The 144,179-nt window shown below is 41.8% G+C and overlaps 1 protein-coding gene, 1 non-coding gene and 1 pseudogene across 2 annotated transcripts; 1 reads left to right on the top strand and 2 right to left on the bottom strand.

The window, feature by feature from the left end:
• The first annotated feature begins 35,147 nt into the window (after positions 1–35,147).
• On the top strand, positions 35,148–112,930 carry Sec63 (SEC63 homolog, protein translocation regulator). Its single transcript, XM_036168868.1, has 21 exons — positions 35,148–35,394; positions 62,132–62,231; positions 68,069–68,183; positions 69,716–69,828; positions 72,715–72,776; positions 74,450–74,508; positions 76,209–76,259; positions 77,752–77,860; positions 80,622–80,716; positions 80,812–80,944; positions 83,559–83,651; positions 84,750–84,904; positions 86,047–86,194; positions 91,574–91,656; positions 94,207–94,266; positions 94,393–94,566; positions 98,478–98,636; positions 100,365–100,466; positions 104,265–104,363; positions 107,927–108,031; positions 109,132–112,930. The coding sequence occupies exons 1-21, from the start codon at positions 35,271–35,273 to the stop codon at positions 109,273–109,275; spliced, it is 2,283 nt and encodes a 760-aa protein (XP_036024761.1). The 5' UTR covers positions 35,148–35,270; the 3' UTR covers positions 109,276–112,930.
• LOC118570634 lies at positions 42,199–51,226 on the bottom strand (annotated as a pseudogene).
• On the bottom strand, positions 91,040–91,141 carry LOC118570750. The gene has a single exon (XR_004943242.1). It is a non-coding gene; the product is annotated as a U6 spliceosomal RNA (small nuclear RNA).
• Positions 112,931–144,179: the final 31,249 nt, after the last annotated feature.

Raw genomic sequence — 144,179 nt, 5'->3', positions numbered from 1 at the left:
CAGAAGAACCAGGCCTGGGGAAGAGGCACATGCAGAAAGAGAATGGGGAGCAGGAGAGACAGGAAGAGTCTGTGTCCAGCTTTTAAGGATTCCCCTGCACATGCGCAGGTGGGCTTACAGAGCTATGCCATGCATGCACAGATTGTGTGACCACACCGTGCACATTATGTAATCACACGGTGCATGGATGACATAAGACATAAGACCCCTTACTTAGCTATTGAACTGCGCATGTGCGGTCATACAGCTGGAGGAGTGGCAGAATCCTAACAGTGTGTGTTCACAGAACTCACAACTTCCAGCTCCTTCAGTCTGCCCACAGTTAGTCTCGTCCCTTCTCTGCAGGAATGAGAAGACTTCTTAGTCAGAAGAGAAGCGTTCAAAGGTGAGCTGACAGAAATATAAGAGTCGCAAGAGCCGTGAGAATACAAAGAAGTTGTAGGAAAGAGACAATGTCAGATCAGAGAGATGACGCCCAATGGGCTCAGGGACTGGTTCCTCATCTGTGAATAGAGAGCCCTTCTGGGTGACACCACATATCCCCTAGGTCTTCCCAGGCTCCTCTCATTTCTTGCCTTAGCATAGGTATTTTAGGTCCCTAATGGGTCATTACAAAGTCATTGATGGGAAATGGCTGTGTTTTCCAAACAGAGTGACTTTGTAAATACTCTGGCTTCCTCCTGAGGACAGCCTCTCCCTCCACCTCAGGGAAGCAGCTTGGCCTCTCTCTCCAGGTCCCCGTGGACATAGGCTTCTCCATTTTCTCCTAGATATTACTGCAGCTCTTAGAAAATGTAGTTTTACTCTTACTCATTAATTTTATGAACATGATTTTACTTGTCCCGTTCCCCAATGGATTTCCTCTTCATAAACTCATGTCTGTTTGGGGCAGTTAAAGAAATGAGACAGAGAGGCTTGGGCATCACCTCCCTGCCCGAATGGGGCATCTATTATTGGCAGGTGTTGCTGGGAAAACTGACCTCGAAAGAGGGCAAGAGGGGAAGACTCCAAAGAGCGGTGAGGAAATCAAGCTGACTTCCCTGTTCAGTCCTACAGCTCCCCTTCTCTGCTTTGAGGTGACGACCACCGACTCCAACATAAAGGTTTTTAGGGGGATGGGCATCTCCTGTCTTCCTAAATGTGTTTTATAAGAAGTCTGTCCCCAGGGTGTGTGTGTGTGTGTGTGTGTGTGTGTGTGTGTGTGTGTGTGTGAGAGAGAGAGAGAGAGAGAGAGAGAGAGAGAGAGAGAGAGAGGATTCAAGGGAGGACAGAAAGGTCAAGGAGAGAGGGCTTCATTTCTTTTCTATTTCAGTAGTACAGTGATGGGACCACAAAGATTCCAGACTGGTTTGTTTGTTTGTTTGTTTGTTTGTTTGTTTGTTGTCTGGTGGAACAGGGTCTCGCTATGTAGCCCGGACTACAGCAGTCTTGCTGTTTCTGCCTCCCAGAAACTGGGATTACAGGGTGGGGCCACCACTCCCACCTCACGAGGTTGTGGCCTGAGTGAGGCCTGAGCCTCTCTCTGAGGACAGCTCAGCAGCAAGAGAGACAGAAGTCAGACGGAAAAGCTCTGCCTGACGTGAGCTGCCGGATGCCAACAGCAGCTGACCTGCCAGTGCGGCTCCTGTTTCAGTTTCTACTGCCCAGCAAGAGCTCAGCTAGGGGCTTGGAAACAGATTGACTAACATAATGGAACGATTTTGTAATCTGTCATAATACCATAAGCCACAGACCCACAGACTTTGACCCTCCACAGGTATAATAAGCTCCTTTATTCAGCTGCACATGCTCTGCCAGTGGGGAAAAAGGAAGCCGTCTTCTAATTATATAACCTAAGCATATGTTTTGCCAAAGCACAAAGCATCATATTCATTAGCAACAACCTTTTAAACTGGGTTCTTTTTACTAGCCTGTTAACTAACTGACAGGTAAGATTTTGTATTAATAACATAATGCAGCCAAGCATGGCTTAGTATGACAGTTTTCTTAAAAATGTAGGCAAGCTCTGCAAGCTGACATGACTGTCAGCCCTTAGGTTGGAATCCTGCTTATCAAGGCTCTTAATGTGCCTGTGAAACAATATTGCTCCCCCAGAGTGAAGTCTGGGAGTCAGTGCAGCTTAGCCTGGAGGACCTCAGTTGTCCCCTGATGACACACCTGAATGAGGAACTGATTTTTGCTTGTTTTTTCTTGGTGTTGGTTTTTTTGTTTGTTTGTTTTTGTTTTTTTGTTTTTTGTTTTGAGCTGAGGATGGAACCCAGGGCCTTGCGCTTTCTAGGCAAACGCTCTACCACTGAGCTAAATCTCCAACCCTTGTTTTTTCTTAAAATCTTGTTGGTGTGGTTCATTTATTCTGGACCAAAGCATTCAGTTTGTGGATGGGTGATATTGCTCTTTCTCTCTGCCTCATTTTTAATTTTTATTTTATCTCAAGGAGCATAAAAAGAATTATCACTGCCTGGTGTGGTGGTACATACCTGTAAACCCAGCACTTGGGAAGTGGAGGTAGGAGGATCAGGAATTCAAGGCTAGTCTCCGGTTATACAGCAAGTTCAAGGCCAGCCTGGTGAACAAAACGTTCTGTCTCAAAAATAAATAAACCCAAGCCTAATTTTAAATCATCAGCAGTTCCATCAACAGTTATATAAAGAGATGGCTCAACACTCACTGCTTTTGCAAAGGACCAGGGTTTGCTTCCCAGAACCTGTATCAGAAGGTTCACAACTGCCTGTAACTCTAGTTCCAGAGGACCTGACCTCCTCCTCTTGACTCTACAGTCACCGGCATGCATGTAATGTACATACATCCACTCAGGTCCACACAATATGCACAAATAAAATAATGAAATAAAAAGTTTTAAAGTGTGAGGTGGTTTGGAGAGATGGCTCAGTGGGTAAGAACCCTCACTGCCCTTACTAGGGACCTGTGTTTGGTTCCCAGCGTCTATACTGGTAGATTCATGATTGCCTGTACATCCAGCTTGAGGACATCTTCAATGCCACTGGCCCCCAAGGACACCTGTGTCCTTGTGCACCCCAACACAGATGTACACACAATTAAAACTAATATGAATCTGCTGTTTTTTAAACTCATGTGAAGTGACTGGAGAGGAAGCAAATCTCTATCCTGCCAGGAGTGGTGGTGCACGCCTCTGTTACCAGCACTCAGGAGGTGCACACCTCTGTTACCAGCACTCAGGAGGTACACATCTTTGTTACCAGCACTCAGGAGGTGCATGCCTCTGTTACCAGCACTCAGGAGGTACACGCCTCTGTTACCAGCACTCAGGAGGTGCACGCCTCTGTTACCAGCACTCAGGAGGTACACATCTTTGTATCCAGCACTCAGGAGGTACATGCCTTTGTTGCCAGCACTCAGGAGGCAGAGGCAGGCTGATCTTTGTGAGTTCAGAGCAAGCCAGGGCTACACTGTCTCAAAAACCAAACCCAAATAAAAAACACCCCCAATTAAAAACAATCAAACAAGTAATTAAACAAAAAACCTATCTTGTCACACACTACTCTCTGCCTTTGAAATTGTACCCATTTTTCAAAACCCACTTTAAGCACCCTCTTCTCTATGATGCCTTCTCTAATTTCACACACTGACAGAATCAAGTGTTTTCCTCCTCTGCTCTCCTGGACACCACACTTTCCTTTCAGCCTCTACTCAGCTCACCGTAACCATCGTGGGGTACTATCTGGTCCATGCTTTCATCCTTTGTCCCATGATGCCTTGACTACTGGAAATACGAACCAAATACTTACTAGGTTAATTTGAATTTACTCTCTATTTTGAACTCTAATCCCAGTCAGTCAGTTAATACTCTTGATCTGTCCTGACCCTAAGTATTTCTGGAATCTAGTTCTTTTTCAGATCACCTGGGATCTGACTGCTCGTTTCAATCTCAGATTTCTTGGCAGAGACCTTACCAAAACGTAAATATGATTATGAACGTCCCACGACTGAAATCTAGCTGTAATTACTCATTCATCTCTCCGTTGATCCTTCCCTCCCCCAGTGTTTTGTGTACTGTGTTGGGTGGGAGTTGGGACTTGAACAGACACCTCCTCATGCTGGTCCAGCTGGCAGCCTGGCGGGGAGACAAGCAATACAAAAATAAGTCAGTAGTACACGGGGGGGGGGGGGGGGGGGGGGGGGGAGCGGTATTGCCCCTTCCAACCTTGTGTCCGTGGTTTTGCGACCTTGGGTTCAAAAAGTGTGGAGTGAAATTTGTAAAAGAAAACTCCACAAACTTCGGAGGTGTAGTGAGGCACACCTGTAATTCCAGCACTCTGAAGGCTCAAACATAGGAAGCCATGCATTTGAAGGTAGCCTGAGCTGTACAACAGGTTTGTGGCCAGCCTTGGTTACAAAGTGAAATGCTCTTGTAAAACAAACAAACACAAACAAAATCCACAAAATAACCTCACATGCCAAAGTTAGAAAAGTGTTTTCCAGAAAGTTCTAAAAAGCAATACACGGAGCACTGTTCTGCATTCAGGAGAACCGAGTAGCCTGGAGACACATCCTGTGGCACCGACCGCCGTTTCCAGACCCTCAGTCTCTCTCAGCATGTGTGGTTTGAGATTAGTTTTCTGAAGTTTTAGAAGATTGTCATTACTGTATAACCACTATTTACATAGTGCTTACATTGAATCGTAAGTAACCAGAAAGATATGAAGAGATGTGTTAGTTATGGTTGAGAGCACTTACTATTGCAGAGGATCCTGGTTCAATCCCCAACACCCACATGGTAGTTCACAACCATCCAGAATTCTAGTTGCAGAAATGCACATGATACACAGATACACGTGAGTGAACACTCATACACATAGAGTAGAATAAACCTAAAAAAACAAACAAACAAACAAAACAACTAAAAGCAAGTAAATAAAGAAAAACAGAGAAATAAATAACTAGAGGTGATTTACAGTATACAGGGTATTATGGAGGGTGATATGAAAAATGCCATCTCATATAAGGAACATGTGATCCTTGGAGACAGAGGATGAGCCTAGGAGTCTATTGAAGGACTACTTGATGTATAAGGCCCGAGGGCAGGAAGCGACAGCTGGTGAAATGGAGTTATTGATGAGAAGATAGAAATTTCCTGAAAGAGGTTGGTGAGTTCAGGATTCATTGAGCAAGCACATTCGCAGGTGACAGTGGAAGCCGAGGAGAGAATCCAGAGGCCTCATTTGGCTTTGCCCTTAGTGTATGTGCATGTGTGAGTGCGTGTGATGAGTGTATGTGTTCATTTGGGCCTGCACACATATGAATGTGTGTGGGGGGTGTGCACATGTGTGCATGTTGGAGGCTGTAAGTTGACGCCGGATGTCAGGTGTCTTCCTCCATGCCTCCCCACCGTATTTTTTGGAGACAGGGTCTCTCAGTGAATCTAAAGCTGATCTATGGATTAGGCTGAGTGGTTCCTGAGCCCCAGGGATTGGCCTGACTGTGCTTTCAGTCCTGGGGTTACAGACGCACCCAGGCTGTGGTGCCTGGCTCACACAGCACACTTTACTGAGCCCCATTTTCTCTCCCCTTTAATCTCCTCCTCAAATCTCCCTGGATATATCTTTGGTGAGGACAGTGAGTTAAGGTGGCAGCCGCCACTGTCCTTCTGTGGGGTCAAGACTCAGAAAGCAGCTAAGTACCTAGTTGGGTCGGCCTGCCAGAGGGAGCTCTGGGGTTGGGGAATGAGCAGCTCTGGCTGGGAGGCCTTTTCTCCAGTCACAGCAGGTGACTCAGGCTCTGACTGGCTCCAGAGAGATTCTCTGGCTGCCTTCTAGCTCTTCTAAGATGATCTGGCCTTGTTTTCTGGTAGAACACCTGTTCTTCAGGACAGTTTAGTTTACATCTTTTCCCATGTCTTATCTCTCTGCCTCTCTCTTTCTCTGTCTCTCTCTCCTCTCTTCCCTCCTTCCCTCTTTTTTTTTTTTTTTGTTTGTTTGTTGTTATTGTTTGATTGTTTGGTTTTTTCAGACAGGGTTTCTTTGTGTATCCCAGGCTACCCTGGAACTCATTTTATAGACCAGGCTGGCCTCTAATTCAGAGATCTGCCTGTCGCTGCCTCATGAGTGTTGGGATTAGAGGCATGGGCCACCCCACCACCACACACACTCTTTTTCTGCTTACACAGTTTAAAGCAAAAATCTGTGGTTCGTGAAATAATACTCACGTATGATAAAGTCTAATTAAAATAAAAAAAAATTAATCATATACTGCCATATTAACTTTTCCTTCTTATTCCAGCTAACTTTTTCCATTTTTGAATGTTTTTCCTCTGGCTATATCTATAAAGACATGGCTATACATGATCAACTACTTCAAAATACCTACCACTTTCCTACAGCTAACTACTGTTTCTACTAACAAGACCTAAGCTGGGATTGTGTTAGTTCAAATAACTACCACTTTCCTACAGCTAACTGCTGTCTCTACTAATAAGACCTAAGCTGGGGTTGTGATTTGTTGTTGTTTTGTTTGTCTGTTTGTTTGTTTGGGACAGCGTCTCAGTGTGTAGCCCTGGCTGGCCTGAAACACACAGAGATCTGCCTGCCTGAGTGTTGTGTTTCCAGGCGTGTGCCATCACACCCAGCTGGCACTGCTATTTTCTGAAGGTTACCTTGTCCCACACAGGCTGCCCAATGGGGGACTTCTTTTTTATCAGGGTTGTTTTCTTTTCAATATTACACTCAACTTCTTGGCTGTTTTGCAAATAATAGGATATGCCAGACAGATGAAGAGTTCTTTGATAAACAGTCGGCTCCTTAAGACACCCTGATTCTGTGTAGCGGAAAATCATTTTTGAGAACAAAATCTGGGTGCTGAGAGTACACAAAAGTGTGGTTGGGAAGACAAGAGAAGTGCCTCAGTGGAGTCAGTTTCCACAATGGTGTGGGGAAGACGTTCCTTTTTGTATTATGATTCATATTACTGTTGTTCAGTTAGCGACGTACCCACTCTGGATTGATTTCAGTTGATGGAATTTCTCCTCATACAGAGTCCTATGATTTTTATTTCTTGCTCACATCAAATGAAGCCTATTTATTTCACAGCAGCTGGCATGGGGGTGAGGAGGCAGGGAGAAAAGGAGAGAAGGACCATGGCCCCAATATCTCTTCTGAGGGAAAACCTCTTGCCTACCCCCTGCCCCCCAGAAGTGACTTAGCTTTCTTCAAGTAAATGTTTACTTGTAAAAAGTCCCAACAGTAGCAACGGCTGGTGACCAAGTCTTTAAAAAAATCAACTTTGGGGTGATGTTCCAGATCAAATTGCACCTATAAAGGGAGACATGAAATTGTAAAATGTAAAATCTTTTTGTGTACGACACATACGTGTGTATATGTGTTTGTGGCGTGTGTGAACATGGATGTGTACATACCTGCAGTGCCAGGGTAGCTGTCAGGGGACAGCTTTGGAAGTTGGTACGTGCTTTCACTTGGTTTGAGACAGGAACTGTCTGTTGCTTGCTGCTGCAGTAGTAGACTAGCTGGCCCGTTAGCTTTTGGGGATTCTCCTGTCTCTGTCTTGAATCTCACCATAGAAGGACTGGGATTGCACTTGTGCACCACAGCACTGGGTTAATACAGGTTCTGGAGATTTGAACTCGGATCCTCACACTTGCATGGCAAGTGCTTTACCCACTGAGCCATCTGTGCAGCACAAGATACACACACACACACACACACACACACACACACACATTGCTAGAGATTTGACTGTAGTCGGAAGATTTCCTGTTGGGACAAATCTCTCCCACTCTCGTCCCCCAAGTAAACACACAGAGGCTTATATTAATTATAACTGCATGGCCATGGCTCAAGCCTTTTGCTAGCTAGCTCTATATCTCAAATTAGCCCATCACTATTAATCTATGTATCGCCACATGTTCCGTGACTTTACCTGAGTCCCGTTATATGTTGCTCCTTGGGCAGAAGGAAGATGTCTTTCCCAGTCTCTCTCTTTGAATTTCCTACCTGACTCTAAGCTGCTTTGCCATAGGCCAAACAGCTTTATTTATCAACCAATCAGAGCAACACATATTCGCAGCATACAGAAAGACATTCCCCCATCACTTGACTGTTCCACTGATGCTTCTGCGGGTTTGGCTGAGTTATACTGGGCAATGACTCTCTCTTCCTTGGGCTGATGATAGAGTTTTTCATCATCTGTCTTATCTCCTCTTCTCAGTCTCCCCATCCCATAAGTTCTATGGTCCAAATATCTCTTGATCCATCTGCATGTTTCCACCTCTCTTTTTGAAAAATTATACTATACTGGGTTACCTAAGGCAACTTTTATGCAAGTGTATAATGTGCTCTGAATGTTTCCTCCATACCTCTCCACTCTGCCCTTTCTCATCCTTCCCCTCCATGAGTTCTCCTTGTTCCCCTCACTCTACACTCCACACTCATTTTGCTTGTTTGTCTTTGAGATGGGGTCTTGCAGCACACTCCTGGCTGCTGGAGTCTAAGCAGAGCAAGCTGGTCTTAAACTCATGGCGATGCCCTGCTGCCTCCTCGGGGCCAGGATGACAGGTGTATGCCATCTTGCCCGGCTTCCATCTTCACTCTGCAATCATTTTCTCTCTTGGACTACAGCAGTGTCGCTCAGACTCCCAACCTAAACATACCACCACCTTTAATCCACTTCTCTCTAACTTAGCTGGAGGATTTTTTTAAAAAAAGAAATCATCCCTCATTTTCCTTTTATGTATTTTTTTAATGATTGATCCCTTGAGGACTTCTTCCTTTTTAAACATTTTTAAATGATTTATTTATTCTTATTTTATGCACATTGGTGTTTTGCTTGCATGTGTGTCTGTGTAAGGGGATCACAGCCCCTGGAATTGGAGTTACAGGCAGTTGGGAGTTGCCATGTGGATGCTGAGAATTAAACCTTAGTCCTCTGGAACAGCAGCTGGTACTCTTAACTGCTGAGCCACCTCTCCAGCCCTGAGAATTTCATACATTGTATGTTGATCATATTCACTCCCCTTCTCAAACCCACCTCCTCACTTTTATATCAACCGAACTTTGTGTCTCATTTTCTATTGAGAGCTGCTGGAAGCAAGAGGCCATGGGAGTATACAGCAGGGGACAAGTAGTGTTCAGCAGGTCAACCCACCAGACTCTTTGATGGGGAGCTCCACCTAGCAAAGCCATGGAGTTACTGTCTGTTAACGACCAGTTGCTCCTGACTGTAATTTCTCTCCTATGCCATTTCATTTCTTCCCTAAGAACAGCTATGGGTGTTTTCCCACACTGGTGTTTATCTCATGTATATATTCTAGCTATTGGGCACACATATCCATGGATGATCAGAAAGATGACTTCTCATTTAGCTATATAAAATTGAGATATAGAAAATATACCAGGATATGCTTCATAACTAGATCTATTGTCTCACAAGGACTGTAGACCCTTAAAAGCTTGCTTTATTCCTTTACGCAGACTAACTGCACACATTTAGCTCATTTTACCTCAGGGCAAGTTCAAACTAGAATAAAGGCCTTTGTAAATAGATCATAAGTTTAAAACTTTGCAATTATGCACAAGGTCAGAGTTGCAGGTGTCCAACCAAGAACCCTAAGAAAAGCATGCCCGTTCTTCACTTGCCAAGTCTGCTGATGAAGAGCTATGTCTCAGAGCCTGTCACACTGGGCACTGCACCCCCTTCTTCTGGTCCTGAGGCCTTGGAACCTTGTTTTGCCATGGTAAATGGCTCAGCTCCTTATCATTTACCTGAGGAATGTGCTTTATGATATAGATATAATAGGATGAAAGGGTAGATTAATGAACTTACTTTTAAAGAGCAACAACTTGTTTAAAATGTTTTACATTGGTATAGATTTTAGTCTATTGATACAAACTTATAAAGTTAATTTTGTTATACTGTGTGTATATTTCTACTCTTGTTTAAGATATTATGTTTGTACAGCTCATTTAAAATTATAATGGATAATTAAAAAATAGATTAATAATTAGTCATCTATGATAATCATACTTGTAGCTATGTTAGTTAAGTCTTCTAGGTATACATAGATATATTTCAGATAGATAGGTAATCTTCAAATACTTCAAAGATCTACAGAATATGGCATTTAAAATATTTTAAAAATGTAGACTTTCTGGACAGTGAGACCTGTCTGCTCCTGGCAGCATGTATTTACTTCAGAGAGGAGGATGGGCAATGAAGACACTTCATATGGAGTTTATCTTCTGCTTGGCAAAAATAGCCATTTGGGAAAGAAACTCTTCTTGCCTGGACTGCTTGATCAACTGGACATGCAGGACCTATAGAAAGGTGACCACTGAACTTTGCTTGGCAAAATGGTCCTTCAGGTTCCTGCTTCAAAGAGGAAACTGCAAGACATTCTACAGGACACTGAAAAAAGTGACCAAGAGACTCTAGTTCTGTGGGCTGAAGACAAATGCCCCAACTTTACCAAAAAACATTAGGTGACTGTCCATACTACCAGCTGTCTCTGTCTACCCTGCAAGACTCCCGAAAGTTGCTTGCATCCTTCTCCCGGTTGTCAGGTAATAATATATCCTTCTGAGGTCTTTGATGTAGATGAAGACTAGATAGGCATAATATTCCTTCGTTATGAGAAAGATAAGTTAAATATAAAACCTTAGACTCATAAATATAGGATAGATAAAATATTTTGTTTAATTTTGCCCAAACAAATAGACTAGATATTGTAACTGTAATTCTTGCTTGATAATTGTTTTGTTATATGTAATTTTACTATGTAAAAGTTAAAACCTTCATTTTTTAAAAAAAGAAAAGGGGAAGTGCTGTGGATATCGCTCTGTATAAATAAAATGCTGATTGGCCAATAGCCAGGCAGGAAGTATAGGCAGGACAAGAAAAAAGAAAATTCTGGGAGGTGAAAGGCTGGGTCGGAGAGACACTGCCAGCTGCCGCCATGACAAGGGAGATGTGAGGTACTGGTAAGTCACAAGCCATGTAACAAAATATAGATTATTAAAAATGGGCTAAATATGAGAGTAAGAACTAGACAATGGTAGGCCTGAGCTAATGGCCAAGCAGTTTAAATAATATAAATGACTGTGTGTTTATTTTATAAGTGGGTTGTTGGACTAACAGGGCTTGGCAGGGGCTGGAAAAAAAGGTCTCCAGCTACAGAGAGATAACTCTTGTAACTTTTTCTATTGCTTCAAGTCTCCTAAAAAAATAAGAATTTCTAGGTGAGAGGAGAAGAAGCTAGGAAGGATTTAGAATTAGGACAAGAAAATTAGACGAATAGGCAGAACAATAAAGAGACATGCAAAAAAGAGAAAGTATGTGAGTTGATTCATTTGCCCTCAGATTCTTCAGTTTCCCTTGCTTGCTATAGTGTCTTTTCTGGACCCTGAAGGGGACCCTGAGGCTGGACCTCAAAGGACCCTGTTAGTTTTCTTTTCAAATCCATGGAGTTCCATTTGTGTTACACATATACTCTTGGGTATATGGTCATCTGCTGGAGCATGGTTGACCTATCAAGGGACCAATCACACCCTTTAAAATGTTCTCTTTTCCAGTAGCTCTTAGTTATTCATGGCTCCTCAGCTAGGGGTGGGACTTCATGCCCACCTTCCCCTCTGTGCTGGCATTTTTGTCTGGCTTGAAGTTACACATGCTGGCACAACTGTTTGAATCGCCCATTTCTTGCAGTCTTCCACATTCTAATGAAGCCCATTCTCCACATTGGAGAGTAGAGGCCCTTCTTGATCTGTTCCACCCGGCCGGAGCCTTTCCTGGAACCTTCCTGTCCTTCCATTTTTGAAGCTTCCTTGTGGAACGTTTCTCTCAATGGCTCTTCACTCTTTTCCCCCCTCATGTGTATTGGACTTTTGTATATCTGTGTATCACGTGCATGCCTGAGGGCTGTGGAGGCCATCTGGGTGCCATATCCCCCGGAACTAGAGTTACAGATGGTCATGAGCCCTCGCGTGGGTGCTGAGAATTGAACTCAAGTATTCTGCAAGAGTAGCCAGTGCAGCTGAGCTGTCTCTCCAGTCACATTCTTTACTCTTAATGTCTGTCCCTTCCTTAATTTTCCAGCCTGAAAACCAGCTCAACTGCACACACCTGGGGTCCCAGCGCTGAAGAAACAGAGGTTTTTACTGTAATTACTGTAAACTTGAGTCCAGCCAGGTCTACACAGGAACTTAGCAAGACCTTGCCTCAAAAATAAACAACTGAATAGATAAATGAAACTCAAACACTGTGTCTGTTAGGATTCTGCTGCTTCCCATGCACAGTGACACAGACGGGGCCCTGCTCACTGCCTTGTCCCCAATTCCAGAAGAATGAGGTCTCACCCCACAAGTTTTTCTCTTCCCAGTTCCCTCTTCTAATTAACTTCTCAGCTAATGGTTACAGGATCACCATATAGCTGGAGTCCAAGGACCATCAGATATATATAGTGATATTTTATTTGTATTGAAATGTGATTTTATTTGTATGTCAATAAAGTTGCCTTGAGGTCAGAGCAAGCCAGAGCAGAAGCCAGCAGTAGTGGGGCACGCCTTTAATCCCAGCACTTGGGAGGCAGAGCTAGGCGGATCTCTGTGTGTTCAAGGACATAGCCAGCATGGCAGACACACGCCTTTAATCTCAATACCAACCATAGACGACCTGGAGGTCTGTACAGACAGGCAGTGATGAGGAGGTCATGTGGCTGGGTTACAACCAATGAGAAAACAGAAGTCTATAAATAGACAGGACGCACAGAAGTAGGTCTCTTGCAGAGAGGAGGAACCGCAGAAGCAGTGAAGGGTAAGGTTTTCCACTTTTGCTCTGACCTCGTGGTTTTCAACTCTGCAATCGGTTCTGTGTTTCTTATTTAACAAGCTGGTTACATCTACAGATATACCCAGGTGGTAAGGAATTATAACAGTTAAAAGGTATTTACACCCCAAAAAGGGTCTGGGATCTGCAAAAAAGCAGACTTTAATATAACCATCTATTACAGTTAAATGATCTCAGCAATTGATCACTTGTGTCTCCTGAATGCTAAACTAATAAAGGAAGCAGGTGCCTTAAAATAATCTGTTTCTGATAATGCTTATCTTAGGCAAAATTTAAAAATATGTTCCTCTCTCTGTCTCTGTGTCTCTGTCTCTTTCATTAACACTAACCAATATACGCAGAATATCTAACACTACAATGGTCACCAGCCCAAGACTCTAATTTTCTAATGGCTGCTTCTTAATATGTTTAAAAAATTTTCCCCAAGCTCCAGAAACCAGCTTAAACCCATCTGACAGGTCATATCTACTTCAAGATAAGTGTCAAACTCAAACTTTCCTGGTCTCAGGACCCCCTCTATCACCCTGGGAACCCCCCAAAGGGAAAAAATAAAAATAATAATAACAATTCTTTCTTCTAAGCTTTTCTCTGTCTCAACAGTATCCTGTCAGACACAAGTGGCCAGAGTGCCAAGCCAAGAAAGATGAACAGCTCCGAGGCAGCAGACAACAGCCCACCATCCCAGGACACCTGTCTACCTCAGATGCCTCCTTCCCTAACCCCTCAAGAGTCAACCAAAGCCCACCAACTCAGCTGGAAGCAGTTTTTCCGGGAGAAACAATGCCCCCACTCCTGTTCACCTGCTTTTTTATAATAAGCAAAAAGTCTGGAATGTTGGGATTCCTCCCCCACTCCAGCTGTATGACCGCACACTCACAGTTCAGGAGCTAAGCAAAGGATCTTGTGTCTTACATCATCACTGTGTGCTGGTGATTACGTGTGTACGGCATGGTCACGCAATCAGCGCATGCGTGGCATAGCTCTGTAAGCCCACCTGCACCTTAAAAGGTCGGACACAGACTCCTCCTCTCTCTGTTCTGCCCTTTCTTCCCCTCATTAGCTCTATCCTTCTTTCTCTCTACTGTCCAAATGTGCATCTCCCCCACCCCCACTCCAAATAAAGCTCTGATACTGGGTTTTGTCGTGGCTTGTGCCTCATGACCTTTCTACACAGTAACCAGCGCCACTTACCATTTTTCTTCTTCTTTTTGTTTTCTTTTTCTGGAGCTGAGGACTGAACCCAGGGCCTTGTGCTTGCTAGGCAAGCACTCTACCACTGAGCTAAATCCCCAACCCCACCACTTATCATTTTTAACAGTGTCCCTTCCCATGACTCGAGGGCTGCTTCTGATATAGGCTCTCAAATATGTATAATTCAATAGTCAACAGTACCTGTCTCAAACTGTGTAATTACCTAATTCTCTCTGTCTCAGCCTCTGAGCCAGTTACCTATGGCCTCCTAATGTCTAACCCAGTGCCCGAGTCTAAAGAGAATGAATGTATTTTTCCTGTTCTGTGTTCTAACTCTGCTACTTCTTTCCCACACCCAGAACCCTGACCCAGGCCAGCCTCTCTCACATTGGGTTCTGGAAACAGCGTCAGCTCAGCCTTGACCCCCTCCTGAGGGTCTCCATTTTCTTCTTTATAGCTTACAGCTACAAGAACCGCTGCCCTCAAGCACTGCTCCCATCACCCGGGTAGCTCCCCTTCTAGACATCTCCAAGAGCTCCACTTGCCTCTTGAATTAAATTAAAAGTCCTAATCATGGGCTTCAAGGGTCTCTACCAATTAACTGCTTCCCCACCCCCCACACCTAACTGATAGTGCCTTTTCACGGGCCCTCTAGGGCGGCTTCCCTGCTCATCCCTCCTTATCCTGCCTCACCCGACTCGCCTTTGTCTGCCAACCTGACTGCTCTTTCTTCCTCCAAAATTATATTCCTCTCCTCTCCAAAAATATTGATCAATGATCATTTCATCTTCTGAATATTTTCTAAAGCAATTCCACAGGACTTTGTCCTTCCTGTCGGAACCCGTTTTCAAAAATGTGAGGTATTTGTGCTTGTTTGTACATATCATGCTTGGTGTCTTCAGCTGACTTTTTTCATACTGTCTGCCCAGCGTGGGTCCAGTCACTCTAAGGACAAAGAGGATGCCTTTCCCTCACCTGTGACTCCCTGTGACTGGTTCCCAGGCATGCTCTGGACTTCACAGTTCCTTGCTTATTTTCACAACAGACATGGAAGTGGATCCAAAAAATGGGGCAGCCTAAAGAAAATTGGTTTTCTAACCTAGATTCTAGGTCAGTCTGACCATATGAGTCTCACCTGAACAGTAGTTTCTTCTAAACCTCCTCACTCTTCGGGTGCTTGTTAGAAAGAAATACAAAAAACCCAACAAAACACAAAACCTTCCTTGGTTGGAGTAGAACATGTACTTAGCCTGCATGTGGCCCTGGGTTCCATCCATAGTATCAAAATTAAATAAAATAATGTGTTTAGCAGCAGCTTTATGACACACACCCAGGAGCACCACACAGGTGACTCCGCCGGTGCATCAGATGAATTGGGACTTAGCTCTGACTTACAAGTACATTAAGGATCCAGAAGAGTTTATATAACCTGCCTTTGTCACTGAGGCGAGACTCTTCCATTGTGTTTGCTTGTCTGGCTTTTGAGAGACAAGACTTCCTGTAGAGGGTTACTTTTAAAATTTAAGCCAAATGAAATAAGCCCAACTCAGAAAGATGTTCAATTTTTCTCATATGCAGAACCTAGATTTAAAAGTGTGTGTGTGAGAGACGAAATCAGTGAGGGGCTCACAAGGGGATGAAAAAACCTCAAGGCTTGGGATAGACAGAGCAATGGAATACTCTGCCGTGAAGGCAGCAGGGGAGTGTCTGGGAAAGGAAGGAAACCAGTCAGAGGGGGAGGGGGGGAGAGGGGGAAGAAGGAGGGAGGGAGGGAGGGGGGGAGGGAGCGGGGAGGGGCTGAATTAGAACAAAGCATAGGACACATATGTACAAAGATTCCACAGTGAGACCCATTGCTTTGCCTGAGAACGTAAAACTTAATTTTAAAAAGAACTTTAAAATTCAGTTGAAGATTCCTTTAATATTGTCTGGAGTCTCTCCCAGCACAATCCACAAATGTGTTATTTGCACACAGTCTCAGAAGTGTGCAGACACAGGGACCGTCACTTCTGCATAGGCTTTGAATGGTAGCTGGAGAAACATGGCTTACACAGAACAACTCGGTCTCCTTCAGCCTTCCCTGTTTTCTCAGCCTCCAGAACTTCCTACAAGCAATTTTGGGAGGACTCTGCATCAGTTCTGTCTGTGGTCATCTTTCAAACACCGGGCTGAAATGGAGCTAGATGAGGAGACCTAGGAATTGAAGGGGCTCCTGAGACGAGCCATGTAAGGACTGTTCTCTCTGATGTGTTCCCATCGTCCCCACTGTCGGTTTTCCTCACAGCACTGTCATCCCCTGTTGTGGAATATTTAACTATGCAAAGGCGTGTTGCATTTAACTATGCAAAGGCGTGTTGCATTTGTTTAACTATGCAAAGGCGTGTTGTATTTAACTATGCAAAGGCGTGTTGCATTTGTTTAACTATGTAAAGGCGTGTTGCACTTGTTTAACTATGTAAAGGCGTGTTGCACTTGTTTAGTTTATCTAAAGATGTGTTGCTGTTTCACCTTGCCTGCCTAAGGTACCTGATGGGTCTAATAAAAAGCTGAATGACAATATTGAAGGAGGAGGTATAGGCAGGACTTCCAGGCAGGGAGAATAAGTAGTAAGAGGAACTTAGGCTTGGGAAAAGGAGACAACAGGGAGATGTCAGGGGCCAGACAGACAGACATGGAGGAAGCAGGAAAGTAGGACATACAGAATAAAAGAAAGGTAAAAAGCCCTGAGGCAAAACCATAGATGAATAGATTAAATTAAATTAAAAGAGCTAGTGGGACAAGCCTAAGCTAAGGCCAAGCATTCATAATTAACAATAAGTCTCCATGTCTATTTGGGAGCTGGTAGGCGGCCCAAAGAAAATTCCACCTACAGGCCCCAAATTTGCTAACATGGTGACTACAGACAATACCGTTGTTCTGCCCAGGCTGAACTTTCTGAGGCACTGTGCCAGACTGCAGTTTCAAAGGTGAAATGTCCTTTCACACACTACAACTCATTCTTCAGAGAGAGTTTCTGAAGCTGAAGAGTGACCTCTTTAGGTAGAGAGACAGAATATCATTTTAACCGAGATGGAGAAACCTAGGACCAAAGGATGGCTTCAGAGGGTCTGTGAACCTCTAAAGCTGCATGCAAAATTGGGGCTTGCTGGGCTAGTGAGACGGCTCAATGGGTAAAGACACTTGCTGGTGAGCCTGATGGCCCAAGTTTAATCCCCAGGAGCCATACGGTGGAAGGAAAAAAACAATTTCTACACACTTCTGGCACACGCGCGCGCGCGCGCGCGCACACACACACACACACACACACACACACACACACACACATACATAAACATACATATGTGTGTGTGTGATGTAATAAAAATACTTTTTTAAAAAAAGGGTATTTTAAATTTTTTTAACTGCTTTCCTCCCACCCCCAAAATTGTTACATTTTATAAGGTCCTCTTAGTCTACTGAGTTGGGTCTGTATTTCTCAAAGTATTTTCCGCCAAAAATCACCTGCTACAGTCACTGGAAGAGCTTCAAAACCCATTCTTCTGCCCCCCCACATACACACAAAGTCTTTTGAATGAGACTCTCCAGGATTACGGCAGGAGACATTATTTTAAATTTTTATTTAATTACTTATTTCATGTATTTATGTTAATAGGTTCCACTCTGTGGAGTAGGAGAGCCTTGAACTTACGGTGTTGCCCGCATCAAACTTCTTCCTACTTCAGCCTCATAAGTGCTGGAATTGCAGGTATGAGCCCCCACATCCAGAACACGAATTTGTTTGTCCATAGCCTGAGCAAAGAATTTAAGAATTTGTTCTCTTCTCCGCCCCACCCCCACCCCCGTCTCTCTGGTGGAAGAAGCCATGTTTGTTTAGAGCACATGAAATCGTGACTTATAAAGAGTCAGGAATTTGTGGTCTGTGTGCCTTAAAAGTTATCACCTTCACTCACGGCTTGTGGGATGGGGCAGGGTCCAGTTTTGTATTCCTTGATTGCCATCTGCTGGTGGGTCTCCATACTGGCAGACAGAAATTCCCTGGCAGATTGGATCAGCCTGGAAGGTCCTTTTGCTTCCCAAGTGGCTGGTACCTCAGACGAGTGGCACCAAGCCTGGTTTGAGAACAATACTTTGAACACTCATAACGAGCGAGGAGAGTCAAGGGTAGTGTGGTGGTTATGGGAGTGGAGGGTGGCGAAAGCAGCAAAGATGGCTTTGTTCCCTCAAACGATATTCATTGAGCCTCTACTAAAGACTAGATGCTGGGGACAGATAACCAGGGCAAAATGATCCTCATAGAGATTTGATTCCTGGGCGTGAGACATTAAGCACATAAGTGTCTACGCTAAGTGATTCCCAGCAAAATAAATGGGGACAGAAGATGAGGAAGTGATGTGGGGGCAGGGGGGGCACTGTTTAGATAGGAAGCTCTGGGAAGGCCTTTAGGAGGTGACTTGGCATAAGCCCAAACAAGGTGACTTTTGTTGAGTATTTCTCTATGCAGACCCTGAGCCAACAGTTTCCTGTGCAGCACAGGGCATAACCCTCTGTCCACACCTGAGAGCTAGGTCCTGCCGCTACCCCATTTCACTAAAGAATCACCGAAGAAGACAGAAAAGGAGCCAGAACCGAATGACTCCTTAGTACTGTCCTTTCACACCACTTTATAACTTTTCAAAGCTCTTTCATGCAAATGGAATAATATATGCAGAAATGCTTTGTGGGTGATAAAGTACTATGCAAATGCAAGTAATTAAAACTGTAACTATTTTAATGCAGACTGATTTGACCTTCATGGCATTCTTTGAAGTAAATAAGGTGTTTAGTATTATATCTTTCTATAGACCAAAAACACACATGCACTTCCCTCTGATGTACTTTTGAAGTGACTTAGCCAAGGTCACAAAGGCAGTCAAGGGCGTATTCAAAACCAGTTTCTAAGGAATATTATTTTAAAGTTTGGGACTTCTGTTCTTGAGATGATAAATTATACTCAATATATTTCTTGCCAAGCTTATTTATAACTACATTAATCATCAGAGTTAAAAATGGTTTAGTGCTCAACAATAAGCCTTCAAGGGCTTGATTTCAGATGCCGGAGGTCAGGAGGAATTAGCAACAATCCCAATGCAAGACTTATCACAAGCAAACGTCGGGGTTTGCTCTCTTTCCCTTCCCAGGACCAGAGTCCCCTCCGGCCACTGAGGGCTCCTGTCGGAGGTTGAGGGCATGTTCCGTTTTTAGAGAGCCCTGCGGCAGCAGATGCAGGGTGACGGCACTTGGGTGGCAAAGAGGCTGGCTAGTGACTTGAGGAAACTACCCTGGCTCTCTCCTGTCCCTGCCTCCGAGCCACACTCTCCCCATCCGACAACCCCACCGCCAGGGGAGCCTGGTTCGAGAATTCTCCCTACACCTTTCCATAAACTGCTCCTCATAGCCTTCCTTCTTCAAGGATTGGCGATAAGAGCTAACTACAAGCAAAAACCAAAAAACAACAAAAGAACTCGGTGCCTTAGCAGAGGCCACAGCAGCCTCAAGACCGAGCAGAAGGGGCCCAGACATGGAGGGTGACCTTGTATAATGTTCTATCCAGGAGAGAAGCCAGAGCATCCTGTGAGGGACAGCAAGCAGAGAGGCCAAGAGTACATTATAGAAATACAGCAAAACCATCTGCCCTCACAGGCAGGCCATTTGTGATGGTGTGGGCCGATCTATAATCCAGCACTCGGGAGGATGAGCTCAAGCTCTGTCCTACTCTAAGTAGAGAACTCTGACCTCCACACTTATCCATGACCCCCAAGGCAACCACATAAACAAATACAATGTTAAAAATTAAAATACATGACAAATACAATCTTGAATTATAGTATTCCAAAACTTAGGGGTCCTTTATTTCACAATTCTCTGAAAAATTACCAGGCTTTAACATTTTGTGTGCTATGTGAAACCCCTATTTCAAAAAAGGCCAATAAAATAAAATAGAATCTGAAGAAGTTATGGGTCATGGTGGGAACTGATTGTTTCTTTGTGAGAGTCTCATTCTATAGCCCAGGCTATCCTGGAACTCACTATGAAACCAAGGCCATACCCAAACTCATGGAGATCCTCCTGCCTCAAGGTCGTGAGTCCTCTGTGGCAGAAACAGACAAAATGTTTGTATCTGTCCATGATGTAAGAATTTATCAAATAATGATAAATTTACATGATTTAGCTTTCTCGTTTTGGTTTGGTTTTTCAGGACAGGATTTCACTATGTAGCCTTGGTTGTGCTAAAACTCACTCTATAGACCAGGCTGGCCTCAAACTCACAGAGATCTGCTTGCCTCTGCCTCCTAAGTGCTGGGACTAAAGGTGTGTGCTGCCACCACATATATGTTATATATACACGAATGTTTTGTCTGCATGCATGTCTGTGCATCACAGGCGTGCCTGGTATCTGTATAGGTCAGAAGAGGGTGTTGGATCTCCTGGAACTGGAGTTACGGATGTTTATGGGCTGCCATGTGGGTGCTGAGACTCGAACTTGGCTCTTCTGCAAGAGCAACAAGTGCTCTTAATCACTAGCCATCTCTCTAGTCCCGTGGGGTATACTTTGACCCTCTCTCCTTTTCTTATCCTCTCTCCCTATCTGATTCAATTTAGGACACCTTCATGCCACATTTACAAGGGAGGCTGGGAGCAATGGTCACAGGCTCTCATCCTTGCCCCACTCACTTGCAGGGTTAATCCTCAGTGCTGACACTCCAGGACTGCCTGCATTGCTGATGTTGGAACTCACATTCTGCAAGCAACAGGCAGCCTGAGTGACTGGACCTGCCATCAAAGTTTTGTCCTTTTTCCTTCTCTCTATCCCTGCTGACTATATGAGCGATATCACCATACAATTTGCCTATGAAGTCCAGGCAAGTTAGTCTGACCTTCAAAGCCCTTTCCAAACTGGCTCCTCCTTACCATCTTAATCCCATAAAGGGCTAACATGGCCTGGCTGGAGCTGAATCCCAGGACCTTCTGGAGCTGGGCCGGGTGCTCTCTTCACCTTGTAGCTGTTAACTAACATTCATCGCTCTTCAAAGTACCACGAAGTCTTGTGAGTAGGATCCGTGAGCTCTGCCCACACGTGGGCAGGTGCGCATGCACAGATCTGACTAAGAAGGGAGCTAGTGTACTTGTCTGTCACCACATCTTGGCTTTAGTGTGAGGAGTGAGAGGTTGGCAGTGGACAGACTATGGACCTTGCACTTCATTTTCATGCTCTGGGAGAACACTGTCTGTGTACTAGCTGGTGCTCACGAGTCTGTCTTTATTTCAGTTTGTTTTGTTTGATGGTGTGAGGGTTCTAGCCACGGGCTTTGTTCACAGAGGTAGTTGGGCTACATACACTGACCGGAACTCTTTCTTTGAGCTTCTTTACTGGCTTCTCTAGTCCCAACCCAAGTTCGGAAAATTGCCAGCAATTGCTAAATTCCTAGGTTTGTTTGTATGTTTTTGTTTTGTATTTTAAAGCAGAAAACATTCATTTGAGAAGAGCAAGTCGATACATGGGGGAGGAACAAAATGGGTGGTGACTGTAATTAAACACATTATATATGTGTGTGAAAATATCATAATGAAACCGATTGTTTTTTCACAGTTGATATAAACTAATTTTAAAAGGAGGTTTAAAATAAGGAGTCCTTTTCCTTCCCCATTGAGTACCACTCTTTTGAATTTCTACTAGTGAAAAGGTTGACAAGAAAGGTCTGGGCGGGGGCTGGAGAGATGGCTCAGCCGTTAAGAGCACTGGCTGCTCTTCCAGAGGTCCTGGGTTCAATTCCCAGCACATGGCAACTCACAACTCTCTGTCCAGTTCCAGAGGATCTGACACCCTCACACAGATATACATGCAGGCAAAATACCAATACATGTAAAACTAAATAAGTCTTTTAAAAAGATAGCTGGCTTTGATCACATAATCACCAAACTCTCGCTAACAACAGAAACAATCCTCAGGCGTGCTGCGATTTTAAGATTTCACCTTTAGGTTGTGAAATTATCAGCAGTAACATAAGAACAATTCCTCTCTGGGTTCTTTTATGGTCTGATCTTGTCAAATTGACTGAACCAGCCTGTGTTAGTCAATTTCCATCACTGTGGCAAAATACATGAGGAAAATTATGCCAAGTGGGAAAGATTTATTTTGGGCTAATGTCTCGTGAATAGTCTGAGGCTCTGTTACTGCTGAGGGATGGTGTCAGAACCCAAAGGTGGGGAACATGTCGTGAAACAAGCGGCTCCTCTCGTGTTGAAAGGAAGCGGAGAGGGGTGGTCCCAGGACAGGATCTACTTGCCCCTCGTGACCTTGTTCCCTTTTGCGGCCTCTCCTATAGTTCCCACCACCTCCAAAGAATCCATGCAATTCTGAGATTATCAGTGGGTTAATCCATTGATGAGTCAAAGCCCTTGTGATCCAGTCACTTCCCTAAATCCTACCTTAGTTTATTGTCGTGCTGGGGACTAAGCCTTCAACACTTGAACCTCTGGGGAACATTCTGGGCCTAAACTAAAACACAGGCATGGCGGAAAGTGTTGAGAATGCTGTAGACAGACACCCTGGAGACTGTCCCCGATAAACACACACTTTTAAAAAAAGATTTTTAACTGAAAAATATTTATGCAATATTTTGTTCATGTCTCCCCTTCTTCAGTTTTTCCCAGCTCCTTCCCACTCAACCTTGCATTCTTTTTCTCTCTTTCAAAAACAAAAGCAAATCAAGAACAAAAATCAAGAAATAACAAGAAACAGAAAAATCCACAAAAATAAAAACAAACAAGCAAAAGACCATTAGGACAAAAAATAAAAAAGCTAAAACAAAGCAAAATGAAACAATATTATTTTCATTTTGTGTTGGCCAACTACTTCTGGGCATGTGGCTGCTGTGGAATATTCCTATAGTGATATTTTTTTGTTGGTATTGAGATTAAAGGCCTTTAATCTCAATACCAACCATAGAAGACCTGGAGGTCTGTACAGACAGGCAGTGACAAGGAGGTCATGTGGCTGGGTTTACTACAACCAATGAGAAAGCAGAACAGAAAGTCTATAAAAAGACAGGACACACAGAACTAGGTCTCTTGTGGAGAGGAAAGACAGAGCAGCAGTGAAGGGTAAGGTTTTCAGCTCTCAGCTATTGCTCTGACCTCATGGCTTTAACTCTGCAATTGGATCTGTGTTTCTTATTTAACAAGACCGTTACATCTACATATTCCTTTGTACTGTGTGAAGATATGTCACTGTGATTGGTTTAATAAAAAATTTTAAAAAATATATAGTCAATAACTAGGCAGGATTTGTGGGGCAGAGAGAACACTGGGAAGAAGGAGGAGACGGCAGGCATTGCAGAGCAAATGGACAATATAGAAATGAGGTAATAAAGTCCTAATCTGGGCTACATGTATAGAGTAGTGACGATCAGCTGTTGGGACCTATTGTTGCCAGCCCTTGGCCTGACACCTTTCATATGTTAGCGGATTTACCAGGGCACAAAATGTTACACAGTAGGGTGACTAAATGAAGTCACTAGCCCAAGGCCATGCAGGTAGTAAATAGAAGAACCATGAATTTTCCTGCTGTGGAAGCCCATACTCGTTTTGTTCTCCTACACCACTCAGCATATCTTCCAATATTGTTGTGCATACTCCATGGTTGAACTCTGTCTCAAATCTCTGTCATCAATTTGATCCATACTTCTGTCTACTTTAAAAAAAAAAACAAAAACAAAACTTTATGGTGTTCATTAAAATTTAGAGCATCTGACAATGTAATAGTCAGCATCTCCCTTTTACCTTAACATATTTTCATAACAGTATACACTTGCTGCTTTTGTCAACTGATATTAAATTTGGGGGAGACTTTATAGCTTGGACCCTGGACATTCCCCTTAGCAGAATGGAGACCACTTGGAACTAGCTAGGAATAAAATTTTTTAAAAAAATCATAGATCTTGACCTGGCAATGGCCTGGGCCTCTGATTCCAGCTACTTAGGAAGTTGGAACTGAGGCAGGAAGGTTGCAAGCACAGTTTTGTTTGTTTGTTTGTTTGTTTGTTTGTTTTGTTTTTCCAAGACAGGGTTTCTCTGTAGCTTTGGAGCCTGTCCTGGACTAATTCTGTAGACCAGGCTGGCCTCAAACTCACAGAGAATCGCCTGCCTCTGCCTCCCCAGTGCTGGGATTACAGGCGTGCTCCACCACCACCCAACCTCAGTTTTTTAAAGTCTATACTTTAAAAAGTTAACAAGCTCCCCAAGAGATTTGTGTTTACATTAAAATTGGGGAGTTACTAGTTTACGCCTTTGAATATAATCCCTGAAGCCACCATACTTTGTGAAAGTTCCCAACTGTTTGTTTTTCCACAGAACTTTCCAGGACTGCTGCCTGAGTGGATTAGGCCCTAAGGATCATCTGATGGCGTCTCCTTTACCTTCCTATGTACTTAAGCACTTAAGCAGGATATTGGTTGTCATGGTAATAGGAAGCCACTACAAGAGGAAGTCTGAGAACTGTGCTTCAGAAGTTTGCTTGCCAACTGGAAGCACCTGAGAGAGATTCCCATCTCTCTAGAGGGGCAGCCTCATCACCAGGAAGTTTTCAGGTTTCCTCAAGACATCCTTATGTGCAGCCTTCGAGTGCCATTCAAAGGTTTCGAGAACTTTCTAATTTTGCCCAAGACGATTTGGAGGACTGTGTTGTGCTCAGAGACATTTTAAACTGTGTTTCCATGCTCTGCTGCCTGTAGGATGCACCTGGGACCCTTGCTAAAGCACAACTACCAGGCCTTAGCAGAGTCAGAGGGGTGTGAAACTATCTTTTCGCAGATGCTGTGCTAGGTTCCAGCTGCAGGATCTGGCGCTGTTTTCAGAGAGCAATGGTGCTGTAAAACCTCCTGGGGCGGCCTGCTTTATCATCTTCCCTCATGGAAGGGCACCTGACCTTATCTACTGGGAGCTAAACTGTCAAAGGACCTGATAAACAGCCTCAGGCCAGTTCTGAATCATTCAAAGAGAAATCTTCCCTTAGCAAATGCTCAGGATACTGTAGTCTAGAGCCTTGAACAGCTCTTGGCACATGGCTTCAATATTTCAGTAAATGAATGAATGATTAAATAATTGTGATTCATGGAACCTGGAAGCTGGCTGTCTCCCTCAAGTCCTTACTTTTTGCTTTCTTCTTTGTATGTGTGTATGCACATGCGTGGGTGTGCAAGGGCTGTGGCAGGCACGTGGAGTCAGAGGACAGCCTGTGGGAGTTGGTTCCCCCCTTCCACCAGGGGGTTCCAGTATAGAACTCAGATTGTCAGGGTTGGTGTCAAGTGCTTTTACCCACTGAGCATCTCATGGACCCTGAGGTCCTTATTTTTGTCCTAGACTTACAAATACTCAGTTAATATAATATCCTTTGCTTCAGTGAACTTAACATATGACAATCAATACAAATTAGGATATGATTATCCGCTGTATGAAGGGAGACTTTGATTTATGAAAGTGACTGATTAGGGCAGTGTGGGTCCCAGACCAGGAGCAGCACCAGAACCCAGGAATCTGTCCAAATATCCACCTGGTGGAGATGAATCAGAACCTCTGGGGGTGGGGCCCAGAAATACTGTGTGTGTGTGTGTGTGTGTGTGTGTGTGTGTGTGTGTGTTGCTATATAGCCCAGGCTGGCCCCAAACTTTAGATCTGCCTTAGTTTTCAAGAGTTAAGATTACTGGTGTGGGTCAGCATGCCCAGTGGCAATCTATGTTTCAACATGGCTCCAGGTAATTTTCATGCTATTATGGTTGAAAACTGCAAAAGAGTTGTTTATGTATAAGTTACCATCCAATAATAAAGTGAATTTTAAGAATACACCTAGAGGATATCATCTACCTTTTATGGTAGTGTATCACTGTAAATCTTAGAAAGTGTTTTAGATTATACTTAATGGTATATTTTATAAATTAATACGTATAATTAGTTTAAATTTAGCAAATATATAAAGCCAGGTGTTGTAGTGAACACTTGCAATCCCAGCACTCAGGAGGCTAAGATAAGAGGATCATTGTAAGAACAGTTCAAGGCTAGGCTGGGGCTACATAGTGATATCTCATCTCAAAAAAAATCCAAAATTTAAAAATAGATTGACATATAGAAAAATGTCAAATTGTATTACACAATCTAAAATATACTTCTTTTAAAATAAAAAAAAAGAGTATTTGGGAGGCAGAGGCAGGCAGATCTCTGTGAGTTTGAGGCCAGCTTGATCTATATAGTGAGTTCTAAGACAACCAGGCCTATGTAGAGAGACCCTGTCTCAAAACAAACAGACAAATAAAAAATATTAGTATGTGTAGGTGTTTTCTCTACATGTATGTCTGTGCACTACATGCATTTCTGAAACCCTTGGAGGCCAGAAGAGGGTGTCCGTGTCCTGGCACTGGAGTTATAGTTGGTTGTGAACCACACAGATTCTGGGGATCAAAGCTGGGCTGTCTGCATGAACAGTCAGTGCTCATCTTTTCTGAGCCATCTCTCCTGCCCGAGACCTTATTCCTCTTAGTTCACGTGCATGAGTGCTTGCCTGCGTGAATGCTGTATTGAATAGAGAGTGGAGGTGAGGGGGCTGGGAGAAGCCTCAGAACTTAGGAGAACCCCAGAAGAGCAGCTAGGACCGTTAACCACTGAGCCATCTCTTGGGCACAAAATACATTCTTGATGTGAATCACAATCAACAAAACATTTGAAGAGCGCATCTGTCCACGGTACTCGGTTTGGTAGTTGTTTTTCATTCATGTGAACAGGAATGCCCCACAAGTAGATAGGCAGAAGGTTAACGTTAAGGGTCAAATCAATAATAGTTCCCAAGGAAGAGCATTCCTTACAATCCGAAACAGCTTTTTATTTCTGTGGTCCAGTACAGGATAGTGGTTATCTTGTTTGTTCAGACTTTGGTGAGAGAAGATGTGGATACTTGTACCATTAGGCATCTATGCTGGATTATAAATATGTCTGTATATGAGAGAGTTAACATTGAAAGTTATTTAGCAGGGCTGGAGAGGTGGCTCAGAGGTTAAGAGCACTGGCTGTTCTTCCAGAGGTCCTGAGTTCAATTCCCAGCACCCACAAGGTGGCTCACAACCATCCGTAATGAGATCTGATGCCCTCTTCTGCAGGCAGATCACTGCTGTATACATAATGCATAAATAAATCTTTTTTTTAAAAAAAGGAAGTTATTTAGCATCTACCTCCCATCAATAAATGATTACCACCCAGACAATGTTTTCAATTCAGGGCTTACTATGGGAGGAGAGGCACTTGTGTCTGACAAAGGTTCAAGGACAGACTGGAAGGTAAGAGAGTTGAGAGAACAGAGAGGGAAGGCCTTGGCAATCCTCTGAAGGCAGCTTGTTGGCATAGAGAAACCGGGAGGCAGGCAAACCGGAAGTGGGGTGCTCTGTGTTTGCTGTAGGGGTGCGTTTGACTAACGGGTCCTGATTTGGAAGTGGGACAAAAACTATGTGAACCGGAGAGCCATTCAAGTCTGGAAGTCTGAGGCCGATTGTTGCTGAGGTTGAAGCTTGCCGTCCTGGACTGGTTGCTGGGAGGGTTGTCCGTCAAGAGTTCTGTCCTTACGAGTTCTGTCCTTATGCAGTCTGGCTGCAGTCTCACTGCTCAACAAAGCAAAGCAGCAACCTAACCAGCAGGGCAAGTTTGTTCATTTGTGTAAGACTTGTGATCTCTTGCCAGTTTGTCCAGTGAATCAGAAATTCAAGTGAGGGCCAGGCTTTGTCAATCTGTAGGGCATAGTTCTTTCCCACTATTGAATCAGGCTGGCAGGGAACAGCTCACACTAATATGCTTTGACGGACAGGGAAGATCACTGATGTTGCCTGGAGTGTAGGGTGTTAGTGTACCACTAACCTAATGTCAGCCATGACTATTGTAGCTGTAGACACACACTGTAGCAGGAATCTTAGATGGTCTTATTAATAAGATCAAACCTGAGCCAGGTATTGGAGAGAATGCTGGAAGATCAGAGAAGCAGAACAAGCCACAGCTACCTCACCTCGCCAATTCCTCAGCTGATCCTGTTTCCTCAGACTAGATGGCTCTCAGCTGAACTGTGCTGCTCAAAAGCCTGAATGCTTAACCAGCCAAATGCTTCTAGTTTCTGGTCCTCATGCCTTATATATCTTTCTGCCTTCTACCACCCATCACTCCCTGGGATTAAAGGTCCGCTTTCTGGGATTAAAGGCATGAGTCACCATGCTTGGCTATATCCTTGAACAGATGGATTTCTGCCTCTGGAATGCTAGGATTAAAGGCATGTGCTACCACTACCTAACCTCTGTTTAATATTGTGGCTGTTCTGTCTCTGACCCCAGGTAAGTTTATTAGGGTGAACAATATTTCGGGGAACACAATACCACCACAACATACTTTTTTTGAGTTGGGGGAATATTCTTTTCTCGGGGGATGGGGGGAGAGGATTGAGACAGGGTTTCCCTGTATAGTCCTGTCTGTCCTGGAACTCACTCTGTAGATCAGGCTGGCCTCAAACTCAGATAAGTTGGGAGATATTCTTTTTTTTTTTTAATTTTTTTAAGACTTATTTATTTTTATTTCATATGCATTGGTGTTTTGCCTGCATGTATATATATATATGTATGTATGAAGGCATCAGATCCCCTGGAACTAGAGTTATAGACAGTTGTGAGCTGCCTGTGGGTCCTCTGGAAGAGCAGCCAGTGCTCTTAACCTCTCCAGCCCGGGTTGGGAGATACTTTTATCCACTATATAGTTATTCCTACATGTTGTTACCACTTCCAAGAATACTCATTCTACCAAGGAGCAGACTCACATACTGTTGAGTGTCCATCAAACATGAGAGCCTCTCACTGGTTTGTTCCTGTCTGGGTGGTGATCATTTATTGATGGGAGGTAGGTGTTAAATTACTTTCAGGAGTTAACTCTCATATACACACAAATTTATAATCCAGCATAGATGCCCAAATGGTACAAGGATCTACATCTCCTCTCACCAAAGGAACATGAAGGGATGATATGCCTTGATTCACACTGGGAAATATCCCAAGGGATACGTAGCAGAAGAAGAGAAGCATAGTGTTGTTTGAAATGTGTAGAATCAGATTAGAAAATTGTAAGCAAGAACTGTGATACCCTTGGGCTAGCTTTGAAAAAAAGCACTCAATATGTCGTATACACTATCATAAATTTCTGGAATTTTCTTCTTTGTGCTGAAGTGTATTTCATTGATAGAGTCTAGTATGTTCCAGGCTCTAGGCTCAATCTCCCAACTCCAATTTTGGATGACAACCATACAATATAGAATTTACCAGAACTAGGGCTGGGGCTCTAGTTCAGTGGCAGAACACTTGCCTAGTGTGTGTGAGGCCCTAGATTTGATTACTGGCATTGAAAAATTACTAGTGCTCTTCTGTTTATAGAACAGACACTTAGAGCAATTATAATACATAACTGGTTTTATAATTACAATTTTATATTATTTTTCCGGAATAACATGGAAGATTTTTATGAAAATTAAATGATTGGGGGGGGGGCTATCTTTTGAGACAGGGTTTGTCTGTGTAGCCCTGACTGTTCTGGAACTCGCTCTGCAGATCAGACTAGCCTTGAAATCACAGAGATCCACCTACCTCTGCCTCCCCAGTGTGCCACCACTGCCCAGTGAAAATTAAATGGCAATGCACACATCATCTCTGCATCCTTGAAGGGAGACAGGAGATTGAGTCTGCAGGAACCCTGGAAGCTTGTGGGCCAGCTAGCCCAGCACATGCAGTGAAAAAAACCAAGAGCACTTCTCTCACACAAAGTGGAAGGCAATGACTGGCGTTTGAGATAGTTCTCTGACTTCCACAGGTGCTTCATGGCAGGTGTGCACCTGTATTTACACACACAGGTGCAGGCGCACGCACACACACACACACACACACACACACACACATATACACACACGCACACTTAAAAAAAAAAAGAGCAGCAAGTACTCTTAACCACTGAGCCATCTCTCTTAAGCCCCCAGTAACAACTTAACCTTTTGCTTTATTTTGAGACAGGGTCTGGCTGCTGGCCTGGAACTCACAGATATCTGATTGCCTCTGCCTCCCAAGTGTTGAAATTAAAGGCGTGTGCTGGCATGTATGGATCAAAAAGACACTTTCTTTTTAAGATGATTTGAAGATGTGCTTTGTGGTGTAAGCCTGTAACAACACCAGTACTTAGGATAGAGGGACAGGGATCAGAAGTTCAAAGTCACCCTTGGCTACATATCAAGTTTGGAGCCAGGCCATGAGACCCTGGCTCAAAAGAAAAAGGAAATAAAAGGCTATTTCCTAGGCTTTGGAAATAAAGGTCATGGTGCATATAACTCCTCCTTCTCTTGGATTTTGTTTTTCATGGTTTTAATTACCCATCTTCTAGTATGTCCACCATCAAAAATACTAAGTGAAAAATACCAGACATAATTAATTTGCAGTATGAAATTATGTGCTGTGTGCCCTGATGAAATCATTCTTAGTTCTACTGTGTCCTGTCCAGATTCTGAGTCATCCCTTTGTCCAGGCTTTCCATGGCATATACATTATATTCTCTTCAGTCACTTAGCCATCTCAGCTTTAAGATGAGCTGTGGTACGGCAGGGCTGGAGTTCAAATGACATTTATTGTAATTAATAATGGCTCTAAAGTCGGGAGTGATCATTTAGACAAGCCAAAAAAAAAAAAAAAAAGGCTGAAAAGTGCTTCCCTTGAGTTAAACGGCAAAAGGTATTGACTTAGTCCAAAAAAGATTAATATATAAAAAGATCAGTGAGAACAAATCCTCTATCTGGTCTTCTTAAATTTAATTTTGTTATTTTTAAAATTTTGTGTGTGTGTGTGGGAGACCAAAGACGTTGTCAGTTCCCCGAAGCTGGGGTTAAAGCAGTTGTGTGCTGCCCAGGGTGGGTGCCGGGAATCGGACTCAGGTCCCCTGGGAGAAGAGTCCATGCCCTGACCCACTGAGCTATCTCTCCAGCCCTGTCTGCATAGTTTTGAAAAAAGGAAAAAGAAAACTGTCTTAGGTTTACTCTTATATCTCAAACTTCAAAATTCCTAGCCACCATGTATAAGCACAGCATACAGCTGAGATGGAGCTGAGATAGAGAAGCATCGCATTTGTGCATGTGTAGGAAAAACACATAGTATCCACAGGGTTTGTATTATTTGTGGTCACAGGCATCACTGGAAGGCTTGGAACATATAGATGAAGGGGACTACTGTGCTGAGATGTGGGGGAAGAGGACGCAGCTTAGAACGAACTGCATGTTCCTAGTTAATAATTCGGCTCCTTCTGGTCTCCGTAGTTAATTCCTTTACACAGAAAACTGAATAATGTCAATTATATCCACACAAGGATTTTTGATATGCATAAATGAAAGTCAATGCCAGTAACTCAAGGATGATTTGCCAATAAATGAGAGATTCACTCTAAGGAAAGAGCAAATTACTAAAAGGAGCCTTAAAATAAGCTTTCTGTATCTGAGAGGAGATAAACTACCAAGCAATCAAAATGAAATTAAAATATTCTTTTACAGACATATTCAGAAATGATATTAAAATACATCTTAACATGCTGAAATTAAGGACAAGATGTGTTTGTGGCTCAGTTTCTTCCATATTCACTACTGTTATTAAAAATTCCACTAAAATGATCTCTTTAATAGTTTTGTAAGTTAAGCTCATCAGTGGTAGGACTTGGTGTAGTGGCACACGCCTGCAATCCCAGTATTTAGGAGCCTGAGGAAGGAGAAGTAAGGTCAGGCTCTTTTTGTGAGATGGGGTCTTATTATGCAGACCAGGCAATCCTGGAACTTGGTATGTAGACCAGGTTGCCCTGGCACTCCCAGAGATCTGCCTGTCTCTGCCTCTGGAGTGCTGGGTGGGACTAAAGCACCATAACACCTGGCTTCAAAGTTATCTTTGCCTCCGGGTTGAATCTGAAGCAAGCTAGGGTTACAGGAGACCCTGTTACAAAAGACTGGCTATTTATAGGCTTCGGTTTGGCCAATTTCACATTTTTTATTGCTTAGAGATGTGGTAAATTGATACAATTTGTTCAAATTGATATCTCAAGTTTAAATGGTTGAATCCACTGTTATAAAGCTGCTATTGAAAAACAGTTCAAAGAGGAGATTTCTGTTGTTATTATTTGATTTTATTGTGACATGGTTGCTCTATGTAGCCCTGGCTGTCCTAGAAATTGTTATGTAGACCATGCTGTCCTGAAACTCACAGAGATCTGCCTGCGCCTGTTTCCAGAGTGCTGGGATGAAAGGCGTGCATCACCGTGACAGGCTGGAGTTATTTATGATCAATAATTTATTTTGTCGTAAGATTATAAAACTGATGTATTAATCTTTGCATAAATGCTGAGTTAAACATAATTTGAGTCATAAAAAATCCAGTTCAACATTTTGAAAACCTGTAAGCACTTCACAAGAGATTCAGCCTCAGGAAGAAAAATACTATGTACTTCAGCTGAGCTGAGTTTGTGAGTGGTGTAGTTTTTCAGTAAGGCAAATTGTTCATTGGGCTGTCAATGTGTTGCCAGCATGTGGGGATGCAAATAAAGAAGATATAGCTCCCCATTGTCATGCCCCTACCACCCCTAGCAACCTGAGAAGCTCCCCTAGAGTTTTAGGGACCTTGACTCAGGCTGACCCAGGATTCATGGCTTTGGCATTCAAAAGAATTCCAGGACTGAACAGTTTATGAAGAGAGTCAATACTATAGTCATAGAGACTTAACTTGAGGGTCAGGAGAGAGTGCTCGGAGCTGCATCGTGGCTGAGAGTAGGGGCGTGGGCCACTCAAAAACAACCAGACTGTTTTAGACAGTAGTCATACCTGAGGTTTTGCCAGAGTTTGAAGTTAGTATCTTACCACTGCATGGTTCCTGGGGGCACTTGGTGGTGTTATAGTCCATAAGGAACGTTTTTACCCACAGGGAAGTTGGATAGTCTTTCTGTAAGCCATTTTGCTTGAGATTCTCTGGCAAAGTCTGGGGAAAGGAATGAACCTGCCCAAGGTCGTACACACTCGGGCTTTAAGCTTGGGTAGTTGCTACTTTAACATAAAAATGTATGTATGGAAGGATTATTAACGCTAAGTCAGCATCCTATACAGCAAATAGTGTGTTGGAGTTCTTGTTTCTCACCTGGTGGCAGGCTTTTTTTTTTTTTTTTTTTTTTAATTTAATTTAACAGTTTTATTGTGTAGCCCAGGCTGTCCTGGAACTCACTATGCAGCCAGGCTGGCCTCAAACTCACAGAGATCTGCCTGTCTCTGCTGCCTGGAATGAAGGATTCTTTCCCCTCCTGTATCCCGAAAATCTGTCTATCTTACCTCAGGATGGTCACAGTTCTCTTCTGATTCATAGTCCAAACTTCTTTTCCATTCTAAGTTTCTCTCCTATAATAAAGTCCTTGGAAACTTTATATAGGGAAAAAAAACAAGGGAGAAAATGCAGAGAAATTTTCTATCAAAGTGGGATTTGAGAGGAAAGACAGAATACATATTCATAAGGGAAATACATAATCTAAGGGAAAGCATAACTCGTATAACTCATAACTGGTTTTGAGACATTAAATCAAAGAGGTTGTAGAACCAGATTTCTCCTCAGACAATGGAAGGCATATTGAAAAGCCATTTAGTTAATAGAGTGTAGTCTTAAAATACAGCAGAATGTTTGTAACTGGCACATTGCTTTTCTCTTTTGAAAGTAATTACACATCATTATCTTTTAATATTCACAGCAATCCTGTGAAAAATGCCCCATGTCCTCTCGGTCCACAGAGGGCAGCACAGACGCTGGGACCCACCCCGCTCAGGCCACCGCTGGACTTCCAAGGCATCCTTGCAAGATTAGAGCAGCGTCAAGCAGCTCAGCTGATTGCAGCTTCTGGGATCCTGTGGTCAAGAGCAGAGTGACTGTTGCTCAATTTTCTCACAGGCTGCAAGGGAGTGCCAGGCTCTTTGGGTTAGGAAATGCTGCAAGGTGGTCAAAGGCACAACCTGTTAAGACTTCAGAGCAATTTGGGTTGGGCTCCCCAAACCTTCTCTCATTGAGCATAACCTTTGGAAAACATTTTGAGCCTCAGCTTTTTCACAGGAATCGCATATTAGATATCTTGCATATCAGATATTTACATTACGATTCATAACAATAGCAAAATTAGTTATGAGGTAGCAACAGACTTTGCGGTTGGGGGTCACTACAACATGAGGAACTGTATTTAGAGGGCTGCAGCATTAGGAAGGTTGCGAACCACTGACGTATACATTCCTTTATTCCATGGGAGTTTTACTGACAGTTGAACAAATGACCGCTTGTGTCACAGAAAGCGTTCGTGAACTGGCAGCTCCAAATAAATACCTAAGCTTTGGAACACTCAGGAAACTACCTGTGCAGGTTTAGGGAATCTTTACCTGCAAAATGGGTTCAGCGTAGCCCGCAGTTTTCAAGTCGTAACCATTACTTTGCAAACAAAACGGTATACAATCATTCCTCTTTCCCTATTCTTTACGGCACTCGTTTCTACAGGGTTGTCTTGAAGGAGAGGATCAGAAGCAGGGAAAAGCGAGAGGGATGAGAGAGTGAGGCAGGGCAACCTCGCTCTGTTTGTAATAGATCAGGTTCCAGTTGCACCCAGGACGATCGCCCGCGCCCGCGCCCGCGCCCGCGCCCACCGCCCGGCCAGGGAAGCCTTCGTCCGAACCCCGCAGGCAGGCTCTGGGCATCTGGGAAAGGGCGCTGGGAAAGGGTGCCGGGAAGCAGGGGGCGGGGCCCTGGGGCGGGCCTATGGGGAGCTGGGGGCGGGGCCCCGTGGCTCGAGGGGCGGGGCCACGGGCGGGGCCCAACAGAGTTTCTCTGCTGCGCGCGCCACGTCTCCCTCTGCGAGCGTGTGGAGGAACCGGCCGGGGAGGGAATAGTGGGGCGGGGCGGGAACTAGCTCCTCTCGCGAGAGTTGGCGACGGCCGCGGCGGCGGCGGCAGCGGCGGCGGCGTGTCCGTGAGAGCGGCGTGGGGGCGGGGAGGAGAGGCGGCGGCGGCGGCGGCGGCGTCGGAGCTACGCCACACGGGGCCGGGGCGCCGGGAGCCGGAGCGCAGCGCGGGGTCGTGGCGGCGGCGGTGAGGGGAGCACGGCGGAGGAGGCGGAACCATGGCGGGCCAGCAGTTCCAGTACGATGACAGCGGGAACACCTTCTTCTACTTCCTCACCTCCTTCGTGGGGCTCATTGTGATCCCCGCCACCTACTACCTCTGGCCGCGAGACCAGAATGCGGGTGAGTCCCGTCGGCGGCCCGCTCCGCTCCCGGCCGGCCGCGCCGTCCCGCCCGCAGGCGCTGCCCCGCGTCCCGGTGACGCCGCCGGCGCGGCCCGGCCTGAGGCCCGCCGTCCGCGGGGCCCGAGCTCGCTCGGCGGCGATTCCCCGGGCCGATCGCCTGCGTGGTCCGCGGGAGTTTGGCTCGGACCCGCTCCGCATTGTTCTGGAAGTCCCTGGTCCGCTGCCTCTTTGTCTTGCCCGCCTCTGCCGTGTCGGGTGGTGTTTCTGGAGCGAGCGGCATGGCCGGGGAGGCTGGGGCTGGGGCTGGGGCTGGGGGGCGGGAGAAGAGTTGGCCGAGGGGGAGCCGGGGCGTGCGGGCACAACTCCGCGACCTCCGCTCCCGTCCCCCCTTCTTCCCTCTCTCCCATCGCCGTGTCTCTGCTGCAGCTGTTGTTACAGATGTTTGGGGGGCACCCCTGAGCTGGGTGGCATGTTTGGGACTCCCAAGTGAGCTCACCAGCCGCCCACCCTGTCACTTCCTCCCTTTTGCTTTTTCCATTTGTTCTCTCTCATCGTGGGGGCTGGAAGCGCTGCCGTTATTCCTTTTATAAAAGCGAAAATGGGTTTCTCTCCGTTTCCTTTGCTTTCCTCTGTGGAGTTTCCTGTTTACGACGGGCAAGTGCGCGAGGATGGAAGTTCATTGATCGGAGGAGGTGGTTAGTCGTGGGGTCGCTAGCCCATTTGCTTTTCGTTCTTCAGGCTTTTCACATTAAACACGGTGTCAGAGCGCAGCCCAGAGTAGTTTCACGGAATGTTAGGTGTATTGTAGTGCTGGATTCCGTCTTTACTAAGACATATGGCACGAGGTATTCTTAAAGCTGATGGCACTAAGTGCAAGCGCCTGATGGGTTATTTCTGGTGGTGTTAACCATAATTAATAGGTTTGGGGTCTAACAGCAGCGCTGATGGAAGGCTTTCTGTGTCTAAAGCTGCTTTTAGGTTGGGTGTGGTGATGATCAACGTTGTCTAGGTTGTGTACTGAACCTTGGGAAAAATTGTTACCAGTGAAACTCAGAACTTGTTACACTTTGATGAGAGATTTCCAGTGTCCTATAAAATTATTTAGTTATGCAATAGAACTAAAGTAATTTAGGATAAAGAGCAAGTAAGGATTGTATCTTTTTATGTTTGACAATAGTTTGAGTATCCATTACATGTAACAGTTTACCCTGGTTTCTCATTCAGGGCTGGTTTATGAAATTGTGTTTCAACTCTTTTGTTCTGTGTTTCTAAGTGCATTTAGATAGTGTGGGTGTTTGGATAGTGGTGTAATTACCTTTAAAGGTGTCCTAATACAGAAATGTTTTTTCTTGACTTGCACACCTAAGCCATTCTCTCAGGTTTTTAAGTTAAAGGGATCCATGCCCAGTGTGATGGCTCACAAATACTATCCCAGGCTTTTGAGAGTTCAAGGCCACTGGCACCGGCTACATAGTGAGTTCAAAGCCTGGCAACATGCGGCCTTGCCTCAAAAATAAGCCAGCAAAATGGCCTAACAGGTAAAGGCCCTTGCCTCAAAGCCAGGCAGCTTGATTCAGGCCCCTGGAACCAAAGGGTCAAAGGGAAAAACTGACTTGGAGACTAGTCCTCTGACCTCCACAGGAGGGCTGTAGGCCCCTGTAGGCACCACACTGTGTGACTGAAAAAATAAGAAACAAAAACAGCGGTGGTAGGTATACTTTTCAGTATTGTAGTTTATGTGCACTTGTCACCTACTTGTCTGGTTGGTTGTGTAGAAGACAAATGGGCATTGGGACAGTAGATAGATTGGTTGAATTTTATCAGGAGCTGCTTTGATTTCAGAAACTCTGCTTCATGGAAGTTAAGACTGTGTATTTTTGAAAATTGAAAGTGAATTTTTAATGGTAGTTTTGGGCCACAAAATTTGTTTGATAACAAATCATGCAAGATGTATTTGTGCCTTTTCCTTAGGGGAGGGTCTTTGGAGAAGTGCTAGTAGTATAGTGGAAGGAATTAATTTTGACTGGACAAATCTTGACTTCCCAATTGTAGAGGAACTCTGTATGGTGGTAGAAGCCTTTAATCTCAGTACTTGGGAGGCACAGGCAGGCAGAACTCTGAGAGTTAGAGGCCAGTTAGGGTTACACAGTGAAGGACTTTGTCTCTAATGTAACCAGAACAATGGGGTGAGGTAAGAACTATCATCATTGTCCTCAGTTCACTGATGAGAGACCCTGGAGGTTGGGTAAGTTTCCTGTATGGCAGAGACTACATTAGAACACTGTTAGCTTCAAAGCCCTTTGTTTCCATATTGTTAGATTAGAAAGATACAGGAACTCTGTTGTACTTTGTTTCTTCTTTCCACCTGGCTCTCTGCTTCAGGGTTGCCTTAGTACATACACAGCTGTTGATGTATTTGTTTAGTCTTGCCCCAAACTCATTGTGGAAGTGAAGGATGCTTCAGTGCTATTCTAATCATTAAGAGACTCGTGCTCATCATTGCTTTTTCCTGGGTTTACTGTTACTTATGCTATTTCTTTAGAACTGCAGTGATGGTAAAAGGATGCTTTCCTGATTGGGACCCCTCCTTCAGTTCACTTGCAAGGTCTTGACTATCAGAAGTCTTGAGTTACAGGTTCATCCAAAGCCCCTGAAAAAGAAAGGTTTTCAGACATGTTCATAGCAAAATAAGTTGCTCATTTGTTGTTGTGTGGCTGCTTTTATAGCTTTTGCGTGACCATCTCATTTAGAAAATAGTCTTATTTTCCTTTTGGAATATTAATGTCCTTGGCTATTAGTAATGTGCATGTGTTTTTAAATTCATTTTCTTTTATTTGGTGTATATGTTTGTAGGCAGAGGAAAACTGGAGTCAGTTTACTCTGTGGGTTCTGAGGCTTGAACTAAGAGTGTCAGGGATGGCCGCAATCTCCTTTCCCTCCGGAAGCCATCTCATCTTCCCTCCATGTTAATTTTGTTGTTGTTTTGTTTTTTCCTCTGTGTAACCCTGGAACTCCCTCTGTAGACCAGGCTGGCCTCAACTTTCAGAGCCTGCCTCTGCCTCGAGCCCTGGGATTAAAGGCATGTGCCATCATTGCCTGGCTCTATGTTAATTTTTTAAAAATTTAAAATATGCATGTGAGGCTTTCAGTCTGAAAGTTCACAGTTGTTTCTGCTTGGCTTTCTTGGAATTCTTGAGCTCTTGAATACACTGTAGAATGTAGTGCCATTTCACAGACTTTGAAATTTAGGGTTTGGGAAAAAAGAAATAGCTTAGTCTTTGCCATATTTGATATGCTAATTGACTCACTCTCTAAACTTTATTAGTGGAATCTTTTTGCCCTGAGTTTAGTCTTTTTTGTTGGGCTAAGTATACTTACTTAATTTATACCCTTTTTAGTAGTGAAAGTCTTCTTGGCTCTATGAAAATTGGTGAAATAAAATGGATCTGTGTGAAAAAGTAATGACATGGATAGCTTAGATTTCCTTGTAACAGTGGTTCTCAGCAGAGGCTACAAGTAAAATTACTTAGGGAGCTTATACACACAGGTGTCTCTAGAGACTCTCATCTAATCAGTCTAGAGTGAGTGCTACATATTGATATTTTATAACAAAAGGTCTAAATTGTAGGTAAGTCGGAGAGGACTGCTTGGAGAACCTTCTTGGGATGGCTTTTGTTAGAGTTATTTTGGGTGGTAGTTTTGGTATGTGCTTTTTGCTAAAAAACAACCCCTCCCAAACAAACCAAACCAACTAAACAGAACAGAACAGAACAGAAAAACAGAAATAGAACCAGAGAGTTGGCACAGTGGGTAAAAGCAGTTTCCCTATAAACCTGACCACCTGAGTTGGATCCTGGACCCCATTGGGAGAACCAAGACTAGAAACTTGTTCTTTAACCTCAAGCAGACACTGGCATGCATACACACCACCACCACCATTAAAACAAAGTGTCCTAGCCTTTGTGATTTAGAATCTCTTTAAAATATCACTTAATAAAGTTCTGGAAGTTGAAAGTAAAAATTTTTGTCAAGACAACTCAAATTTTGTTTTTTTTAAATGTATGTGTCTGAGTGTTTTTGCCTACATGTCTGTGGGTATACCATGATAGCCTTGTGCCTGAGGAGGTCAGAAGGTGGCATCAGATTCCCTGGAAGTCAAGATCTAGAGTTATGTATGGTTGTGAGCCACTATGGGGGTGCTGGGAACAGAACTCAGGTCCTCAGCGAGAGCAGCAAGTGCTCCCTTAACTTCCGAGCCATCCATCCTTCCATCCCCAAAGACAACTTTAAATGGAGTTTATAACCAGTTTATTGTAGTTATCCATTAATAGATTCCAAAGTAGTTACCATTATGCTGTGATTGGAGTCTTTGTAGTTTATCTGTTCTTAAGATTCTGAAATAATTGTAGTTACCTCAGCCACTTCCTATCTTCGTTTTCCCATAAATACTGCACTGTGACTTGATGTGCACTGCCCTCTTTCTTCTTTCTGGTTTACGTTTTTATAATTAAACACATTTTTTTTTTTTTTTTTTTTTTGGACTCCTGATTGCTGTGATCAAAGGCATGTGCCACCACCCATACCCAGCCTATTTATTTATCCTTTAAAAAGATTTATTTTGTTATTTTTTTAAATTGTGTGTGTGTGTTGTGAGGGGAGGGTAGTATGTATATGTGAGTGTGATTTCCTATGGAGTCCAGAAGAGTTACCAGGTAGTGGTGATGGGAACCAATGAAGTCCTCTGGAAGAGTGCACATACTCCTAACTGCTGTGCCATCTTTCCAACCCCAGTGTTTGTTACAGAGTTTTTGATTCCTTGACCTTTTTCACAACTGGCTGATTTTGAAATCTGGCTTGGCAGATTCTTGTGCTTTTAGTAGTCAGGTGGTGTGTTTCAGCATGGTCATCTGTAAAATAGAGACAGAGAAGTTTCTTTATAGTATTAGAGTGGAGAGTCACCTGAGCTTTCTGTCAAGTGTTTAGAACAGTGGTACTATTAGCACACACTGTTTTGATTTGCTACTTAAGTCCTCAGCTTTCTTTTTTACTGTTTGAAGAGAGTAGTGAAGTGTTTTAAAAATTAATTTTATTTGCTTGTATTCTCTCATAGTATATAAGTCAGTCACCTCTTATTTGAGGGATATGAGTAAGTGTCCACTTTTGTCATTTAGCACTGGAGTAGGAAAGTCCTACTATAAAAAGTCTGTTCCCCCCTCCCCCCCAGACAGGGTTTCCCTGTGTAGCTTTGCGCCTTTCTTGGAACTCACTCTGTAGCCCAGGCTGGCCTCGAACTCACAAAGCTCCTCCTGCCTCTGCCTCCCGAGTGCTGGGATTACAGGCGTGCGCCACCACCGCCTGACTATAAAAAGTTTTTAACGTCTGAACTCTGAACTCCAAGCTTCATTTCCTAGGAGTGGAAATAATAACTTGCCATAAGGAATCAAGAAGTGATATGAGACTGACTTGTGGTGCACACCTGCTTTTGGGAGGCTGAGGCAAGAGGATTGTAAATTGCAGGTTATTTTGGGCTACTTAGTGAGACCTTATCTCAAAAACAGAAAACTCCAAGAACCAGGCCTCCTAAGAATGGTTTTAAGAAGAAAAAAAAAAAAGGTACATGTAAATATACCTATAAAATTAAAATAGAAATTCCTTCATTTGGCAAATAAAGTTTTCATTTTGTCTAGATGATAGATCAGATTTTTTTCTAGTATCCTTTTTTTTCTGAAGCTGCAAATAACCAGTGCAGAAAAGCACAAAGGGGGCCAGAGAGGTGGCTCTTCTGGGACCGGCTGTCAAGCCTGATTGCTTGGATTCCATATTTGGAACCCACGTGGTAGAAAGTTATTCGCTGAACTCCACATATGCACTGTGGTGTACACACACACTCACATACGCAATACAAGTTTTTAAACGGGGCAGTTATTGCAGAGGATCCCAGTTCAGTTCCCAGCACCCATAAACCACACATAACTAGCCCTAGAGGATCCAACACTCCCTGCTGGCCTCAAGGCCAGAAGTATATGTGCATGAATGAAAAAAATGAATGAGGATGTGGCACTCATCAATATGGTGGGGGAGAAGGTCTGTTGTAGATAAGGGGGAGAGCATAGTCAGAGGCATCTGCAAGGATCCACACTGAACCCTGTTGTGGGGAGGAGGGGTTAGAAAGGAAGAGAGGAGGGGGTTAAGAGAGGAACCTTGGACCAAGTAGCTAAGAGACCACCATAGCCAAAATGTCTGGGTTATGTAGGAATCAGAGAAGCTGGGGGAAGGACAGCCCAGCACTGGGGTGGAGAGTTTAGGGTAGGGGGCAGGTATGCCAGCCAGGATGGCTCTTAACAGGTACTGGTGATGCTGAGAGAGGCTGGCAAACATCATCCGGTTTGCTGTTAATAGGCACCTCAGCTAGCCATTTGGTTGAGTTTGAGACCCAGCACTGCATGTGCCCCCCAATAATAAACAGACCTTTAAAAACTAAAAAGCAGGAAGGAATGAATAGAAATTGATTTTTTTCCCTCTTACATGTGAAGATTTTTTTATTTTCATTCATCTTTAAGGTTTGCTGAGTTCTCTGATGTGTTGAGTTCATGTTCACAGTTCTATAAATTTTACTTCTGTTGTAATTTTACTTGTCAATGATTTTTAATGTCATCCCATATAGTCAGAGGAAAGATAATTTGATAATTTGTGGCCTAACTTATGGCCATTCCATAAAATATTCTGTACTGGGAGTCTGGATGTTTCTGCTGTTGGGGTAGTGTTTTGTGTATGACCGGGAGAGCTGGTTGGTAGTTGGTTTTTACATTGGGTCCTCTTTGTATTTAGCAGTAGGCTGTTCCAGAAACACCTGAAGAGTGACTTGCTCCAGGGATTTGGAGTAGTGCCTAAGGCCAAAATTGACAAGTTCATGACAGTTTAATTTGAAGTCATCTTCAGAAGATGTAAGCCTTGAAGACAGTTACGTGAGACAGATTCTGCCAGTGTAGTTGTTGTCTAGGTGTGGAAGACATTCCTGGTGCTTCTCCTTCCTCCCTCTCTGTGAGGATGATCTTAGATCGTCTTACTTGGGACAGTCCTCACTTGCCCCTCCAGGCCGAGTTACAGAACTGCAGCCTTTTTCATCCCCGATGTTTATTAGCTTTAAGGTGATGTATGCTTACTGCTCTTTGAATAGTACTTGGAAGAGATTTAAATATTATCTGTATGAGAAAACAGACCTCAAGCCATAGTCATTAGGTGTCAGATTGGATGTTGGAACCAAATTAGCCAAAGCTTCTCTTTTAGCTGCCACTTTGTACTCCTTTCTGTAATGAAGTAATATTACACATTTTATAATATCAAAAAAGCAACTGGAGTAGTTGTGTTAGGGGCTTGCGCAAGTGTTTCATGCAGAGAAGGTGACTTCAGATGGTTCTTGAAAAGAAGAAAGGCGTTCTGAAAGCAGGGAAAAGCTGCAGAAGCATGTAGTGTCTGTAAGTAAATGGCAGATTCGAAATGGGATTGGCACTTTGGACCAGTTGGCCATTTTGAGAAGTTTACTCTTTGTCCTATTATTAACCTAGAAAACAGTAGAACAATGACATTTGGCTGGTTTGGGTTTTTTAAACGTAGTAGAGGATGGGTTATGAGTTGGGGGAACTAGATGGAACTGCGAGTCTGTCTTAGCTTACTTCATTGAGATTAGAATTTACAAGTGTGACTAGATTAAAAGGATTCTGAGATAGCTTGGACTGTTTATTTCTTATGTATTTATTTCCCTTTTCTTGGATTTCTGGTCCCTTGGAAGTTATTTGATGATCAGCCTAGTTACAGTTTGGGAAGTGAGTGTAGTGAAAAGGATTGGGATGAACATTAAGAAAAAATGTCTGTGGGCATTTTGCTTGTGTGTAATGGTTATGTTTGGTGCTTCTGGAGCCAGAAGAGGTCATTGGATCCCCTGGAGCTAGAACTACAAATTGTTGTAACCAGGTCCTCAGACAGCAGCAAATGCTCTTACCTGCTGAGCCATCTCTCCAGCTTCCCAGTACCCCTTTTTAAAATGGCAAGTTTGGCTATCAGGCTTTGTTTTGTGACTGTTTGATTGTTTTTTTTTTTGTTTTTTTTTTTAAGATTTATTATGTATACAGTGTTCTATTTACATGCCTGAAGAGAGCACCAGATCTCATTACAGATGGTTGTGAGCCACCATGTGGTTGCTGGGAATTGAACTCAGGACCTCTGGAAGAACAGCCAGGGCTCTCAACCTCTGAGCCATCTCTCCAGCCCCCGACTGTTTGATTTTTTAATTAGAAAAAAAACCTGGTTGATAATTAGTTTTGTGTTCAAAGCAATTGTGGTTGCTGGGACTGGAACCCAGGTCCTTGATAAGAGGAACAGGTGTTCCTAACTGCGGGGCCATCTCTCCAGCCCCTCAAAGCAATATATTTTATGAAATGTATATACTTAATTTAGGGCATATAATCTTTTTAAGACTTTAGATCTTGAAGGGATATTAAAGATAGAAGAAACGTGACTGTTTAGGGAAAAAATTCTGTGTATTTTATTTTGACAGAAGGGGTTAGATACCAGGCATGTAGTCTATCTGCACAGAGGAAACCTCCTGGGAACTTGGCAGAATGAATTAGAGTACACCCAGGTTTTATAGATGTGACAGACATTTGTTTAGTAAGATATAAAATTGCTTTTATTTAAAGGTTAGGTTGCATACACACTTGATCTTGGGAGAACCTGAAAAGTTAAAGATTAGGTTAATTTTTTCCAATTAAAATTTGTTAAGATTATGTGTGTATGTGTGGGTTTATGCGTGTATATGAAGGGATCTTAGAAAGCCAGGTGAGGGTGTTTCCTTGGAGCTGCAGTTACAGGTGGTTTTGCACTGCCTAACACAAATGCTCATAACTACTGAGCCCTCCAGGGGCTTTTACCTTTCTCTTTATTTTTGAGGCAGTTTTATTATGTATCCTCGGCTGGCCTGGAACTCAAGAGACCCACCATTCTCTGCCACCTGAGTGCTGGGATTAAAGACATGCACCACCAAGCAAGAGTGTTTTCTCGGATATTTGTTCCCTAAGTAATACCTTTTATTCACTCACAAAGTTGTTACACACACACACAGACACACACCAACGAGAGAGAGAGAGAGAGAGAGAGAGAGAGAGAGAGAGAGAGAGAGAAAATGAGAGAACGAGAACTCTGAGTTCTCATCTCCATGCCCAGCCTTGAGATGTCACCTTAAAATTTTCCTGGGTTTAGCTGGGTGGTGGTGGTGGAGGAGATCTCATTGGTTCAAGACAGAAACACATGGCTTGATGGTGGTGGTGCACGCCTTTAATCCCAGCACTCAGGAGGCAGAAACAGGCGGATCTCTGAGTTTGAGGCCAGCCTTCTGTACTGCGTGAGTTCCTGGACAGTCAGGGCAACACAGAGAAACCCTGTCTTAAACAAATAGAAAACAAACAAAACAACACCACAATTTCCTGGGTCTAGTGAGATGGCTCCCTAAGCTCTATTATCTGAATTTGATTTCTCAACCCATATGCTAGAAGGCAAGAACTGAATTTTGCAGGTTGTCCTTCTACTTCACATGCTTGTTCATGTACCACTCCCTTCCATAAATAAAAATGTAAACAAAACCAAATCCCCCAGAAAACCAAAAACCATTTCCCATCATTACCAGACTCTTTATCAGTAAGAAATGTTGTACCATCCATTCCAAGGCCACATTGTTTATTTGAAAGTTCTTGATCATACTCTTGAAAAAGAAAATTCCTTACTGTTTGGAATTGTGTTTCTGTCATGGATGAAGAAATTTTCTCATACAGATTTCAAATCTTTCCAACTTTTGATTTTTTTCATGTAATTCAATCTAGTAGTTGTTGATTTCTCATTGGATAACATTAGTAGGTACAAAAAACAATTAAATGGTGAGTGCAATATATAGTCTTGTTTGAGTAACTTGCATGGGCTGTGGGAGGATTAGAATTAGATGCTTAAATTCTTATATCCAGAGCACTCTACAGAGTGTAAGAGTGGAAACAAGTGCTGTGAAGGTTAGCTGGGTAAAGTATTTGCATCTAGTTGGTCATAGTGGCAAGCTAAAGGTTAGGAAAGTTTTAAATATTTAAATTTGCTTTTCAGATTTATTGTTGTGAATATGTGTATTGCCTGCATTTATGTATATGCACTGTGTGTGTGCCTGGTACCCAGGGAGGTCAGAAGAGAGCATTAGAGCTCTTGGAACTGGAGTTAGAAGCAGTTGTGAGCTGCTATGTGGGTGTTGGGAATCAAACCTGGGTCTGCTGGACTCCATCTCTCCAGCCCCCAGAGAAGGTTTTGGAAAGTAGGTAGGTTTATTTTGGGCAGGGTTTCACTATGCATACCAGGCTGGTCTTGACCTTGGGTAATTAATCCTGCCTCAGCATTAAGAATGCTGGGATTGGGGCTGGAGAGATGACCATTGGCTGCTCTTCCGAAGGACCCAGGTTTGATTCCCAGCACCCATATGGCAGCTCACAATCATCTGTAACTCTAGTTCCAGGGGATCTGATACTCTCTTCTAGCCTCTGCAGGCATCAGGATGCACATGGTACACAGACATACACACAGGCTTAACAAATAATAAAAGAGTAGTATGAGCAAAAGTATAGAAGTGGGGCAGCATGGGATGTGTTCAAAGGGCATATCAGATCAGCTGGAACCAGGGTTCATAAAGTGAAGAAGTGTGAGAAAATACAAGTGAGGTTATGCAACCCCTTTTTATGTCTAGCTGAAGAGTTTGTAAATCACTTTTGCAGCTGCACTATGTGCCAGTCAGTAGAATCTAAGGATTTAAGAAGCAGACAGGGAATAATGTGGTCTAGACGGTGGCGCCAGTAGGAATGTAAAGGACATGCTGCCTGAAGTACATACAACCTTTCTTCGTTTGAAATTCTTGTGTGGTAAATGCATATGATGCAAGCTTGTGTGTAATTCTGACTATCACTCTACTTGTAACCCTCCCCTTTTTCCCTTCTCCCTGTTCTTGTGTTAGTCTTGTTCCCCCTCCAGGATATCTGTCTCCTATAGTAGGATCACACAATCCTAGGTATTTTTGTGTCTGACTACTTCGTTTAAGCTTTCAAGTTTCCTGTATGTTCTAACATTATCAAAACTCAGTTGTTTTTATGGCAGAATAATATTCGAGCAGAATATTCCACATTTTTCATCTGTTAAAGAGCACATACAACTCTACTCTTAGATCACTGTGAATAGTGTTGCAGTGAGCACTGGTGTGTGCCAGGGTGTTTGGATTCTTATCATCTCTTCTGAGAATATTTTTTAGGTGTAGAATGTTGGGTCACATCCTAATCCTGTGTTTCTTTTGGAGGAACTGCCAGACTATTTTCCACACTGGCTGCATTGTTTTACAAATTCTTCCTAGCAGTTCTTACATAGTCTGACTAATGCTTGCTTTTTCTTTTTTCTTTTTTTGTAGTTGAAGTTATCTTAATGGACTTGAAGTGATATTGGTGTTTCCCTAATTCTCTATTTTGTTTGTTTGTTTGTTTGTTTGTTTGTTTGAGACAGGGTTTCTCTGTGTAGCCCTGGCTGTTCTGGAACTTATTCTGTAGACCAGGCTGGCCCCAAATTCAGAGATCTGCCTGCCTCCACCTGGGATTAAAGGTGTGTCCCACCACTGCCTGGCTCCTTAATTCTTTTTTTTTTTTTTTGAGCTGAAGATCGAACCCAGGGCCTTGTGCTTGCTAGGCAAGCGCTCTACCACTGAGCTAAATCCCCAACCCCTAATTCTTAATACTGAGAATTTTCTTTTTCCCTGGCATGTCATTTGTATGTCTTTGAAGAAATGTCTATTCAGGTCCTGTGCCCATCTTTTTTTTTTTTTTTTTTCTTGTTTCATTTGTAAGAATTATTTATGGGGGGTGGGGATTTAGCTCAGTGGTAGAGCACTTGCCTAGCAAGCAAAAGGCCCTGGGTTCGGTCCTCAGCTCTGGGGGAAAAAAAAAGAATTATTTATGTATTCTGGATACTACTCTTTTGTTAGATAAATAATTTGCAAGTCTTTTGTCCATTATCTCTTTACTTTCTTTCTTGTAATGCCCTTTAATGAACCCAAAATCAAAACGTTTTAATTTTGTTGAAGTCCAATTTCCTTTTGTTTGTTTATATTATTGGGAACATACCTAGGATTCTATTGCCAGTTTCAAGGCTATACAAATTTAATCATTTTTTCCCTAAGAAATTTAATGTTTTTAACTCTTTAAACTTTTGAATGTTTGGAACTGATTTCTGATTCAAAGTCAGATGAAAAATGAATTCCAGGTTTTTCTCTCACCACTCCCCTGCATTGTGTCTCTGGACTTCCCTGTAGCCCTGGGTCTGGACATGACCCTGTGCAGTGTGGTGCAGACTGCCTGAAACACCTCAGTTCATAGCCGCCCCTGTAAAGGTTCTGTTCTTAACTGTACATTGCAAGTTTTGTTCTTTATAGGTGCATGATGATTTCATAATGGAAAACAAAGACAGTATTTCTTACTGTCTTTCCTCAGAATATTAAATACAAAATTAGTATGTCTTTGCGTTGTATTGTTAGAATGTTTTTTAAAGATTTATTTATTTTTATATTGTATACATGAGTGCTTCTCTGCATATGTGTGTATGTATGTATGTTTGGTGCCTGTGGGGGCCAGAAGAGCATCAGATCCTCTGGACCTGGGGATCTGGAGTTCTGGGTGTTTGTGAACTACTATGTGGGTAGTAGTTCTTTGGGAAAGTAGCAAGAGCTCTTTTCTGCTAAGCCATCTCTCCAGCTTAGAATGTTTGATTTAAATTTTATTTTATTTTTATTTATTTATATAAGTGTGTGTGTGCCTCCGCAGAGGCCACAAGAGGGTGTCTGATCCCCTGGAGCTAGAGTTGGATGTAGTTGTGAGCAGCCTGATGTGGGTGCAGGAATTGAACTCAGGTCTGCTGCAAGAGCAGGCAGGACTCTTAACCATGGAGCCATCTTTTCTGTTCCTAGAATGTTTGAATTTTAAAGTCACTGAGTTTAAAAACTCAAGTTGACTTGAGTTTCATTTGAAAAAAATAATCATTAAATTTTGGGTTGGAATTAGAACAGAATTTCCAATAATTTCTAAAATGTCCTTAAATATATATTTTGTAGTATATACTTATGCAGAGTGTGGTTATTGATATTATAACAATTTAGGATTTTGAGTAACATTGAGAATGCCGTATGTCCTGTAGTACTAAATATTCAGCCAAGACTAAAAATGAGCAAATCCATCTCATTAGTATGCAGATTGCTTTCTTTTTAAAGAAATGGTAAAAATGATATGTATACCAAGACTTATTTCCACTTCTATGATTTATCAATAAATGTTTGACTGGAGTACCTGTTTTACACACATACACCCAGTGTTGTGTGAACACTTCTTTGAGAAGGGGTCATGAGTTGATGAGACCTTGCCTCAGGGCCTTGTAAATCCCATTCTTTTCTAGTGGGGACTCTCCTCCCTTCCTTCCAGGGCACTGTTGGCTTTGCCTGCAGTGCGGTCCTCTGGGGGCCACACTACCTCGCCTCTGTCCCCATTCTCTTTGTTCAGAGGTCATCATCTTCACATCAGCTCCCTCCATCATTTTCCTCTGCTCTATTGACTTGCTGGTTGTTGTTATTCTTTCTCTCTTTCTTTCCTTTTTACCTTTCCTTTTCTTTCTTTTTTCTTTTTCTTTTTCTTTTTTTTCTTTTTCTTCTTCTTTTTTTTTTTGGAAACAGGGTTTCTCTGTGTAGTCCTGGCTGTCCCGAACTCACTGTGTTTCCCCGAATGCTGGGATCAAAGGTGTATACCACCACTGCCCAGCTAATGTTACTTCTTTGCTCCACTAGACTATATAGTGGGAGGGTTTGGGTTCTTATGTATCCCAGGAGAACTCTCAACTCTTCTAAGTAGTGGAGGATGTCTTTGAACTTCTTATCCTGCCTCTTCCTTCCACTGATCTATCTTCTTGTATAGTTCTTAGAAATGCTGTTACAGACATGTACCATTGTGCCTGGTTTATACAGTATGGAACTTAGGGCCTCATACATGCTGATCAAGCATTCTACCAACTGAGCTACACATCTGGATAAGAGTGTTTTTGTTGTTGTTTTGGTTGCATCTCCAGTGTCCAGAAAGGTCTTGGTACATAGTAGATGTTCTTTCTAAGCATTATTGTATAAAAGAGTTTATAATTTTCTACAGATATTCATATAATACTTAATATACTCCAGGTAGATGTAAAGAGGAAAGGTATTTATTAATGGGTAAGATAGATTTTTTCAGCCTTCAACAACCTTGAGTGTAGAAGAGTCAAAATTGGCTTTAATACTAACACTGCTTAAGAGTAGTGGTTTCTGCCAGTCTGTGGTGGTACATACCTTTAATCCCAGCACTTGGGAGGCAGAGACAGGTAGATCTCAGTGATACTAGCCTAGCCAAAATACAAGTTCCAGGGCAGCCAGGGCTAAATGGTGAGACCCTATCTCCAAATCAATAAATTAATAAAATAAAATGAAAATAATGGTTGTTCCAGGGCTGCAGAGATGGTTCTGCAGTTAAGTGTGCTTGATGCTTTTGCAAGTTGGATTCCTAACATCTTATCCAGTAGCTCACAACCACTTGTTCCATGGGAGAAGGCTCATGCACTCATGTACGTACATACCTACACACAAATACACTTATTAAAAATAGTCTTTTAAAAAATGGTGGTTCATTCATGCTAGTGGACTTTTAATATGAGGATTCATGATTCTACTAACTATATATGGAAAATATAAAAATTGTGTCTGACCTTAACATGAATGTATTTTCTTTATTGTTTTTTATATAGCATAACGATTTTTTCCCAGTTTTTGTTTGTTTTATGTCAGGGTCTCATTAATTAGCCCAGGCTAAATACTTTGGAGACTGAAAGTCAAACAGCTTCAGACTGACTGATAGAGCCCATGGTAGGTGTCTTGAGTGTGTAATGGGGGATGGATCACATCTTGGAACTAGGGTCTCCCAGTAGGCTCAGCTTCTTCGATTCCATGTCACTTCCCAGGATTGCTGACTTGGAGATCAAGCTTCTGATTCTCCTGCCAAATTGAATTTGTTATCTGGCCTTTCTTCAGTCTTCAGCATAAACATTTTTTGCTGTTTTATTTCTAGTATATTTTTTTTTGGGGGGGGATAAACTTTGTTTCACTTAGCTTTCTTAGAGATTGCATCTAATCAGTTGTTTTAAATTATTTTTTGTTCCTAAATTTTATTTATGAATTCGTACAAAACATTCCAGACCAGTATGTCTTGGTTAATCTGGAAGTAACACAGCTAATAGTTCTCTTTGTTACTGCCAAAAATGAGCAACCAGTCTCAGAGACTGCTCTTCTTCAAAAAACTTTTTTTTTTTTTTTCAAGAAAGGGTTTCTCTGTGTAGCCCTGGTTGTCCTGGAACTGGCTTTGTAGCCCAGGCTGGCCTGGAACTCACAGCTCTGCCTGCCTCTGCCTCCTGAGCGCTAGGATTAAAGGTGTGCGCCACCATGCCTGGCCTTCAAATATATTTGGTGCAAATTTCATACACCTTTTGGAGAAAGGCACCTCAGAAGTGACAGCGAACTTGCTCTTCGTCTGTTGGATGGTCACAAGATTCCCAGCTTTCCTGTTCTCCTTCATGCTCTCCTGGAGGAATTATTTAAAATTGGCAACATTCATGATTCTGTCTTGTACAGGGTGTGTTCAGTCAAGGGTGAGCTTCAAAACCTTTTTTTTTGCCCCCCTCTTCACCACAAACTTTTTCACAGGTGCCATTGTGGCAGAGGAAGTAGAAAGAATGTTTTTATTCTTAAATATTTTGATTTCTTTATATTAATTTTCCACTTTGGAGATGCAGTCAGGGTAGGTATAGGAGAATTCATGAAAAGAGGGATATAGTCCGTTTCAGTTCTTTGAGAATTATCTGAACAGTCTAGGTATTCCTTTATTAGGGGGAGGCAGTATAATAAAAGGGTTAAATTTTCAGACGTGAATCTACACTTTTGCAGAAGTCCCATCTCTATTTCATAACAGTTATTTGGTGTTCTTTAGGAAAGTGCTGTAACTTGGGGCAAGTTCTTTAGTTTCCCTGAGCCTAAGTTTTTTTTTTTTTTTTTTGAGCTGAGGATTGAACCCAGGGCCTTGCGCTTGCTAGGCAAACGCTCTACCACTGAGCTAAATCCCCATCCAGTATTTTTTTTTAAATAATCAATATTATTTATTATTATTATTTTAAATAATAGTTACAGTAGTATATATCTATGTATTTAATGTTGTGTACTTCATTGAAAGATCTAAATGAACTAATTCATGTACTTAACAAATACTAAGTACCTATCACCTACCATGCTGGTAACAGAATATAGGGGTGAGCAATATATAGACAATATATAGATCCTTGTAATGATGGTTACTTCCTGGGAGTTTGGGGAATGAGAAATTGGTATACTACATGTAAACCATCAAAATGCCACATAATAATAAGTGCTGTGTTAGTTCACAGAGGCCTTCCTGAGAACATTCCCAATAGTTTTGAGCTGAATGACAAAAGGAACCTAGTCATTTAATGTTCTATGTTGGCTAGAGAAAGGTCTATTTTAGGCTGAGGGAATAATGTGTATGTAAGCTTTTGGGACAGAAAAGTATTTGACATGTTGTAAGAACAAAGGAGATTAAAGTGACAGGTCTGGCCCGTGAGGAGTCAGAGAGCTGGTCTCCTACGCAGGTGTGTCTCTAAGAAGTTTGGATTTATGTCATCGTAGGTGTAATAGGGAGCTACTGAAGAGTTTCAGGCAGGGAAGTGATAGAAGATCTGGTTTGCTATTTTTATTAAACAAGATTAGAAAATACTTTTATGTGTTGTGTTAGTGTATATCACGTTATGTGTGGGTGCCTTTGGAGGCTAGAAGAGGGCTTTGGCTCCCCAGAGCTGGAGTTCTAGGTAGTTGTGAACTGCTAGACACAAGTGCTGGGAAACTTAGTCATCTTGGGAGAGCAGTGAACACTTTTAACCACTGACCCATCTGTCCAGCCCTGGTTCTCCCTCCCTCCCTCCCCCTCTCTCTCTCCCCTCCCCCTCTCCTCTCCCCTCCTCCTCCTTCTCTCTCCCCCTCCCCCCTCTCTTTCTCTCTCTCTCTCTCTCTCTCTCTTTGTTGAGTTTTTTTGAGACAGGGTTTCTTTGTGTAGCCTCGGCTGGCTGTCCTAGAATTAGCTCTGTAGACCAGGCTGGCCTGGAACTCGGAGATCCTCCTGCTTCTGCCAACCAAGTGTTGGGATTGAAGGTGTGTGACACCACTGCCCAGCTTCTATTTCTTAATAAGATGAAAAAAAGAGTTTTGATCAGCTTGATTGCCCTTTCATATTTTCATATTTTCTTAAAATGTTTACTTTATAAATTTAGTTGTCTATAAAACCACATACTATAATACATTAAAATACAGTTTTATTCCCATACATTTCAAGAAGCAAGGTTTTTTGGTTTTGTTTTCAGATTTATTTCATGTTATGCTTACATGCATGCATATGCATATTATGTATATCTGGTTCTAATGGAGACCAGAAGAGGGTGCTGGATCATCTGGAACTGGAGTTATGGTTGGCTGTGAGCCACTATGTGGGTGCTGGGCATCGAACCTAGGTCTTCTGCAAGAGCAGCAAGTGCACTTAAGCTGCTGAGACATCTCTCTGACTTTTCAAGTGTCCTGTGTATTCAACGTTACTGTCAGCAAAGGTTGTTGTTGTTTGGTTGGTTTTTTATTTTTTTTTAATTTGTGTTATGTGTATGGGTGTTTTGCTGGCATGTATGTCTGCATTACATGCATTTCTGGTACTGGCAGAGACCAGAAGAGACCATTGGATACTTTGGAACTGGTGTTATAGATAGGTTATTTTTTGATCTTTGGGTGTTAGGAATTGAAGTGGGTCTTGTAGAAGAGCAGCCAGTGCTGCCCCCAGTCGAGGAGCCATCTCTCCAGCCCCAGTCTTTTGTTTTGTTTTAAAATCTTTCTATAGTGTCTAGGTTGACCTCCAACTCCTAGGTTTACAGGATCATTGTGTGTCTCAATCTCCTGGTTAATTAGGGGTATAAGCAATTGCCCTGGTGTCTGATTCATCAGAGCTATTTTAAGTCACCTAACAGTTTTTTGTTTGTTTGTTTTAGAATATATAGTCAGGCTTGTTGGCATATTATTGTAATCCTAGCATTTAGAAGGTAAAGACAGGACAATCAGGAGTTTGAGGCCAGTTTGGGGCTACCTGAGACCCTCTCTCATAGAGAAAACTATTTCATTTGTATTAGGGATATAGTACTTTTGGATTTGAATGTGATACTGGAAAATTTCCTTCGAATAGTAAATATTACATTGTAGTACATTAAGTATATGTTTTTGATCCTTATACTATAACTACACATTGTATTTTTAAAAAGATTTATTTGTGTGTTAGGTGCACATGTGTATGGGTGCTTACAGGAAAAAGTATTACATCTCCAGGAGCTGGAATGATAGGTCGTTGTGAGCACTGGGAACTGATCTCAGGTCCTCTGTTAGAGCTCAGCATTCGATGAGTTATCTCTCCAGCCCCAGTCATGGTATTTTAAAAGTGGTTTTTACAGAATTTGCTTACAGTGCCAACCAATACTTAGAGTTGAGGTTATACCCATAGAGATAATTATGTAATGTCTGTTATTGATTTGCCTTTAGGTGACATGCAAAAAGTGGCAGGCAAACTAGGATTATTCTGGGCTTTCTTCAGGCCTTTTGTTGTTACTGTTTGCTTATTGAATGTTTGAAAATGAGATTGTCTTTTTATCTGAAGGATATTTTTAGAGGATTGGAAAGAGATGATTGTTATTTCTTAAACCTTTGTTGGCTTTAAACCCAATTTTTCCTGTCCTCAATTTTCAAGCCATATCATTCATCTTTAATTTGATGAACCCTTTATGAGAAGGAGGGAATGAAATTGGAGGCAATTTTGTCTCCCAGATAGCATTTAACAATGTCTGGAGTTATCATCATAGTCTTCTTTGGCCTTCTCCTCCTCCTCTTCCTCTTTTTTCATCTTTTGTTTGTTTGTTTGAGACAGGGTTTCTCATGTAGTTTTAGTGCCTTTTCTGGAACTCACTCTGTAGACTAGGCTGGCCTCGAACTCACAGAGATCTGCCCCACTGGGATTAAAGGCATTCGCCACCACCGCCTGACTCACCTCCTTTTTATTTTATATGTTTGGGTGCTTTGCCTGTATGCATGTCAATGCACCATTTGCATGCAATACCTGGGGATGCCAAAATGGGGATGCCAAAATGGGATGTCCGGTCTCCTGGAACTGGAGTTACTGATGGTTGTAAGCCATCCTGTGTGCTTGCTGGGAATTGGACACTCTCTGCAAGAGCAGTAAGTGCTCTCAGCCACTAGCTGTCTCTCCAGCCATATTGGGAGTAGTCTCTCCAGCTCCATCGGGAGTGTCTAATTGTTTTCCACCAAACAGTGCTGTATCACCTAGCTGTTAATACTATTATAATGATAAACCATAGTATACAAGCTAGCAATTGAAAACAAAGAATTGACTTCGAGATACCAGTAGTGCTGAGGTTAAAACACACACACACACACAGACACACACACACACACACACACACACACACACACACACACACACAAACACCCCACTCTGTAGTACTTGTTTTAGTAAATAAAAGAAAAATAAAGTTAAAGTAGATAAGTATATTGCATAAATGCATGCTGATGTCCAGTCAGTTACTAGCTTTAGGAAGACAGGCTAGTCTTAGTCTGTTAGAACAGCTTGATTTGTATTGTTATACACTTCTTTTGTCCGAGCTTCTTGGGGATTGGGAACCTTTTTGATTTCCTTATCCATTGTCAGCATTTACATAGGTGGATTAACCCCAATCTGCATTCCTATTTAGATTAAGCTGATTGTGTACTGGGTAGTGGGGATGGTGAGCTAGTATTAGTGACATTTTTGTCTCTTCCACATACAAATGATTCTTAAATGAGCCAGGACAAAAGACAAACCTCCAAGTTAAAAATGTAATAGAAAAAAATCAATTAAAAAAAGATGGAAAAGAACCTTTAGTTTCTGTTACTCTATTCTGTGGTTAGGATGACTAGATCATTTTTTTTTTTTTTTTTTTTTTTTTTTTTTTTTTTTGTGATTTAGAGCTGTGATTCTCAGTTTTCCACTTCTGTATTATTTCATTCTTTTCTCTTTTCAAACATCCTAAAAAACAAACCACTGTTGTAGAAAAACTTGCTTGTCTGTTGTATTGGTTACTTTTCTGTTGCTCTGATAAACACCGCGATCAGGTAGTTGTTTATAGAAGGAAGGTTTTGTTTGACTTTACGGTTCCAGGGCATCAGAATCTGTTTGAGATGGGAGGAACCATGGCAACAAACAGCAGGCTAGAGCAGGAGGCTGAAGGCTCACATCTTGAACCCTAAGTAGGAAACAGAGTGAACTCAAAATGATGTAAATTCTCAAAGCCTGCCTGCAGTGACATATCTCCTCCAAACAAGGCCATGTCTCCCAAGCCTCCCCGAACAGCACCCTCACTTGGGGACCAAGTATCAAAACATCTGAGCCTGTGGGGACATTCTCATTCAAACTGCCAGGCCTATTTTTTTTTAATTGATTTTAAAAACTGTACAAAGTGAATAGGTATTGCCTAAGTGAGGTGATACAGTGTCAGTGAGATGCAGAGAGACCTCAGGTAACTAAATAACTGATATTCTCAAACTTCTTGGAATGCTGAATAGAATCTTTAATTCTTATTACTATTTTCTGGACACCTTATTAAGATTCAGGAAATTCGCCAGGCGGTGGTGGCGCATGCCTTTAACCCCAGCACTTGGGAGGCAGAGCCAGGAGGATCTCTTGAGTTTGAGGCCAGCCTGGGCTACAGAGCGAGATCCAGGACAGGCTCCAAAGCAACACAGAGAAACCCTGTCTCGAAAAAACAACAACAACAAAAAGATTTAGGAAATGCTTCAGAAATTACTTTTAAAAAAAGTAGCCCATCTTTTTTTCTCTTTCTTTCTTTCTTTCTTTTTTTTTTTTTTTTTTTGGTTTTTTTTTTTTTTTTTTGGTTTTTTGAGACAGGGTTTCTCTGTGTAGCTTTGCACCTTTCCTGGATCTCGAGCTGTAGACCAGGCTGGCCTCAAACTCACAGAGATCCACCTGCCTCTGCCTCCCGAGTGCTGGGATTAAAGGCGTGCGCCACCACCACCCGGCTCCTATATATTTTTAATTTTAGGAACTTTATTATTAAAAAACCTCAACAACATCACACACCAGAAATTTATACAACGTAGTGAACTTCTATAGTTGAAAATAGGCATTTGGAATATGGAGCTTTACATTAAATTTTATACCTTCAGTATCAAAATATATTTTATGTACTTTTCTGACACCCAAAACAGAAAGTCAGAACAGAATTAGAACTAGAAAAACAATTAGCTTTTTATCTTCTTTCATAACTTGTATCTATAAGTAGAAAACTTGCTTCCTTTTCTGTAATGGATGCTTTCTTTAAATACCATGTCTTAGGGTCCAGTGGGATTGTTCAAGGTTAAGAGCCCTTAATTCTCTTGCAGAGGGCTTGGTCTCAGTTCTCAGCATCCACATAATGGCTCAGAACCACCTGTAATTCCAGCTCCAGGGGACCCAGTGCCTCCTGGTCCCTGTCAGCTCCCATATGCATGTGATGCACATATAGACAAACAGGAGGCATGCACACACGTCTGAAAACAAAAACAAAATTATGTCATAAGTCAGTGGTATTACCAGCTAGTCTCTGAAACTGGTCATTCTAAATAGAGTTAGTAAATGAACTGATTTCAGAGTGTATCATTAAACTGTACAATGAATGGTTTGGAAAGAGGGCTCAGCAGAGCACTGTTCTTGCAGACAACCCAGGTTTGATTCCCAGCCCTTTCATGACAGCTCATAACCATCCATGACTCCAGTTCCAGGGAATCTGATGCCTTCTTCTGACCTCTACAGGTACCAGGCACACACATAGACACACATAAAAGCAAAGTGCTCATATACATAAAATAAATCTTTAAAAGATGTTAAAAAAAAAAAACTTAAAAAAGGGTAGGTTTTATTGACTTGAGGTCACCATACCAATTTGGAATGTGTTCTATGAATATTTAATTTTGCTGCAAATTTAAACATCATTATGACAACATGCAACTGTCTCTTACAATACTTATTGACTTAAATATTCTTTCAAAAAGGCTAAGATATTATTTTTAGGGTTGGAGAGCATGGCTTGTTGTAAGGTGTAGGTACATATTTTGCAAGGCTGCAGTCCATGTGCATGTTCTATTAGCCAGGGAGAATTTTTTTTCCTTTGATTAGATCAAGCTGCTTGGTTCATAGACTTAAGCATCATTATTACAAAATCTTACAAAGGGTTTCTCAGTTTTATACTTGAAATGGGAGTCTGATGAAGCTTAATTTAATGAAAAGCAGATTAAAATTTTCAGTAGTATTTTTAAAATTCATAATTTAAACACGAAAATCAGGAATTTGACGTTACTGTCTTACTGTCAGACCCCATTCAGGTTTTGTCACTTGTCTTAGTGATGTCCTTTGTAGAAAAAATTCAAGTTCAGAACTGTGCATCACATTTAGTTGACATGTTTCTTTAGTCTTCCTTTTAGTCTAGAATAGTTCTTTATCTTCCCCTGACTTTAGGCTAATTATTTAATAGAATGAACTTCAATTGGAGTTGTCTGGTGCGTTTTCATGATTAGAGTCGTACTTTATATCTGATGACTCTGTTCTTTTCATTGTTTTGTCAGGTGCTGTATATTTTAGTTTGCTCTTTTGCTGGCATTATTCACTGGTCACTTAAAGTGTTGTCTGTCAGGTTTTCTGTATTAATTTTTTGTTGCTGTTGTAACCATCAGATAGTGCCTTAAAACAGCACAGATTTATTGTTGTACAGTTTTGGATGATAGAAGTACAAATGGGTTTAACCAGGAAGTAATGATGTTGCTAGGGCTTGTTCCTGTGGAGACCTTGAAGTAAAATTCACTGACCTTTTCCAGCTTCTAGAGACAGTCTATGTTTGTTGGCTTGTGGCCCCTTTCTCATCTTCAAAAGAGCATCAGTCTGACCTTTGGTTTCACTGTTTTGTCACTTCCTGTCTTAGCTTTCTTATCTCCCTGTGAGAGGCACTACTTGATTATATTGGTCCTACTAGGGTAACCTCCCCATTTCAAGATCCTTAATTCACTTATGTAAAAGTTTGTTTACCTCTTAAGATAGTTCCTTGCATGAGGATGTTGCCATCGTGGGAGGCTTGCTTCTTCTACATTGGAAAGTCATTCCTTTCCTCTGTGGTAATTAATATTTTGTAGAAAGGTACAGTGAATTCTGGTTTCTGGGTACTGAGATTTCTGGCTCCTATTGTTTAGAAGCCAAAATCTGGATACCATGTTCACTGCTACTGGGATTTTGCTGTCCTAGTCTACCTTAGTATACAGAGGTAGGGAATATGTAGGGATTTATAGAGAGTAGTGTCTATATATTTTTCTCTTTCTTTCTTTCTTTCTTTCTTTCTTTCTTTCTTTCTTTCTTTCCTTCCTTCCTTCCTTCCTTCCTTCCTTCCTCTCTCTCTCTCTCTCTCTCTCTCTCTCTCTCTCTCTCTCTCTCTCTGTTTTTTGAGACAGGGTTTTTTTTTTTTTTTTTTTTTTTGTGTAGCCTTGGCTGTCCTAGAACTAGCTCTGTAGACTAGGCTGGCCTCACTTCCAGGCTAACAGTCCAGGTTTAGTCTTCTGTCTCTTTATATTTGTCACTATTTTCTCTGACAGGAAAAAGTAGATTTTAGTATAGATGGATTTCTAAATGATCTTAATAACTAAAAAACATGGAGCCAGAAATTTGGGTTACAGGCCAAGATTAAGATCAGAGGACAAACCACGAGCTAACCTCACCTCACCAACTCCACAGCTTCCAAGGAGAGCTTCTTCCTGTACACTCAGATTTATATGCTTTTTCTGTTATGTTCTCTCATTGGCTGTCTTAGCCAAGCTACATCACTTCCTCTTCCTGGTCAGGTCTGTCACTTTCTGTCTGTCTGTACAGACCTCCAGGTCTCTATGGTTGGTACTGGGATTAAAGGCTTGTGTCACCACGCTTGGCTCTGTTCCCCAGTGTGGTCTTGAACTCACAGAGATCCTGCCTGCCAAGTGATAGGATTAAGGGCATGTGCTGCTGCCGCCTGATTTCTTTGTTTGTTTATAATGGCTGGCCTTTTTCCTCTGGTCGTAGACCAGGCTGGCCTCGAACTCACAGAGATCTACCTGACTCTGCCTCCTGAGTGCTGGGATTAAAGGCATGCACCACTGCCACCAGATTTTAGTTTTTTGATATATTAACTTTTTTGATCAGTCTACCTGCATATATAAAACTTCTTTGTTACCACCTCTTCTCCTACCTGGATTTGTCTTTATTACATTGTTATCCCTGCCAGGTAGCATATGGGTGCCTTTGTCACAGTGTGCAGTTGAACTTCCTACTTGGTGGTTTTGTTTGTTTGTTTTTTAAATTTTAATTTGTTGTGTAAGGATGGTGCGTTTTGTTGTTGTTGTTTTTTGGTTTTTTGAGACAGAGTTTCTTTATATAGGCTGCCCAGGAACTTGCTCTGTAGACCAGGTTGGTGGCCTCGAACTTAGATTTTCGTGTTTTGTCTCTCTCCCCATCCCAAGTGCTGGGATTAAAGGTGTATGTCACCACTCCTGACTTGTAAGGATGTTTGCCTGTACTGTGTCTTGTGAGCCACATGTGATGTGGGCAGTGCCTGCAGAGTGCTGAAGAAGGTGTCAGCTTCCTTGGGACTGGAGTTACAGACAGTTGTGAGCTGTCACAAGGGTGCTGGGAATTGAAACCAGGCCCTCTGGAAGAGCAGCCAGTGCTCTGAATCCCTGAGTCATTCATGATTCATTCCCTGGCATACATACAGAAGTCAGGAGAACCTACAGGAGTTAGTTCTTGTCTTCCACCTATGGGTCCCAGGGATGGAACCCAGGTTGTCAGGCTTGGTGGTCAGTGCCTGTACCCACCGAGGATATCACTGGCCCCGCATGCCAAATTGTTTTACCTACCTACTATCTCATGTACGGATTTCAGTTTTGTATATATTTTTAAAATACGGTAAAGAAAACTCCAAAGGAAAACAACAGCATTAGCCCAGCTGGACTCAGGTTACATGGTCCCAACTTTGTTCGGAACATTGCAGGCTTCACAGCTAGGAGCTGTGGAATTGTTGAGCATGTCTTTTTTTTTTCCCATAAGGACGGTTTGGTATGATGACCTTAACTACACTGCCATCATAGAGCTGCGTCACAGCCCATTTGAACTTGACAGCCATGCTCTTAACTGCTAAGCCAGCTCCAGTCGTTTTTCCAGCCCCTTAAACATGCTTTTTATGTCTAGGGAGGAGTTATTGAAACTAAATGATTGTGCTAAGTTCAGTAAAACAGTACATCACATTTTAGGTTTGGTTATCATTTTTAGTTGAATTGCAGCTTTTCGTAGTGACTAAAATAATTTTGTCACAGCCCTTACACAGACCTGTCTTAAGTTCTTACAGATTTGACCGTCTTTCTCAATTTAACATAAAATAATTAAAGCTTGTGATATTGAATTTTACTGTCCACTCGTTTCAGCTCTCAGTTGATTTTCATGTTAAAACTACAAATTCTGTTAGTTTTACATTTTTAGTAGATAAAATTCTGAACTTTGTTGGTTAGAATATATGTGGTTAGATAATTATTTCCATACTTGAATATTGTTTCTCCTTGGTTACTAAATGAACGATATTTTAATTAGTTTATACTTTTGTTCTATACAAGGAGAGAAATGTGCAGACAATTGATTATATGACCAAGGCTTCATAGGTTCAAGTTAGTTTCTAAAATTTTGGAGAAGTTTCCCACGTAAAATACTTGCTTCTTATTAAACTTTTCCAGATACTGTAGCATGAATCTTAACAGGTCTTACTAATAAAAACAAACCTGAAGCCAGGTATTGGAGTGAATGCTGGAAGATCATAGAAGCAGAACAAGCCACAGCTTCCTCACCTCGCCAATTCCTCAGCTGATCCTGTTTCCTCAGACTGGAAGTCTCTGAATTCCTCATTCAGAATGACTCTCAGCTGAACTGCTGCTAAAAGCCTAAAAGCTTAACCAGCCTAGTTCCTGGTTTTCACGCCTTATATACCTTTCTGCTTCCTGCCATTACTTCCTGGGATTAAAGGCGTGAGTCACCATGCCTGCCTATTTCCAGTGTGGCTTTGAACTCACAGAGATCTTGATGGAACTCTGCCTCCAGAAGGCTAGGATTGAAGGTATGAGTGCCACCATTTTCTGGCCTCTATGTCTGTCCAGTGGCTGTTCCATTCTCTGACGCCATATAAATTTATTAGGGTGCACGATACATTGGGGAACACAATACTACCTACCACAAGATACTAGTCATTGTAAGTGACAGACAACTTTGCATAGTTTATGAAATTTTATAAGGATTATATAAATAGGCAAGACTTGTATATTTCGACAAAATGTTAGGAGAATAATGAAGGTTAGTATATATGATTCAGATTTCACTGTGGAAAATAATTTAACTCATCTTACTTTTCTTTCTTGACAGAGCAAATTCGATTAAAGAATATCAGAAAAGTATATGGAAGATGTATGTGGTACCGTTTACGATTATTAAAACCCCAGCCAAATATTATTCCTACAGTAAAGTAAGTAATGGATTTCAATAACAAAATATACTGAATACTTACTCTTTGCTTAGATATCATGAATTAGGGAATCTGAAGATGGCTTACATGTGTGCCTGTAAAGAAGTTCTAGCCTGTTACAGGGGTGAGGTTTGATTAGTAAGCTTGAGAGCTGTGAACAGATTAAAAGTCAAAACGAGAAGGGTATGTGAGTCAGCTCTTGTTTGAAGACTGTATATGTTACGTGCTAGAATTGAAGTTTGATGTTGAAGTCTATATGGAAATCAAAGATTTCAAAGACTGGCAAGATTAGGCATGAATTTCAAGATAATAACTAAAGTTTAGCACGTGTTGCCATATACTTAATATGTTTATTTGATTCTGTGTTAATGTCAAGTGTTTATGATTTTCCTTAAGCTGAGGCTAAGAAATGAGTTGATTTGGCCAGAATCATGCAGTGAATGTGGTAGAGCAGGACCTTATCATCGTAATTTTGGCAGGTTCATCTGCTTAGACAAGCCACTAGCAAGTGTTTGATTCTGTGAAGCTAAAGGGTGTGCTTTCCGCTGCTTTATGTCAAGTCTTTAGCTCAGTCACTAGATTATCTGTGATGGGAACTGGAGGTTGCTACTGCAGAAGAACCCACCGGTGAATTACCCACATTTACTTGCCCAGTGGAGGGTTAAGAGTTGGACCAGTTGTTTAAAGTCTGGCTTTAAATGATGAGGATGGTTTTCAACATAGTTGGGTTACTTCAGAGGGTTGAAATAAGATGTTTCCAGAGGGAAAGGATTGGTTTCTGCACAGAGAGGGAGGGAATCTTAGCTTTGGTATTATTGCTCAGTGATGTGACGCTAAATGGAAAGTTGGCACTGAGACCAGTGTAGTCTTCTGTTCGGTTTGATTTGCTGTTTATTCTCATTTTAAATTACAATTCTATACACACAACCACACACCCCTCTTTTTTTGAGACAGGTTCTCACTATGTGGCCCTGGCTTGCCTGAAACTAACTATGTAGATCAGGCTGGCCTTGAACTCACAGGCATTCATCTGACTCTGTCTTCTGAGTATCCGAGGATTAACAATTTGTTCTTAATATATCGTGTGTGTGTGTGTGTGTGTGTGTGTGTGTGTGTGTGTGTGTGTGCGCGCGCGCGCGCGAGAGAGAGAGAGAGAGAGAGAGAGAGAGGTGTATATGGGCATACATATGTCACTGCACACTACATCAGTGTAAGGGACAGAGAATGGCTTTGTGGATTGCTTCTTTTTTCCCACACCTTATGGGGGCTCTGGGAATTGAACTTGGGTCATCAGGCTTGTGATAACCCTACCTGTCAACCTTGAGCCTCAGTTTTTAAGGAAAAAAAGTTGGAGGCCTGAATTTTCAGTAATAAATAAATGACTTCTTTAATTTAGAATGAAGGTCAGAGAACTACTGACTAGATTCTGGTGATAGTTTAGATAAAGTTAGAAATTATGAAAACTCTTGCTTCTTTACACTACCTAGTGCTTCTTTCCTGCCAGTGTCTCTGAAACTAAGTTATATCATTTCTGGAAGTTGCTTCCAAATTACATTTAAAATATGGTTAAAAGAAAAAAATGCAGAAGACTTTCTAAGTTAATTTACTGAATCTGCATTTGAGGAAATATTTGTCTTTTTGGAGGAATCAAATATTCTTTAAAAAATTGGACACAGAGCATAATCATGTCATGTCGTTCCCCCCTTCCCACTTTGGCTCTCTAAACCTGGAGTATGGTATTATTGGTTGGAATAGTTTTCATTAGCTCAGGAGATCCTGTCATGAGCCTTCTCTTCTGTTCTTGGCTCTGAGAAGAGATGCCAAATACGAAGCATCTAATAGAATTTAGCATCTGGGAGGTTTTGTTCTTTTTTTGCTTTGCCTTTGTGATTTGTCATTTTTATCTGTTTTATGAGGTTTGTTAGACTTTTAGATTTCATCCAAGTGAAGAATTACTGTGCATGAATACCATTTTTCAAGTGTTATTTAGATTATTAGCGAACTTTAGTTTTATGTTTAGAATTTTCTGCTTTTAATTTTACATGTAATCGTTGTGTGCCTATTATGAGTCAGCTATAGAAAGTGCTAGATACACAGTGATGAACAAAATAGATATGATTCAAAGATGTGAACCTTAGGAGGGACTGCCAAATAAACAATTGTAACAGATTTAGTAAATAATGTTAGTTCATTTCTTTTTTCTTTGTTACTGTAATAAAATACTCGAGTTTGGGTACTTTATAACGAAATAAGGCTTAGTTTATTTTAGTTTTAGAGGCTGAAAGTCCAAGGTCTTTCAGCCCCACCCATTTGTGACCTTTGGAATAACGTTACAACTTGGTAGATGGTATCATGGTGGAAGGATACATATGTAGATACATATACATATATGGATGATACAGATACAGATGATACATACACGAGGGTCCAGAAGAGGTGTCAAATCCCCTGTAACTAGTTCTAGGCAGTTGCACTTCACCTGATGTGGCTGCTGGGAACCAGACTTGGTCCTCTGCAAGAGCAAACTACTGAGCCATAGCTTTAGTGCCCCAGACCTCATCTCTTAAGGAAAGATCCATTACATCTTTCTGTGTATGGCGAGCGTGTGCATGTGTGTTCAGATTGAGTGGGTACATGTCCTTAGGTAAACATGCATGCATGTATGTATGGAAGCCAGAGGTTGACATCTGGTGTCTGAACAATTTTCTACTTTATTTACTGAGGTGTAGGGTGTTCTAGTTTTATTTCGGTTGCTAGTTAACAGTTAAGAGCAGAGATTATATTCTGGGCAGACACCATTTCTGCCTTCTTCCTGCTAGTTAGCTTTACCCTAGATTTCTCCTGTCTTTATGTAGCTCAGGACTTTCTGCCTAGGGAATGATGCTGCCCACAGTGGACTAGGTCTTTCCTGTATCACTTAACAAGCAACATGCCCATAGTCCAGTCTGATCTAGACAATCCCTTGATAGAGGTTCTTTTCTCAGGTGATCTAGACCATGGTAAGTTGATATTTAAAAGTATTGTACAGAGTTCTTAGTAAACCTAGAGTTTGCCCAACAAGTCTGTCTAGCCCATTTGCCCCAGGGATCCCATCTCTTCCTCCCAAGCACTGAGGTGTAATGGGTAATCACACCTGCCTAGCTTTTATGTGGGTGTTAGAGATGTGAATTATGACTCTCAGGCTTGTTCATTGAACTGTCTCCTTAACCCTAGTTCTACCACTTTATTGTACTCTCTCTGTACTGCTAAACCATAGCAGTGAGGACTGGGAGGGGAGTTGCTATGGAAGAGCAGCAGAAGGGGCGCTCACTTGGCCCAAGACAGAGAAGGCTTTTTGAGTGGGCTATGAGTGCGGCTAAGTTGTTTTGTTGTTGTTGTTGTTGTTGTTTTTTGTGGTAGTGGGGTTGAACCTTGCAAATGTTAGTTAAATGTTCTATTGTTGATCTATTGTTGATCTGCAGCCCCTGAGACTTGGGGAAGAGTTACTAGTAGTAGCCCATAACTACCATGAGTTGATTATGTTTACTACATATGAGTTACTTTCAAAGTACTTAAAATTTTAAATCTCATTTAATTGTCAAACCCATCATGGAAGTTGGAATTGAAATGTATAGCTTAAGCAGCTTACCAAACTTTCTTAATTGATATATAATAACAGTGGGAGTTGAGCTAGTGAGTTTTGTTTCATGGCCAGGAAAAAAGAGGGGGATATTCTTCATAGTGTTCTCTCTCCTCTTTGGGCATATATGTAGGCATTTAAGTAGGCTGGAAAACAGCTTGAAGTTATATACTCTTGAAAGGTTTAAAATATGCCTGGGATACAACTTACTTAGTGTAGTGGGTAGCCATTCCAGCTTTGATCTGGAAGTTCCAATCCCCATTGAGGCTTTGGTAACTGTCAGGCCTACAAGGCTGGGCTGGGAGAAGACCCTGAAGACCCAAGATCCGATTGGGCCGGCTCTCTTGGTTCCTGGACCCTGGACACTGGAGGTAGACCGAGCAGAGTTCTCCAGAGAACACTGCTGGACTGTGCTACACCTTTCCCAGACCCTGTTACCTATCCCTTCACTTGTAAGTTACCTCACAAAATAGACCTCCCTTTTAACTATGTGGAGTGGCCTTAATATTTTAACCAATAACTTAGTGCTGGGCAACCATGCTGGAAGCCTTTGGTTTGATTCTTAGCACCCTATAAATCAGGTGTGGTGGTGCATTTCTGCACGATTAGCCCTTATGTGGGCTGTGGAAGCAGGAGGGTCAGAAGTTCAAAGTCATCTTCCTTTATATAGTGAGTTTATGGGCAGCCTAGGCTATATTGAGACCCTACCTCAAAGTGTGTGTGTGTGTGTGTGTGTGTGTGTGTGTGTGTGTGTGTGTGTGTGTGTGTGTGTTTGGTTTAGAATATTGTTTGGCCAAATGAAAAGAAACTTGTATCTTAGTTTAAACTATCCAGTAATTAAACTATCCAGGGGTTAGTAAAAACTGGATAAGATCTTGTTCAGGTGCCAAAGGAATTTGCAGCAAGTCAAAGGAAAAAAGTTATTGTGCTGCTTTGCAGCTGTAACTGTTCTCTTCAAAGGATTGCTTTAGAAAGGTGCATCGTTTTAGTTGAGTTGGAGGATGAATTTAGAGTTTGTGTAGGTAGGCACACACACATGGGGACTGAGATTTTGACAGATACAAGAGAGCAAATGCATGATTGTGGGAAAGCTTATGGAACATTGAAGAACAAAAATCTGTTTTGTTGAAAATTGGGTAAACAGAAAACTAAGAAATCCTCCTAGGTGATTTCAGATGTTGGCTCATTTCCAAATGATCAGTGCATTTAAAGCTAGGTTCTGCTAAAGAGCAGAAGCACAGCTGAGGGTGTGCCTCAGAGTTCTTCCAGCAGAGACAGGAAAGACCCTTCATGTCATCTCAGTGCAGGGATGGAAACAAAGCTAAACAAGGGGCCTTCTCTCTGTTCTTAAAGCCAGTCATCACAGTTCTGTTAGATTATTTTATGTTTTTGTCTGACAAATCCTGTTCATTGTAACAAATTGTCATAGAGGATCTGACTGATAGTTCATTTTTGTACTCTTATTTCTAATCATGTCTCTGCTTATAGAAATTGGATTGTGTTTTGCAAAGCTTGAAAGCTGTTTTTCCCTTTCAAATTTAAGATTAAAATCTTCCATGGCAGACTTTGCCTTCATTTACTAGAAAGTATTGCACTCTGGTTGAGTGATTAAAACAGTATTCACTGATGGACATGTAACGATGCTAGTATTTGGTTTTACTGTGTAGAATATATTCAAGAAAGAAGAAATTAGTTGTTTTAATTGCTCTTTTATATCCTTGTGCACTTTTTTTTTTTTTTTTAACGTGTTAGCTATAAAATGTTCTTTTGTATGGCTACATCATGGTTTGACTACTCTCCTTAAATTAGTTACGGCTGATGGACATCAGAATATTTCCAAACGTTACACTTTAAAGAAGGCTATTTATATTCATCTTTGTATGCCTGGCCAATTTTTAAAAATTCATCTTCTATAATTTCGAGGTTAAGAGTAAACTTTTTTCATTAAGTGGTGTCTCGGCTATTTCTTAACTATTTTAATGAGTCTAGTATTAATTTCTGTATTTAATTCTGCAAATAGTAACACGGGAGGCATTCTCCTAGATGCTAGAGAATTCAGAAGTGAAGACAGCACCATCCTTGCTGTAACAGGAATTTACAGGTGTGAGTCAGTAGTGTAGCATAGTGGTGTGCAGCGGCTCCTTTAGATCATTTATCCCTTGATCCTGTAGAAAGGCACACAGCTGTGTTTATTATGTCGTTTGTCTTTCCTAAACAGGAAAACAGTTCTCCTTGCAGGATGGGCATTGTTCTTGTTCCTTGCATACAAAGTTTCCAAAACAGACCGAGAATACCAGGAGTACAATCCTTATGAAGTCTTAAATTTGGACCCTGTAAGTAGTATTCTTATATAATATCATTAATGTAACAACATCTTAATTACTGGAAGTCTGCGCTCCAAAACAAATTAGACATTTCCAAGAGAAATCGGACTTTGGTCTGTTAACGTTTTGTTTATCTGTGTTGTGTGTGTACTCAGGGTAGAAGAGGCTGTCAGGTCCTTGGAGTTGGCAGGTGGTTTAAAGCTGCCTGAGGTGGGTGCTGGGAACTGAACTCAGGAATTCAGGAAGAGCAGTACAAGCTTTTCTCCGCCAAGCCATCTCTTCAGCCCTGTCAGTTACCGTCTTTAAAAAAAATAAGATCTAATTCATTATCATTTAAATATATTTGTTGTATTGTTGATTGCTAGTAGTAAGTATTAGCTTATAACTAGTAAACTGTTAGATTACTTGGTGAGAAGTGACTATATTTTAAAAACACATTCATGTTGATTGGCACATGCACTACCTTAAATCTGAGATGGGGTACTTGTAAGAAACTTGTCATTATCATTGAAATTAGGTAGTCCTTGAGTATGTTCTTTGGTGAGATTTTGGTTGAACTTGGTTGATAAACTTCTACAGGCCATTAGAACTGGAGTTAGTGAAGAGGCTGAGACTGAGAGAACTGTGTCCTGTAACAGCGGAGTAGGCAGACTGAATCTAGTAGCTGGGGTTTAAACTTCGGTTTTCTTCAGTGGATGGCTGGGTTTTGAAGTTGATATACAAATTAAGGAGAATGTTCATCATCTAGTTTTCTGCTTTGTAGAAGAAAAGTTTGCATATAGTAGGATTTCTATTTAATTGTTTTTTATTTTTTTAAAACATTTTTTTAGATTTTATTTTTAATTGTATACATATGGGTGTATGTGTGAGTGTGGGTTTATGCATGAGAATGCAGAAGCCAGCAGAGGGTGCTAGATCCTCTGAGGCTGCCCAGGGTCTGTTGGTGCTGGGAACTAGACTTGTGCACTCTTTCTAAGAGCAGTGTGAACTTTAACCCCTGAGCTATCTCTCCAGTCCAGTGTCTGTTTGTTTTTTGTTTTTTTTTTTAACTGTAATTATCATGGCCACCAAGAGTATAATAAAAAGATGTAGCGAAATAAAAGTGATCCACAATTATTGGTAAAAAGTGAGGTTGAGAATCAATGCCAGTTCTTTTTAAAAAAAAAATATTTACTTAATATTAAAATAGTTAGAAGCAGACAAAATGAGATACTGATCAGAGTTTAAGAAAACAAATCTTTGACTTAACTGCATTAGTTTACTCTTCAATCATTTTTGGATAGTTAAAGCCACTGCAATTTTATTTAAATGTGGAGTTATATGGTTTCACCACCATTACCATTAGTGACTAGTATATTGCATGTCATATAGTTAAATACTTGAGAAGTATATGTATGAGATGAAATTTGGGAGACAAGATGTATTTGAGAAAATGTTTCTTTTGTCAGAATATTGAGTAGTTCATGGTTTAAGATGAAAATAGGATTGATTATTTCTTATTGCATTATGTTCTTATGTATTAACAAAGCTTTTCCTTTTAGGGAGCAACAGTAGCAGAAATTAAGAAACAATATCGCTTGTTGTCACTTAAATATCATCCAGATAAAGGAGGTGATGAAGTTATGTTCATGAGGATAGCAAAAGCTTATGCAGCGTAAGTATCATAGGACCTGTTACACTTTTTAAAGAAAGGGGTAAAGATACTTTCTGTTTTAAGAAAGTAGTAAGTAAAATGAATGTTACACACTTCTATTAAATATTAACCAAGTATATTTGAACCTGACATTTATGGACCTACTCAGCAGCTCTAAAGTGGTAGTTTCATTAAATCATAAGTTATTCAGGGTTGGCACTTAGAGAAGTGATTTTCCCAAGTTTAATTAAATATGTCTTAGTTACTGATTTTGGTGTGAAGAGACCCTGGACCAAGGCAGATGATAAAAGAAAGAGTGAAATTAGGGCTTTGCTTACAGTTTGAGGGGGTTAGTCCATGATCATTATGGCAGGGAACATGGAGGCAGGCAGGCAGGCAGGCAGGCATGGTACTGGAACTGATATCCCATCTGAAGGGTGGAGAGAGCAAGATGGGGTCTGGCATGGCCTTTTGAAACCTCAAAGCCCACTCCCGGTCTTCTCCAACAAGACCACTTCCTGCTCTTTTCTAAACAGTCCACCAACTGGGAAACAAATACTTAGCTACATGAGCCTATAGGGATTATTCTCATTCCAACCACCACAGTGTAGTAACTGTTACTGAGTTTTATTGAGCAGTTTCTAAGCATCCTGAGTAGCAGAGGTGTGTTTGAGTCTCATTTTCTCTTTTGAGGCGTTTGTTAAACCTGTTCTACTTCTGTTTTGACAGTGTGTGTCTCTCATTGAACTGTTTAAGGGCAAGTGTAATATTTAAGTGCTTTATTTTTGGTATTCTTTCAGAATTTCATTGTAATAGATGGTTTCTAGTTACTTTATTGTTAGATACTGTATCTGTTGAGATGTAGATTTCTTTTATTTACTAAATGTATGCTTGTGTGTCACTGCAAATCTGTGGAGAGGTAGGTTGGGAGCAAGTGCTCTTTCCCTGCTGAGTCATCTCACCAGCCTGAGTTACAGATTTTTAAGGTGTCTTGTCTGCCTGCTCTGCCTGCCAAACCTTCTTAAGAATCTTTCAGAACTTTCAGATTATTTTCTTGTTGACCTAGATGTAGGCATAGGTAAGATACATTGTTACTGTTAAGAAACCTTGTGAGCTGAGGGTAGAGCTCAATACCTGGCAAGTGTACACAAGCCCTAGGGTTTGATTTCTCACAACTCAGGGGGAAAAAAAAGCAACTATATTATTCACATATACATACCCAGACAATTTTACACTTATAACCCCCCACCGTCCCAACATAGGGTCTCACTATGTAGCCCTAACTGCCCTGGAACTCAGTTTATAGATCAGTATGTCCTCAAACTCCAAGATCTCAGGGTTTGGTTTTGTTTTTTTGCAGAGTGAGAGATATGGGTCTGATTTCATTCTTCAGGTGTACATCCTCTCTGGCCATTTGTTGAAAAGACTTTTCCCCCACTGTATGTTTTTGACACCTTCAGCAAAGCTTAGGCATTCACAACTCTGGGTTGATCTCTGATTTTCTGTTCTAGTCCATTGATCTGCATGTCTGTTTCGTACCAGTACAATGCTGTCTTTATTACTGTGGCTCTGTAGTGTAGTTTTAGGTTAGGTAATAGTATGTATGCTTCTGGCTGTGTTCTTTCTGCCTAGAATTGGTTTGGCTATTAGGATTTTTTTTTGTTTCCAAAGCATTGTCAGGTTTGTGAAGGAATTGAGATTTTTGTTTAGTGCTTTTTATGATGTATACTGGGATCTGAAATAAAGCCATTTTAATTCTCTGCTTTGGGCTATTGGCCAGGTCAGGACTTACATTTTATTTAGGTGTTGAAAATCATTCTGTAACTTTTATATTGCCTGACCTGAAAGCTCTTGTGTAGAAGGTGTTTGCCTAGTTCTCCTGGCGCTCAGAAGAGCCTTTCCCACAACAGTGAAGTTTTACAGGTGACGTTGACCTCTTGAGAGCAGAGTGCCACCGTTTGGGAATTAACTACTACATTTTAAATTATTAATGTGCTCATTGGAGAAATTTTAGAAAACAGGCCATTAGGAAATAAATAAAAGTCACTAAAATCTTACATTCTTATAAGACTTAGTAAATAGCCTTTGAATTTCATCTGACTTAATTAGCTAAACTTGAGCTAAGCAGGAATTTGTGTCAAGGTCTAGGAATTAGCGCACACACACACACACACACACACACACACACACACACACACCCCGGTACACACACCTTTTCAGAGAGAATAGTTTTTATTCTTTGAGTTATTAATCCCCTTTGGGGAAGGGTATGTATCTCTGTGTGGTATGTGTGTTCACACTTGTGGGTGTACCTGTATGTAGAGGCAGAGGTTAGTGTTGGTGTTTCCCTAGGTCATGCTCCACCTTATCTACTGAAAAGGCCTCTCACTTAAATCCAATAGTAGATAGCCAGCTTGGCCCAGGTACAGCCTGTCTTTGTCAACTGAGAGCTGGGTTATCGGTGGGCCACCGTACCTTGGTCAGGATTATATGATATGGTACTGGGGGCTTTCATGCTTGCAGAGCACGCACTCTACTGAGTGAGCCTCTCCCCAGCCTGGGTTACTGTCTTTTAAGAAGATGGGGTGTGTGTGGGGGACATTGGAGCAGTTAGGAGTGCTTATCACTCTTCCTTCCAAAGAACCCAAGACTTCAGTTTCCAGCACCCAGTTTGGACAGCTCACAACCTCCTATAATTCCAGTTTCAGGGACTTCCAAAGTCTCTGTGGGCACCTGTGCTCTTGTACACACACTCTCACACACACACACACACACACACACACACACACACACACGTAAATAAATCTAAAAACAAAGGTATTGATTGTCTAATGAAGTTCTTACATTTGAATACTTATTTTTTGGGCTATGGCTTTCTAATTTTGGTACCTGTTTTCTTCATGGTAGTTTAACAGATGAAGAGTCTCGGAAAAATTGGGAAGAATTTGGAAATCCAGATGGGCCTCAAGGTGCGGTGAATATAAAAATGTTGGTAGTATTGTATATTATGAAAATATTAACTAGAATAAGAGGAATATTGATTTTTCTTTGTTTATAGTTATGAAAATTACAACCACAAGAAGTTAGATGAATACATTGAACGTCTTTACATATTTGTTTTGTTTATGTCTATGTTTGTGCACAGTACACATAGCTGGTGCCCACAAAGATTAGAAGGAGTGGGGCATTAGCTCCAGAGCTGGAGTTGGGGGCATTGTGAGCAGTTGTGTGGGCTGGGAACTGAACCTGGATCCTGAAAGAGCAGCAAGCGCTCCTTTTTCTTTTATTTCAGAATTATTTTACGTGTGCTGCTTATGTGTGTGAAGGTTAGAAGAGGACATTGGATCCCCTGAAATTGGAGTTGTGGATGGTTTTGAGCCACTCTGTGGGTCTTAGGAACTGAACCCAGGTTCCCTGCAAGAGCAACAAATGCTCTTAACTGATGAGCTACTTAGGGCAGGAGAGATGGCTCATCTGTTAAAGGATGGGCTCACAACCAAAAAGACAGCAAGTGCTCGTAAGCACCGAGGAGTCTTTCCAGACTCTGTTTACTTTTTACTTACTTTTTTTTTTAAAGACTTTGGTTCCCAACATAAATTGGACTTGGTAATTTCTTCTTTTTTTAGGGGGGCAGGTAACCAGAGTGAGAGGGCTAGAAGACCTAAGAGGACTGGGAAGTGTGTGTGTGTGTGTGTGTGTGTGTGTGTGTGTGTATGAAAGAGAGAGAGAGAGCGAGAGAGAGAGAGATAGATAGATAGATAGATAGATTGGGGTACATTATGTGAAATTCCCAAATAATCAATAAAAATATGTTGGCAGGGAAAAACACACAAAAAACTTCAGTTCCCAGTACCATGTTGAGCAGCTCAAAGCTGCCTATAATTCTAGCTTCAAGGAGATCTAAACTTGGTCTCTGAGTGTGCTTGTATTCATGTGTATATACCTATTAACAGATATAGACAGGCTGGAGAGGTGGCTCAGAGGTTAAGAGCACTGCTTGTTCTTCCAGAGGTCCTGAGTACAATTCTCAGCACCCACATGGTGGCTCACAACCATCTGTAATGAGATCTGGTGTCCAAGTACACACGCAGACAGAATACATAATAAATTAATAAATAAATCTTAAAAATAAAAACAGATACACATGCATACTTATAATTTAAAAATGAGAAAATAATTTTCTCCATGTGCATGGTACCTGTATGTACACATTTATGCATACATATGTGTACACCATGAGCATATGCAAAAAACTTTTTCTTTACTGATTTCTTACATTTTCAAGGGTTTATATGAATTCAAGGCATGGAAGTATTTGAGTTTTCTAGTAAAAAGAAACTTAAGTGTAAAAAGTTTCCCCATTGAAAACTATGAAGTTTCATGTACACACTTCTGTAATATACATACGTTCATTTATTTTGAGACAAGATCTCACTCTCATCCATGCTGACCTTGAACTTCCATTGATCCTCCTGCCTCATTCAAATGTTGTACAAGCCAGGGTGTATTTTTAAGTTTGTGTAATGGAAATATATGTAACATAAGAAGTTTTTTTGGGAAATGGTGAGGAAACTTAATTTTGAGATACAGATAAATGAAATTGAAAGCAGAGTCTTTAGAACAATGATTTATTTTATTTCAGCTACAAGTTTTGGAATTGCCTTGCCAGCTTGGATAGTTGACCAGAAAAATTCGATTCTGGTGAGTGCATTTAAATAAATAAGGCCTGTTCTGATGTTCTTGATATACTTTTGTTCTCTACTGTATTAGGGTGTGATATAATGAAACTTTCACAAAGAAACTCTTGCATGCACTTACTTGTTACTGTGTTTTGAAAGCTACATAGCAAGAGAAAAGAATTGGTTCTCATTACACGCTGGTTTAGAACAATGGATTCTAATTTTGTTTTTGGTTTGTTTGGTTGTTGTTGTTGTTGTTGTTTTTGAAAAAAGGTTTCTCCTGGCTGACCTAGAACTCACTCTGTAGACCAGACTGGCCTCGAACTCACAGAGATCTGCCTGCTTCTGCCTCCTGAGTGCTGGGATCAAATGCATGTGCCACCACCGCCCAGCAGTAATGTATTCTAAGTTTGAAACCGTCAAGTTTTGCTAATTTATTTTGAAAGTATTTTTGGTTAGTGTCCTAATATTTTTTTGAGAACTATTGGATTTTATGGTAGCCATATTTATCTAAGGTAAACTCATAATTTAACTTATTCATTTCACTTTTGCTCAAACTAAGCTACTTTATGTTAATTGAAATATACCTATTCCATACTAGGAAGCAGTGGGACATCAGACAGGCTTCTATCTCTGATAGTTGCTGCAGCCCTAAAACATCAGGAATTGTCTTAATTAATATATTGTTTAAAAATTGATGATTCTCTACTTGAGGTTTCATGAAAGTAATTATCTAGGAGCTATTTTATTTTAACTTAATCTTTCCTTATTTTAAATGTATAACTCTCTCACTCGCTCTCTGTGTCTCTCTCTCTTGCGTGTGTGCGTGTGTGTGTGTGTGTGTGTGTGTGTGTGTGTCTGTGTGTGTCTGTCTGTCTGTCTGTCTATCTGTCTGTCTCTCTCTGTGTTGCAGGGGGGGGGGGGCGGAGGTGGGGAGGGCTGCCCAGGTCACAGCATATGTGTGGAGGTCAGAGGATAACTTGGTGGAGTTGGTTCTCTCCTACCATATGGGTCCTGGAGCTGGAAGTCAGCTAGTTAGTCTTGGAGGCAGATACCTTTACCTACTAAGCCTGGTCTGAGGAGCCTTTTTTAAACTTTAAAAGCAAAATACACACAGTTTATCTGTAGTTTGTTTTGAAAATGCCTATTTTGTGACATTAAAATTGATAATCTTGTATACTTGCTGCTTATACGTGCATCTATTATACTTAGGGCTGCTGTGGGAATAACAGGAAAGGGAAGATGGCTAACAGATTTCAGATGAAGCTGTAGGCGAAAATTCAATAGTACTATCAAATAAAAATGAAATGGCACGTTTGCAGTTAGGCACTAGAGTTAGTTTGTAAGGGCTTATAATTTATTTCACAGCACTACTCACAAGATGTGACTATAGAAAGTGCTTGACTGGAAGGGAGGCATAATTTATAAAACTTTTGCAGTTATCTATATTACATCAGTATATAGAAAATTAAAAGGTGATTTGTATAGCAGACATAAAAGCTCTAGAGTTTGACTATAGTAACACTGTTAACCTGTGTGCCTAGTACAAGCTCTGTGATCTGTTTGTACTTCAGCTATACTATCCACAAGAAAACCCCAAAAGGTACCTTCATTATAAAGGATCAAATAACAGAGTGCTTTTAATAGTGGGACCTCTTTGTAAGTCTGAACAATGTTTTAATTTACCAGACCAAGGCATAACTGCTTTCTCTTTAACTCTAGGTTTTACTTGTATATGGATTGGCATTTATGGTTATCCTTCCTGTTGTTGTGGTAAGTTCTACCATTTTATATTGATTGTATTGAGGTAGTTGCTTCATAAGATTTTGATTTAGAATTTAATCGATGTAGCAGGAATCTTAAAAGTTCTTATTAATGAAATCAAACCTGAAGCCAGTTATTGAGGTGAACGCTGGAAGATCAGAGAAGCCGAACAAGCCACAGCTACCTCACCTCGCCAGTTCCTCAGCTCATCCTGTTTCCTCAGACTGGAAACTTCTGTGTCCTCATCCAAATGGATCTCAGCTGAACTGTGCTGCTCAAAGCCTAAAAGCTTAACCAGCCAAATGCTTCTAGTTTCTGGTCTTCACGCCTTATATATCTTTCTGTTTTGCCATCACTCCCTGGGATTAAAGGCTCTCTTTTTGGGATTAAAGGCATGTGTCACCATGCCTGGCTGTTTCCAACGTGGCCTTGAACTCACAGAGATCCAGAGGGATTTCTGTCTCTGAAATGCTAGGATTAAAGGTGTGAGTGCCACCATTTTCTAGCCTCTGTATCTAGTGGCTGTTCTGTTCTCTGACCCCAGATAAATTTACTAGGGTGCACAATATTTTGGGGGAACATAATACCACAAATCGATTCAACATAATGTTTTTAAACATGTTGTTTTGTTTGAAACAGGGTCTTACTACCTAACTCTAGCTGGCCTGCAACTTGATAGGTGGTCCAGTTTGGCCTCAGACTACCTCTGCTTCCTGATTGCTGGGATTAAAGGCACCACCACGCCCAGCCTATTTTTTACTTTTTATTTTTATGTATGTGTGTGTAGGGTATGTGCACATGAGAGTAGGTGTCCAAGGAGTCCAGTAGAGAATATAGGATCCCCTGGGGCTGGATAGTTATGAGCTAGTTGATATGGGTGATGGTAACAGAACATAGGTTCTCTATAAGAACAGTACATGGTCTTAGCCACTAAGGCATGTCCCCAATCCCTAGCCACTCATTTTAAAAAAATAACTGTGTAGTACTATATAATGAAGAGCTACCAAAAAAGTTTATGTCATCTTTCATTTCTTTGTGTCATGTGTTCTTTTTGATCCTTGAGTTTGTGTGGCTCCATAAGTCCTATTATACATCTGTCTTGACCTCTCTGTAGGATTGATGTGTAAGATCCAATCTCATGAGAACATGAATGAAAATATGTCAGCTATAAAATGGTCCCTAGACTTACCAATTTTGTAGTAGAAACCACTTTATTTGCTTATAGCAATGAGTGTGGTTTTATTCTTGTTTTATCTTTTAAACAGTTTCTGCCTAAAACTTAAAGCATTTTAATCATGCCTGATGATTTGTATTGGTGTTTAGATGTCTGACAGTGTGAGTATTTGTTAAGTAAGTTTTTGAAATATGGAACAAGCTCAAGCACTTCATTGCTCTTAGTAAATTTTTGGAAAATTCACACACAAAAAATATTGTGCTGCCTCAAGCTTAATATTTATAATTTTTCATGCTTTATATCTTGTTCAATTTTATTTGTATTTAGGGCTCTTGGTGGTATCGGTCAATACGCTATAGTGGAGACCAGATTCTAATACGTACAACACAGATTTATACATACTTTGTTTATAAAACTCGAAATATGGATATGAAACGTAAGTAAACCTAAGGAACTGCTGTTTGTTGCATTGTTTTCTGAGTCATTTATATGTTGCTATATATTTCTTAACTCTATAGTAGATTCCAGTTTATAGTTCATCAGATTGAATCAGAAACCAGGAGGACCATTGCTGACTGGCTCCTCCTCAGCCTCACATTCAGTGGCCTTTAATACAGCCTAGGCACATCTGCCCAAGAGTGGTACCTCCTCTATTAGCATCAAGAAAATGCCCCCACAGACATGCCCACAGGCTAGTCTGATCTAGGCATTTCCCCAGTTAAGGTTCTGTCTTCCCAGATGACTAGTTTATGTCATTAATGAAAGCGTATAAAATTACCAGGTTTCCACATAGCAAAGGCAACAATTAAATGAGGAAGGAGATGGCCTACAAGGTGGAGGAAATGTTGGGTAGCTTAACAACTGAGAGAGGATGAATTTCTAGAATGCATGAAGAGTTAAAAACCTGGTGTGATTGTGTACACCTGTAATCCCAGTACTCAAAAAGGGAGAGCTAAGAGGATTGCCCCAAGTTTGATGCCAGCCTGGGCTACATAGTAAAGTCCAGGCTAGCCAAGGATTCAGTGTTTCAGAAGGAAGAATTCTGTCTTCCTCTAGTCAGACTTGCTGTTATAAGAAAACGATTAACGAAAGCTGGCAAGGATGCAGCTGCTAGTGAGAATGTCAGTTAGTCCAGCCACTGTACATGAGTCCTCAAAGCTCTTTGAATAGATTGAACATATGATAAGCTACTATACTACTACTGGGCATATACCAAGAGGAAGCCAAGTCAGATACCTCTGCGTCTGTGCTTACTGTGGCATTGTGTACAATAGCCAAGCTGCAGAATATACCTAGGTGCCTGTCCGTAAAAAAGTGGGTAAGGAAGATGTGGTATATATAGCAACCACCATTTTTTTTTTTTTTATTCATCCATAAGGAAGAATGAACTTAGGGAAGTTTCACAAAAATTGGTTAAACAGGAGATAATTATATTATGTGAAATAAATGAGACTCAAACATTACATTATTTCTCTCAAATAGATCCTAGGTTTTTAATGTGTACACATAACATCATAAACACACACACACACACACACACACACACACACACACACGTCATGAAAGTTGAAGCAAGACTGGGAAAAGGAAGAGTGCTAGCTGGAAGGGAAGGGATGGATATGGTCAATACACGATATAATTAACAAAAACGTCTGTGAACCTTCACTGTGTATACTGTGTATAGTGAATATAGGATATAGAAGAGAATGAGTATTACTTTCTGTTGTGCATACAGAGTACTCTTATATCCAATTGAAATATTAATATAGGATCTTACTTCCTTATAAAAATGGTTCATGTGTTTTGTTTTGCCCGTGGGATACTGATTTCTGAGAGTGTTCCTTAGTCTCAGATAATTCTGTCACAAAGCATTTTTTAGCTGAAGGATTTATTTACATTTCCCTCAGCTGTCTTTGGAACAGTTATTCTCCCTCCACCCCTGTGAAAATATTTGAGCCTGGAGTGATGGTGCATGCTTTTAAACCCAGCACTTGAGAGGCCAGGGCAGGCAGATCTTTGTGAGTTCCAGCCCAGCCTGGTCTACATGTGGAGTTCCAGGCCAAAGTTACAGGGTGAGACACTGTCTCAAAAAAACATTTTTTTTGGCGGGGGGGGGGGGGCAGGCGTTGTAGTAGGTCAGAGGTTTACGGTGCTGCTGTGTGTCGGCACATCTGAAGACACTCAAGAGTAAGGAATAGTTACAGAGCTGTCGTCTCTACTCTGGAGTGTCTAGTCCTGCCTTTGTTTGTTAGCACAGATTCTCGTCTGTGTTAAAGGAAAGGTAAGAGTCATGGTTAGGGTGATTGATGATCGTAGTGTCCGTCCGTATAGAGCTTTTAGGATAATAATACATGTGGCGGGGAATTATGTGCATTTCCATAACCTTCTCCAAGGTTCCAGAAGTTTTGGTTACTTGATATTCTGAGAAGTCATGGAATAAGAGAATCTCCCACTCTTGGTAATTCCTTACGTCTGTACTGACGGCCACTCATTTACTTGATACTCTGAGAAGTCATGGAATAAGAGAATCTCCCACTCTTGGTAATTCCTTATTTCTGTACTGACGGCCACTCATTTACTTGATACTCTGAGAAGTCATGGAATAAGAATCTCCCACTCTTGGTAATTCCTTATTTCTGTACTGACGGCCACTCATTTACTTGATACTCTGAGAAGTCATGGAATAAGAGAATCTCCCACTCTTGGTAATTCCTTATTTCTGTACTGACGGCCACTCATTTACTTGATATTCTGAGAAGTCATGGAATAAGAATCTCCCACTCTTGGTAATTCCTTACGTCTGTACTGACGGCCACTCATTTACTTACAGCATTCCAACACCATACGAAGTACTAGTGCTCTCTAGCAGCTTCTACAAACACGTGCTTAGTATAGAACATTCTATTTTAAATGATCTTAATTTTCCCAGGCCTTTTGTGCCCTCAATTTGATGAACACTTATACTCACTTGGGATAGGTAACAATTGTGTACATTTTTAAAAAGGTAGTTTCTTTTGTTTTAGTTGGAAATATTAATTTACTTGTCAGTAGTGGAGGCCAGATGACTGTCAGCATTGCATTGTGCATGATTAGAAAGGTGCTTAACTGTAGGGTTCTCAGTTCTGTAGTTATCTCAGGAGGAGAAATGAATAGGCAAGCAAACATCTATTTACCATTATTTTGTTTTGTTTCCATAGGGCTCATCATGGTTTTAGCTGGAGCTTCTGAATTTGATCCTCAATATAATAAAGATGCCACAAGCAGGCCAACAGATAATATCTTAATACCACAGGTTAGGCTGATCTTACACATTTCTTGATAAGCAATAAAGTACAAAAGTGAATGATTCATGATACGTTTCTGAATAATTATTTTTCTTTGCCTTAGCTAATTAGAGAAATTGGCAGCATAAATTTAAAGAAGAATGAGCCTCCACTTACCTGTCCATATAGCCTGAAGGCCAGAGTTCTTTTACTGTCTCATCTTGCTAGAATGAAAATTCCTGAGACCCTGGAAGAAGGTATTTGTGACTCTACTATGTAAAGGGTTTTAATGGGACCAAAGCAACAGATGTAAGTAGTCTTGGTGATTCAGCATTTAGATGATGATCTTTTTTTGTTCAATCAAATAGTTGTTTATATTCCTTTAAAAGATCTATTTGTATATAATTACTTTACAAATAGTTTGGAAGTCTACGTCAGATGCTTTGGCGGATGTAAAAATGTATTATTTCAAGATCATATATTCCATATGAAGTGTTTAACAATTGCAGGTTAGCAGAAGAATTTCCTAAATGGCTTTGGTTGTTGAGATAGTCTCAGTTATGTTTCTGAGGCTGTCCTTGAACTTTTGCTGCTGCTCAGGCTGGACACAAGCTGAAGACCCTTCTCCCTCAGCTTCCTGTGGACTGAGATTATAGATCTACATCACCATCTAGTGATTTTTGAGAAAAGAACTTGAAAGATTTTTAGAGGAACAAAAGCATATTTACAGCAAATATCTGACCCTCTTAATCCAACATTATTCCCCCCTGTTTCTCAGTAGTAGCTACAGAGAAGTAGATTTGATTTTTACTTAAAGGTTCATAAGTGTTTGAAATACCTATTCTTTAAAACAAAAGCTGTGAGTTGAGATGGAAGTGTTACCAGAGAGATCATTGATTTGAATGTCATCTCCTTCTAAGCTGTAGAATTTCATTCTGTTGAAACTTTTACTTGTCATCCTAAAAAGTAAATGTTCTTTCTGAATAAAGTCTTACCATCCCATCACTGTTCATTCAACTAATGATGCAATCTAGGACTCCTGAAAATAAGACCGTTTGGTATTAGTGCTAGGAAGGATGCTTAGGGTGGAAGGAAGGGATATTTTTAGGCATTGTCATTGGAGTTACTTTGAAATAAATTAGTAATTTTGTTACTAATGTTCTGTGTATCTATACAGGCATATTCATTTTTACTAGTCATTTCTCATACATAGGGGGCCTGCTTTTTAGGTTGAGTACCATATCTAATGAATTTTGTTTCAAAAGTTAATTTTATCTGTCTTCATCTATATCCTGGTACCACAGAGGCCTGAAGAGGGCTTTGGATTCCTTGGAACTGCAGTTACAAGTTGTTGTGAGCCACTGTGGGTATTGGGAGTTAAATTCAAGTCATCTGGAAGAGCAGCTTATAGCTGGAGTTTTCTCCAGTCCTGCCTGGCCCACGGTCAGGACAAATCTCTCACCCGCCAGTCCCTCAGCCACTCAGACCCAACCAAGTAAACACACATAGATGTATATGGCTTACAGACTGTATGGCCATGGCCGGCTTCTTGTTATCTAGTTCTTCTACCTTAAATTAACCCATTTCTATAAATCTATACCTTGCTACATGGCTCATGGCTTACCAGTGTCTTACATGTTGGTACTCATGGTGGCAGCTGGCAGTGTGTCCTAACTCAGCCTTCCTGTTCCCAGAATTCTTTTCTCTGCTTGTCCTGCCTATACTTCCTGCCTGGCTACTGGCCAATCAGCATTTTATTTATTCAGAGAGATATCCACAACAGCTACTAGTGCTCTTAACTGCTGAAACATCTCTCTGGCCCCTCAGATGGATGATGATGATGATGATGATGATATATCATTTTTTTTTCTGTTTTGTTGGTATTTGAACTCAGGACCTGACATGTGCTGTGCATATACTCTATCATCTAGCTACATTCCCAGCCTGTTAGAATTTTTTTTAACTTATTTTAATGTATAACTTTGCCTGCAGTAGTGTTATGTATCACATGTGTTCAGTGCCTGAAGAGTCCAGAAGAGGATATTAAATCCCCTGAGGCTGGGGCTGGAGAGATTACTCAGAGGTTAAGAGCACTGGCTGTTCTTCCAGAGGTCCTGAGTTCAATTCCCAGCAACCACATGGTGGCTCCCAACCATCTATAATGAGATCTAGTGCCCTCTTCTGATGTGCAGGCACACATACAGACAGAACACTGTATACATAATAAATAAATAAACCTTTAAAAAAAAATCCCCTGAGGCTATAATTACAGACTGTTGTCAGTCACATGTTGGTGCTAGGACTCGAACCCAGGTCCTCTAGAAGAGCAGCCAATGCTCTTAACCACTGCAGAGCCATCTTGCCAGCCCATTGTTTTGTCTGTTTCTGGATATTGGACTCAGGTGGTCAGGCTTGCACCACAAGCACTTTTACAAGCTTAGTCACCCCCCTAGTTAACTTCCTCCTCCTCTTTTCTGTATTGAGTTGACCTTATTCTCATTCGTAGTCTTTGCATTGACCCACAGTTATAGGAACTTAACAGCACAAACAACATTCTCAAAGATAGCAGGATTAGAACTGAATTCATGATGAGGACTATTTTAAAGAAAGTAAGGAATGACTATAATAATATAATTGTACCATTTGTTAAAATTTGGGCTTTGCTACATCTTGTATTAGTAATGGCATCTACTTTTTGCAGTGAAGTTGAGGAGAAACATTCTTTAAAACATTAAAATTCTGAGACTATGTGAAATATTTAAGGGCCAGGATGTTTGTTTTAGCCTTGGCCTTCAAATGGGAAAGGTATTTTCACTGTAATGTTAGAATTGTTTATTTCAGGATTGTTTTTTTTTTTCCTCTTTCTCCTAGATCAACAGTTCATGCTGAAAAAATGTCCTGCTCTGCTTCAAGAAATGGTTAATGTAATCTGCCAGCTAATAATAATGGCCAGGAGCCGTGAAGGTGAGGAAGAAGTGTAATTAATTTGGACTTTTTCCTGCAAGCATTTCCTCAGTATACTTCACAGTTTAAAGATTTATGAGTATTTAATTATAATTTTGTATACTGAGTCGATCATGTTTCTCGGATTTGCTCGTGGTTTTTCTCATTCTTTTCATTGTTTTATTTTTCGTGTTTTAAATGTTTTCTTTCCTCAATATTTTTGAGTTATTTTAACAGTGATTTTTTTTTTTTTTTTTTTTTTTTTGGTGTAGTGTGTAATTTTTGTAAGTGTGTGTGTGAAAAGAAAAGCAGTTTTTGGCTGTTAGGGGAAAGGAGATGCTAAAATGCTAAAAAAAAAAAAAAAGACTTGATTATAGTTTGTTGTGGGTGATTTTAGTTCTTGGCAATGCTAAAGTGAATTTGGAAATATTGATAATACCGTCTTATTTACTGTTGTTGGAGTTTGTAAATACAAAGAATTTCAGCAAGGCATGGATTACACCTGTAACCTTACTTGTTAGGCTGAGGCAGGGGTCTAGTCTAGTTTAGGCCAGTCTGGGCTCCATAGGGAGACCTTGCTGCCTTCAAGAAGTAAAAATAAATTTAAAAACACAAAATATTTACTTATTCTTTTATTTTTGAGATAGGGTCTTGCTTTGTAGCCAGATCTGCGCGTAGCTTCTTAAGCAGTAAGGTTACTGCTTTGCTGTAGTGTGCCCAGCTGAGGACGTGTGTGTGTGTGTGTGTGTGTGTGTGTGTGTGTGTGTGTGTGTGTGTTGTGGCAGTATCTTACTGCATTGCCTCCGCTGGCCTTGCCTCAGCTCTGTGAGTGCTAGGATTGCCACCCAAGTACTGGGATTCCAGGTGCTCTCCACCACTTTATGATGCTACTGAGCATGCCTGATATTTTACTGTTATTGGATATATACAGGGACTTGTTAAAGAGTAGTACATACTGGACCAAGTTTATGTATTTTAACATTTTTCTGTAGTTTTTAAAGGAAAAAATCAGTATCCCATGTTGAAGTTTAGGTGTTGAATGTCAGTGTGATTTTTATTCCTTGTAATGAAAGTATAAAGTACAGCCGTTTTGTTTCTCTTTTTCCTATTCTTTCTAAGAAAGGGAGTTTCGTGCTCCAACTTTGGCATCCTTAGAAAACTGTATGAAGCTCTCCCAGATGGCTGTCCAAGGCCTCCAGCAGTTTAAGTCTCCCCTTCTGCAGCTCCCTCACATTGAGGAGGACAACCTTAGGAGAGTTTCCAACCATAAAAAGGTTTGTTGACTGCTTCCTAGTCAGAGTTTAGCAACCTGTCGGATTATAAGGTCATGTGAATAAAGTTTTCTAGACTTGGCTACTGTGGATTTCTTAGATTTATAATCTCTTTTGTTAGTATTTCTTAATTAGGTGGTTGTATAATATTTTACTATATAGAATTACTATTTTGGGTTGAGTGAATTTTAGCAATTAATATTTTATTTTTACATTACAAAAATGTATGTACCAAGTAAGAGTACATCATATACTTTTCATTTTGTTTTTGACTTAAAGGTTGGGCACTTGTTATAGTTGAGTATGAACAAAAATAAAAAATGGAGCATTCTCAGAAATAGTATTGGTGGACTGATGATGAAGTCCAGGGGTCAGAATGCTTGTTTGGTGTGCACAAGATCCTGGGTTCAATACCAGTTAGTTATGGGGGTTGGGGGGCATGTGTGTGCATGGGAGGATACACTGATTAAATAAAGATCATTTCTTTTTTTTAGAAAATATTGTAAATATTTGAATATCTAGAAATAGTTTGGAAAATATAAGAAACTAAATTTATAATTTTGGTAGATTATAACCTTGACTTTTTGGGTGTGGTAGTATGAGCCATGTACCCAATACACTGGGAGGCTGAAGCAGGAGGTCTGTGGTAAATTTGAGGCCTAGTCTAAGTAGTGAAGATGAGGCCAGCCTGGGCCACACAGTGAGACCCTGTTTTAAGAACACAAAAGAAAAAGTTACTTTGTATATAGTAGAAGTGAGTAGAAGATAGGCTTTGTATTTGGTAGTATTAAAGGAGTATTAAAGGTATTAACTTACTGCATAGTGAAACCTTTAGAGGCCACCTGTAGAAGATTTTTATGCTTATAACTGAAAATAAATAAATTTAGGACTATAGTTCTTAAGTCAATATTCTATATGAACATATTTTATTTTTGTACTTTTTTTCTAATTAAAAAAAAATAAGCTTGTAATGAATTTATAAACAAACAACCTTGGTTTTAGTGGTCTTGCTTTGAAATGTCCATAATGTTAACTCTTTTCTGAAGTTGCAGGATTTCATTTTGGTCAGCATGCCGCTAGTTTTCATCTTATGAAAATTTTATTGTGTTTGTTTGTTTTTTTTTTTCCGTTTTTTTCTTTTTTAGTACAAAATTAAAACTATTCAGGATTTGGTCAGTTTAAAAGAATCAGACCGTCATAGTCTGCTGCACTTCCTTGAAGATGACAAATATGAAGAGGTAATGGCAGTCCTTGGGAGTTTTCCCTATGTGACTATGGATATAAAGTCACAGGGTAAGTGGGGCTTTCTCTGCTGCACATCACAGGATTTGGTCTCATTCAGTTGACTCACATTCTTTCTTTTCCTTCCTCCCTCCATCTCACTGTATTGTCCTGTCTATCCTGCATCTACTATGTAGTCCAGGCTTCTTCAGACTTGGAGACATCTTGTCTTTATGGGTGCTGATATTACAGCCATATTGTTGGTTGTTTTTCACTCTTTACTCTTTGCTCTTTGAGGGGCCCGAAACCCAGCTCCCAAATAAATACATGCATGGAGACTTATTCTTACTTATAAATGCCTAGCTTTAGCTTGGCTTGTTTCTTGCCAGCTTTTCTAACTTAAGTTATCCCATCTACCTTCTGCCTCTGGGCTTTTTTTTTTAATCTTTATCTTGTATACCCTTCTTTACTTCTGTGTAGCTGGGTGGCTGGACCCTGGAGTCCTCCTCCATCTCTCCTCCTAGGTCTCCTCTTCCCAGATTTCTCCTCTTATTTATTCTCTCTGATTGCCAGGCCCACCTAACCTTTCTCCTGCCTTGCTGTTGGCTGTTCAGTTCTGCTCTTTATTAGACCAGTCAATACAATGCAATGCCTGTTCTAGGCAGGCAAAGTAACACAACTTCACAGAGTTATACAAATGCAACATAAAAGAATGCAACACATTCTTTACATCATTAAACAAATGTTCCACAGCAAAAACAAATGTAACACATCTTAAAATATTCTACAACACAGTCATGGGCCACTGTGTCTGTCTTTAAAACATTTTAATGATGTCATTGTAATTAGACTTTGGAGAAGTCTATGTCTCAAAACACCGAAAGTAACAACAACAAAAAAAATCCCTCAAAACTCAAAAAAAAAAAAAAAAAAAAAGAATAGAAAAGAATAAACAACTTGCTGCTTTTGCAAAGGACTCAGGTTCAATTCACAGCTCCCACCTGGTAGCTCACACTCCTTTAACACCAGCCACACATGTACACACATGTATACCTGCAGGCACTCACACAGGAATATATAAAGTGAAAATAAGTCTTTAAAAACTGCATTTGGGAGTTTTAGGTTTTTATCTAAATTGGTTTGGGACTTAAGAGATAATCTTTGTTATAATCAATTATAACAAATGTAAATGCAAAATGTAAAACATAGATGCTTAGAAAAATGTTTGAAGAGGTTTATCTTTGAGAAAGTAAGTGTAGTTGTTTTGGGGATTTTTTTTTTTTTTTTAATGCTCTTTGTTCTTTGGGGGCCCACCACCCAGCTCCCAAATAAGTACATGGAGACTTATTCTTACTTATGAATTCCTGACCTTTAGCTTGGCTTGTTTCTAGCCAGGTTTGTTTACTTAAATGATTCCATCTACATTTTGCCTCTGGGCTTTTACCTTTATTCTCTTTCTTTCCTTCTTACGCTGTAGCTGGCTGTGTGGCTTGGTCACTGGCATCCTCCCCTCCCTTCTCACTCCTCTCTCTTCTTCTTCCCTGTTTATTCTCTCTGCCTGGCAGCACTACCTGTCTCTCCTGCCTAGCCGTTGACTGTTCAGCTCTTTATTAGATCAGTCAGATGTTTTAGGCAGGCACAGTAACACAGCTTCACAGAATAAAAGAATGCAACACATCTTTGCATTATCAAACAAACATTCCACACCATAAAAGAATGTAATGGTTTTTTTAATATATTTATTTATTAAATTTTTTTTCATTTTACATACCAACCCAAGTTCCCCCTCCCTCCCACTCTACCCCCATCCACTCCTCAGAGTGGGTAAGGCCTCCCATGGTAGTCAACAAAGTCTGGCATACCAAGTTGAAGGAGAGCCTAACCCCTCCCCATTGTATCAAGGCTGAGCAAGGTATCCCACCACAGGGAATGGGCTCTAATAAGCCAGTTCATGCACCTGGGATAAGTCCTGGACCTACTGCCAGGGACCCCACAAACAGATCAAGCCACACAATTGTCACCCATATTCAGCGGGCCTAGTTCAGTCCCATGCATGTTCCCGAGCTGTCAGTCTAGAGTCAGCTCCAACTAGCACTGGTCAGCTGTCTGTGTGTGTTTTCCCATCATGATCTTGACCCCCTCTTCTTTTTTTTTTTTTTTTTTTTGAATGCGGAATGCCAGAATGCCATTTATTGAAGGAGGGAGGAGGTCTTAAATACAAGCTTATAGCACAATGGGAGAACCCCAGAGGGCAGAAGTTCGCTTTTGATGGTTTTTTTGGAGCTGAGGATTGAACCCCGGGCCTTGCGTTTGCTAGGCAAGCGCTCTACCACTGAGCTAAATCCCCAACCCCGCTTCTGATGTTTTACAGTCTTGCATCTAAGCTGTTAATGCCCAATATGCTTGATACACAGACAAGGAACATCCCTTAAGCATTCAGGAGGGTGGAATCTCGCAGAGAATTAGCATAGGGAGGATATCAAGGTCAAGGTCAGCAAGCAAGGCAACAGTTACCCAAAACGGGGCCAGGGCCCTACAGGTCCCCTCCTTTTCCTAAAAAATGAGCTTCTGACCTCCTTACCTGTCATGGAGACACCTGTCCAGGCCACACAGGCGTTCTGTCTGAGGTTGGTGAGCGCCCCCCAGGCATTACCCGTTTCTGAATACTCATTATCATACAGGCTCAATTGTGTGAGAGCTGCAGTTAACTGTTGCCAAAGATCTCTAAGTGGCGCTGGGCTTGCAATCTGTGTGTTCAACACAGAAAAGACCAACAGAAGTCTTAACCCACCCATAGTCGGTAGGCTAAAGGCAGCCGAGCCATTCCCTTCCTTAACAAGCCTTACTGCAAATTGGAGTCCTTGTAAGATGGTATCCCGAGAGCAAATGGAACTTGAGTTTGTAAAATTATAACTTTCAAAGCCAATGGAAATGTATATAACTATTTATTTAAATTTGCCATGCCCAATAGAATGAAAGATTAATTAACTGTGGTAGCTGCTTTTGCTTCCAGGGTCTCCACTGTGCTAGCTGTAGTAACCAATTATGAAATGGCAGTCCCAGAAACAGTAGTAGTGGTGGTCAAAGTCACTGTTATAACAGCAACAATGGCAGCAGCTCCACCAGGCATTCAAGGCAGGAATAACTCAAGACATACCGAGCTCTATATCCACCTACTGTATTTCTCTGGGATGAAATCCTATTTCCATAGCTTCATTTCCGTCCAGTTCCCTAGTCCATAGTCCTGCTAACTACTAAACTCCTATGCTTCCAGCCTCATCTTCATCCTCTGTGTCCTCTTCATCTCTGCTGCTCTCTACTCCTGGCACTAAGAAAACTACCTGAGATCTGCTTACCCTCTATAGAACCTCTGTCCTCTCTTCTCTCTGGCCACACCCTTCTGTCTCTTTCTACAGAAAATGCCTGCCCTTTCTTTCCCTGGGCACATGGTTCCCTGCCTCCTCAGGAATGTTGTTTTATCTCTCACCTTGATATGTAAAAACTCCTTTTGTTTTCAGTCAATTGCTCTGGGAAACCACTAGGCCTCCTCAAGGTGAGGGGATGGTCTGAGCACAGGAAACAAAGCTGTGTGTCTCCTGCCAGCTTGTCTCCTAAACTCAGCAGGGCAGTTAGTGATTTAGTAGTTCAGCAGGTCTGGGGAGCTGAACTATTTGCCAATTGGTCTGGGCACACAAGGATTTCATAGCAGAAGACAGCTGAAATATTAAAGGCTGGATATCACCAAATATTCATAATAAATGGCTTGCCTTTCCACAGACCCTTGGCCGGTCAGAGTATAGCTTTAATACACAGCTGAATCTCTATAATATATTCTTAGAGCCCGCAAGATTTTTTGTTTTTTATTTGGTGGCTGGTTTTGAGACAGAATCTCATTTTGTAGTTCATGGTAGCCCTAAACCCTCAGCAATCTGTCTCAGTCTCTTGTGTACTGGGGTTTACAGGACTGATCACCATATTTGGCCTACCAAAGAAAATTTCCCCCAACTTTCTGTTTTGAAATAATTTCAAACTTAGAGTCGCATTGCAAAAATGAGTGTTTCCATTGCCCCCTTTCACAGTAGCCTTACTGCATACTATATATCTTGTATATATACATTATGTGGAGCCATGGACAGTTGCGCTTGTAATTGTAATACCTATTATAAAGCTGCAGTGTTATTGGTAGCAGTATTGTATATATAGGAGGTGTGTGTGTGTGTGTGTGTGTGTGTGTGTGTGTGTGTGTGTTGCATGAATGTAAATATAGGAATGGATGTATAAGCATGCAGAGACTATAGCAGGATGTTTGGTGGCCTTCTCTATTGTTCTTTTCCCTGTTGCATTGAAGTAGGCTGTCTAACTGAACCAGAAACTAGCCTTTTTGGCTAGGCTGGGTAGCCAGCTAGCTCTCAGATACCACTGATCTCTCTCTACCCCTCAATGCTGGTGTTACACATACTTTGCATGCCTGGCTTTTCATGTGGGTGCTGACAGTTTGCACTCTGGACCTAATGCTTGCAGAGCAAGCATTTACCATCTTTTCTTCTCTGTTAGTTACTTTTTTGTGGTTGAAGAGTCTATGACCAAGGCAGCTTAGAAAAGAAAGCATTTAATTGTGGCTTATGCAATAGAGGGTGAGTCCTAGGCCATCATGGCAGGGAGCCTGACAGCAGGCAGGCAGGTATGGCACTGGGGCAGTAGGTGAGAGCTTACATCCTGATATGTGAGTTGTCCAAGAATGAACATGTAAAGCAGGGCCTTGTGTGGGCTTTTAAAACCTGAGAGCCCCCTTCCAGTGGCACACCTCCTAATTCTTCTCAGAACAGTTCTGCGAGCTGGAGCCCAAGCATTCAAATATGAGCCCATGGGGGCCATCCTCTTTCAACCCACAGTATCTGCTGGGCAGTCTTCTCTTTTAAAAATATGGAGCTGTATATGATTTTGCATGCCATCCTTGCACATAGGCAATGCTCATCTTCTGTCTGTTGTCCTAGTTTTAATATGTCTTCCCAAAGCTAATGCTTAAAAAAGCTTTGTAATGAAAATATATTGAAGTCAGTGCTTTAAATATTGTCTCTTTAAATGTTTAAGGTCATTTGGAATGTTAGTTTTCATTATTTTAGTCTCACAGTCAGGCATTCATTGGTCAAAGAAGTAAAATTATACAGTATCTGCAGAGTTGGTTTTGAAATTTGGCAGTGCTAGCTGTGAACCTTGGTTTCTCAAAGTGGAAATGATAATACATCATAAGAGTCTTTTAAGGACTAAATGAAGCAGTTATTGAAGGCACCTGGAGGGTTTTACAGAATATCAATAAATTATTTTTAATAAGCTTAAACATAATATTTTCAAATTACTGAAGTAGCAAATTGTTTTGGGCAAGTTAAATATTGCTGTCTGCCTTGACTTGGCACTTGTTTTCTATATTTTGCTTTATCCCCTGTTTTACAGTACTGGATGACGAGGATAGCAACAATATCACAGTAGGATCCCTAGTCACAGTGCTGGTGACATTGACAAGGCAGACGATGGCCGTAAGTAGTTTGTTTGTATAGTTTATTTACCTATAGTTATTATTTTGCAGGCTTATTTGTATATTTGTTGGTTTGTGTGTGAATGCATGTGTTTGCACATGGATGCATATGTATGTATGTGGAGGCTGCAGGTCAAAATCTGATGATGCAGTGTTTTTTCAGATGGTGTTTCTCATTGGCGTTGTATTTTCCAATTTAGTGAGGCTTTCTGGTCAGCTAGTTTCCGAAATCTACTTGTCTCGATCTCCCTAGTACTGGAATTATAAGCATGCGCTGTCCATCATGCCTGGCTGTATTTTTTTTTTATTTTATTTATTTAAGATTCAGTCATTTTGTATATATGAGTGTTTTGTTGTTTGTATACGGATACACCATGTGAGTACCTGGTGCCTACAGAAATCAGAAGAGGAGATTATAAATGCCCTAGGTGGTTGTGAGATACCATTTGGGTACTTGGTATTGAACCCAGGTCCTTTGAAAGAGCAACAAATGAGATACCCTTTCTAGGCCCCTAACCCCATACCTTTGTTTGTTTGTTTGTTTGTTTGTTTTCAAGACAGGGTTTCTCTGTGTAGCTTTGGAGCCTTTCCTGGAATTCACTCTGTAGCCCAGGCTGGCCTCGAACTCACAGAGATCCATCTGCCTGCCTCTGCCTCCCGAGTGCTGGGATTAAAGGCGTGCGCCACCACTGCCGGGCACCCGTACCTTTTAAAACATGGATTCTGGTGGCTGCACTCAAGTCCTCCTGCTTGTGTGGCTAGCACTTCACTGTGCCATCTCCCAGCTCGGTTTTTGTCTCGTTCTGTATTTGAGACAGGGTCTTGCTGTGTACCTACACTGTCCCGCTCCTTTTGACTCAGCCTCCTGAGGGCCGTGACCACACATCCCGATTTATTTCTAACTGTGCTTTATGAGTTAATGTTTTTATGCTTTTTTCTCGGTTTAAGTATGTTCTTAAAACTTGTAACAACATCTAGATGAACAGGTTCTGTTAGATGTTTTATAATACTAGTTTTCGTGATAGAGTTTTCATAGGCGCTGGATGAATTCTTCATGTTTATTGCTAATTGTCTATGATATATTTATGTAAGTATAGTTTTTATACTGTAAAGTGCTGCCTACATAGAGATTATTGTTGATAATTTCAATGCCTTATTTTAGTAAATTCTTTAAAGTTCGTTTTAATTTTCCTCAAAATATTTAAAAATTACACTGAAAATAATTTTCTGATAATGTGAAAATTTTATGATGTTTGGAAAGAAATTCAAACAGATAGGATAGTATAGGGAAAAGCGATGGTCACTCTGAAATCCCACTGCTGATTTCTTGAAATATCCTAATAGATGTGTGCTGTAGAACTAAATGTTTTGAGGTTTTTTGTTTCATTTTGTTTTATCCAAACCTACTTCTTTCACCTCTGTCCATATTTCTTATTAGCCTCAGACGGTCTGTTCGTGGTCTTTTTGTATCTTACCTTCATACTGAGTTTGGACCTCTGCAGTAGATTTGCATATGTGCACATACCACGTGCGTTGGTGCTTGTCTCCCTCTTTCTAAATACAATTGTATGTAATTTTTGCACTCTTTCTCTCCATTTCTATTGTGTATTTGTTATCGTTCACGTCCATTAGTAAGTCATGTGTATGTGCATGTGTGCATGCTGGCCGTTGTGTGGCGGAATAGACCACGATTTCAGCTCATTCAACTCTGGCTTCTACATGTGTACCCCCCATGACTTCAGACAGAGAAGACAAAACCTTAGAGTGCCAACGTGGTGGCACATGCCTACTCCTAGCAGCTTGGGCTCGGGACGCTGAGGCAGGGGGATTGTGGATTCAGGGCAGCTGGGTTATATGATGAGACCCTGTCAAAACCATGAAAACAAACAAAATGGTGGTGCCAGCTTATTGGCCTCTTAGTCAGGCTAGCCTGCCTGTTGTAGAGCTTAATTGTTGTTTCCCATTTATTGGCTATAATTCAAAGACATTTATTAAGCACAACCTATATCATTTGTCAGTTTCTAGTATGCATTCTTACTATGTTCTAAGTGAGATTTAAATTGTAAATTTATAGTTTTTGTATTGATACTGATTAAATTGTATGGTTACTATATGTTTTTAGGATATATGGATTTTCTTGGTAATAATTTTTCTGATAATAATGAATAAATGTATAGTGGTCCCTTGAAGGTGAAAATTAGAATAATATGATATATTCAAATTCTCATTAAAATATTCTTGCTTGATTGCTATTGGAATAAAATGAAATTTTAAATTGAAATATTTTTGACTTTATAATGAATTTGCATACATTAAGTCATTGTATTTGTTAACTTAAGTAGACTGTACTTTTCAAGTCTGTTTGTGATAGCTCTAAGGTCCTCAGAAGGTTGCCCCCTGCATATGTACAGACTAGGACTGCCAAGCCTACTCGCCCTCTCAGTTGCAGCTAACTAACAAGACCTTCATGGATAGACGTTTTGAAAGATTGTACGTTTCATCTGAACGACAAACGTTGACTGATAGATACTATTGTTCTTCTTGCCTGTAGGAAGTATTTGAAAAGGAGCAGTCCATCTGCGCTGCGGAGGAACAGCCTACGGAAGACGGGGTAACAACTTGAGTTTTCTTACCTTCTTTGGTTGACTTAATTACTGTGGGGTATAAGAGAGTTTATGAAATGAAAGAGAGTTCCAGAAATGGCTGTTCAGCCTTCATAGTCACCTGTGCTTTGCAGCAGAGTGACGCCAGCAAGAACAAGGCCAAGGGAGGGTGGCAGCAGAAGAGCAAAGGACCCAAGAAGATGCCCAAGTCCAAAAAGAAGAAGCCTTTGAAAAAGAAGCCCACAGCTCTGCCCTTCCCCCAGACCAAGCAGCAGAAGCAGAAGCAGGCGAACGGCGTTGTTGGGAGTGTAAGTCTGTTGTCACTGTTACACTGCGGCGTGACCTGTGTGTGTTAGACTGTTCAGATATGGCCACAGCTCCTGAAGGTCTCCTAAGGAGACGCACATGAAACCCAAGTCAGGATCTGCCCTCCCTTCTTACTCCTCCCTTCCCAGTGCTGCAACTTGAACCTAGGAAAGTGCTCTGCCACTGAGCTCTACCCGCTCTGGGCTGAGAGGTGGCTCAGCAGGTAAGGGTATCTATTGTTCTTACATATAACCTGAGTTCCATTCCTAGCACCTATGTGACTCACAACTCCCTCTAACTCCATTCCCAGGGATCAGTCACCACTGGTCTCTGCAGGCATCTACACTCGTGTGTGCACATGCCACACACAGATAATAGGCGTCTACACACAATTAAAGATAAATATTTTAAAAATAATTGAAAACCTTATTAGCATTCAGGAGAGCTTCTGTATGTCCCTTCAGTGATTCTTCCATCGATTGCTTCATCTCTTTACCCCACTACTGTGACTATAGTCACTCTGATTTTACATATTAATAAACTTCATATAAATGAAATCATTCTCTAACATTTATGTGCATGAATGTTTTTATCTGTATGTAGAAATGTCTTTACACCATGTGTATGCAGTGCTCTGAAGAGCCAGATGCAGCCAGAAGGCGGCGGATTCCCTGGAATTGGAATTGCAGATAATTGTCAGCTGCTGCATGGGTTCTCTAGAGAAGCAGCAGCCAGTTCTCTTCACTGCTGTGCCATCTCTCTAGCCCTGACATTCTTTTCCCCCACTCAGCCACCTCTGTCTTCCCTCCTTCCTCCGTTCTTTCAGTTTTTGATAGAGCTGGCCTGGAACTCACTATATAGACCAGGATGGCCTCAAATGTACAGAGATATACCTGCCTCTGCCTCCTGGGTGCTGGGATTAAAGATGGGTGCTATAATGCCCACTATTTTTTCTTTCTTTCTTTCTCTCTTTCTCTCTTTCTTTCTTCCTTTCTTTCTCAAAAAATGAATAAACAAAAAAAGAATTATTTGCCGTGTGTGTGTGTGTGTGTGTGTGTGTGTGTGTGTGTGTGTGTGTTTGCACGTTCTTGCCCAAGTGCCTGGAGGCTCGAAAAGGGTGTCATATCTTCTAGAGCTGGAGTTAGAGGTTGTCATGAACCTCCTCATGTAGAACTGAACTCAGGTCCTCAAGAAGATCAGTACTTAGTACTTGCTCTTACACCAACTCTCCAGCCCCAAGTTTTTATATTTTGTGTATGGGTGTTTTGCCTGTGCGTGTGTCTGTGCACTACATGTGTGCCTGGTACTTGTGGAGCCAGAAGAAGGCATTGGATTCCCTGGAACTGGAATTACAGACATTTGTGAGCCACTTTGTGGGTGATGGGACTCAAACCCAAATCTTCTGCAAGAACAGCCAGTGCTCTGCACTGCTGAGCCATCTCTCTAGCCTTCCAATATTCCTTTAGAAAAAAAAATTAAAACCATTAATTAATTGATTGTGTGTACATGTTTGTGACATGTATGGAAATCAGAAGACAGTTTATAGTTTCTCTCTTTCTACCATGTGGGTCCCAGGGATTGAACTCCGGTCATTAGACTTGGTGGCAAACACCTTTACCCACTGTACTGTCTTCTTGACCCTGGCACAAGGTTTCTTTTGTATTTTTTGTAGGGATAGTTCAGAGGGAGAGAGACTGTGCACATGCATATTCGGATGCTATTTCATTATATAAATGCACTATCTCTCTGTTCTGTTTGGATTTGCCATTTTCATCTAACTAAAGGTGCTTATATAATACACTTTCTGTGCATGGTTTTTTTGGTCAATTTCTGCACAGCCATGGGGCTGAGTCATAAATAAGGTAGTTGTGTTTAACTCATCAATAGAGCTGGTTTCCAAATTCTGCCATTTTAAACCAACCCAGAGTCCAGTTCCTGTGTTCTCGATTCTGCTTGGTTTTCCCTTTTGCTTTGGCCATTTGGGTGATTTGTAGCGATACTACTTTGTTTCCATCCATATTTACCTAATGATTTGAGTGTTTTTTCGTGTACTTACTGGCCATTTTGTTAATCTTGCTCATGGGTTGTTTGTATTATGGATTTGATAGAGCCCTTTACGTATTCTGGGTATGAGTTTCTTTCCTTTTCATAGAAAGTAGCTTTTTGGTAGTTATCATTTTAGTTAAATCTATTTTAGTTTTATTTTTAAAAATATCTTTTTATAACTGGGTATGGTGATGCATGCCTTTAATCCCAGCACTTGGTAAGCAGAGGCAGGTAGACTCTGAGTTTGGCTGGCTACATACTGACTTGCAGCCAGGCTACATACTGAGATCCAGGTCAGCCACAGCTACATAACCAGACCTTATCTAAAAAATTCATTTTCTATTTTTTGAGAATTTTATACATGCATACAGTGTATTTTGATCATAATTATCCACTGGCTCCTCCCAGACCTACTTCAAATTCCTGTCTTTTGTTGTTGTTGTTTTAAAAACAACAACAACAACAACAACAACAACAACAAAAAACCACTAATGGAGTTTGTGCTGTGTATACTCAATGGGTGTGGGACTATCCACAGAGTGGGGTCAACCTGCCCGGGGCCACACCTTAACCGACTTTCATTCCCTCAGACCATCGTTAACTATCAATAGCATCTCTGCTAGGGGTGGTGGCTTCATTCTGGTATGTTTACTAGTTTGATCTTATGCAGGCAACCACAGCAGCAGTGAATTTATTTTAATATTACCTTCTGCTCTGTGATCTATCTAAAATGAAATTTCATTGATAATGTAAATTATGGAATATTTATTGCAGTATTTATTGAAAGTACAATCCTTCCCTGACGAATTGCAGTGGTGTTTTGTTTAGAACAAGCGGCTGTACTGCTTGTCATATGTCACTCTAGATGCCGTAATCCAGTCTATCTGCTTATGTGCCAATGCCACACTAGCTTCTTTGTAGAGTTTGGTCCTTACACACTGTAGTGTGAGTGCCCCAGCTTGTAAAGTTACTTATTTTCTTAACCGTGTTTCATCCAACTGAACATTTAGAATGAGTGATAATTTTCACTAGACAATGATTACTGAATTTAGATTAGCATTAATTGAATCTATGGTTTGGTATGGGGAATTAATATAGCATTTTTGCTTAGTTTTTGTTTATACTCATTGCCTGTCTTTATTAACTTAGAGCTTCTTTAAATTTTCCTAGCAGTAAATGGCAGATATGGTACATTTGTGCTGCTTTGTACTTGATAACTTTTATTGGTGTTATTTTAAATGACATTTATTTTCATTTTTCAATGACTACTGCTTTGTAGGAACATAGTAACTATTTCTTAAAACATTGACCTTGTATCGAGATGTCTTAGTGAGTTGACATTGATTTCAACATTTGTAGGTGTGTTTTGGTTTGGTTTTTTTGTTTTTTTGTTTTGTTTTGATGGTTTTTTTGTTTTGGTTTTGGTTTTTTTGTTTTTTTGAGACAGGGTTTCTCTGTACCTTTGGAGGCTGTCCTGGACTAGTTCTAGACCAGGCTGGCCTCGAACTCACAGAGATCCACCTGCCTCTGCCTCCCGAGTGCTGGGATTACAGGCATGCGCCACCACCAACCGGCCACTTGTAGGTGTTTTAATAAAGATATTCCACATAAGCAATTATGTCCTTTGTGAGTAAAGACATTTTTTTTTCTTTTTTTTTTTTTCTTTTAAGCCTCTTATGCCCTCCATTTCTGCCTTTTGCATTTCTTTACTGGCTAGAACTTTGGTTGTGAATAGTGAAATTCTAATCTTGAGCCCGTTCAGTTATGTTGACAGTGAATTAGCTTCAGAGACTCCATATGTACTCTTGAAGAACAGTATGTTCTTACTGAAACAGAAAGAACTTTTGTGTTTGCTTTTGTCTTCTAGGAGACTGCAGTAAAGGAGGAAGAAGATGACATTTCTGACAAAGGCAGTGATTCTGAAGAGGAGGAAACCAACAGGGATTCCCAGAGTGAAAAAGAGGATGGCAGTGACAGAGAGTCTGATAGAGAGCAGGATGAGAAACAAAACAAGGATGACGAAGCAGTAAGCCCTGATGGTCCCCCACCCTACTGTGCTGAGGACAGAGCCCAGTGCACGCCCAACTCCAGACTGATGATCCCTGGAGCTGGTTGTTGATGCCATTGCTTGTTTACTTGCCTTAAAAACTCATCCATTTTAGAATTTTAGTACTTTAAGATTGCATTTGTTTTGAGGAATTCCTGTGAGGGATTCTAAAGGAAAATCATTTCAGACAAGGATTAGAATCCCAGTTTTCTTAAATTTGTTGAAATTACAAAGTGGAGCGGGTTCTGTGTCTGAGTGAGCCTAGTTTGATCTCCTAAGGAAATTCAGTGATGGAAGGTGTCTGTGGAAATAGGAGTAAGCGAAGGTGAGTGTGAGACAGGAGCAGTCTATGGAAGGTTCTTCAATGGCTTCCAGGTCACACTGAGAAGAAATATCACTGTGGACCTGATTGGAGAGTCAGTTAAAGGGAAAGCTTTTAGAATGTCACCTTGTTAGTGTAAGGGAACTAGGAATTGATTAAGATGGTGAGGTACACTGTGTGCATCAAATTTCACTTGAGTTTTGGAAATGATACAGAAAAGAATATGTGGGAGGCTTTTTACAAATGAAGTATAAACTGATGACTGTTCACTTGCTCTTTTGACTGGGTTTGATCCCTTGTGGTTTGAAATAGAAAATGTGATCCCCTGAATAGTCTCTGAGGCAGGAGGGGAATCCTAGAAGAAGTAGGGAGTGGAATGCAAAGGTATAGGAAGCTCCTGCGCCTACCTGTCTTTGGGAATAGAGAATGCAACTACAGATGAGTTTTTCTTAGTTGCTGGGTCTTGAGTGCTTTTAGACTTAAGAGAATTGCAGAAATTGTTTCCTCAGCTCCACTCTAAGAAAGGTTTGCTATGTCGTTTTCTCAGAGGCAAATTGAGGTTTTATAGACGAGCTTTTTTTTTTTTTTTTTGGATTTAGGATCTCACCATGTGGCTCTGGCTGTCCTGGAACTTACTATATAGACCAGGCTGGCCTTAAACTCACAGAGATCCACCTGCCCCTGCTGCAGTTCTGGGATTAAAGGCGTGCACCACTGTGCCCAGCTACAGACGAATTTCTTTAGAAGACCAAAGATAAATAATTAGCCAACAGATTCATAGTCTATTCATCCTAAGCATGATTTAGTCCACAGAGTCCAGAACAAATACAAAGTAGCTTTTGCCTTTGAACATCCTGGCTGTTAGGGCCAGCAGACTTAAAATAAATGTGGTGGTATGTACAAGAGCTAATCCATGTTATGCAAACTGTAGTAATGGCTTAAAGGTGTGATCAGCTGAGTTCTGAGGTAGAGGAATATTCATGTAGGCCTTCCTTCGGAGTTCATACGTTAGGACTTCACTGTCCTGCAAGAACCAGGAGTAGGAGATTATAAGACTGGGGTGTGAACAGAAACCTGCAGAGGGTTGAGGGCATGTGAAATGGTTTGGTGACTTCAGAGACATGGGGATAATTGTGATGACAAGAATACAAAGGACAAGGAAGAAAGCCGTGGTGTAGGCTCAGGGTCAGATCTGGAACAGCAGTGCCAGCATGCTGTGGGCCTTAGAAACATAATTAAGTTTGTGCCAGACAAGGATGAGATTTGTGGAAATGAACTTCTAATCCTCAGTAGCTGGTTGGCATTGTCAAAAGTAAAAGCTGAAACTCCTCTAAATGGTCTCTGCACAATACCAGATTTCAAGTATTCTGTTCTTTTTCTCCTAGGAGTGGCAAGAATTACAACAGAGCATACAAAGAAAAGAGAGAGCTCTTCTGGAAACCAAGTCAAAGATCACACACCCTGTGTATAGTCTTTATTTTCCCGAGGTGAGCTGCATCCAGTCTGGTGTTTCCGTTATTCCATTTCTTCTTTCCATGTATTTTTCATTGGATTTTATTGCTGCAAAGTGTAGTAACTGGTTTATTTTTGATAGAGTTAGGGTTTATTGCTATGAGGAGACACCATGATCACAGCAACTCTTCTAAAGGAAAGCATTGAATTGGGGATGGCTTGCAGTTCAGAGGTTTAGTCCACTGTCATCATGACAGGTGGCATGGCAGTATGCAGGCAGACATGGTGCTGGAGAAGGAGCTGAGAGTTCTTCTGTATCTGGATCAGCAGGCAACAGGAAGTAAATGGGCTTGAGCTTCAGAGAAGCCTGCCCCCACAGTGACACACTTCCTTCAACAAGACCACACCTGCTCTAACAAGGCTGCACCTCCAAATAATGGCACTCCCTATAGGTCAAGTATTCAAACACATGAGTCTATGGGGTCATATCTGTTCAAACCAGCACAGTCACCCCATAGTAAAGGATTTATTATAACATGAATTACCTTCTGTGAATATGTTGTTTACAGGGGGATAAACTTTTTAAGTTTATATGATTTCCTATGCTTCTGTCATCTCTGCTCTTCTTACTGCGTGTTGTGTTTAATAGCTGTTAGCATCTAGTATTGAGAAGAGGCTTTATAAGATGAATGCTAGGCAAACACTCTACCACTGAGCTAAATCCCCGCATGCCTTTAATCCCAGCACTCGGGAGGCAGAGGCAGGCGGATCTCTGTGAGTTCGAGGCCAGCCTGGGCTACCAATTGAGTTCCAGGAAAAGGCGCAAAGCTACACAGAGAAACCCTTTCTCAAAAAACAAAAAACAACAACAACAAAAAAAAATAGATGAATACAATATTTTAACTTTGGTGACTTGGCAGTTCAGAGTTGTTCACCCCATGAAGTTTTAAATAGGATGAAAGATTCTTCTCTCTGAGGGTTCCTTACTAGCTCCTTGGCACCACCAAACTTGTTTTTGACCCTGGGAACTATCATCATTTGTGGAATGTACGAGCCCATGGGGTGGTAGTTATGGGACCAGCTCCTTTGGGCTCTGAACAAAGTTCAGCAAGAACTGAGCAATACCCAAACTGAGGACCGAGTATCACAGTGCCATCTGTGCCATTGTCCTGCTCACTTTTTAATGACCTGGCTCGCTATGTTGTTGGTCTGGAAATGACTTTTGAATTCCTTTGACATTTTGCTTTTGAAGATGATTCTGTCTTGGAGCTGAGATCAAGTGCTGGTTCCTCCAGTTCATGGAAACTTATTCACGGCCTGCTTCACAGCTTTGCCACAGAGCCTTCCGCTCTCTGCGTGCTTGGCCAGTGGGTTAATGTATACAGTCTGCTTTTTGTTTGAGAATATCAGTCCAAAGATTTGGGGGCCTTCTAAATTGAAGTTCTAAATGACTTGGCTTTCCTAGCAAAAAAGTAAGTGGCTTTGCATAGACTGTTGTTTGGACTTGGAGCAAAGTCGGCCCAGGGTTCCATCTTAATATTTGTGCTGATCTTCTGACATGGCTTGGGTTTTAACCCATCTGTTAGCATTTTGCCCGTTGAAGTGATAGGCATCCTGAAACCAACCAACTAAGTTCTGCTTGTTGATTGGTTTTAAAAATCAGTCAATCAAACAAACAAACAAAAAAAATGTGGGATGAGGTAAACACTCATCCTACATAATTGGTTCCCATGTAATTTACAGTATCATTTTAGATTATGCTTAGTTAATAAGCAAAGCATTAACTCCCTTGAAGTGTTTTATCCTCAGAAATGCCTTTTCCTACTATAGTCTGTACCTTGTGGTCAACATTTGAAACTCATGATCTGTGTGCCGTATGTGGTCTACAATAGCAATGATTGTGGCCCAACACAAAATCATCAACTTAAAACATTGAAGGGTTTTTGTAATTTATTTATTTGTTTATTTTTTGTAGTGTGAGTTTTATAGATGATAATGTTGTTTCACAGTGTCTAAAGGTTGAGCATGCAGGCCAAGTCTAGTTGCCTGCCCCCTTATCTCCTAAAGGTCTCACCAAGTGGCCCTGGCTGGTTTTGAACTCACACAGGTTTATCTGCTTCTGCCTCTCTAATGCTGAGATTAAAGGCGTGTGCCACCATGCCTGCGGCCTGCCTGCTTTTGCACATGATACTATTCGTGAACAAAGTCTATTTGAGCATAACTTTAGTCATTCTTTTCTCACTGTAACAGCAGATCTGAACACCGCAGAAGTCTCCATTAATATTGAATGTTGAGGTTTGTATAATCTGTGTGTACACAGAAACACACACACACACACACACACACACACATACACACACACCCCATCAATCATCCTGCAGCCTCATCAATCCTCAAGTTAAGCAGAACTGAGTTTTTTTTATTAGGAGCGGGTCTCCTCATTGCACATTTGTGATTTACGTGTTAGCCTTATTCATGCTAATTCATACATAGTGCTTTGTGGCCTGTGGCATTTAACAGAAGAGTTTTTAGTTGAGTCTAAAGTAGCATTGTTAAACAGATGCACACCGTAATCCTGGAAAAGACAGAAGGGCCAGTCAGATGAGTCAGCAAGCACATGAACCTCCTACCAGGCCTGCTGACCTGAGCTCCAACCCTGGGATCCACATGATGGAGGGGAGAGGACTGACTCCACTGGTTGTCCTCTGACCTTCACACATGTGTCATAGCACACATACACCAACATGCATGTAAACATAAAACACATATAAACATTTAAAGAATAAGATAACCAAGCACGAAAAAATGTTACCAAGCTACCTTAAAGTGTAAAATAAAATGGAAAAGGTATTGATTTGTGTTGACATATGATTTCAAAAGAATTTTTTCCTATTTTCTTCCTTTTTAAAAACAAAAACAGGATATCTTTGTGCCTATCGATAGAATTTTCTTTTTTCTTTTAAAGTGTTGGAAAATTGAGAGTTTAGGATAGTATGGCACTATTTTGGCTAAATGTATATTTAGCACATCCTGGAGTTTATTTTTAGCTTCCAACATTTTTCTTTAAAACATGGTATCTTCCCTACTCAGTCCTTAAAACAGGTGATACTAAGCACATGTCTAGCAGTGATTCACTAATGGGAAATGTAGCATAGTAATTGTACTGGGCACACTGAGCCTTAGTGCATGCAGACTGCTGGGCCTTGTGTTTATTAATAAAATCATTTTCTGCCTTTGTTCTGTCATTTCTAATTTCCAGCTCTCATTGCGTTTTGTAGTGGTGTTCCCTAATGAGCTTCTTGTTCTGATCTTTCAGAAGTTCAGGTAGAAATGCTGAGCATATTAAAATAGTAGTGTGCAATGAAAGATGAATATAAGCTCTTAAGATCTGAGGTGTTCTCTTTGAATGTAAAGTGTTTAATGCATTCGTGTTTTGTTGGGCTGCCCAAGTAAGTCCCTTCCACTCAATAGGTTTTGCTTATTACTAGGTAGAATAACTGATTTTTGTGTATGATGCACTTAATTGTTTTCCTTTTTAGAATATCATTTATCACTTTAAAGTAAATCATGATTTTTAATACTGAGAACTATTAATAGGCTTAATTCAAGTTGTTGAAACTCCGAAAGTTATATGTAGAATTATTTGGGGAATAGTGAATGTATCTTGCAGTGGGTTAGTATAGTTTGTCCATTTGCTAGGCACTGTTAGTGCTGAAGATGTAGCACTGACCAGGACAAGGATAGCAGCTCTAAACTAAGACAAGTTAAAGCTGTTTCTCCAGCCCTTTCTGACAACTCATACTCTTTTTTGTTTTTTTTTGTTTTTCCTGCAAGAAAAACAAGAGTGGTGGTGGCTTTATATTGCAGATAGGAAAGAACAGACATTAATATCCATGCCGTATCATGTATGTACACTGAAGGATACAGAAGAGGTAATTAACCAACAATGTTTCTGTTTTAATATCTTAACCTTTGTGATGCTTCATGAAATTTTGTTGTTGTTGTTTTGGTTTTTTTGAGACAGGGTTTCTCTGTGTAACAGTCCTAGTTTTTCTGGAACTCACTTTGTAGACCAGGCTGACCTCTAACTCACAGAGAGAGATCCACCTGCCTCTGCCTCCCAGGTGCTTCGATCAAAGCCATGCTCCACCACTGCCCAGCTTCATCAAATTTTTATTAATTCAATTTTTTGTATTTTTGCTCATTGTATTTGTTTTTTTTGTTGGAGTTAGCTTCACACTTTCTATGTAGCTGACACTGGCTTTGAATTTCTGATCCTTCTGCCTCTATTTCCCAAGTTTTGGGATTACAGACTTGCATTATCATACCTGGCAACTTACTGTAGGTGGAAGTTTCTGTCCCGCCTGCCAATTCCCAAATGACCGACAGGGAGATTCAATATTAATTACAAAGGCTTAGCCTATAGCTCAGACCTGTTACTAACTAGCTCTTAACAGTTACTAATAGCTCTTACAACGTAAATTAACCCATTTCTATTAATCTGTATATTGCCACAGAGCTTGAGGTTTTTACTTGTCCTCCAGCATGTTTTGCTCCTTCTGTGTCTTCTGGAAACTCCACTGACTCCACCTTCTTCCTCCCAGTATTTCAGTTTGGCTGTCCTGTCTATACTTCCTGCGTGGCTACTGCCAGTCAGTTTTTTATTAACCAGTGAGAGTAATACATATTCATAGTGTACAGACAAATTATTCCACAGCACCTTGTTATAAGACGTTTTATAATTATTACCTGATATTTTAGCATGAGTCATTTGAGATCCCTAAAGAATTGTAGAAGGTAGGCAACTTGGTCAGTCTGTTGAAAACATAACATGTTTTGAGGCAGTTTCCCCCATCACTGTCTGCAAACATAAGCCTCTATGTCTACTCTTTGATATTATACCTAAAAAGTTAAAATTTTTTGTTCTTATTAGATTACTGCTAAGTAGACTATACTTTGTCTTGAAAATTCCAAGAACTGGTAATTTATTGTTTTAGAATGGAGGGTTTTTTTAAATTATTTTATTATGTGCCATTAATTACTGCCTTTTTCTTTGTTTGTCTCTGTGACTGATACCTGAGAGAATGAAAGAGAGGAGGACTAGAGAAGATGGTTCAATGGTCAAGAGTAAATGCTGCTCTTAGAGACTCTGGGTTTGGTTCCCAGCACTCACCTGAGGGGCTCATGCTAGACTGCAACTTTAGTTCTAGAGTGTCCGTGGCCTCTCCAGGCACTTGCACTCATGTGTATGTGATACACACAGCACACCTAATTTAGAAGGAAAATAATTTTTTTTTTTAAATTTTAAGGGAGGGAGAATTAATTTCAGAAAGTTCATCCATGTTTGGCAATTCATCAGTTACTTCTAGTTCCTTGGCAAGGTAAAAGACATGGAATTACACTTGTTCATCTAATGGCAGCCAGGATGGGGAGAGACTAGGGAAGGGCCAAGGACAAGAGGTAGTTCTCATAGGCACACACTTCCTATGACCTACTTCCTCTAGCCAAAGCTCACCTCCTGTAGCCCATCACTTTCCAATAATGTCATCAAGTTATGTTGCCATCAAAGATTAATCATTCATTGCATCATAGCTCTCAAGTTCAAGACACACCCAGAAAGGTGCTTTACTATTCTAGGTTTTTCTAAGTTCAGTCAGTTCAAGATTGACTGCCATAATGGCATTGTGATGAAGAGTTGCTTAGTCATTATGTTAGGTTTACTCTCAGGATCTGTAGTCTGTTGTAGTTGGACTCCCAAAGAAGTAGGCTCTAATGCCAGTGAAGGAATTCCTTAGCAACAAGATAAATGAACTTGACAATGAGAATGAGGACAAAAATGAGGATCAAAAGCAAAAACTGCTTTCCTTCATGTCCTTTATAGAGGCTACCACCAGGAGAGGGGCGCTACAGTGCCACACACCACCAGGAGAGGGGCGCTACAGTGCCCAGACTTTTTTTTTTCTTTTTTTTTTTTTTTAAAGATTTATTTATTTATTATGTATACAGCATGTATGACTGCAGGCCAGAAGAGGGCACCAGATCTCATTACAGATGGTTGTGAGCCACCATGTGGGTGCTGGGAATTGAACTCAGGACCTCTGGAAGAGCAGTGAGTGCTCTTAACCTCTCAGCCATCTCTCCAGCCCCAGACTTTTTTTTTTTAAAATGGCCTTTATTAATATTATAACGTTGACTGCAAAAATCTGGAATTTGGAGATTAGAGGGAGACAGAACACTAGAGTGTGAAAATGTCATTTTGAAGAATGTATTCTTTGAACTCGCGGCCCCTGGTTTACAAGACCAGTGCTCTAACCCCTGAGCTATGGAGCCAACAAAGAATGTATTCTTATGCTCATATAGAATTGAAATCTCTAAATATGTTACTATTTGTACTTATGTTTATGATTTGATGGGAAATAAAGTACTGTTTTGGACTTGTTTTTGTATAGTTTCCTGTAATTTATATTTTATTTTTCTGCAGTGATTAGGATGTTAGGGTGGTAAAGAGTCTTATTAAAACTAAAAAATTATTTATTGAAATATAATGGAGTAAAAATATGTAATTCTTTTAAAATTTGTTTTTATATTTTGGGTTCCATATATGAATATAATGGAATTTAGTTGTTTTTAATCTCTCCGTTGTCCCCTCTGATTTCTTCCCTTGCCCTCTGAAACTCTTCGCTGTGCGCGTGTGTGCGTGTGTGTGCGTGCGTGTGCGTGTGTGTGTGCGTGCGTGTGTGTGTGTGTGTGTGTGTGTGTATGTGTGTGTGTGTGCGCGCGCGCACCCACTGAGTTTCATTAGGATGCTTGCATGAGCATGGATGGGAGGCTATTCACTGGAGTGTAGGCAACTTTAACCATTGAAAAAATGACACCCTTCCCCCCCCAGCAACTATTAACTGCCAAGAGTCCTTCGGGTTGTGAGGTCTTGTTGAAGTCTAGTTTTGTGAAGGTGGCCACTGCTGCAGTGGGTGGAGAGTCCAATGGCTGTCGTCCTCAAGGCTCTTTTTACAGCTTACCTCCCTCTCTGGCCCTTAGATTCTTCCTGCCTCTTCTTCTCTGAGCCTTGAAGGGTCTTTCTAGGTTTTTAAGGCATAGATAATTTATCCTGGAAATAAGAGAATTTGGCAGGAATTACTTTTTAATCTAGCCAAGTCTGTTATTTAATTACATTTCATTTTGTTATACTTTCATTCTTTGCTTAATTTCTTCTGAGTTTTCAAGGTGACAGATAGAATTTGGTTACTTTAATAGGCTTTCTTGAATTGTATACATAGAAATGAACCTCAGTAGTTCTGCTTAACTGGATTTCTTTTTTGTTTTGTGTATATAATAGATAAAGTAGAGCTCACACATGTTTGTTATTGTGAGAGTTTCTGTAAATCATCTGAGGCACTACCAGACTCCTAAGTACTCTGAGGTAGGAAGTTTAAAGGCATTCTGTTGTTTCTTTTACATAATACAGACTTGTAAGTGTTGGATTTTATCTTCTTAGGTAGAACTGAAGTTTCCTGCACCAGGCAAGCCTGGAAATTATCAGTATACAGTTTTTCTGAGATCAGACTCCTATATGGGTTTGGATCAGATTAAACCACTGAAGGTAAGAACAGTAAGAAATAAATGACTTAGAGTTTCCGGAGATGGGAGTCTACTAACCCTTGAGCAATGCCTGAGGAAGGTGTGGGAAACAGTTCCAGTTTTGAGATGGAGAGTAAGGGGAGGAAAAGGCGGGCACGGGCTTTCAGTAGTAGGTAGTTGTTGTTTTTGGTTTTTTTGTTTTTTTCAGACAGGGTTTCTCTGTAGCTTTGCGCCTTTCCTGGAACTCGCTTTGTAGACCAGGCTGGCCTTGAACTCATGGAGATCCACCTGCCTCTGCCTCCCAAGTGCTGGGATTACAGGCGTGTGCCACCACCGCCTGGCAGAAGTTAGATTTTAAGGCACTTTGAACCTCAACTAGTTCCTTTAGTGGTTGCTTTAATGTGCCATAATATGTGGTACATTTCGGGGCTTTACCAAATGTGTTCTGTTTTCTTTAAAAAGGCTGGAGGGGGTGGGGAGCATGACTCAGATTTTTACCACAGACTTTATTGGTAGGTGTATAGATTTCTAAAATAAAGGTGGCTTTTTTTTTTTTAAATCATCTTGGAGCATCAACTTTGTGTATGGCTTGGAGCACACTTAGTGTTCATTTTCCTTGAGCTTTTCACACAAGGCATTCTATTACATTAGTGAGACTGAACAAAATCATGGTTATACTGTTAGAGTAAAGGGGTCGGTAAAGGGGAGTCAGTATTTCCTGCATCGACCATGGAGTTTTACTTCACAACTAATCTTTGGGGAGCAGACTTGAATTTTTCTTCCTTCAGCCAAAGACTTGTAATAAGACACCACTCAGTATTGTTGCATAGGAAACATGACTGTTAGTACTTTGTGCCAGAGAAGTAATTCTTAAATGGTTCAACTTCTACAGGGTCAAAATACCAAATTATATTAGAAACTTATCTCCATTTCTGTGTAAGTAGGGTTAGCATTTTCATTCGTAGAGTAGAGTGATTTTTAATGAATGTGCTGAATTTAGAGTTGGTGCAGCAGCAGAATCCATTTCTTTGTGATTTGTGATGGCCAAAGAAAACCTTTACCAGGTATTTCCTGCAGTATTCCTTTCCAGATCTCTGATGTGCATTTAATTCTCCTTCATAGCTGGAAGTTCATGAGGCCAAGCCTGTGCCAGAAAACCACCCACAGTGGGATACGGCAATAGAAGGTGATGAAGACCAGGAAGACAGTGAGGGATTTGAAGATAGCTTTGAGGAAGAAGAGGAGGAAGAGGAAGGTGATAACTAACCAGTGTATGCGTGGACCACAGCGTTTGCACATACTTGCAAACATCTGCTGCTTTGTAAATTATAATAACGCAGAAGCAGTGGGGAACTGATGCGGTGGGAAGTGTTGGCATCTTTCCTAGAAATGGATACGTCATATAGGCAGTTGGTGGTGCCGTGGTACAATCTGAAAGGGCTTCTTTAAAGCCTTTCAGGTATGGGGTGGTGCGATCATATCATCTGCAAATGATAATAAATCCTTCATTGTTAAAACTGTCCAGAAGCGTGGGCTGTGCATTACCTGATCAGTTTACGGTCTCAGTCAGAGTCAAGGTACATGAAAAACAGTCTTTGTTCAGCTTTAGTTTTAGTAAACATAAAATATGATAAACATCACAAATATGTTTTAAGTAATATCTGCTCAAGTTTTTAATCTTTTAATAAGCTCCGTTATTCATTTATCAATATTTTACAAATGGTAAGATTGTAACAGTTCCATACATGAGTTCAAACCTTTATTTTTCATCTGTCTTGGCCATAACTTAGCATTCTCACACATTCCACACAATACAGAGGGCTACATTTTGGAATTTTCTGTTCTTAATTGCCCAGAGTTAGCAGACATTACAAAAGTGGCTTTTAATGGCTTAAGGCCTCTCAAAGCCTCCATTGGTGTCTGCACAAGATCTCATTCTTCTGATAAGCTCAGGGCTGAAAGGGATTGTGGGACCACCCGTTCTCTGATGCTTAGGTCATGTTATCCAGTCTTTTGAAAAGGGTTACTATAAAAGCTGGACTACATTCTTAGCTTTTAATCTACCTGACTATCAGAAGCCTTTTAAAGAAAATAAATACAGCATACAAAGGAGGCATTTTTTGTATTCATTTTGGACTCCTGTTAATAAAATAGAAGTTTGACTCATTTTATGTTTGTAATTGTGTTTGTCTTTTTACTCCTAGAGAAAGGGCATAAATAGGGTAATCTCTTATTTTTCAACTAAAAGTTTAATATTGTACCTCACTGTGGAAGTGACTGCTATCTCTGTATACTCTTGGAAAACCCAGGAGAAAGAGCTATTTTCTCTCATCTAGTACAACCTAAAGGGCAGTGCTCAACATAGAGTAAGTGTGTGTGTGATGAGTCTCTGAGGTAAGAGGAATATTTTTATTACTAGATATGGAGGACACACAAGTCTACAATACTATAATAAGATTGATTGCAATAATCCTATCAAACTCTCCATAGGCCAAAGTACTGTTGCAATACTTATGTTTATTTAAGAAGTTGCTACTCTTCATGCAGAATTATCACTGGTATTTTGTTACTACAGTAGTTGGAAATAAAATTTGAAGATTACCAAAAATATGAATTTTTTGTTGTTGTTCTAAATTTAAGATGTAACACTGAACAGTTGAAGTGTCTATTAGACCCTTGCTTACTCTTGGTGTTCTACTGAGGGTTTGATTCATTTGTTTCTATATGTAAGTGGGTGGGTTTGCCTTTCAAATCAGATCTTACTGGAAAGCTCCAGAGTTGATTGTAGTTGCTAGACATGTTGGTGTGAGGGAGTGAGCCAGCTGTGTCAGGGGAAAGGAGAGAGGCCTGGGAGACTGGACAAGCAGACTTGGAGTATTTGCAGTCCCTAGCTTTGCTGAAGTAGATGGCTCGAGAAGAGTTCTCTAGTGGCTGTTTTCCCTCTGAAAGGGTGTACAGAGTCCATTCAAACAACTGGCTTCTCTAGTTTGAGACGCCCTGATGAGGATTTTACAACCTATTAACAGCACTGTGCTTACAAAACAGCATGGCTTCCATGATTGGAAATCCCAACAATTCGCTGGTGTTTGCCTATTTTGTGATGTGTCAACATCCCAACCTAAAGAACCAGTTTTCCTCTAACCAGGTAGCTTAGGTGAAAGACCTCAGTTACGGTTTACATCTCTACTCAGTCACCAAACTCCACATCCCTTCTTTCTCCACAATGGAATTAATGGCTTGTCCTGGTTTGCATTTAGTTGAAAGGAAAGTTTTGAATGATGTTTGTTTTTACTCCTATTCAAAACATTGACATTCTGTCAATGTTTGTTTTTACTCCTATTCAAAACATTGACATTCTGTCAATAGACTAAATGAATATATAAATGAAAACACAGTATGTACATACAGAGTGAAATTGATTATATGAAATTAAGTTATTTGTGTAATATTTTTAATCTCTAAATTTGCAAAGTATCCATCAAAATACAGCCTTCCACAAGGAGACTTAACTACCAGGTAAAAGTGTGGAAGGTGCAAAGGTTAGCATTGTAGGACCTGACTGAGGCCTCAGACTCAAAATTAGTTAGATGTTTATTTATGTTCTCTAAAATTTGTGATATTTGAAAAGAATCGAGCACATTGAATGAGATTCTGCACATGGAGCAATCTCTTGTTCTCTGCTCTGCCTTTGCCAGCATGAACTGAGGGGTGGAGAAGGACAGGCTGTTCAGTGGTACCATTCTACTGGAAAGCTCGGGCCCTGTAGAGGTATAGGAGTAGAATGCCAGCCCCCGATGTGGAACTGGGGAGTTGCATGTTAGGGATGTGTTGAGGCTTTCTTAGCATGTTCTGGTTTTGTTTTTGTGTTTTTGAGACAGAGACTCACTATATAGCCTAGGCTGGCCTTGAACGCACAGTGTAGCTCAGGTCATGAACCTTGTGATCCTCCAGCCTCAGCCTCTTGAGTGAGTGATAGGATTACAGGCAAGAGCCACCACACCTGGTATTGAACACATTTACTACATTTATTCAGGTATCTGCTCCAGCTAGCTCCTACCATACACTGGAGTGTTGGTCAGTAATAATCTGTATTTCAAATGCACTTTGGTACCCTACATGTTTTTGAGGAATTTTTTATCATGTATTTACTGAGTTTCCATGTCCAGGCTCTGTGACTTTGGCACTATAATGTGGACTCTCTTTGTGTTAAAACTTACTTGGATTGGGTCAGGACATAGGTGGGAATTCATTTTAATCTTTTTCCTTTGGCACGGTGGCCAATATTTAGAATGCCCCCCCCCCATCTTTTCACTAGGCAGAGGAATTACTACTACTACTACTGCTACTACTACTACTACTACTACTATTATTATTATTATAGGGACTAGCTATTGAGTTAGTTGGCCTTTGTCCATCCCCTTTGGATGAAACAAGAGTCGTCCTTTGTTTTTAAATGCCTCTTTTTTGAAGCATTTTCTCAAGTCTATGAATCCCCTATTTAGTCTGCCTTAAAGTGGAACAACTGTCGGTGAACTGGAGCATGCCGTTCTACCAGCTGTGCAGTGATTAGTTCAAATGTGTCCCAAGAAGTTAGCATCATCATACACTTAAACTTGACACTAGGGCTATTTACAGATCTTAACAAACAAAACAGATGTGATCATGTACATTTTCCTGTAACTGAGCTAAAAATCCAAATAGCAATCATGGATATGCTTTAGGACTGGTTTCAGGCAGGTGTGTACATCCCAGGGGTATGCAGATAATAAGTCCATTGAGAAAATGTTAAAATAATGATTCTTTGTATTTAATCTCATCCTTTTAAATTTCTATTTTTGTGTGTTTTATAATGTACATAATATATTGTACAGTTGTACACTTATATAATTTATAAATAAATAATACATTTATTGGTGCATTATATGTTTTTCTGATTTGGGTGCATGATGAAAACATTTGGATACTACTGCTTTGTGGTATAGATAGGGTGACATTTCAACTAACTGAAGGTTGGGGCTTTTGGCACTCTGCCATTTGAGATGACAATGACATACTCTGATATCAGGAGGCAAGGTTGCATTTGTTGTGTCCAGATCTGCTGTGGCCCCCCAAGAGCAAAGACAGTGGATGCTTCTTGCAGTATAGCCCTGATAGAGGGGGTATGCTGTAACTGTTATGGGCTGTTCAGTAGCTGCTGCAAATTAAAGGCTGGTGGAGCAAAAGGAGCCCAAACCATGCATAACGGCGTCAGTGGCCACTACTTAGGTGTAAGCAGATTGTAAACGACACAGCTTTCCCTGTACTTTTCAGCCTGGTTCCAGTAGAGGGCGACAAGACCATAATTAATTTTCCTTAAAGAATGTTTGGTGGAACTATACCAAAACATCAAAAATGAATTTTTATTTTATTTTTTTGCAATGGGCTGTTTACATGTTCTCAGCCATGCCTCAGATTCCTGAACTCATAATCCTCAAGTCTCTTGAGCAGCCGGGACTATAGGCCATTGCACTGTTGGGCCCAGCTAAGAAATGTTTTCTGGGTTTTCTGCACTTCCTAGAATTACCTCCTCCTCCTTTGAACTTCTGTATCCACTCCCCACCACTCCTGTCTCCTTCCCTGTATACTTCACTGCATTAAATGCGTCTGATTGGGAGGCAAACCATTTGTAGCAAACTCCAGAGACTGCTGTAAATCCACTGTGCTAGAACCACGGAAGACACCTGGAGAGAAGTGGCAGTCAGGTAAGAGGACGCTCTTCATACAATTTTTTGTATGATTTCAGCTGTGAAGGGTCTGCTGTTTTTCTCTTTGTGCAAGCTAAGCTACCACATTGTCTGGGGTGCTAGCTCTGACTCCCAGGTCAGGTACAGCATGAGCTTTGCATTACCCACATTGCTCCTGTCCTCCAAGTTCCATGTAGGTGATGCCAAGTGGTTTGGGTAGATGTTGTGTATGTCAACAGAGGAACTTTGAGCTTGGGAAGCTAGCCCTTGAAAAAGGTGTGTGACAAACCTGTTCGCTTTCTTTTGTTTTTCAAGACAGGGTTTCTCCATGTAGTTTTGGTGCTTGTCCTGGATCTCACTCTGTAGACCAGGCTGGCCTCAAACTCACAGAGATATCTGCCTGGCTCTGCCTCCTGAGTGCTGGGATTAAAGGTGTGTGCCACTGCCACCCAGCCTCACTCTTTACTGTTCAACAGCAAACATGCCCTCTCGGTGAAGGAAAGGATGCTTGTCTTCATGGCTCTTGTTCGGACACACATCTGTGAGGAGGCAGTGTGGAACTAAAGTGTGCCTGTGTGCACTCACAGGTATGCAGGAAGGGAAGAAACAAATGGGCAGCGGCTTTCCAGCATAGGGAATTTTGTATGCACAGAGAAGATTACACCAAGAGGCTCAGGGCACTTACTTTCAGGGGAGTGAGTTCTTAGTTTAAAAAAAAAAATTAACCTCTTACTTGAGAATTGTACATTTAAGCCTCTTGCAAATGTTTTTGTCTTACTAACAAAGATAGTTTTGTTTCAATTTGAAGATAATTCACTTACATGCAATCACTAAAAATATCCAGAACTTTGTAAATGGAATCCAGTCTATTACAATCGGAAAGCGGGTGTCTGAAAGGTAAGCATTGTATCTGTTGTATGTAGTAGCCATAGACGATTTTGATTATTACCATCTGCACCCTTCCCTAGCACCCTGCTAGGTTGCTGTTAGGCCTCTGGTTGGAATCATGGAGGAGCTTTTGAAATCCTGTTCTGAGAAGCATCACTAGTTCTCACTGTCCAGTGAGGTAGATTGCTTGTTGTCTGTAGCTGTCTGACACCTTACCTAGAGATACTGGAGATAATACAGATGAAGTGGGAGGGTGGCCAAATTTGCTGATGAGCACTTTGATCGGGAAAAAAATGCATGTGATAAATTCAGTGAAGGACTAGAATTTCTGTTCTTTGGAGCAGGTTGGAGGATTCCCAGGGGAATGTGACATATGGTAAGAGGACTGACTGGGGTAACTTAGCTCCTTCATTTATGTGCACTACTCCCCTTTGTCCTTGTGTTGTTAAACCATCCTACTTCATGATCACATCCACAGTTTCTCCGGCTTCTTAATGTCTTACTTCTCTGCCATGTTCTTGGGACTCTAGTTACTTTCCTTCAAAGCTTACTGTTCCTCTAGACAGCCAGTGAAACACAAGGCAGTGGCAAGGAGAAAGGCAGGGAGAGGAAGGAGAGGTGTCCCTGTGGTAGGCTGCAAGACAGCCTCTTTGGCTCAGAGCTTCAGCTGCAGCACTTGGTTGTGTTTTCCCACGATCCCTAGGAGCTCCTGCCTACCTACCCACCCCTACCCCAACAGCTGAGTCTATTATGATGGAAATTATAAGGACTAATGTGATTATCTGAGAAGTGCTTTTGAGAATAAGGCTGAGACTGCAGTGTTCTGATCCACTGCAGCATTTCTTTGCATACAGCAAGCCACTGTGTCTTTCAGATCTGCTGGTTTAATGACAGGGTATCTCACCAAATGTCAGGAGCACCATGTTTCACGTGGAATTGAAGTTTGAGAAGAATTTTTGTGTTTTGTGTGTTATAAGGAACAGTTTAAGAATATGAAATCTTTAAGAAGCTCTTTGTTTACCTCCTGATTTCTGGAAATTTCTTTGCATTTGGTGCTTAGCCTCCAATTGTCCTAAACCCCTCCAAAGCAAAGCATCACAAGGAAGAAGAATCTTTGGGGTTCCAGATTGGCACTCCCTCTGTACAGGGGTACATGGCAGGGGTGAGTGAAGTGCTGAGAACATCTCTTCAGCTTTGCTTGGGTGCTACTGGCTTTTCTTGTCCCTCTGAGGGTCAGCCATGAGGTGAAGGAGGAATGTAAGAACCAAGAGCCGGAGAAGAGAAGGCATTTGTCATGTTTGAAGAACTACAGAACCAGGTGTCCCCGTGCACATCCCAAAACTCATTCTCTGTGTTTCCAGTGTGTGCAGTGTGAACCAACTGCACCCCACTAGCCTGCCTCAGCCATGAGTGTTATAGACAGTGGCACAGGCGTTACACCAGACTTGAGACTCAGCCCTGTCACAGGGTTCCCAAGCTGGGGTGACATGAGATCCCTCTCAAGTCAGAGACTCAAGTGTTAACAGTTACATATCTGTCTAAAGAGGAGTGGTATGTTCTCCCCCAGTCATGAATATAGCTTTAGGAGCCCAAGAGAGGAGCACAAGAACACAGAATGGGCCTCCTGACTCATTCTCTACAGAGCTGGCCCAATAGCCTTCACTTTTACCACCTTAACCCAAAGCATTCAAGGATCTGCTCAAGACATCCCTCTTACCAGATCAAGTTGTTTTCATTTCTTAGAGGCTTTTGCCCCCTCCCCCTGAGATAAAATCTACCACCTCGGGCATGATAAGTAATAAGCACTAATACCACTGAGCTACGTTTCCAGCTCACCTCCCACACACATTGCCAACTTTTTTAGTAAATTGTCAAGGCTAGCCCTGCATTTTGATCCTCCTGCTGGGACTCCAGGCCTGACCTTGGAGAATCTCATCATCAGTTCCTTTTGTTGGTACCCAGTTACAAAAATTCACCCCAGCAGTATGTTCACAATGAAATAAGACACACTTAAGATTTCCCCCCATGTGGGGCACATGATTCGTGAGTTCCTTATATATGCTGTTGCCCTAAGGGTGATCTAGCTCACGGCACAGCACACTATTGAATTGAAACATGAGTGTTGTCCTGCTCAAATATTTGAGGGTGAGACTCCTCGTGTCGTTTCCTACACAGACTCAGTATCTTACATCTGTTTACATGGGCAGCCATTGTGTGAGAGTTGGACAGGAAACTCATTAGAATCACTTGTCAAATGTCACCTCTGAAGAGGAAAGCTCACTGAGGACTAGGGGACTTTCTGCTTGAAAGCAACAGCATGGCCACCTAGGTACCCTGAGGCAGTCTGCCATATTGTATAGACAAGACTACCCCACGAGCTGCTGGCTTCAAGGAGGTCTCTAACGCAAGTTTGTAAGTCACCGAAGAAGATAGAGAGAAGGAGTGGGGATGAGGAAGAGTCTGTGGCTCAGGACGGACACTCCAGACTGTTTCAGCAGATTTCACAGTTGTTGGAGAAAGAGCAGGCTTTCTGCTTTCTCCAGCAACTATGTTCAGATAGAATGGTTGTGAGGCCATAGACACTGTAAGGACTCTGACACCCACTTACTGCAGAACGGCCAATCTGACATTAATATCTACTAGTTAGACTCTAGCTCACCAATACACATCATTCCAGTTTTCTCCACATTTTCTTTTAAAACCGTTCTTTAGGAATGAGGCAATTTCTGAAAATTGACTGAACACAGCCCCGAAATAACTGATCTCGGAGGCAAAGGGAAGGAGAGAAGGAAGTGTCACATTAAGATGGTGACTGCTTGTTTATGCCTCACTACTTTGCAAAGCATTTCAAACACATCATTTGGTCTGCCCAGAAGTGGTCATCATCCTGTCAATCAGGAAAGAGATGCAGAAGTGCCACAGGCAGGGGTTGTGCTCTTCAGTGCTGAGCTGGCTGGAGTGAAGCCCGCCCCCATGTTTAACCCATGCTTCTCTTTGTGCCACCTGGTTCCTGCAGCAGGCCTACAGCAAGCTCAGTCCCCAGGGCTCTTCACAGGGCTTCAGGGACAGAAGGGAAAGCCAACAGTAATAGTCATCATAATAACTTATTAGCTACATTGATTCAAAGAAAACAACATGAAAAAACAAAGATCCTTGTCATGTTCTAAAAGGTGTGTTATGCGTGTCTGATACACATAAGAGATAGGTAATGTTTGTTGTTTTTGTGACGAGGGTCTCATGTAGCTAAGGCTGGCTTCAAACTTGTCACATAGCTGAGGATGATCTTGAACTGCAGATTGTTATGGGACATAATTCTTAGGGAGTTGTGAACCCTAGAAAGGTAACTGACAATTACAGATCAAAGTAAATATGGATACCGCCAAAATCCACCTTGGTGAACTGAATTATTGGGGTTACTCCCAGAATACAGATGGGAGGTTACTTACAGAAGCAGAAAGAAGGCAGCATCACTGAGGTGCCATTTGATAGGAAGTCACAACATGCCTACACAGTTGGGCTTGCCTGGCGGACCACCTAGTTATTTCTGTGTAAAGCGCACGCGGCCATGTAATCTATGCACATGCGTGGAGTAGCCACATGCGGTCCTTTACACATGCACATCCCTCTCTTTAAAAAGCCATTTTGCACAGGTCTCTTCTCTCCTCTTCTCTCTTCCTTTTCTCTTGACCATGTGGCCTGTCACATCTGTCTCCTCCTATCCTATATTAATAAACAGCTCTTCTGTGGATTTGTCATGTTCGGGATGTGTTCCTCGTGGGGTAAGAGCGCCAAAATAACTAACATTCTGGTGCTGTGAGGGAACGGGTGCTTCTGGGTGCCCTGTGCCTGGAAACCCAGGGACCGGGGACTCTGCTCCTTACGCCGCAGACCACTGTCCATTCACCTGGCCACACAAGTCTGCACACAACACCGCTCCTCTGATTGGTGAGTTTTCCCCTTTTCGGCTAGCGTAAAACGGTTTCCTGAATCCGTGAGAATGACCGTTGAGCGTCCGGCACCTCACTGGTTATTCTTGAAACCAGGGGAACCCCTGGCCACGGTCTTCACTGGCTACAGTCGACCGGTATCGCAGGCCTAAATTTCCAGCCATCCTCCACATCTGCAGCTTGAGATATTTCTCACAATAGGATCACCACCATCGGGTGCGTCCTGGGGCTGTGTGAAGCCAGCACGTTTTGCACGCTCAACCAGGCGATTGGACGTTAAGGATTCCCAGGGAATCCTTGCTTCACACAGCAGCCCCCACTTCTCAGCTGACGAGCAGATGAATCAGCTTGTGCCCAAGATCCGTCCTTGGTCTCAGGGAGATCTTGGCTCCAGATCACATTTGCTTTTTTATTTTTCTGCCTCTCCGCTGCAGACATGGGAAATAAGGCTTCCAACCTGATCAGTCCTTCTCCCTTATGCTGTCTTCTTGAAGCTTTACTTAAAGATTCCTAAGCTTATCCATCTCTGTACTGAGAGATGGCCCAGGTATGCTTTAGAAAATAACAAAAATCCCAATATCTTATGGGAGTTATCTAATTTTGGCCAGCGAACAGGCAAATGGAAAGGGTTGTTCTCTATCATAGCTTTCTTCTCCAGTGTTAAACTGTCTCTTCTGGACTCCTTCTCTCCTGCTCTTGTGCTCCTAGCTATGCCCAAACGGGAAGATTCTCTGACTCCGGAATCTCTGACTCTAGATGCTGCTAATGAACCTCCACCTATCCGACCTCTGACTCCCACCCCTACTCCTAGGGCGTCTGTTCCTTCAGCTCCTCTTCCGGATTCTTCTTCCTCGGCAGTGGCCGTTTCCAAAGGCCCTGCTCTGGCTCCAACTTTCATTTCTCCTTCTCTCTTCCCTCCGCGCTGTCTCTCTCTCCCTCTTTCTCTCAGTAAAGCTCTAGAAAGACTCGATACAACAACCGAGGACCTGCTGACTGCTGCTGCTTGCCACCTCCTCCCCTGTCCAGCGAGACTGCAAGCGCATGCGCATCCCTCGCCTCCGCTGGACCCTATACAGCTACCCTGATACCGCCATGGTTCTTCACAGCGAGTCTGCTGTTCTTGCAGCTGTAGTCTGAGCTATATCTTTGTGACGGACATCCTGGGGGTTGTCCTTGGGCTGTGCTGGCAACGGGAGGCACATTTTTACTCCTGACAAGGAGAAAAATGTCATCTGGGGTATACCGGGTAGACCACTGCACCACAGTCACAGCCTTTCCCATCCCTTGATGAAGAGGATGGTGAACTTGAGCTGATTCTTAGATCTCTCTCCATTCTTTGGGGACGCCCAAGATTGGAGTCTGATCCCGGTTTGTTATTTTAATTTTTTATTTTTCTCTCAGCTACAGCCATGGGACAAAGGGGCAGATACATTGACCACCTACATTGGTGGATAGGGGCAGGTACTGGTAAACCTGGCCACATAACAGCATAAACCTGGCCACATAACAGCGTCGCAGGAACTTCTGCCATCAAATGGGCAAATAAGAGTTACGTCCATGCTTTCTGCTGAAGCTCTAAACCCTTCTCCTTCCCCACTTCTGCATCTGCCATGTGTAACCTTTTCTGTCTGACTTCTGTGCTGGCGGTGGGCAGGCTCAAACGCATGCTTGGGTGGTTCCTAAGACTCACCCTAACTCACCTTAACTCCACCCACTCATTCTCAAGCTGCCTTGAGAAGCACAGACGGGTCTAAAAGCAGGTGAGATCTAAACAATTAAGTTTACAATAATTAGGATGGCTCCTAAGCCCCCCCCCCCAAATAAATCAGTTTATAGCCTCAGGCAAGTCTTCCAAAAGGACTGGTTTACAGTCTGCCTACTGGCAGATCTTCCAAAAGCTGTCCTTTAGCCACCAATTGTCAGGAAAAAAATTCAGGACAGGGAGTAAAATCCGTCTCTTGTTCCCAGCTAAAAGTTAAGTATCTGGAGAGCAAGGCTCCTGAAACCATGGGCAAAAGAGTCATCTGTGGCATTTAAGGTGTGCCAGGGAAGAGATAGAAGCCCGAAAACAAAATTGCCAAGTGCTGGCACTCGCTGACTCCCAAAAGCTGTTGGGTCCCTGTTTTAAGTGAAAAAGGCCATGGGCTAGCAAATGCCTTGCCCATCAACAGCCTTGCTAAAGGTGCCGCCTAGAGGAACAACCAGTCAGCTGACTGCCCCCAGGCCCCAAGACGCATGGGTACATCAAGCTAAGACCTCCAGCAAACCTAGGCTTGGCTACAGACACAGCAGGGAACCCAGAACTCAGCAGGGAAGCGATCAATTTCTTTCCTTCTGGACACCAGAGCCATTGACTCAGTCCTGGCAGTTTTAGGATGTCACTCCTCCTTTCTATTGTCGGGAACAGAGGACAGCCTTATTTACCTCACCAGATTTAATTGTACTTTCAGAGTTACTTAATGAGAAGGATTTCCAACTAAGATAAGAGCTCATTGTCTCATTTCAAAGTTACCGCCTGTGTTTCTCATGTGCACACAGACAGGGCCATGATCTTTGCCTTGTTCCTAATTCAAAAAATAAGTTCTCATGCATTCTCAAGCTCCAGAGGACACCAGGATCCACTGCCTTGTCACCAATTCCAGAGGAATAAGGTATCACCCCTTCCTTTCCCAACTAGGGCCACACAGAGCCGGAGGCAAAAGGGACCATCAAAATATCCAGGTGGTAAGGATATAACAGTCTATCACTGTTCAATACTGATCACCTGTGTTTCCTAAATGCTACACTAACAAAACAAACAGGTGCCTTAAATAAAGTACCTCGAATAAGGCTTGTCTCAGGTAAAAATCAAGCAGAGTACTAAAACATCACAGCCACCTTTTTAACATGTCTCCATCCGGACAGGCCAGATCTACCTCAGATAAATGTCAACTCCAAAAAAAATAATAATGAGTCTTTTCTCTAAGCTTTTTGTGTCACCAGTATCATGTCAGACAGAAGGTTTCCAGCCATACCATGAAGGACGGACAGCTGCAGGACAAGGCATGACAGAACTTCATCCCAGGACCAGCCACACCATGAAGGATGGACACAGCTGCAGGACTTCATCCCAGGACCAGCCACACCATGAAGGATGGACACAGCTGCAGGACTTCATCCCAGGACTTCAGGAGTCAGCTTCCTCATTTCCCTCCAAGAACCAATTGACGCCCACCATTCAGGCTGAAGCAGTCTTTGTGAGAAATGGCACCCCATACCCACTCATCCACATTTTTTTTTCTTTTTTCTTTTTTTTTTGAGAGAAAAACAAGTCAGGAATGATAGGAAGTCACAACATGCCCACACAGTTGGGCTTGCCTGGCGGACTGCCTAGTTATTTCTGCGTAAAGTACGTACGGCCATGTAATCTCGTGCATGCATGGAGTAGCCACATGTGGTCCTATGCACATGTGCAGCCCTCTCTTTAAAAACCCGGCGCCATTTTGCACAGGTCTCTTCTCTCCTCTTTTCCTCTCTTCCTTTTCTCTTGACCATGTGGCCTGTCATGTCTGTCTCTTCCTATCCTATATTAATAAACAGCTCTTCTGTGGATTTGTCGTGTTTGGGACATGTTCCTCGTGGGGTAAGAGCACCAAAATAACTAACACCATCCCCCAGCATGGATAACAGTTCACACAGTCTGGAAACCGGACACATTGCCCAGCCTGTAGTAGCTCAGTTGGTCTGAGCCTCTTCTGAGGCAGCTTGGCTTATCTGAGTGTCTCTCAGCAGTCCTTATAGCTCACGTGCTTGAGGAAGACGTAGAGGGACCACCAGAAGCCTTTGCATTATTTACTTCCTAAGTTTGGCAAACTTCCCTGAAGGGTGGAGTATTTCACACATACACAGCCCCCATACCCTTAGAACATTTTTTGTTTCACCTCCTCCCTTTTAACATCCTGATGGGGGCCTGGAGAGATGGCTCAGAGGTTAAGGACCACTGACTGCTCTTCCAGAGTTCCCAGCACCCACATGGTGGCTCACAACCATCTGTAACGAGATCTGGTGCCCTCTTCTGGCCTGCAGGCAGAACACTGTATACATAATAAATGAATGGATGAATGAATAAATAAATATTTTTTTAAAATCCTGATGGGCATTGTGGTCTCCCAGGCCTTTAAACCCAGCATTGGAGAGGTGGAGGCAGGCAGATGTCTAAATTTGAGGTCAGCCTGGTCCCTATAGCCAGTTCCAGGCCATCCAGGGCTACATACTGATACCTTGTTTCAAAAAACCAAAGACAACAACTTTTGGAAATGGGAGGTCCAGCCTCTTAACTTGCTTCCCAGGGGGCCCAAGAGAGATGCTATCAACAGCAGGGGAAATGAATCTGGATACACTAGACTCTTGTGTCTGTTTGCTTTATTCCTATATAACTTCTGTAGATGAACAGTCTTATTTTAAATAAGAAACACAGAGCCAATTGCAGAGTTAGAAGCCCACGAGGTCAGAGCAGTAGCTGAGAGCTGAGACTTAAAATGGCCTTTCTTACTCCTAGCTGTCACTGCCGTCCTTCCCCTCAGAAAGAGGCCTACTTCCTGTGTGTATGTCCTTTTTATTGACTTTCTGTTCTGCCTTTTCATTGGTTGTAAACCCAAACACATGACCTCCTCATCACTACCTGTCTATAGAGACCTCCAGGTCTTCTACGGTTGGTATTGAGATTAAAGGCGTGTGTCACCAAGCTGGCTGTGTCCTTGAACACACAGAGATCCACCTAGCTCTGCCTCCCAAATGCTGGGATTAAACCGCCCCGCTTCTGCTATGATTTGCTATTAGCTCTTACCTCCAGGCAACTTTTATTAACATATAAATAAAATCACATTTCAGTACAAATAAAATATCACCATAAACCTCTATCTTTCAGTTCTATCCTGAGTCTCAGTTCCTCTTTTTACCTACTTTTTCTGTCCCCTCATAGCCCTGGTAATAACAGCCCATATGCTTTTTGTCTCATCTTTGTCCTCTGTTCCTTCATCTTCCATCTATCCTTCCTGGCTTCTTACTCCTGGCCTTGATAAACTCTACAAGAGATCTGCCTTATCCTCTACAGAATCTCTGTCGTCCTCTCTTTCCTGTGACCACGGGTTCTGTGTCCTTCCCTGGAATTCTGCTCCAGTCCTTACTGCACATGGTTATGTAAAAAGCCCTATTGTCCTCAGTCAATCTCTCTGCCATGCCCCTAGGCATGAAGGAAGTGGTTGGTCAGAGCTTTATTTGCCCAGGAAACAAAGCTATGCATCTACAGCCTCGCCTGCCTTCTAGGCCCTGGAGGAGTGGGTGGTGGTAGGGGAGTAAGAGTTAGTTGTCTAGTGGATCAGCAGGTCTGAGAAGCTGAACTGTTTGCCAAGTGGCCTAGTCGTGTATGGGCACACAAGAATTTCATAGCAGAAGACAGCTGAAATATTAAAAACTGAATATTAGATATTTCATGATAAATGACTTCCTATTAGAAAAATGCCTTGAAATTTCTAGGTATAGCTTTAATACACAGCTGAATCTCTATAATATATTCTTGCGGCCTGCAAGGAACAACAGAAAACAAATAGACAAAAAAGTCCCTGTTGCTTCACCTCCACTTTAACATCCTATATTCTAGCCAGCTTCACTCCAAGTTGGGAGGTTTTATTCTCAGAGGAAACTGCTACACAGCACTGATCCTCTTGATTCCATCTGTAGACTGAAGTTTCTGTCCTGCCTGGTCCAGTCCCAAATAAACACACAGAGGCTTCTATTGATTACAAACTTTTGTTTTGTTTTTTGTTTTTCGAGACAGGGTTTCTCTGTGTAGCTTTTGCCTTTCCTGGATCTCGCTCTGTGGACCAGGATGGCCTCGAACTCACAGAGACCTGCCTGGCTCTGTCTCCCGGGTGTTGGGATTAGAGGCATGTGCCTTTAAATCTGTGTTTTGCCATGTGGCTTTGTGGCATTACATGTATTCTATTACATCTTGCTCCCCCAGCAGCGCTGAGTGTCTTCTCTGACTAAGGGTCTGAGCGATTATTTTTATAAGCTGCTGAGGTCCAGGCGGGACACAGGAAAACTTCCAGCTACAATCTCCCAAGTGCTAGAATTTCAGACGTGTGCCACCACACTGGGTAGTGTGGTATTGATAATATTGATTATCAAGTTGACAGGATCTAGAATCCCTAGAAGACAGTCCATGCCTGCGAGTTGCCACTGGCTGTGTCTGAGAGGGAATATTTTAAGTAGCTAACTAAGATGGGAGGACACACTCTAAACATGGGCAGCTGTGGATGTGGGGAGCAGAGCTTAGATCTGAGCTGGGCACGTTTGGCTGTCCTAGTAAATTGGATGTGTTATTATGAGATAAAGGATTAGATACTTTTTGGGTGGAGAATTCTAAGCAACTAAATGGAGTTGCATGAGCTGAAAAGATAAAGATAAGGTGTGGAGCAGGTTTGGGGCAAGGTCAGATGTTCAGTATTGATCATGTTACTTTGAGATTATTTGAAGGAAAAGGTAGGCAACTGGATATAAGCCTGCAGTTCCTGCTAGAAATGAAGTCTGGTATTTACACACTGAATGAGACTGCCCCGGAAGTGGAGAGGGATGAGGCTGGAGTAAGTATGACACTGGGACAAGAAGGAGAATGTCAGGGAGCCAGGAGAGTGTGGTGTCCGCAAGCCCTGAGAGCATGCTGCCAAGACTGGAGTTCCCTTGTGTTCGCAGCTGCTGGAAGAGAGATGAGAACTGGGGGTTGGCCTGTTTGACGGAGGAGACAGTGTTGCTGGTCGTAGGAGCAGTTCCAGCTTGCAGATCTCTGGTGCAGAGCGCAAGCGAGGATGAAAGAGAATTCACAAAGCCACACAGTGGGCATAGTGCATGATCGGAAAAGACCGCATGTTCCATCTAAGATCAGGGACAAGGCAAGGATGCCCATTTTTAACACATCTGTTTAACACGGAGCTGGAATTTTAAGCCTAGGCAATTACGCAAGAAAGAGAGACAAAAGGCATCAAAATTGGAAAGAAAACGGTGAGATTATGTCTGTTTACATGCTATGATTCTGTATGTAGAGAAACCTGTTAGAACTCACAAATGAATTCTTCTAAAGATACAAAATACAAAATCAACATAAAAGTCAATTGTATTTCTCTACCTTACCAATGAACAGTCTGAGAAGGGATTCAGAAAAACAATTCTATTTACAGTAGCATCAAAAGGAATAAAAAGTCTTGGGACTCAACCAAGGTGATGAAAACTATAAAATATTGCTAAAGGAAATCAAAGAAGACGTAAGTAGATAGATTCCGTGCTCATGCATGGAAAGGCTGAAAGTCAGTGAGTGCTACTCCCAAGTTATCAACAGAGTCAGTTCAATCCCCAGAGTTTTGGTTTAGTTTTCACATTTTTGTTTTACAGACAGAAAAACTGTCTTAAACTCCATATGGAATTTCAATGGAGCCCCTGAAAAAAGTAGAACAAAGCTAAAGGAGCCACTTACCCTCATGTTAAAACTTACCACGCTGCAGTAATCAGAACAGTGTACTGCTGGCATAAAGACTGACATACAGACTAATGAGATGGGGGAGAGAACCCAGAATAAAGCCCTTGCTTATGTGGTCAAAGAAATGGTTGTTGTTGTTGTTGTGTTTTTGAGACAGGGTTTCTCTATGTAGTCCTGGCTGTTCTGGAACTCTGTGTAGATCAGGCTGGCCTTGAACTCATAGAGATCCTCCTGCCTCTGATTATGGAGTACTAGGGTTAAAGGTATGCACCATTATACCCATTATGGCCAAATAATTTTTAACAAAGGTGTTAAGATCAGTCAGTTGGAGAAAGATAGCATTTTCAATAAATGGTACTGGAAAAAAACTGGATATGCATAGGTAAAGGAGTGAACTCAAAACCTTACTTCTTATCATCATGTACAAAAAAATAACTCACAAAGAACCAAAGACCTAATTGTGCTAAGGTGTAGCTGGAGACCTTCTCTCCAGCCCCCACCAAGCCCTGTTAGTCTGACAACCCACTTATAAAATAAACACACAGATGCTTATATTACTTAAACTGCTTGGCCATTAGCTCAGGCCTACCATTGTCTATCTCTTACTCTTATATTCAGCCCATTTCTATTAATCTATACTTTGCCACATGGCTCGTGGCTTACCGTCACCTTACATCTTCCTTGTCCTGGCGGCTGCTGGCCGTGTACCCTCCTGCCTTCTTGTTCTCCCAATTCTCCCCTCTCTTAGTCCCGCCTATACTTCCTGCCTGGCTACTGACCAATTAGTGTTTTATTTACCAATCAATCACCCACAGCACTTCCCCCCATTTTTTTTTCAAAAACGAAGGTTTCTAACTTTAACATAGTAAAACTACATATAACAAAACAATTATCAAGAATTATAGTTACAATATTAAGGAAGATGTCCTATCTATCTTATATTTGTGAGTCTAAGGTTTTATATCTAACTTATCTTTTATCATAACTAAGGAAAATTGTAACTATCTAGCTTCAACTACATCAAAGACCTCAGAAGGATATAATATTACTTGAGAAACGGGAGAAGGATGCAAGCAACTTTTGGGAATCTTGTGACAATAGACAGACAGCTGGCAGCCTAGACAATCATCCAATGTTCCTTTGTGAAGTTGGGGCATTTGTCTTCAGCCCACAGGGCTAGAGTCTCTCGGTCACTTCTCTCAGTGTCCTGTAGAATGTCTGGCAGTTTCCTCTGTGAAGCAGGAACCCAAAGGACCATTTTGCCAAACAAAGTTCAGTGGTCACCTTTCTATGGGTCCTGCATATCCAGTCGATCAAGCAGTCCAGGCAAGAACAGTTTCTTGCCCAAATGGCTATTTTTGTCAAGGGGAAGATAAACTCCATATGGAGTGTCTTCGATGCCCATCTTCCTCTCTGAAGTAAATTGGTGCTGTCAGGAGCAGACATGTCCCACCGTCAAGAAAGTCTAAATTTTTAAAATATTTTAAATGCCATATTCTATAGGTCTCTGAAGTATTTGAAGATTACCTATCTATCTGAAATATATCTATGTCTACCTAGAAGACTTAACTAACATGGCTATGAGTATGAGTACTCATAGATGAGTAATTATTAATTTATTTTTAATTATCCATTACAGTTTTAAATGAGCTGTACAAACATAATACCTTAAACAAGAGTAGAAATATACACACAGGATAACAAAATTAACTTTAACTTTGTATCAACAGACTAAAATCTATACCAATGTAGAACATTTTAAACAAGTTGTTGCTCTTTAAAGGTTACTTCATTAATCTACCCTTTCATCCTATTATATCTATATCATATCCCCTTTTCTTCTTTAGAAAGAGATCACATTTATAATCAACCTGATTGAAATAAAAATATTGGTTTTTCTCTGTCCCACACCAGAGGCTCTTCTGATTTAGGACACAAGAATCTCTTAACCTTTTTTTTTTTTTTTTTTTTAAATCAATATTCCTGGGTTTAGAGATGGAGTGAGCCAATTCCATCTCCAAAGCCAGATTGATATATTTGGGAATTTGGGTGTAGTTTCTCTTACTACTTCCTGCTGGAGGGGGGTGCTGTATCTTATGGGGACACAAAGAAAATTTTAGGATTATGGAGTAGTCTGTGAGGGTGTATTGTTTGAGCCAGTTGCCTTAAAACTGTTGTGGATGTTGGATCATCTGGGCTATGGTGACACTGGAGACCATTCAGGGGTTCTTGGCTGGTCAAACCTGATGTATCTTAATCTGGAACAAATCCATAGCCTCTGGCTTTCTGTGGAAACAAAAGCAGAGACTCTTTTCCAAAGCAACATATCCTTATATCTAAATTTTGAAGTCAAGGTACCTTTAAAATTTACATATTTGTTTAAATCAATAGCTTTTACAATCAAATCTTTTTCTGCAGTTAAAAATCCCAAAAACGACACAATCCAGATTCTCTGTGTAATAGCCATCTTTATGTGGCTTATTTTTTATACTACCTTTACTGTCTCTTTAAAGACTTTATTTTTAAAAACTATGTATTTCTTTATATAACTGTATATATATTTTTCTCTCTTACAAGCCTACGTACATTTTTACACACATTGCAAAGCATTTAAAGTCTTGTTCCATCTGAATTTGTCTTATTGTGAACCAATTGCTTTAAACTGAAGCATTTTTAAGACTGAAACGTCAGCTATGGCTGCTGGCTCCACCCACCTCAGCTTCCTAATGTGGCGGTGGTACAGTTTACCGTCAGCTCTGGGTCTGGAGCCATGTGTACCATCAACTATCAGAAGCAGTTCTATCAAAGCAGCATGTAGCCCAGAAACCTTTTTTTTTTTTTTAACTAGCAAAAACTATATCCAACACACAGAATAGTGTGCAGCTTGGAAACACCTCTGTGTAGGTCAAGTCTGCACACACACACACCATGAACCTGCCATAGACTAGCTCAAACATGCAGGCTGCTGCTAAGTTGAGAGAGACAACTAGGAAGCTGTTTTTAGCTCCATTTTGAATTGCTTATTAAATATTCTCAGGTTTAAGGTGGAAACTCGAGCTGTTGGGCACCATTTGTAGCTGGAGACCTTCTCTTCAGCCCCCACCAAGCCCTGTTAGTCCGACAGCCCACTTATAAAATAAACACACAAATGCTTATATTATTTAAACTGCTTGGCCATTAGCTCAGGCCCACCATTGTCTATCTCTTACTCTTATATTTAGCCCATTTCTATTAATGTATACTTTGCCACGTGGCTTTTGGCTTACCAGTACATTACATCTTGCTTGTCATGGCGGCGGCTGTTAGGTCTCTCCTGCCTTCCTGTTCTCCCAATTCTCCTCTCTTTTAGTCCCACCTATAACTCCTGCCTGGCTACTGACCAATTAGTGTTTTATTTACCAAACAGTCATCCACAGCACCAAGGCTATAAAAACTCTTAGAAAAAAAGGGAACATCGTTATGCTGTTAGATTCAGGAATTATCTCCTGGATAAGACACCAAAGGCATTCACAACAATTAAAAAAAACTAGATTTCGTGAAAATTAAATGCTGTTAAGTGAGGATGTCAGTAAGCTGCCTACTATAAAGAAAAAAAAATAATACATGTTGGCAAGTAGATAAAGAAGCTGGTACTCTGTACTGTTGGAGGGATCCTCAAATGTTACCTCCAGAGCAACAACTCAAAAAGGCAATGGACTTGTCAGTTGGCCTGGGAGTGCTGCCTCTGTTGTGTGCCTGAAAGAAGTGACAGCAGATGTTGGTACACTACGTTCCTTTGGAAACAACTCAAATACCTAATGCTGACTGAACCGACAAACTGACGATTCAGCCTTTAGAAGGAAATAGATTCTGCCCTCTGCTAAAGCACACATGACCTTGGCATCACATGCAGCATTGTGCTATGAGAGAATAAAAGTCACAAAAGACAAGTGCTGTGTGACTGCATATCCGAGGTACTTCAGTGTTGTCCAGACCTGAGGGGCAGAACGGATGGAAAGTGGTTGTTTCTGGGGCCGGAGGGAGGGGAGAGGGGATAGTTAGTGCATAATGGGCCCAGCACTTCAGTTACAAGGTGGAAAGTTTCTCTGGAGGTGGATGATGATGATGGTTGCTCGTGCTGAGTGTACTAAATACCACTGGAGGATAAGTACCAACGGCTGATTTGGTAACTTGTATTTTGTGTAGTTTACCACAATAAAACAAAAATGGAGAGGGCAAAGAGATCTAGTTTGGTATTGGGACAGGAGCCTACAAACAGGCCAACAGTAGAGAAGGAGAGCCAGAAGCAGATCCACATCCGTGGATGACACACATGTAATGTATATGCTGAGCTCGTGCTGTAGGACAAGGCATGTATGTGTGTGTGTGTGTGTGTGTGTGTGTGTGTGTGTGTGTGAGACGAAAGGCATTTTCAGAATACAGTATTGAGACAATTGCATGTCCATTTGGGGGAAAGAATGATGCATGTCTCATGCCTTGCACAACAGTTAAACCCAGGTGACAACCAATTCTAACTTTGAAAGGCAGAACATTGGGGTCTATTAGAATATAATATAAAGTATGCGTATGACCCAAGGGTAGGAAAAGAATTTTTCAACAGGATGCAATGAACATTCCCCCAAGAAAAAAACAAATTGAGAAATTGAATCATATTTGAATGCTGACCCTCTTGATTTTCAAAGACAGTGAGGGAGCATAAAAAATGAGCCGCAGAGAGGGGAAGGGATTTGCCACCCACATGACTGACAGAGAACCGGCCTCTCTACTAAACAAACACATGACAAGTTTGGAGAAGGGGGATCCAAGAAGAAAATAGGCTACGGAATTGAAAAAGGCCTTTCCCAGTTTTCAGGGGCAAATCCTGAGGGGGTTGAGATACAAGAGATGTCTTTCCTTTCTTTGTTTCCCTGATATGTTTCTAAGGAATCAAGACTTTTGTAAGCAAAATCGGGGAAGAAGCATCTTGGACAGGATATGAAGTTGGACACAGTAAGGACCTGGCCAAGCCTGGGCGTCACCTGGCAGGAAACTCATGTGTGAACCCTGCTCATGGCTGTTTCTGTACCCGTCTCATCAAGTCAAAGCTGTGAGATCCAGAGGTGACTTTGGGCAAAAGGTTCTTCATGGGGTTGGAGAGATGGCTGGGCAATTAACACTTTATACTCTTCCAGAGGACCATATGGGGTAGTTCACAACTCTATGTAACTTCAGTTCTCGGAGGTCTGATGCCCTCTTCTGGTCTCTATGGGCACTGCACTCATGTGTACATCCCCTCCATACACATGTACACATGATTAAAAATAAATACCTTTAAAAATGTTTCTGTGTGCTGAAGGCAGCAGATTCCAAAGAGCTGCTAGCTGTCTGCAGCTGACCATATACCCTGCAGATGGACAGAAAGTCCTTCCTTGATGATCGGATCCTCTGTTCATGTCTACCACACTTCATAAAACCCAACATCATCATGGCCAATGAATCCCTGAAACACTACTGAGGCTCTCTGTCTATCAGAGAAAGACAAATTAAACCACAACAAAATACCACTCTGAACTCACTAGAGTGTGTGGAATTGAAGAGGCTAATTGTATGCAGGGGTCTTAGAGAGCTGTAACAACTGGAACTTGCTAGTTATCCTGGTAGAAGCTAACCCTGTGAATCCTGTTGTAAAAGGATAACCATCAGCCACTAAGTTGCAGTTACACTTCTAAGTCTTTACCCAATGGAAATGTGTGTACATGGGTCCCCTAGACACGTACAAGAACGTTTGTAGAAATGCTGTGACAGTCCCAAACTAGAAGCAACCTAAATGGACAGCAATAACAATAGCTAATTGTGTTGTTCTATGTATAAAGGTTATGGTGAGCAGCCTCCAAGACCAGTTACCTCCAGTAACCCCCTGCCTGCTGGCACTCTATCATTGTGTTCCCTCTCCTAGACAAGGTCCAGGCTCTGTGGCCAGTAGTATGTGGACAGCAGTGATGGTGTGCTACTTTAAGGACTGGGTTGGCTATAGATGACATCATAGGTTCCATCTTGGGAGCATACTGTTTCTCATGTGACTCTTGGTTCCTTGGCACTGAGGAATCTGTCATGGGCAGTCCTATGCTGAGGTCCACTTGAAGCGAAGTCCCATCTGAACAGCCATGGGCACTAGTTCTGAAGGGGCTCTTCCAGCTCCTTCTAAATCCTTGGAGAGCACAGACTGAGCGATAGCTTGATGGCAGCAACAGAGAGACTGCGGCCTGGCTAAGCCACTCTCAGATTCCTGGCTCAGATGTGACAGCAGAGATGCTGGTCTAAGCAGCTCCCTGCTGGGTGATTTTTTAATGTAGCAATAGGGCACCTGTGCAATGGGATTCGATGAAGTGGCAGATACTAATGAAATGAAGTTATGTAGCTGGAAGGTTTTTCCAGGCCCAAGTTCCTCCAATCCTGCCTGGCTCCATAGACCCTCGGCCACTCATAAAATAATCATTCAGAGGCTTAATATTATTTACAATTGAATGGACTATGGCAGGCTTCTTGCTAGCTAGCTCTTATATCCTTTTGTTGTTGTTGTTGTGTTTTTCAAGACAAGGTTTCTCTGTGTAGCTCTGGCTGTCCTGGAACTCACTTTGTAGACCAGGCTGGCCTCTAACTCACAGAGATCCACCTGCCTCTGCCTCCTGAGTGCTTGAATTAAAGGCGCTCTTGTATCTTAAATGAGCCCATTTCTATTCATCTATAAGTTGCTATGTGGCCGTGGCTTACTGGTACTTTCACATCTTGCTTCTCCTGCTGGCGGCTCGCAGTGTCTGCCCCACTCTCCTTTCTCCTCTCTCTATCTCTCTTGGATTTCCCCACCTGGCTCCATCCTGCTCTGCCATAGGCCAATGCAGATTTATTTACCAACTAATCAGAGCAATACATATTCACAGAGTACAGAAAGACATCCCACAGCACTTCCCTTTTTCTGTCTAATCAAAAAGGAAGCTTTTAACTTTAACATAGTAAAATTATATGTAACAGTTATCAAGCAAGAATTACAGTTACAATATCTAGTCTATTTGTATTTGGCAAAATTAAAGAAAATATTCTACTTATCCTATATTTGTGAATCTAAAGTTTCTTATCTAACTTATCTTTTATCATAACCAAGGAAAATTATAACTATCTAGTCTTCAACTACATCCAAGACCTCAGAAGGATATAATATTACCTAAGTAAACAGGAAATGTATTGTAAGCAACTTCCAAAATTCTGGAAATGACAGAGACAGCTGCCTGCCTGGACAGTTATCCAAAGTTCCTCTGTAATATTTGGGATATCCATCTTCAGCCCACAGGCTTAGGGGTTGTTTAGTCACGTCTCCCTGTGTCCTGTAGAATGTTTTGCAGTCTCCTCTGTGAAGCAGGAACCTGAAGGACCATCTCGCCTTGTTTTGGCAAAATTTAGTGGTCATTTTTCTATCGGTCCTGTATGAGCAGTCTATATAACATTTTGTCAAGCAGTCCATGCAAGAGCAGTTTCTTGCACAAATGTCCAGTTCTGCCAAGATGATAAACTCCATATGGAGTGTCTTTGATGCCTATCTCTTTCTTTGAAGTAAATTGGTTCTGCCAGGAGCAGACATGTCTCATTGTCCAGGAAAGTCTAAGTTCTTAAAATATTTTAAATGTCATATTTTGTAGATCTTTGAAGTGGTTGAAGATCACCTAATTGAAATATATCTATGTATACATAGAAAACTTAACTAACATGACTATAAGTTTGATCATCTTGGATGACTAATTATTAATCTGTATTTCTTAATTATACATTACAATTTCAAATGAGCATTTGAACATACCTTAAACAAGAGTAGAAATATACATATAGTATAACAAAATTAGCTTTAAATTTGTAATAAACTAAAATCCATAGCAATGTAAAACATTTTAAATAAGTTACTTTTTATCCTATCATGTCTATAATATTTCACTTTCTTCTTTAGAAAGAGATTGCATTTATAATCAACCCCCTTTTAATAAAAATAAACATTTATAAATAATATTTTGGGAATTTGGGCAAGCTTTTCATACTACTTCCTGCTGGTTGAGGCAATCTAATGGGAATCCTGAGAAAATTAAGAATTATGGTCAAGTCCTGACTAGAGTAGTCTGTGAGGCTGCATTGTCTGAGCCAGTTGCCTTGAAACCATTCTGGATGTTGGATCATCTGGGCCATGGTGTCACTGGAGACCTCTCAGGGGGTCTTCCTTGGTCAAACCATAGTAGCCTGGAAGCAATCCAGAGGGTCTCATCTTCTGTGGAAACAAAAGCAGAGCCTCTTTTCCAAAGCAACATATCCTTAGACACAAATTTTGAAGTCAAGATACCTTTAAAATATGCATATTGATTTAACTCAGCAGCTTTTACAATCAAATGTTTTTCTGCAGGTAAAAATCCCAAAGACAATATAGTATAATATAATCCATCTTTACATGACTTATTTTATATTACTTTTACTGTCTCTTTAAAGACTTTATTTTTTTAAATTATCTATTTTTTTATATAACTGAATATATTTCTTCCAAACCTATGTACATTTTTACACCCACTGTAAACCACTTAGACATTTATTTCATATGAATCTGTCTTATTATGAATCTATAATTCTTCTCTGACCTGGAGAGATTTTAAACTACTAAACTGCATGTTTAGGACTCAAGCAGCAGCTTTGGCTGCTGACTCCGCCCATTTTACCTTTTCAGTATTGTGGAGGTAATTCACCTCCAGCTCTGGGAGCCCTGCTCTCCACTGACTCAGGGAGGCAGTGGGTCCACGCCTCCATCCAGCAATGTGTAGCCCAGAAACCTTTTTTTTGTCTGTACTAGCAAAAGCTAAATCCACCATGCAGTGTACTGTGTGGCTTGGAGATACCTCTGCGTACTGCAGCAGGAATCCTTCATGCTGCAGGTCAGGCCCACAGGCTGAGGCTGGCCCGAGAGACACACTAAGAAGCTGTTTTTAGCTTTGTTTTAGCATCTTTTTAAAAGTATAATCATTCAGAGGCTTAATATTATTTACAATTGCATGGCCTATGGCAGGATTCTTGCTAGCTAGCTCTTCTATCTTAAATTAACCCATTTCTATTAATCTATAAGTTGCCACATGGCCATGGCTTACCCATATTTTCACATCTTGCTTCTCCTGCTGGTGGCTCACAGCATCAGCCCCACTCTCCTTTCTTACCTCACTATCTTTCTTGATTTTCCTGCCTGGCACCATCCTGCCCTGCCATAGGCCAGTGCAGATTTATTTACCAACCAATCAGAGCAACACATATTCACAGAGTACAGAAAGACATCCCTCAGCAGTTACAGCTGTCAGTAGGAGTAAAGTGTACCAATACAACACTGAGTGAAAGAAGCCAAAGATTGTGTTTATTACCCCATTATCTAAGGCTTAAACACAAGGGGTGCTTGGCTAGAGGGCAAACCCAAGTCAGAGGAGAGAGTGATCACCATGAGTCGGGCAGGTGGCTGCTTTCAGGGAGGACAGTGGGGATTTGGAGGGGACATGGGGAAGGTGCTGGCCCCTTGCCAATGTGATGGTTCCTGATTCCTCTGATGGAATTGCAGGGGCATTTTGGAGAAATCTTGTGCTATACATTCCTTTTAACTCCTTTTCTGTGTATGCAAATACACACACACACACACACACACACACACACACACACACACACACTACAAATACAATAAGGGGACAAACATTATTGGCTATAAACTCTTCTACAGAAGAGTCTCATTACAAAAAAATTCATTCATTAAAAAGCCAAAGCACTGGAGTAGTCAGGGGGAAGAAGAGAAATGGGATCAAGGTGTGCTTTCTTCTTTCCTTCCCCTGCCCTCGGGGTCTCTCTGTGTAGCCTGGCTGTCCTGGAACTCACTCTTTAGACCAGGCTGGCTTTGAACTCACAGAAATCCACCTGCCTCTGCCTCCTAATTGCTGGGATTAAAGGCATGTGCCACCACACCCGGCTATTCTTTCCTTTTTTAAGAGACAGAAACAGCAATGTGTTCTCTAGAGAAGGAAATCACCCACTGACAAGACGAGAGGAGGTCAAATTGCTAGAAGGCTCTGGAAATGTTCGGAGAGGTGGGTCTGGGCTGAGCCAGACACCGGCAGACACAGGACCAATGGAGGCTACATCTAATTGTGTCTACCAGTCTATGTACATACAGTGGAATGTGCATGCGTATATAATACACATCCGTATGTATGTGTACATACAAGGTGTTTTACTCATATAAGAGTCTATGGATCTGTTGTATTACTTTTCATCGGGAGCTGAACAGGAATCCTGTTTGCCCCAGATGGGGCAATAACAGACCAAAGAAATGATTCCATCCAAGACTACCTTGGTGAACCCCTGAGTTTACTGAGGCTACTTACTTGAACATAGATGAATGATAACTTACAGGAGCATGGACAACTTGGGTGATTGCATTTCCCAAAAGCCCACCTGGTACAGGTGAGGACCGATGAAGTCTGGAGTCTCCTGCACAATTTGTAGATAGCTGCTCCCCGAAGAGCCCCCTTTATCTACTGCTTATATAACCTCAGGTGTTCTTGTGAGCCCTGCACATTTCTTGAGAATGTTGAATGTCCTGAGCCTCCCCCATCTCTCTAGGGGCAGGGGGACGATTCAATCTACACAACAGCATCCTCCCCCCCCCCCTCCCTCCCTCCCTCCCTCTCTCCCTTCCTCCCTCCCTCCCTCCATCCATCTTTTCCCTTCCCCCTCATAAACATATGTATATGTGTACATGCACACACCAGCAGACTGGTCTAGAGCATTGGCTCACAGGATTGTAATCTGGAATATCCTTGGTAGGCTCGAAGTCTGGAGTCCCAGGACAGCAGCTCTGCAGTGTCAAAAGGCATCTAATGGCAGTATTCCCCTCTTAGGAAAGAGCAATCCTCCCCCCACCCCCCACCCCCCGGTTTTTCAAGACAGGGTTTCTCTGTATAGCCTTGGCTGTCCTGGAACTCTGTAAACCAGGCTGGCCTCAAACTCAGTGATTGCCTGCCTCTGCCTCTGGGTGCTGGGATTTAAGGCACACTCCTTTTTAAGGCATTCACCTGACTGGATGAGGCCTGGAATGGAGAGTAATCTGCATTACTCAGTCTATATACTGGTTTAAATGTTAGTCCCACTTAAGAACTAAAAACAAAACAAAACAAAAACCCACCTCACAGTAACATCTCAGCAGCCTTTAGATAAAATCTGGACACTTTATCATAGTAAAATTGAGGAAGAAAATCAGTGCCATGAATATGCTGGCTGTCTCCTCCATTTAACAGCTTTGGGTAAAGGTGGAAGAGGTACATGGGGAGCATTGGGTGTCCTGGCTTCACACACAGAACACCTTCCAGTGGAGGACTACTTGGTCTGGAGCACATCTCCAGAATTTGTGGAAAGGCAGGGAGGCTGAAATCGCCGTGGAAATGATGTAAACTGGGAGCTGAGATTTCAGTCTTTTTGTTTTGAGTCAGCAAGCAGAACCAGAAACAATACTGTGCTCAGAGGCACGAGGAAGACATTTTTCACTCTACAGCCTTTTACTTGTACCTTATTTTTGTTGTTTTTCATCTTATGTATGTTTCACATACATAAAATATCTTAACGAACCAAGGGGGTGCAGTGCCCACAGACAGACCAGAAGAAGGCATTGGATCCCCTGGAATTGGAATTACAAACAATTGTGAGCTGCCTGGTTTGGGTGCTGGGACGTAAACCCGCTCCTCTGCAAGAGCAGTACGTATTTGTAACTGCTGGGCTATCTCTCCACTTCCGTTTGCACCTTTCTTACAAGCTCTGTATTTGAGATATCGGGCATGGAGACCTCAGGCAGGCTGAATATGGACTTCACCACTGAGTTACATCCCCACCACTTAAGCCTACTATTTGAAAAGAATCCCGCCTAGGGGTCACACCTAGGGGTCACGTCATGGGGTCTATAAGGCACCAGGCTGCTTTGAGCTCACTGCGCAGACTTCAGTTGGAAAAGATGCCCTAAAACAAAGTCACGATCTCTCCTGGGCTCCATAGCTACACGAGGCTCCATTCTGTAGCTATAACTGAAGATGGTAGATGCTGTAAGTAACGTGCAGTGATAGTCGCTGTATCCATAGAGGCACTGACAGTTATGCTTTCAGGCCAGTGGCCACCGAGAAAGCACTGCCCCCAAGACACACACACCCATCCCACCCCCAACCCGCTCACCCCACCCTTCAGCCCCCCTCTCCCTTCCTCGATTTTGGGATCCAAGTCGCAGAGGCAGGAATGCGTAAGTGGTTTGACTAGCTGTGGCCACCAGGGGGCGCGAGGCAGCCGAGGAGGGCTGCTCGATGCTCAAGAACTAGGGTACCCAGCTCCTACCCTCATTCCCAGTGTGAACTCGCTATCCTGAGACTCCTCTCAGCCATGTCCTCGCAGCAGCCCCTCCCAAGTCCAGGGTGACCTGGGTCATCCTCTACTTTACAGGGCGGGTCCTGACGATCTCCCACCCTAGAGCACCCAGCCGCTTCTCCAAAGCCCACTGGGTGCAGATGACGGTCGCTGCTCCTTCTGTTTTTGGCTTAGGTGTATAGTGCTAACCTTGGCCTCTTGAGGGGGAAGTGGACAGATACTTTGATGGCTTCGGAGGAGCAGGGTCTCTGCGGCCCTGAAGCAGGGATCAAAGGCCACCTGCTCATGCTGGAAATTCCATCCTTACAGGCATTCCATCACACCTCTGTCTGCAGCTTTGGAATCAGATTAAAGTTTCATAAAAGGATACTCAATTAAATGTGAATTTCAGATAAACAACAAACTATTTTTTGTCATGCAAGTATGTCCCATGAAGTATTTGAGACATGCACTAAAAAAATTCCCTATTTTTCTGATAAGCACATTTGACTGAGACTCTTCAATTTTTTTTTTTTTTTAAATCCTAGTCAGGAATAAGTTTGGGTGGAGGCAGGCAGGGAATGGTTTGGGCTGGGTCAAATAAAAGTATGCATGAAGCCTTCTGTGTTATAGGAAGCTGCCATTTTCTTCTCCTGCATCATCTGTTTCTTTCACAGGTTAAAGAAGAAGAAGAAGAAGGAGAAGGAGGAGGAGGAGGAGGAGGAGGAGGAGGAGGAGGAGGAAGAAGAAGGAAGAAGAAGGAAGAAGGAAGGAAGGAGAAGAAGAAACTAACCATTTTGATCATTTCATTCAGCAAAAATTGTGGCTCTTGAGGTCTGTTTCCTTCTGAGGATCTTAATGATTTATAATAACTTTTATGTGTAAATCTGTATTTTGCTATTTTAGAACGCTGGCTTCTGGACTGGGTTCCAAGCCAAACAGGAACTGTCCTGTTGGGTAGAACTATGGCTATCCTCATTTCACCTTTACCAACCCTGAGCCAGAAGCCTTCTGGGTACTTAATTCACACCCAGTGGGCGGCACACAAAAATTGTTTTCCATTACACTTAGCATTCGGGAGACTCAACCCAGTGTGATGGATCAAATCCCTTAAAATGTTCCCAGTAACACTGCCTGCCCTGAGTGGGGCTCTTTTCTCTCACCCTACTGTAGGATCCCATCTGAGATGTGGCTGGCTCTGCTTCCTGGGTTATGACATCTGTGCTGGTTAGTTTCATGTCAACTTCACATAAGATAGATTGAAATTTTGGAAGAGGGCCCTTCAGTTGAGAAAGTGCCCCAGATTGGCCTGTGGCTCATTTTCTTGATTAACGATTGGTGTGGGCAAGCCCAGCTCACTATGGGTGGCATCTCCCTCAGGCTGGTGGTCCTGGGATGTGAGAAAGCAGTCTGAGCAAGCCAGGAGGAGCAAGCCAGTAAGCAGCACTCCTCCACGGCCTCTGCATCAGCTCCTGCCTCCAGGTTCCTACCCTTACTTCCCTCAGTGATGGACTGTGATGTGAAACTTTAAGCTGAAACGAATCCTTTTCTCAAACTGTTTGTGGATGTGGTGTTTTATCACAGCAATAGACACCCTAACTAAGACACCTTGCCTGGGCATTGGTAGCCAGGAAGCTGGGTAACTAGTACACCAGGCTGCTATAACAGTCTCCCTCTCTTTGTTTCTTTGTTTTTTTGTTTTTTTGGTTTTTTGGTTTTTCGAGACAGGGTTTCTCCGTGTAGTTTTGGTGCCTGTCCTGGATCTTGCTCTGTAGACCATGCTGGCCTCGAACTCACAGATATCCCCGTGACTCTGCCTCCCGAGTGCTGGGATTAAAGGCATGTGCCACCACTGCCCTGCCGTAACAGTGTCTCTTAAATGGCAGGGCTTAAACAGCAGACATTTGGTGTCTTTGGAAGGTGTGTCTTAAAGCAAAGCACTGGGGACTCTGGGTGCTTCTATGGCTTTGGGGGAAGGATCTGTGTCAGGTGCCCCTCCTTGGACTCTCGACAGCCATCTTCTGTGCCTGCCCGTGCCCATGTGCAAATCTCTTCCTTTCATGGGGACACCTGTCCTGTGGGATTAGGGCCGACCCTGAAGACCTCATTCTAACTCACCTAGGTCTTCATAGGGTACATTCTGGAGTACAAGGGGTTAGGATCCTAACACATCTTGTTTAAGGTGGACACAATTCAGTCCATAACACCAAGGGACCCCCATGAGTGGCCAGCTAGTTGACGGTGCTCAGAAGTGACGGTGGAGTCCCAGCAGTGCTGTAATGGACAGGGCCTTGGTTGTCGGCCAGGGGCTTGGTCAGGAAATGCCTGTAGAAGCACTGGTGTCCTGAGAGAAGTCGTGCTACTGTCGGGTGCCTCTGATGGTTCAGCTCGGTCATCAACTTCACTACATCTTGAATCAAGTAAAACCCAAGCAGGTGGGCATGCTTGTGAGGAACTTTCTTGTCAGATTGTTTGAAAAAGGAGCCTCAGCCTAAGCCATCTCCCCTAGTGAACATGGGAAGAGGGAGCTTTGGCTTTTTGCCTGCTTGCCCTCCCTTTCACTGCCAGGTTCACCTGTCCTGTACAAGGGCATTCTTTCGTCTGTATGAGAGCTAACTTGTCTGGGATTCTGGCGGCCCTCCAGGCAGCCTCTAAGACTCCATCACTGGATGGGGACTTTTAAACGTTGGGATGTTTTATATTGTCATAGTAATAATAACATGAAATCTTGGGGACAAGAAGAAGGGGAAAGATGATGGTCTAATAGTAACGTGTCTGTGAGTCAGGCTGACAAGATGTCAATTGTCCTCCTTAGTTTGGTCAACATGTCACAAGCTGGAGTCATCTGGGAAAGAGGAACCTCAGCTGAGAAGATGCCTCCATCAGATTGTCTGTAGGTGAGCCTGTGGACCTCAGCTGAGAAGATGCCTCCATCAGACTGTCTGTAGGTGAGCCTGTGGGCATGTTCTTGATTCATGATTGAAGTGGGTGGGCCTGGTCCACAGGGGGTGGTGCCACCCTTGGGTAGATGGTCCTGAGTTGTTTAAGAAAGCAGACTGAGCAAGCCAGTAAAGAGCACTCCTCCACGGCCAGTGCTTCAATTTCCATCTCCAGTTTCTGCACTGAATTTCTGCCTGGCTTCCTTCAGTAGTCTGTGACCCTGGATATGTGAGGCAAAGGAACCCTTTCCTACCCAAGTTGCTTTTAGTCACAGTGTTTTATCACAGCAAGAGAAACTATAACTAAGACAATGCCTATCTTAGTGATTGTTTGATTACTGTGAAGAGACATCATGACCAAGGCAGCTCTTATAAAGGAAAGCAGTTAACTGGGGCTGGCGTACAGATTGAGAGGCTTAGTCCATTCTCATCATGGCAGGGAGCAGGGCAGCACACATAGCGCTGCAGCAGGAGCTACATCCTGATCTACAGGAGGGGGGGAGGGAGGGAGGAAGGGAGGGATGGAGGGAGGGAGGGAGAGGGGCCTGGCATGGACTTTCAGAACTTCACAGCCCACCCCTAGTGACACACTTCCTCCCATAAGGCCACACCATCTAATCCTTTCAAAAGCCACTCCCTGGTGACTAAGCATTCAAACATATGAGCCCATGGGGTCATTCTTACTCAAAACACCACAGTGACTGTACTGGGTCTGAGGCCAGAAGCCTGGAGGGACAGAAGAGGGATAGGCGAGGCTGGTGGGCTACAGGCCCTGTTCCTTAACAGTTTAGAATTTACAGCCTCGTGACCAAAGTACCGTCCTGATGTTGGTGTCCTTTATTGTACAATCTGGTGACCAGACTCTACCTCAGAAGGAGAGTCTGTGGGTTGTGAGTCACCCAACGGTCAGACCTCAAGGCCAATGTTTCTGCTAAGATGGTTCCTTAATATCAGCCCAGGTCTCAGGCTCAGAGCCACACAGAGGAGGCCATGTTTGGGTTTAGCAGAATCTGAATGAACAATCCTTTCCTTGGATGGGAGTTATTTCTTTGGTACATGGCTTTACTGAGTGTTACTGGTTCTGCAATGACCCATCTGTGTATTGGCTGTTCTCAGTACCCTGCAAAGGCTCCAGAATAAGCCTAAAGGAAATCCAAGAGCAGAGGATGGCAGAACAGTCTCCAAATTGGCTTAGGCTGTTGTCTGATGTCCCCACCTTGTAGGCAAGAAGGGTTGTTTTCATTCCAATGGTGAAATCTGAGACTTAAGATTTATGAGAAGTTCTGGGGATGGAATACATGTCTTTAATTCTAACACTTGGGAGGCAGAGGCAGGCAGATCTCTGTGAGTTCAAAGTTCTCCTGGTTTATATCGTTTACTCTAGGTCAGCCAGGCATACACAGTGGGACTGTCTCAAACAAAACAAAACAAGATTTATGAGAAGCATGAGTTCATTTCCTAACATGACAAGGAAAGATGCTGTTCCTGATGATGGATGACTCCACTCAGCTCCTCGTTATCACAAAACAAGTAGGGATGGCTGCCTTGTCGAAAACAGAAGACTAGAAGCATGAAAACCACTCACACTTCCACCACCAATGAACCATCACTGCTAACATTTCACCCATATTTTGTAAATCATTCCTCTCTTCAAAATAAAATTCTATTCTGTATATTGTTTTCTAGCCTTAAATTTTCTCAGCAAATGTGTATTATGAATCTCTTTTCCTATTATTCTATGCTGTGTGGCATCCGCTTTTAAAAATGGAGTAATATCTTTTATTTATTCTTTGACAGTTTCCTACATGTAAACAATGCATCTTGACCATTGGGACTCTCCTTTACCACTTTCCCATTTCCCAGGAATCACCAACATGCCCCTGCTTCATGTCCTCTCTGTCTCAGGTAATAGTCAGCTGAGTCCAGTTAGATCTGCCTGTTGGAATGTTGGCTGATCTTGTGCAGGTCGCCATGGCTGCAGTGGCCATGACATGTCCCAAGGGCAGCATTTCTCAGCACTCTTCTCAATGGCTCTTAGCTGTCTTCCAGCCCCTCTGCCTTGGTTTGTCAGCCTTTCTGGATGTGTGTTCTCTGGTGCGCACATATGATAGATACACTTACTTAATTGGACGTTTGGGTTGTTCCTCATCTTCTTACAAAGAACACTTTGCCTTTAATTTTGAAAAGGCCTCTGTTTGGGGGCTGGAGAGATGGTTCAGTGGTTAAAAACACTGGCTGCTCTTCCAGAGGACCTGGGTTTGAGTCCCAGCATCCATATGGCAGCTCACATTCCTCTTTAACTTCAGTCCCAGGGAACCTGACATCTTCTTCTGGTCTCCTTGGGTACCAAGCACATTCATGGTGCACAGACAAACACACAGGTAAAACATGCACACACATAACTATAAATAAATATTTTAAAAATATATCTTGAAAAGATCTCTGAGTAGTTTTAACTAACACCCAGCCTCGGGGAGAGCAGTGCTATGGAATAGTCATTTTGTACACTGTGAAGATTTGTCACTAGAATTAGTTTAATAAAAAACTGACTGGCCTGTAACTAGGCAGAAAGTATAGATGGGACACCAAACTAAGGATGCTGGGATAAAGAAGGGCGGAGTCAGGAGTAGCTAGCAGACACAGGGAGAAGCAAGATGGATATGCAGTACTGAGAAAAGGTTCCAAGCCGTGTGGCAAAGCACCACAGATAAAAACATGGTTTTGTTGAAAATGTAAGAGTTAGCTAGTA

The sequence above is a fragment of the Onychomys torridus genome, chromosome 19 (assembly GCF_903995425.1).
Source record: "Onychomys torridus chromosome 19, mOncTor1.1, whole genome shotgun sequence".
NCBI classification, from domain to species: domain Eukaryota; kingdom Metazoa; phylum Chordata; class Mammalia; order Rodentia; family Cricetidae; genus Onychomys; species Onychomys torridus.
The sequence above is the reverse complement of the archived record's forward strand: the minus strand, read 5'-3'. Positions and strand labels throughout refer to the sequence as shown.

Excerpts from the sequence above, each read along its gene's own strand:
- Sec63 (XM_036168868.1), top strand. The coding sequence starts at position 35,271 with ATGGCGGGCCAGCAGTTCCAGTACGATGACAGCGGGAACACCTTCTTC. Across the intron at positions 80,717-80,811 it reads ATAATATCTTAATACCACAG|CTAATTAGAGAAATTGGCAG; the intron begins GTTAGGCTGATC and ends TCTTTGCCTTAG. Across the intron at positions 98,637-100,364 it reads AAAACAAGGATGACGAAGCA|GAGTGGCAAGAATTACAACA; the intron begins GTAAGCCCTGAT and ends TTTTTCTCCTAG.